The following is a 116,048-nucleotide window of genomic DNA, read 5'->3' as shown; positions in this document are numbered from 1 at the left end:
GCACGGACCCCGATGATATATGATCATGGCTATTTTGCCGGCTCTAGCTAAGCAGAACCAATTTTGTCAGAAAAAGATTTTCATGGTTTACAGATATGCAACTCAAAGAACCGACTTCTCTTTCAAAAGCACAATGATAACACTGTTGTTGTGAGTTCGAATTTCGTATATGAAGCCGATGTGCGCTAGAATGCAGTCGTTATTATTTCAATAGGTCGGATTGTCAGCTTTCCTATCTAAGGCCAGTCGGTGTCTCTCTACGGGCACTTTGGCTTGTTCCGTCAATATACACTGATCAACACGAAATCGTGATATCTTATTTAACTATTTGTGTAACATGTGTAATAATTTGAAGTTGTTGGTGGAGTTTGCAGAATAGAGATTTCAATAGAAGTGTGCATTTTTTATGGCTTTAATTTATATACTTTAGTCGGAGCCGGTAGAATAGAAATGTTTTCTATGTTGCCGGCACTGGCATAAAAGTCACGAATGACCGTGGTTTCTCACTTTATGTTTTAAAAATACATTATACATTTAGAAGCAGGCCATTAGTAGTAATGGACTTCTAACCTAATACACAAACGATCTATGCAAAAGTCTCTGATGAAAGAGACCATGTACACAGCTTATTTTTCTCCTCTAGTAGTATTGTAAGCAGTTTTGTTGACACTTGTTTTTTTTCTATTTCTAGAGTCAAGCTCAAGGGATAATTCGTACTTTGTAGTAAAAAAAAAATCACTCAGAATTAATTAAAAAAAAAATGAAAATTCTATTAAACTGTCAATATCAAGACATTCGATTTCTTGATTGACAACATATATGTTTTTTTCGTATTTATAGGTAAACAAATAAGTCTCGCTGATATTTTCTTGTTTATCATTTCATTGCTGATAATTTTATAACTAAGCTGTTAGATTAAAACACTAATGTTGATTTAATATATTGATGCTTACCAGAAAACAACCCTGGATTTCTGGCTCCGGCGCCATAAAACTATTTGAGTAAAGTTTTTTTACTCAGCCTGAGAATTTTCTCAAATTTTTTATTCTCAGCAAAATACACCGCCATAAAAGAATTCTCAGATTTTTTTTACTCAAAGTTAAGAATATTCTTAAATATTTGAGTATGGCCAAGAGCATACTTAAGTATAAAAAAAAATCTTAAATGTTGCTATTTAGGGTATTTAATATAAAATCACAATTGTTAATAATATTTTTTTAATTTTGAAGAACGTCACTATTCTACACAAACCAAGTTGTTATCCAAAAAGAGCATACACATATTTATTCAGTCCAAAATTTTTGTTCGGTTAACGCCGTCTTTTTCATATATTTTGTAGAATAATTACTCAATTTTGTCAAAAACTGTAAAAATTGAGGTTTAAGGCTTTTTTCCAGAGTTCATAATGTGTTGATTGATTTAAATTATTCAATCAAACTGTTACTAAAACAAAAGAAAAAAGTACATACGGTTCTATGATACTATGAATTTAAGAAAAGATTGAAAGACTTTTTTTTATTCTAGTGTGAAACTGCTTCACTGCTCTTTTGTTTTAAGAAATTACCCACATTTTAGAGGGCATCGGATATTTGAGCGAACACTTTTTTTTGGATAGGGCTATTTGACTGATATTCTAGAAAGGAAACCATTGTATTTGAATTGTTTGGAGGTACATATAACTTTTTTCTTCACTACCACACGCAATAAATGTTAAATATATTTTCTCTAATTCTATGGAAATTTATCCCTTTCTCAACCCATTGTATAAAAAAATTTAATCAACGTGTGGTTGCCGGTGATCTCAAAAGATCATTGGATGATTTTAAGGGTCATGACCTTTTTAGCTAACTTGAAGAATCAAAATATGATAACAGGTGTTAATGAAATTGACAACTTCGTGCAATGTGAAAGGCACTCGGAGGGGATTTTCGGTTAACAAAAAAAGAAAATGTCTTTTTAATCATTAGAGAAACAGATTCTTACATAGTTACTCGTGGATTATCGGATTTATCCAATCTCGATAGTTAAATTATCAATTTTAAAGTCCTCGCCGAGGCGGCTCGGACTTTAAAATTGATAATTTAACTATCTCGATTGGATAAATCCGATAATCCACTGGTATCAATGTAAGAATCTATATTTAATACTCTCCAAAGTATTTGAGATATAGACAATAATTGATATTATGTTAGACAGTTGTATCAAGGATAAAATATATAGTTTATGTGGTCTGTTTTTTTCTTTCTTTTTAGATTAATCTCTCTTAAATCTACTTTTTACAATTTACTACTGCATGGTACCTTAATAATATTGCAATATTGGTACCTCATATCTTCAAACCAAATATATGTATAATCAAATATACCTAATGTCACCATTTCTACGGTTTATTACCTTAGATATCCAAATTATTACAAAGATGTAAAATAATTTCCCCCCTGTTTGGTTCAGTTTAACAGGTATGACATTGATAAATGTCTGATTTGTGCAGTACAGTAACAGATTCAGGGGAGATACAGAAGAAAATCTATCATGTGAAAATCATGATACAGAAGGAAAATCCCATATGCATGATCAGAACAGAATATTTTACAGAATAAATATTTCTTACAAAATACGAAAAAAAAAGAACCACCCCAATTCCCCCTTACTCCTTATAAAGACCCTCATATATCATTGTGACGGATAGTTTTGTTAGTTCTATTTAATTGTTTTTATTTTTGAAAAAGAATGTTTGATCACTTGGTGTTTTTAATAAATGAAATGGGCAATTTTATGTCATGTGCCTTCTCACACGACGTCGTATGTTCAATTTCTACTAGAATTGATCAGTTATTAAATCGCTTTAAATTCTGTATCAAATTTATATTAAAAGTTACATACATGTATCTTGAATATTGAATACAATTATTTACTTGCTTTCATATTATAAAAATATCCGGTTTGTTGGTTTTTTGTTGTGTTTTCTTTTTTTGTTTGTTTATAGATCTGAGAAAACAAAAGTTATAAACAATTAACTAAAAATGTCACATAGTGTCTTCTTATGTGTCATCTGAATTTATAATGTATGTTATTGATCCGTCTTAATGTTTATTTGGCATGCCATACTCGATAGAAGTGCGGACGTGAAAGAAAGCACCTTTCACGTAAACGTCAACGCAGATTACATTCCGAATCCAAGGGCAAGGAGATAAAATTTCGAAGATTTCGACATAATTGATAAAACATCATCATTAAAACGTGTATATTTTGTGATCTTTGTCTTTTATTTCAAACAATTGTCCACAAATGATTTTGTGACTTTATATCCTGTGACTTTCTCAACTTCTGTCCATTTAGTGAGATGCTTACAAAGCGCGCAGTGTCCATTTACCAATGCTTACAAAATGCAACTTGTCATTTCATCCATCATTGATTTTTTTTATGTGTTACATTGTTGATAAAGAGATAAAACCTGCGTTTTTGCGAAGTTTGGTACACTTTTAAGTTTTCAAACATCTATTTTACCGCTTACATCACTGAGAAAAAAATTCTCAACTGAGAAAAAAAAATACTCAGCTGAGAATATTCTCAACGTTGAGAATATTTTTTTATGGCGGATAAAAAAGTTCTCATTCTTAGCTGAGTAAAATAATTAATTCTGAGAATATTTTTTTACTCAGAAAAAAAAAGTTTTATGGCGCTGGGCCCTGGTATTATAAACAAACAGGGACTCTTCACTGGTATGCTGGACTAGTGAGGTATATTGTTAACAGCAGAAAGTGCAATTTGTTGTTGAATAAAAAAACAAAACATATATGTGCCAGATTGGAACAAATCGTGTTCCTCTTCAGTGGCGGATCCAGCCATTTTAAAAGGGGGTCCCAACCCAGAATAAAAAGGGGGGTTCCAGCTATATGTCCCCATTCAAATGCATTGATCGGCAAAAAAAGGGGGTTCCAACCCCTGGATCCGCCAATGCTCTTCTTGCCGATTTATACAAGAGCTTCGTATGAAGAATGAACAGGAAAGTGGTTATCCATTACTAGTAACTTAACGTTCCGCTTCCATGTGTATATATAATAAAACGAAATCAGAGATCTATATTTGAAGTAGATTGTTCCGCTTCCATCACAAGACTATTCAAAGTGAGGTGATTATGATGAATAAAATTGAGAATGGAAACGGGTAATGTGACAAAGAGAGAAACAACTCGACCAAAGAGCAGAAACAGCCGAAGGCCACCAATGGGTCTCAATGCAGTAGAAACTCCCGCACCCGGAAGCGTGCTTTAGCTGTCATCTAAACAAAAATGTATACTAGTTCGATGATACTGGACGTCATACTAAACTCCGAATGCATCTATCCAATCTAACTTGACTGAAGTAATAAAAACAGTTAAGTCTGACCCATATCTTGACGTACATATTGAAATTAACATATCAAATGGTTTGGGTGCAAAACTTGAAAACAAAAGAGATGATTTTCGTTTCCTATTGTGAACTTTCCATTTCTATGTAGCAACATTCCAACATCACCTGCATATTTTAGAGATTGCATTTCCTATTAAGTTATAATTGATCTTGGTTGAGGGTTGCTACTTAGGAGAAAACTATTGAACCAAGAATTCCAAGTCTTGAAACCATCCCTCTAAGATTTTACGTACACAATCATGAGTTTTTTTACTGCTATAAAATATTTGTCTTACAGATGACAATGGATAATAAAATTGAAAATGTAAATGGGAAATGTGTCAAAGAGACAACAACCCAACCATAGAACAGACACCAGCAGAAGGTCACCAACGGGTCTTTAATGAAGCGAGAAACTCCCGAAGGCGTCCTTCAGTTGGTCCCTAAACAAATATATATATACTAGTTCAGTGATAATGAACGCCATACAAACTCCAAATAGTAGATAAGAAACTAAAATTATAAAAATAATACAAGACTTACATAGGCCAGAGGCTCCTGGCTCGGGACAGGCGCAAAAGTGTGGCGGGGTTTTACATGTTTATGAGATCACAACACTCGTCCTATTCACATTTTTATACCAATACACAATCCCGTCCTCTTTTCCTCCAATGTGACCTACGAAGTACACTTATAACCAGGTTTGTACAGACAGTCACGACGGGTGCGACATGTGGAACAGGAAACCTAAGATCACACCCGGTTTTAGTGTTGTTCATGCAGTTTTAAGTTTTCTATGTTACATTTTGTGTACTGTTGTTTGTCTTATCGTCAGTTTTCATTTCTTGGCATAGCATTGTCAGATTATGTTCAACATAGTTATTAATAATATTAATATTGAGAATGGAAATTCTGAATGTGTCGCAGAGGCAACAACCCGACCAAAGAGCAGATAACAGCCGAAGGCCACCAATTGGTTTTCAATGCAGTGAAAAACTCACCCACCCGTAGAAATCCTTCATCTGGCCCATAAACAAATATATTACTAGTTAAGTGATAATGGATGTCATACTACACTCCGAATTATACACAAGAAACTAAAATAAAAATCATAAAAGACTAACAAAGACCAGCTGACGCTTAGTTTGAATATCTCCTTGTTATTTTTTGCTTGACTCTCCCTTCGAAATGTGTTTGCACTTACTTTTGCAAAACGTCAGATTCCAAACCTTAGTCTGACCTATAATTGTTAATGTTTGTGTCATTTTGGTCTTTTGTGGATAGTTGTCTCATTGGCAATCATACCACATCTTCTTTGTTTATATTAGTGTATACCCTAAACAGAAAATCAAATCAAAGTTGAAACTCAGCAAACTATTTGCTTCACCTCCAGGGCCGTAACTAGGGATCTAATTAAGGGGAGGCAGGGGTTTTGGGCCGCCGAATGAGGCCCCTTAGAGAGCAGGGGTTGGAGGCGCAGCCCCCTCTTATTTGTTTTTCTTCAGTAAAATGGCTAAAAACGACCCGTTTTACTTCAATTTCCTTACTATAAAATTCATTAGTATTGCTTGAACCTGGAAGCAATTTTCATGCAAAAAAAATGAGATTGCTGTTCGGGGTGAGCCAAGGCTCCGTCTTGAGGGCCGTACTTTGAGCTATAGTTACTAACATTTAGAAATCAAACTGGTAAGTTAAAAAAAAACATATAAAGCAAGATAACAGAATGCAATATATTTTTTTTTATCGAAGACCTTGAATTTCAATATTGGTGAAAGCTGAACAGACATGTATAGAACTATAACGAATGGGAGTGTTTTTAAACTACTAAGGCATTGACCATAATGCCCTTGTATGATCGGGAGACGAACAGCCAGACTAGACACGGTAAAAAAAATATCCAACAGCTGATTCAGCCGGTAACGAATTTCCGATATCATAAAAGATTCACAATACAAAGGGAACTTCCTCTGCTTAATTGAGACCCTAAATAAATGTGATTAAAATATTTAAAATTGTTGAAAGCAAAGTTTTATATGCGTTCTCGTACGACATAGGAAATACTGAATAACAGATCTGATGGATGGCCACACGAAAATTAAACTAAATCAAATACTGAAATGGTTCACTTTCGATTAAAAAAATCCGGAAAATGAAAGATATATCACGTATCATGATAACTGTTAAAACTGAAAACGTGTGTTGTTTATAATACAAATTCAAGTTCTTCGTGTACATCTTGTCAATATTTCATTTTATTACTTCCAAAAAAATGTCTCCAACTGCCTCACCTGCCTCATAGGTAGTTACGGCCCTGCAGTCCTCAAAATCCCTTTTGTTACACTTGTGTTCCTGGTTCATGATCTTAGACTATCTAAAAACTGTACTATATTCCGCCGTAACTTAATTGAGACTGTCTTCACCAGTATATAACAAGAAACTCATCTCCCATTACATCCGCTTGGTATGAAATTTATAGGAAACAATTAATCTCATAAATTGCCAAGAAATACAAGTCAAGGTAACATTCAAATATATACTGTAAGAATTGCATTAACTACAAAATAGAAAAAAAATCTGGGTATATCGACAGGGTAAATCGTGCTATATATGCATGCATTATACGCATTCAGTCAAAATTTCATATCTGGGAACATGGCAAACTAGTATCCAAACAATCATGATCTCCTTTTATCAGGGCATTTGAATGCGTACTTACATTTGCTTACTCCAAGAAAACATCTTTACATGCACGGTATTGAACAGAATTTGGGCTGTAGATTTTTCATACGCCATATAAAAGCACCATACCCAAATACTGGCCTATATATAAGCTACGAAAGTTGAATACCTGATAAAAAAAGACAAAGATAGCTTTAAATTGTACCATGCACGGTGATGCACCACACGAGTCCATTTCAGACATTCATAACGATAGGTTTGTAAACAGTAACACACCACAAAAATCGATGTATTATAAGGTAAAGAGACACAGATTTGAAGCTAGGGCATTTACAAAATGTGTTACTTTAAAAAAAAAAAAAAACTAACGTAAACGCTGAATGCAAATGCAAAATGTCACTAACTTTTTATTAAATCATGCAGTTGGAATCATACTTCCTTTATAAATCTTTAAGTATTATCTATAGTTGTGATAAAATCTAGACAAAGGTTTTAACAAGCATGCGACCTATTGTAATTGTTAGTACAGAAAAAAAATATGGTGACTCTAAACTTCACCGCAAACATGCGCCGATTGAATCAAATACAAAAATATTCATTAGGTAAGATGGAACCAATAGATCGTCACCACCAAGAAAAGATAATATATGTATTCTTGATTTATTAAGACTGGGTTCTCTGGTTGATACAAATTATTTGTATATTTAGAAAAAAATATCATCAACGAGAACACAATAGTCATTATCTAAATATCTGATTGTATTGTTGCAGTTATGGAATCAATATGTTTCAAATTATGAAAATATATTCTGTACTATGCAATTACTTGTATGATACCCCTGACTGACAATAGACATGACCATGCTCAAAGAGGCAATTCTAATTGGTCTAAATAGGTGTTTAAAACGCCTTGTGATCTATGGAGGCAGTTTCGGTGCTGGGATAGGATTTTACCGTGAATAATTACCGTAAAATATCAAAATTGGAGAAACTTTGTGCATAAAAAGGGTAGCATTTCCTGCTTTTTGCAAGAAACCTGCGTTTGATTTTGATGAAAATTTCCACCTATTGTGCCCTCCCCCCTTTTCTCATGTACTATAATTATGTACTATAATCTGAAAAAATAGTCGAGACTTTTATAAAAAAAAATATCATTTAATTAAACATAAACACAAAACACTGAAATATCTAGGGGATCCACACCAAAACGCATGTGTTGGCAACTTGTGAATCTGAGTTCAAAATACAAGCTGATTCAAGTGCACCCTGCGAGTTAGTTCTCTTCCCTCCCGAGAACGACCAAGAATTTAGTATTACTATTGATATTTCCGGTTGGAATGCCGGTTTGACTTTCACAGAATTTTTGACGTCTGTTTACAACATAGCGTGTTTTCATGGGAACAGTTCACGCAAAAGTAACTACAATATTCTCCCTCAAGAAAGGATAAGGTCCATTGGCACGAAAAAGTGTCGTTCCGTGACTGACGAACAATTAAAAGGGGGGGGGGGGGTCACTTAATCTTACTAATTAACTTATATGTCGGTAAAAAGCTCTATGTATTGTTATATGTATAACCGACTTTTAATGAATCTTTTATGCTTATTATTTTCAATGACAGTATCTCATTTGTAGCAGAACAGTGCAAAATCAATTGACTATGAGTAGTGTTTCGTCCATGTGTCGATGTGAGCATGTCCCTGAATAAGTTTTATTATCTAGGACTGCCATCATATGGATATGGCAGCTATCAGGGACGGATTTAGGCGGAGGCATGGCGGGCGTGCACAGGATGAGCGTGATTACAAATCAGCCTATCTACAATTTATTTAAGTATATAAAACAGTCAGTTTAACAGGATAAGCCTGATTACAAATCAACTGGTCCGAGACCACCATTGTCGTCCCTTGATTTTCGTTGTTCACAAATATAGTCCCTAGTGTTGACAGTGGGTTACTTGCCATTAATTTTTATACCCCTTCCAAATTTATTTCTCCATGTTCAATGCCTCAAATTGCAAGTAGGGGGATGAACTTACACTGTAAAAAAATTTGGGTCCAGAATTTTAAAGGAAAGTAGTGATTTGGTTCAGCTGAAAAAGGTTGAAAATGAGCACTTCGGAAGCTGTCAAAAGATTTCAAGACGCCCTAAACATAAAATTGTCCATATTTTGAGTAAGAGGCGATGAAGTTTTCTACAAATTTGATATAATTTGTCCCAAAAGTAGTACAACACACTGTAAAAGTTTCTTTACGAAAGCGCAGGTGGGATTTTTTTTATTTTCATTTATGTTCTAAAAGAAATGCACTACGAATTAATTGTGTTCTCCGACCAACTTACCTACGATTTATTTAAGTTCTATAAATATTTTATACTTCAATGGAAGGTGTCAAACGCGGAGTTGCGTTTTATGACAAATATAATGTTTGGCTTTATAACTATTTTGATCTGAGTGTCACTGATGAGCCTTATGAAGACATGTTGACGATGTGCAAAACAACGTTTTTTTTTGTGGTGTTCCTGTATTTCTTTATGTTACAACTTACAACTACCCGCACCTTAATTGTCTTTCAAGGTTTAGTAAAGATATTACCCGATATTGCTATATAGACAATTTTACAAGTGCTGCCCAGTGTCGTGGTTGTAGATTGGTTTGCATAGGAACACAGAATCAAATTAAATGTTCACATGATCTTCAGCTTCTGTTTTTAGGGCTGCAGCTTTATAACTGTAGCTTAATAAACTCATATGTGCAATATGAATTCCTTAGTGGGTTTTAGGAGATTGTTGTAGATTTTTCCAATTTGTAGGAGACCTTGCCATCACTACTCTGAGGTTCTTCGAGGACCAGGGACATATTGTTTTACCTCTGTCTGTCCATCCCCCAGTCAGTCACTTGATATTTAATACAGAGGAACCAATAAGACTTATACAAATCTAATAAAATCGTTATTGTTACCCCCCCTGAAGATATTCAATTGATTAATATGAATGCAACACATGTATTCCCAGCAACCATTGTCTTACACCACTATATTTTTTATATGGAGGGTCAGCTTGTGTATTCCGGACTGAGTTCTGTCTCTATCCTTATTGTCTTCAGTCCTGTTTGCTGGGAAATATATGGGGGTAGTCTCAATGAATGGAACCTAAAAGATTTCTTGTTAAATATGGCAATTGTTAGTTGTTGTTAGGGGAGGATTTATGCAGTTTCAGCTTGAAACTTTAATTTCTCCCTTGTTTTACCACACAATAATTCGAGATTTCTACATTGCACCCTCTTTAGAAAAACAATTTTACCTCCAAAAATTTCTAAAAACTTTGCGCCCCCCCTAACTTGAAATCCTGAATCCTCCCCTGTCTATACAGTCTATTAACTCAATATTTACTGCTGCTATCCAACCTCATACTATGGGTGCACATACTTTTTTGAAACAATCATATGATGATGGGCTTATGGACCTTGTGACAATATGGGCTTTGTCTTTTTAACATTAGGCCACACTTAAAAATATTTTGGTTTGCCAAAACCCTACCCAAAGGTTGAGACAGTGGGTAGGTAGGTAGGCATTTTCTTCTTTTAAAAAAAAAAAAGAAATTGAAGTATCAGATGTTTATTAGTCTTCATGCCTATTTGATTAAAAAAAACTTCTTCAAATCAGGACAATAAAAGAATTTGAGAAGGCAGCTTTTTTCTGGGTAGGTAACAAAAGAAAACTACTGAATTACAGGCCCCAGACTAAGAACAGGCACATTCGGAATGTAGCAGGGTTAAACATGTTAGCGGGTGCCAAACCCATTCCTTACTTCAGACTGTGCTGTAACAGTACAATATAAGAACAAACTATGAAAATCAGTTGATAAAGGTTTACTCATCAAATGGATACAAATAGCAATACATCTAAGATTATTCAATAGAGAACTACATATATATTACTAGAAGTAACTTGAACATAATTTATATTCAAGTTACTTCTAATAATAGTTAATGAAACTGGAAAGAATATAATTATGGATTGTTTAACTAAGAGTTAAGTTATTTTCTGTATTATTTCAGGCCCCTGAGACCACAATGGAATCACACAGAACACAGTTTGAAGGAACATCAAATGACACAGATCCAAATTTTAAATTTGACATCAGAACAGTGCCTGTAAGTATGTTTTTTTTATGTCACAATGAGGGTTCATTCATTTCTTTCAGCATTTATGCTATGGACCTATTTCTTTATTTTAGTACCATTTTAAATATTTGGAAAAATCTTAAAAGACTTGAAGTTGAAAATGAAAGATTCTGGAATGAAATTTGCCTTTGGTAAAACATTGCAAGCAGGGTCTAGAGGAGTTCATCTATTGACTGAAGTTTGGCAGGACATAAATAAAATAAAAATATATGGATAAAATAGTTAAAACTTTAGAAAAATATTAGTTATTCAAATGTATGAGAAGAAAATTAAATAAAAACTTTTTGCTTTCAGGTAAAGGTTGACCGAATTGTAATTGATGGAGTAGGAAAAACCAAAAATGATATCCTTGAAAAGACACTTAAGCCAGTTCTGTCAGCAACAAACTTCAAAGAGGTAGTGTTTTAAACAACTTGGTCTTTATATTTATGCTTGACTATCTAAAAGTTTAAATTTGGTAAAATGTATTTAAGAGACTTGTTTGACATTCCTACTTATTATCAAGATGAAATTGCAATTATTTTATAATCATTAACATATTTATTTTGTTTTTGTGTACCATGTATATTTTTAAAATAAAATTCTGAAGAATTATGTTATGTCCTAGGCCATATAGCATGTATAGAGTTTAATATATTTGAAATAATTTTCATTGCAGATGGTTGAAAAAAGTACACAGGCCAAAATATTATTGGAAAAATTAGAATTGTTTAAAAAAGTTGATATTCTAATAGACACAAATAAAGGTTTGTATATATGTATATTATTATGACCTTAAAAGAAATTAAATCATTTCTGATTGCAGAAGTATTTTTAAGAATTTTATTATGTTATAACTTTGTCATAATTGTTTAATAGAGCCATGGTATAGATGGAAATAAATACTAAATAACTTTTACTTTTAAATGGAAATATGTCAGTGAAACCATAGGTTTTATATATAGATATAGGAAGATGTGGTGTGAGTGCCAATGAGACAACTCTCCATCCAAATAACAATTTAAAAATTAAACCATTATAGGTTAAAGTACGACCTTCAACACGGAGCCTTGGCTCACACCGAACAACAAGCTATAAAGGGCCCCAAAATTACTAGTGTAAAACCATTCAAACGGGAAAACCAACGGTCTAATCTATATAAACAAAACGAGAAACGAGAAACACGTATATATTACATAAACAAACGACAACTACTGTACATCAGATTCCTGACTTAGGACAGGTGCAAACATTTGCAGCGGGATTAAACGTTTTAATGGGCCCAAACCTTCTCCCTTTTTCTGAAACAATAGCATAACATCACAACATAGAAAAACATACGATAAAATATCAATTGGCAGACTTAACTCAATCAAAAAACGTATGATTACCTTTATATTGTTTTGATATGCTTTAATGACACAAAAATGAATGATAAAATTGTACATGATCAACAACTTTCTTATATGATATTCTATTTGTTAGAACCAAATGCATCAGCCAATGGATATGAAGTGCAATATCATGTGGAGGAAAGGAAATATCCTATTTTAAATGTAAAAATGGAATTAGGAGCACATTCAGCTAATGAAAGTGATGTGGTAAGATAAAATGTCATTAACTTGTTTTTCTTTCAAAGTTTTTGATTAAAACTGGAACAAAAGTCCATGTAATGCTACATAGGTCCGGTTAAACATTTTGGGAAATTATCATTTGCCTATTTCTCTTAAACTATGTTGAATATCCAAACCAAAGTTGGCAGGGGTGATGTGTGAAAGATCAGTTTAAAAAAAAAATGCTTGTATATTTCCATTTGATAAAATCATGATCACCATAGGTCAGTCATCCTTGATTCTGATTAATTTTAGGTTGAACTAAAGCCTCTAATTATGCAAATCAAAACTCCCTACACACTGATTTTGAAGTAAATACTTCTCAACATGATCAACTAATCAAAATAAATAAAAGTAGATTTGATGAATTGCTAAGACAGCAACCCAATAATACATATAACCTAAAGACATTGAAAGATCAATAAACTGTCTTTTATACTAGACAACTATATAGATGAAATGTCAATCTCTAAATGGTATCCAGTCCAAATTTCCAAAAAGAAGTGAAGAAATTAAACTCAATCTACAAATAAACCACAAAAAAATACACATGAATCTATGACATAAGACAACAACTGAAAGGCACTTGAAAGTTTGGAAGGAGTAAAAAAAAATTTAGATCCAAACTCCTATTAGTATATATGAATGAAAAGATATTTACACACATTAAATCACAAGATTACATTCACGGTGAATCTGCTAGTAGTTGTACACAAATGTTTAGATCATATATAATATTCTGTAAATTCATTTATTATTGCATACATTTATTATTTTGATTTTTAAGAAAGACCAAAAAAGAGAGATTGATATTTGAGATTTTTAAGTTTAGGGAATTCTACATAAAGTTATATGTATCAAATTTCACAATGCAAGTTCTTATTATTGGGATACTCACTGAGTCCCATTATTTGCACAATAAAAAAATTGCAGTAATTTCTGAATGTATAGTTTTTGTAGATTTTATTGATATATGAGCAAAATGTTGCATTTGAAATAATTGAAAATCCTTAATTTAAGCATATTATATATGAGCTGGCAGTAACCTGAATTTCAATTATATTTCAGTGTAAAAAAATAGATGGATTTGATATTTCGTATTAAATGATTAAAAGATATGTATATCTTTATAGGTGGTAAGAATGAAATATCCAAATATGTTTGGTCGTGGTGAATCATGTACTCTGGATTACAGCAGAGTTTTCAAAGATGATGGAGGATATGGCTTTCAGTTTTCAAAACCCATCAATGGGGATCCTGATATAAGGTAAATATTTTAATTTTGCAAGAAAGGAACTGAAATACAATTTACACTATATGATAGAAAAACAAAGGATATGGGGTATCCATCCATTACACAAAATCAGTACATGCACAGCAAAAACATGCAAAAAGCCAAGGAACAGTGCTGGTGTTGCTGTTCTTCATCTCAAAGTCACAATGAAGCACACAACATCGAGCCCAACCACTAAACACACAACAATTTTTTGGTTTGAAATTCCAAACATGTTACTGCAGTCTAATTTATTTTTGTAGATACATGTACCAATATTCATGGATGCCGGAGGAAAATATTAAATTTTATGGTATTGCCAAAGTCTGCATACCAGTACAAGCAAATATTAAAAGAATTGTAATTCATTATACATTAAAAAAAAATTCTTTCAAAAAATTAAAATCCACAAATTTAAGAACCAAGAACATGCAACTTTTGCTCAAACCATAAAAATAGATACCCAGTGGCCATTAATAAAATATGGAATTCGAGGTAAAAATCATTATATGTGAAGTAAGAGAGACATATGAGTTCCAATAAAAATACTGATATTATATTTGATTATTTTTAGAATTGGAACTAATGTATATAAAGGCTATGCAGAATTTCCATGGAGTAGTTTTAAAGAAATCAGCCGAGGAACTGCCTTACATTTAATGGTAAATTAATCTCTATTGCTGTTATACATGTATGTCATTACAAAATGTTGTAACGTATATTGACGGATAGAACTTTTTCAAATGTACGGAAAAGAAAAGTTTAGAAAAGGTTGAAATAAAATGTACACATAACACCTAATTAATTTGTCAGTATTATATGATATACAACTACATGTATTTACCAAAATACTATTAAAAAGTCAAAACACATTCTTCGATGTGATCTTTCATTATAAATGACTCACTGATATTGTGCAAAAAAATCGATATATGATAAATGTTTAAATGAGAAAAAAACATAAGGTAAGCAAGAATAAAAAAGACAGACGATACCTGCTGTCCTCGACACTGAACCTTGTATCTTGTTCTAAATCAAACAAGTTGTAAATGAACATTTCAGACATGGCAAAAAATAAAAAATATGTTTTTATAATTTATATTACAGTTTCCCACTATATTAGGTTCACACTGTTTAAAGTGGGAAGGAGTGTGGAGAGAGATGAGAGCTCTCAACAGAAACACATCATTTGCAGTCCGAGAGCAAGCAGGACATACATTAAAGTCAAGTATACAGGTATTTTTGTTTATGTTTTTTAAAATTATTGGTATCTTAAGTACCAATGCTGACAAATGATTCCTTATAGGAGTTTTAGCCCTAAACAAACAATTTTTTACCATTTTTTTTGTGATTTGGTTATTACATTTAAATGATTTAAACCTGTAGCAAAAATGAGAAATTGTAAATTGAAAAAATGACCAGCAGGACAAGATCTTGCTATGATTTCATATGGTTGGATTGTGAACTGGAACAGCATTTGTTAATTTAAGTCATGAACATATGGTATTTAGTTGCGTTAAAATGTAAACATCTTGATACTGTAAATTCAGAAATTATTGCGTTCATTTATTATTGCGATTTTTCATTTTGGACTTAAATGCGATTTTAATTTTTATGATTTTGAGGATTTTGAGAATAATCCTGTTAAATTCATATAAAATATTTCAAAATGCGAGTTTAAATTATTGCTTTACAACTCAGTCGCATTTTTCGCAATAATAAAAACATCACATTAATTTTTGAATTTACAGTATATAGCTATAGTCTGTAAGCAGTTTCAGAAGCATTTCAATGAATATACTCCAGTGCTTCCAACACATATTTGTCAAACATTTTTTTTCTTTCAAGAAATTCAGTACATAATAACTTGAACCAAACTTTCTGTAAATTCTGCCTCATCTCCCAGTAGTTGCCTGTCCATTGGTAAAGAAATTGTTTGCATAACGAAAAGACATTTAAAAGAGATGACTATGTTTGGTTTATTGTTTCAGCATGTATTAATGAGAGATAGAAGAGATGATAAGATATTACCTACCAAAGGATATTTAGTCAAGTTAACACAGGTAACAAATTATTTCTCTTAATATAGTAGTTATCCATCAGTTAAACATACATAGGTCTGTTCTATGGTCTGGTTGTTGTCTCTTTAACACATTCCCTGTTTCCATTCTCAATTTCATAGGTAGGTAGGTATTTCTTTTGGCAAAAATTATCCCCTTTTTTCGTCTATTTATATGAATCACAATTTATGACCAAAAACATTACAGATCAGTCTCATATCCAATTAATAGAAAATTGAATAAAACTTACCTTTAACCTGATGATAATTTTGCTGTTATTATTCAAGGGTTCTCTAGTTATAGAAATTAACCCCAAGAAACTGACTTTCAATAAGTCTTATATGAATAGCAGTAGTTTTTTTTCGATTAGGATATTTCATTATCACACAGGAAGCTTAATACTGCAATTTATGACATAGTTACATCTATCACAAAGTTAGAAACATTTGCAGTTTGTATAAAGTAATCTTTTTTGACAAACTTGCATTCATTGGCATTGTGCACAAAATTGTCTCTTAAAAGAATTGTACTGCTCTTGAATTTGCAGGGTACAACTATCGTGGATCAGTTTTTATCAAAGATCAAATTACATTTCTGACTGATGATTTATGGACTATATACTTGAGCAGTACCTAGTTTTAATGCCTAACTGATGTGATGACAACAGAAAATTATAAGTGGTATAAGAGGTTGTACATGGCGATTTCTTAAAAAAAAATATTTTATTTTTATTGTGGTTATGTGCTTTGGTTTACATTTTCTCAATTTCAGGAGTATGCTGGTCTCGGTGGAAATGTAGAATTTGTCAAGAACGATGTTGAACTTCAGTATAATTTACCTTTAGTGTTCGATTCAGTAAGTAAATATACATGTGTTTTCATTCTCCAGTAGGAATATTCATATTGTATGTAGAAAACCTAACTTTTTGGCCTTAGTTTCATTCAATGATCATATTTATACTACTTTATACTTTAAGTATAGCACTTTTTATTAAGTTTTAAAGATTTTTGAAAATATTATTACTTAGATTATTAGAGTATATTTTATTCTCTCCATCAAAATAGCAGCACTATACTGCAATATAATGTCAATTATACATAACTATAACTGTACATTGCAGGAAATCAATGATGCACAACTTTTGACTTTTAGACACATATATGAATAATTTATGTTGAATTAAAAATTTTGCTCATAACATGAATCATTGTAATGGACAAGTCTATTAAAATGAATGTGGAAGTGAAATTTTTGATATGTCCTTTAAAGTATGAACCTTATGATACTTATTGCCACCTCACCATATAAAATATGGCGATGTGGTATGATTGCTAATGAGATAACTATCCACAAAAGTTCAAATGAAGAGGATCTCAGCAATTATAGGAAAATGTAGGGCCTTTAATAATGAGAAAAACCTACACTGTATAGTCCGTTATAAAAGACCCTGAGATGAAAATATGAATCAACTTACTTGAGAAAAATAACAGCCTAATTTATAATAAAACAATTTAGGAAAAATAAATATGACAGACATGAACCAAGGACAACCATTGAACTACAGGCCAAGATATGGGACAGGCACATTAAGAATTTGGAGGGATTTAACATGTTTGTGAGGTCTCAACCCTCCCTTTCACTTGGGACAGTGGTGTAACAGCACAACATACTTTCTTCAAATTTTAAAGCACAGAAGATAGAGTTCGTTTTAGTATTTATTCATGAAGACATTTTCTATTACAGATAATACAGTTATCTTTAGCCGGTGGAATTTTAACAAAAATAGATCAAAACAAAGACATCAAAATCAACGATAGATACTTTCTTGGAGGTCCTCTGACACTGAGAGGCTTCACAGTAAATGGTGTTGGTCCCCATTCAGATGGTAGGTTTTATATATTGATTTTATTAATTTAATGTTTAAGGTGGTATGGGTGTCTTCCTGTGATTGTAAAAAACAGAGAACCAAAGGTCCAGATTTTCTATCAAGTTAGCAAAATTTGATGCAGGAATGAAGATTTTAAATGTGAATGTTCATTTAAAAGAACCAATTTATAAGAATATGACTTATAATAATTAAATATCTTTGCAAATGTTGATTATTTTTGGTTGCTTTTAATTTTTTTTAAATTGGCATTTTAAGGGGAAGTAACTCTGAAACAGTATATTTCCGAAGGAATCAACATAGAATTTTCCTATCTTGTATTTTAACTAGAAAAACGTATGGTGACCCTATTTTTTCTTTTGATATTCTCAAAGCATTGTCTGAAAGCTATCTTTTCCTTAAGTATTTAACAATTCTATCATTTTCTTTAGTTTCTAATAACAAAATGGTGTTTTTCTCTGTATAATCCATACAAAATGTGTCATTTTGTCATGTCCTGTAGCTTGAGAAAATGCGCAGTGACCTATCATTTTTATTAGCTCACCGGGCGAAGGGCCAAGTGAGCTTTTCTCATCACTTGGCGTCCGGCGTTAACTTTTACAAAAATATTCTCCTCTGAAACTACTGGGTCAAATTTAACCAAACTTGGCCACAATCATCATTGATGTATCTAGTTTAATCCAACCAAGATGGCCGCCATGGCTAAAAATAGAACATAAAGGTAAAATGCAGTTTTTGGCTTATAACTCAAAACCAAAGCATTTAGAGCAAATCTGACAAGGGTTAAATTGTTTATCAGGTCAAGATCTATCTGCCCTAAAATTTTCAGATGAATCAAACAACCTATTGTTGGGTTGCTGCCCCTAAATTGGTAATTTTAAAGAAATTTTACTGTTTTTGGTTATTATCTTGAAGATTATTATAGATGGAGATAAACTGTAAACAGCAATAATGTTCAGCAAAGTAAGATTTAAAAATAAGTCAACTTATGGTCAGTTGACCCCTTTAGGAGTTATTGCCCTTTATAGGCAATTTTTAACCATTTTTCATAAATCTCCTTGATCTTGTACAAAAATCTTCTCCTCTGAAACTACTGAGCCAAATAAATCCAAACATAGCCAGAATCATTATTAGGCTATCTATTTCAAAAATTGTGTTATGTGACCGGGCAAACCAACCAAGATGGCGGCTACGCTAAAAATAGAACATAGGGGTAAAATGCAGTTTTTGGCTTATAACTCAAAAACCAAAGCATTTAGAGCAAATCTGACAAGGGGTAAAATTGTTTATCTGGTGAAGATCTATCTGCCCTGAAATTTTTAGATGAATCGGACAACTCGTTGTTAGGTTGCTGCCCCTGAATTGGTAATTTTAAGGAAATTTTGCTGTTTTGGGTTATTATCTTGAATATTATTATAGATAGAGATAAACTGTAAACAGCAATAATGTACAGCAATTTAAGACTCAAAAATAAGTCAAAATGACCAAAATGGTCAATTGACCCCCTAAGAAGTTATTGTCCTTTATAATCAATTTTTAAAAATTTTCATAAAATTTGTAAATTTTTACTAACATTTTCCACTGAAACTACACGGACAAGTTCATAATAGATAGAGATAATTGTAAGCAGCAAGAATGTTCAGTAAAGGAAGATGTACAAACACATCACAATCACCTAAACACAATTTTGTCATGAACTGTCTGCTTCCTTTGTTTAATTCACATATGCCAAGGTGAGCGACACAGGCTCTTTAGAGCCTCTAGTTATATTTTTCAACATATACCAATAGATACTACGTTTTGGCAAAGTATGAACAAATTCTATCATTTTTATTTTAGACTCCCATACCACCTTAATAGTAACTTTGTTATTCTTACTCTTTATTTCTGATTGATAACTAGTTGTTTTGCCTTGAGTTAACAGTAAATGACTTTATAATATTATACATAATATATTTATATGGAAAAATGCAAAACATCGTGATCAGAGATAAAAGTTAGATGTGATTTCAAAATTGCTTTACTTGAAAGCAACCAACTCTGTCACTTTGGTTTTGTATTAATCTTGGAGAGAAAAAAATAACATAATATTATTAATGTCTAGGTTGTTTAGACTGACGTTCAAATTAAATCCTAAACAGTTATAAGAAATAAATGGTTGAATCTCTGTAGTTTTGATAGTAATTCTTTTTAATGCTAAAGAAAAACTACAATCTATAAACCTAATGCATTTGAAAATCTTTTCTTGTTTTACCTTCATCAGGATAGTTTAAGGCCAATTATTTGAAAGCCAAAGATTTTAAAAATTAAAGTAGCTTCAAAATCTAACTGTGTTCCAGCTTTATTATTATCTCCTAAATAATTTGTATATTTCAGGTAATGCCTTAGGAGCTGATGCCTACTGGTTAAGTGGTCTACATCTATATACACCTTTACCATTCAGACCAGGAAAAGGAGGATTTGGGGAAATGTTTAGATCTCACTTTTTTGTCACAGCAGGCAACTTGGGGAATGTAAATCTAAGTAAGTAACTTTGTTCAAATCAGATTGATTTGTTTTTTGTAAATATAAAATGTGGTATAAATGTCAATGAAACAAAATCTCCAGCAGAGACTGAATGGGATAGATGTAAGCCACAATTGGGCACCGCATAGCCTTCAACATTAACAAGTTATTGGGCACCCCATGGCCTTTAACATTGACAAGTTATTGGGCACCGCATGACCTTCAACATTGACAAGTTATTGGGCACCGCATGGCCTTCAACATTGACAAGTTATTGGGCACCGCATGGCCTTCAACATTGACAAGTTATTGGGCACCGCATGGCCTTCAACATTGACAAGTTATTGGGCACCGCATGGCCTTCAACATTGACAAGTTATTGGGCACCGCATGACCTTCAACATTGACCAGTTAATGGGCACCGCATGGCCTTCAACATTGACAAGTTATTGGGCACCACATGGCCTTCAACATTGACAAGTTATTGGGCACCGCATGGCCTTCAACATTGACCAGTTATTGGGCACCACATGGCCTTCAACATTGACAAGTTATTGGGCACCGCATGGCCTTCAACATTGACCAGTTAATGGGCACCGCATGGCCTTCAACATTGACAAGTTATTGGGCACCACATGGCCTTCAACATTGACAAGTTATTGGGCACCGCATGGCCTTCAACATTGACAAGTTATTGGGCACCCCATGACCTTCAACATTGACCAGTTATTGGGCACCGCATGGCCTTCAACATTGACAAGTTATTGGGCACCCCAAGACCTTCAACATTGACAAGTTATTGGGCACCGCATGGCCTTCAACATTGACCAGTTATTGGGCACCCCAAGACCTTCAACATTGACAAGTTATTGGGCACCGCATGGCCTTCAACATTGACAAGTTATTGGGCACCCCAAGACCTTCAACATTGACAAGTTATTGGGCACCGCATGGCCTTCAACATTGACCAGTTATTGGGCACCGCATGGCCTTCAACATTGACAAGTTATTGGGCACCGCATGGCCTTCAACATTGACAAGTTATTGGGCACTGCACGGCCTTCAACATTGACAAGTTATTGGGCACCACATGGCCTTCAACATTGACAAATTAGTGGGCACCTAATGGCCTTCAACATTGACAAGTTAGTGGGCACCTCATGGCCTTCAACATTGACAAGTTATTGGGCACTGCATGGCCTTCAACATTGACAAGTTAGTGGGCACCGCATGGCCTTCAACATTGACAAGTTATTGGGCACCACATGGCCTTCAACATTGACCAGATAATGGGCACCGCATGGCCTTCAACATTGACAAGTTATTGGGCACTGCATGGCCTTCAACATTGACAAGTTATTGGGCACCCCATGGCCTTCAACATTGACAAGTTATTGGGCACTGCATGGCCTTCAACATTGACAAGTTATTGGGCACCGCATGGCCTTCAACATTGACAAGTTAGTGGGCACCTCATGGCCTTTAACATTGACAAGTTAGTGGGCACCACATGGCCTTCAACATTGACTAGTTATTGGGCACCGCATGGCCTTCAACATTGACAAGTTAGAGGGCACCTCATGGCCTTCAACATTGACCAGTTATTGGGCACCTCATGGCCTTCAACATTGACAAGTTAGTGGGCACCTCATGGCCTTCAACATTGACAAGTTAGTGGGCACCTCATGGCCTTCAATATTGACAAGTTATTGGGCACCGCATGGCCTTCAACATTGACAAGTTATTGGGCACCGCATGGCCTTCATCATTGACAAGTTATTGGGCACCACATGGCCTTCAACATTGACAAGTTATTGGGCACCGCATGGCCTTCAACATTGACAAGTTATTGGGCACCGCATGGCCTTCAACATTGACAAGTTATTGGGCACCGCATGGCCTTCAACATTGACAAGTTATTGGGCACCCCATGACCTTCAACATTGACCAGTTATTGGGCACCGCATGGCCTTCAACATTGACAAGTTATTGGGCACCCCAAGACCTTCAACATTGACCAGTTATTGGGCACCGCATGGCCTTCAACATTGACCAGTTATTGGGCACCGCATGGCCTTCAACATTGACAAGTTATTGGGCACCGCATGGCCTTCATCATTGACAAGTTATTGGGCACTGCATGGCCTTCAACATTGACAAGTTATTGGGCACCGCATGACCTTCAACATTGACAAGTTATTGGGCACTGCATGGCCTTCAACATTGACAAGTTATTGGGCACCGCATGGCCTTCAACATTGACAAGTTATTGGGCACTGCATGGCCTTCAACATTGACAAGTTATTGGGCACCGCATGGCCTTCAACATTGACAAGTTATTGGGCACTGCATGGCCTTCAACATTGACAAGTTATTGGGCACCACATGGCCTTCAACATTGACAAATAAGGGGGCACCTAATGGCCTTCAACATTGACAAATAAGGGGGCACCTAATGGCCTTCAACATTGACAAGTTAGTGGGCACCTCATGGCCTTCAACATTGACAAGTTATTGGGCACCGCATGGCCTTCAACATTGACAAGTTAGTGGGCACCGCATGGCCTTCAACATTGACAAGTTATTGGGCACCACATGGCCTTCAACATTGACCAGTTATTGGGCACCGCATGGCCTTCAACATTGACAAGTTATTGGGCACTGCATGGCCTTCAACATTGACAAGTTATTGGGCACCCCATGGCCTTCAACATTGACAAGTTATTGGGCACTGCATGGCCTTCAACATTGACAAGTTATTGGGCACCGCATGGCCTTCAACATTGACAAGTTAGTGGGCACCTCATGGCCTTTAACATTGACAAGTTAGTGGGCACCACATGGCCTTCAACATTGACTAGTTATTGGGCACCGCATGGCCTTCAACATTGACAAGTTAGAGGGCACCTCATGGCCTTCAACATTGACCAGTTATTGGGCACCTCATGGCCTTCAACATTGACAAGTTAGTGGGCACCTCATGGCCTTCAACATTGACAAGTTAGTGGGCACCTCATGGCCTTCAATATTGACAAGTTATTGGGCACCGCATGGCCTTCAACATTGACAAGTTATTGGGCACCGCATGGCCTTCAACATTGACAAGTTATTGGGCACCGCATGGCCTTCAACATTGACAAGTTATTGGGCACCGCATGGCCTTCAACATTGACTAGTTATTGGGCACCGCATGGCCTTCAACATTGACAAGTTAGAGGGCACCTCATGGCCTTCAACATTGACCAGTTATTGGGCACCTCATGGCCTTCAATATTGACAAGTTATTGGGCACCGCATGGCCTTCAACATTGACAAGTTATTGGGCACCGCATGGCCTTCAACATTGACAAGTTATTGGGCACCCCATGGCCTTCAACATTGACCAGTTATTGGGCACCTCATGGCCTTCAACATTGACAAGTTAGTGGGCACCTCATGGCCTTCAACATTGACAAGTTAGTGGGCACCTCATGGCCTTCAATATTGACAAGTTATTGGGCACCGCATGGCCTTCAACATTGACAAGTTATTGGGCACCGCATGGCCTTCAACATTGACAAGTTATTGGGCACTGCATGGCCTTCAACATTGACAAGTTATTGGGCACCGCATGGCCTTCAACATTGACAAGTTATTGGGCACCGCATGGCCTTCAACATTGACAAGTTATTGGGCACCCCATGACCTTCAACATTGACTTCTAAGTTTACAACACTCTTTCTAGCTAATTTTTTTTTGTAAATTTTTCTTGACTTTAATGGAAGCAGTGATATTCTAATTGGTCTGAAGCTTGGTAATGTTGAGTTCCAGTGTGCAGTTTTCAAGGTCATTTTCATCAGTCATGTTTCAGACTAAAGTACATTTGCTTCTTCAACTGCATGCAATGACGCATGTCTAGACCGGATCTTGTTTTCTTTTGCAATCAATTAAGTTGAGATTGTTTTTTATTATCATTGCAAGAAGAAATCAATAGTAAATTTTCTTCTGCATGCATATGAAAAAAACTGTCTGTGGCTTTCAGTTACCTATAATTCCATGATTTCACCTTAATTCTATCTTCAATTTGAAACTTCCTCAAAAGACTTGTTCAGTAACTTCAATATAAACTGAAGAAGACTTTACCAAAACTGGCTGAAAATATCACTTTCCATTTAAAAGTATTGTTATTTTTTGGCAAAGTAAATATGAAAATGTGTGCTTTTACCTCAAACAGGCCTTAGTCATAAAAAATATCACAAAAAGTAAGTCATTAAGGTATATTTTTCTTTGGGTATACATTTCTTTTGTTGTTGCTAGTTTGCCTATGACTTTGTTAATGTTTATATTGACAACAGCACTTGCTTCCTAAAGAAATATTTTCTGGGGATAATTTGCTATCTCAAGTGCAGGGATGGGCACAATTACTGACAAATGTAATCTATTATCAAGTTTTTAGATCAAATCTCTTGATAAAGATTAGAAATACTTTAAAAAAATCTTGAAATTTTGACTTTCAACCTAAATGAAAGATGTCATCGCATTGCAATAATCACTTATTCATAACTAATTGTTTTTCAAAATTTTGCTTTTTTACTGACATACGTTAGCTTTTTTATTTTTATTCTTTAAACATTTTTTTTAGCATAGTTAATTATAATGTTTAAGGAAATATAAAAAAAAAGTAGAATAATTAATTAGTTCAGCTAAATTTTAAGATCAATATTTATTTTTATAACGACATGCATGATTTAAACCTTTTGTTTGGATAGCCCCCCTAATTACAGATTTTTTAACTGCCACTGGGGTACAATTTATAACCTGGGGCTAAATATTGTAAATTTCCTTCTTAATTAGACATAAGATAATTGAAATAAAACAAAGTATGTTTGTTATTGTTTAGAAGACTTTGATCATCTCATTAGTAAAGACAAGAATGTTGTTAAGATTTGTTAACTTCTTCAATCAAATTATATACAAAATATATATAGTGTCAAAGGGATACATGTACAAATGTAGTATGAAACTGTATCTATTTCTTAAAAGAATTGCTATGCATTGCCATTGGTTCATTGTTAAGAGGATTTTGTGTTCTTTATTAATTTGATTTATATACATGTACATGTATATCATAACATTTAAGAAATCAACTGTTAATCTTTTCTAAGCTTTAATTTCAACTCTGATTGAAAATGATGTTTTCAGGAAATTTAATACAAATAAGCTTACTTCTTTTAAAAAATGTAGTACAGAACTTAACATAAGACAGATACATTTCTTATTTAAGATCTATTTTCTTATTTTAATATTAAAGCCCTTGAATTATTGACAAGCACATCCATCCATTTGTTTCAAAAGCTATAGATATAAAGTAAATTTAGGTAGGGGATCTGGTTACTCATAATGCAGCTTGAGACGGTAGATAGAAATAAGGCAGTTGTGAAACTCTCAAGTATTGTTGATTCATAATATTTTATCTGTACTACAAAGTGATAACATACATATTTTTCTCTGAAACAGGTTTTTTTCATCAAACTATTTTACTAAAGTAATCGAAATGTAATCGAAAAGTAATCGATGATTACATCCAAATTTTTGCTGTAATCGATTAAATTACGATTACATGTAATGGAAAATGTCTTCAATTACAGATTACTGTTGATTACTTGAAAAAATGTAATCAATTACAATCGATTACTGTTACAGATTACGATTACCCCATCCCTGCTCAAGTGAGAATAATGGTATGAAAAATTATCACGAAAAAAGATTAAAAAAAAAAGACCCCACAAAATAGCAATAAAATTTAGTATTGAAATAAATAATTAAATTGATATATGAAAGGGAAAAACCTTTTGAAATAAGCACTTGTACAGTTAAAGACAATGTACTAGCTATTATCTTGGCTGCAAAACATTTGGAATGCCATCTGCAATTGCACTGTCGTAGTTATGAATTTGATATAAATAAAAAACATTTGTTGATGTGTAATGAATTACTGCATTTATACATTTAATTTCTGTTACACCTTAAAACAACATGAAGAAAATCAATTAAAAAAAATTAGGAAATTACTTGAATCTTTAGAAATCTTTAGTATACGCTGATATTCAAGGAATATTTTGTTGTTGACTGTAGTCTATATCAGTACAATTTATAAAATATTCTCGGATAATAGAGAAAGGGTTAAGTATTTTATTCAAACATTGGTAAACTATTAAAGTTTATTTATGTTTTCTAATTTTCAGTGGAAACTGCCAAAGAAAATTTAAAAAATCTCACAGAAACATTTCGTTTATCATATGGACTTGGTGTTGTGTTGCGATTAGGTGGAATAGCCAGATTAGAAATAAATTATGTGATACCAGTGCGGTCTCAAATTGGAGATAAGTAAGTATATAGTTTCTTGATATTTTTACTTTGTTTCAAATTTATTACAACTTACTTAGTTCTTCTTTAGTAGGTGCAAAAAGAATTAATTTTGACCTCCAAACATTGCTAAAATTAAAAACTAAGTGCACGACCAAAGGATAGCTCTCTGTTTTCATTTTAAAATGTTATTACATGTATATGAACAAAGAAAAGAAATATAGGTTATATGACAATGAGACAGAAACCCAAAAGATGTATAAGTTAATAAACAGTAGATGTATCTTAGTGAAAACCTCCTTTTCACTGAAAATGATTTATATGAATTAAATGAGAGGTAGGCTGCAATTAGATAATTTCAGCATACAATTAAGCATGTTTTTATTTTATTTTTCAGTGTTGACAGAGGTTTCCAGTACGGAATTGGAATTTCATTTTTATAACAGATTTAAAAACAGTGCTTATGAAATAAGCCTTATATATCATGTTAAATCTCTCATTTTTAAACATTTGTTACAATCAATTTGTTTTGTGTTTTCATATATTTTAAGTCATATAAATAAGATGTGTTATGAGTGCTAATGAGACAACTCTCCACCCAAGTCACAATGTATAAAAATGAAACAGTTATAGGTCAAAGTACAGCCTTCACCACAGAGCCTTGGGTCACATCTAATAGCAAGCTATAAAGGTCCCAAAAATGACTACTGTAAGTCAATTCAAACAGAAAAAACAAGTCTAATCAACCGGGTATATAAAAATTGAGAAACAAGAAACATACTTACAAACAACAACCACTGAACAACAGGCTTCTGACTTAGTGCAGCAGGTTTAAACATTTTAAACATGTAATATTTTAAATCTGGTGTCTATTTATCCAAATTGTTAAATGAAACAAATGAACTGCCTTGGTGGTAACATGGTAGCGTGTTGGCCTTGAGTGTGGGTCTGCTAATGTGGTATGTCTTGAGATTAATCCTCAGCAAACCCAAAGATTTGAAAATTGGAACTTGCTGACTCTCTTCTAAGCATGCAGAATTTATGAGTAAGAGCAAAGTCTTACTTACTATTCAACTTCATACTTAATTTGGCTTTTTTAAATGTTTTGGATTCAAGCGTCACTGATGAGTCTTTTGTAGACGAAACGCGCATCTGGCGTATATATAAAATTTAGTCCTTGTATTTATAATGAGTTTATTTACTTGTTGTCAGGAATGCCATTGGCATGCAAGGTAGCAACACAGGTTCTCCTTTCTGTCTGGTTTGGCCATCTTTTCTACTGTTTTCTATGTGTTATTCATAGTCTTCAGGTCTCTTTCTACATTACGTGTCCATCTGTTTTTTTTTGGTCTTCCCAGTTTACACCTTCCTTCTAGAGTCTTAATGTCATGTTGTTCTAGTGTTCATGCTCAATCCATTCCCAAAGCCTCTTTATTAATATTGCAAAGACTAGTCAGGTTAATGTGTGTGGGTAGGGTTACATGTCTTCCCACAAACTGTAACAAGCATATTGAAATCTTGCACAGGGTGTTGATCTATTAGTGTATAAGGCTGGGTTCATATTCAAATCACATTAAAGTGATCTTATTACATTTTCCACTCAATGTTAAACAGAAAATGGTATGTCATTGATATTTTCCACTATAATTGTCTTCCATGGTACATTATTAGATACTTAAATGTTTTTCCCTACATTTGAATTCAAGCTTGAGCAAATCAAATATTATTTGAAATATTCAGACAACTCTTAGTGGACTAAAACACACATAAGAGTGCACAAGCATAAATGTCTAGCATGCTTTACTTATGATTGGAATTATGTTAAAAGACTGTAGTATGAAGGTTATTCTACATGTATCACATAAACTTAACATTACCAATGATCCATGAAATATGTAGACAATGCAAAAACCTTGACATTCAGATCAACCATGGCAGACAGACATTTATATATTACAATAATTTCACGAGAGTGCACATGCTAAAAGTTGTTTTAAAAAAAAATCAAAATTGAAAAATGATAATTTCTAGGTCAAATGGAATCTGCCAGACAGATATGTCTACCTTGCAATAATTCCATACAACAAATGAAGTTGACCTATTGCTTTATCTACCTAATAAACTGGAAAGACCATGACAAATTTAAAGATCCTTTGTGAGCATGCTCACATACCCCACACCCCAACATTGTCACTGGACTAACCAAATCTCACCAGATTCCTAAGTTTAAAGACTCATAACTCTACAAAGTCAACTGATAAAAAAATTTCTTTTGAATATGCACATTAACATATTATGTCCTCATTAACTACAAAGTTTCACCAAATTCTGTAGTGTGGTTTCAGAGGAGTTGATTAAAAACTGTTGCAGTAGTATATTTAGGCCAAAATTATAAGTTCAAAGGGGCATCACTCCTAGAAAAAAATCAATCGTAATTTCTGTGGATAGACACATCTACATAGTATGTCCTTATTATCTACAAAGTTTCATGAATTTCTGTTATGTGGTTTCAAAGGAGTCACGATAACAAGAACATGACTGATGGACAGACAGGACAAAAACATTATAATTATCCTATCCTCTGCAACTTTGTTGTGTGGGGAATAATTATCATTAACCAATGAACCATGAAACTGTGGACAAGGTCAGATGAACCCTGACAGACAGACATGTGTACACCTTACAATCCTTCCATACACGAAACATATTTGAACTAGTTTAAATTATCAGATTAACTGACAATACCAAGAAAACTTAACAAAGAACCACACATGAAAATAAGGCCATGGTCAGAGGAACTGCCAGACCTACATGTACACAATATAACTATCTATTCAAGAAAACATTTTACCTATTACTTGTATCTGACCAATGAACTTTAAAATAAGTCATATGAAACCTGCTGGAAAGACATATACATAATACAATCATTCCCTACACAAATATTGTGACCCTTTTGCTTTTAGTTCCAGAAAAATATACCCAATCACAAAAACTTGATATTTTTCAATGAACCATGAAATAAAAGTCAAGGTCAGATGAAACCTGCCAATCAGACATGTACACCTTGCAATCATTTCAATACACCAAATACAGTTGACTTTTTACATATAGTATCTGAGATACAGACACAATTCCAAACTTTAAATGATTATTTATGCATAAAATGAAGTGGAATCATGTCTGAAGACATGTAAATGTTGCGAAGAACCAACAACTAAATATAGTTATCCCATTACTCATAACAAGTGAGAAATTCACATGACACAAAAACTTGGAATTTTTTATACAAGCAGTTGCTGAACCATGAAAATGAGGTCAAGGACAATGGACATATGACAGCAGACACTCGTTAGACAGTATCCTGCATGCAAATTTATGAACCATCCACATTACTTCCTTCTGAAATATGAAGCTTTATACAAATATTTACACCTTGGGCCGGATTACAATCTCCTGCATTCTGTGAGTTTCTCCAAAGGAGAGACAATAGTGGTCCTATCACTAATAGTACCTGAGAACAGATCCAAGCACAAAATCTTAATTTAGTGACCAATTAACCATGAAAATTAAGTCATGGTCATATAAACCCTGCCAGTTAGGGTTTTACTCATTGTTTAAGGCCATACGGTAACCTATAGTCTGTTGTGGAGTAGTCTCACTGGCAATAATACTGCATCTTCTTAATTTTATATTCTCTGGATTCATTTATTATCGTGGATAAAGGAAAATTTTCATGTTCGTGGATAATATGAGGCAGGCATTACCTGTAAAAGGGGACGAAGTCTGTATGAATTATTTTTTTGAAACTTAAATATTTGTTAAAAAAAGAAACGGAAATACCGTAACGTTTCTGTTTTTGGTTCTGTTGTTAGGGATTTTTTGTTGTGACGTTATGACTTCATATGCAATGTAAACAAAGAAATGTTAACAACAGGTAATGTTTTTTCATATCAAGGAATTATTAAAAATGAAATTGGTATTGCGTTCCTTCCTGTTTATAATAGACTGGTAAATATATATTTCACTTAAAGATTCATACAAACAAAACCGGAAAAAGGAAGTACATTGTAGACTTCGGTGCAGGTCCGGGATTTCAAAACATGACATAAAAAAAATTGAATGATTTTGAGTTCATTAGTACAATGAAAATTTTTTTTATTGAATTTTCTACTGTTATTGGGGACTTTGTCCCAATATTAATTTCATGGTTATGACAAAGTCTACATACAATTCTATCATGTCTATGGAATATTTCTTATTCGTTGAACATTTAACTTCGTGGTTTACCCATGAAATCAAAGAAAATTGGTGTCCAATAAAAAATAATGAATCCACAGTAGACATGTACACCTTGCACAAAAGTAGTTGACCTAATGCTTAAAATATTGTATAATCTAGTGAGGAAACCAAGAAAATGAAGTGATGGGTCATATGGAACCTGCCAAACTGACAATCATTCTATACACCAAAGAAAGCGTCTCTATTGCTTTTAGCATATGAGAAATAGACCAAACCTCAAAATCTAAACATTGTCCCATCAAATATGAGGTACAGACTTGACCATATAACAAACCATGATAACTCATCCATGAAATGAGGTGTAGGTCAGGCAACCCTTATCTAACTGACATGTAGAAGCTGCATGGAACATGTACCAGCAAAACGTGAAACAAATAAGAATTTGACCTCACATAACTTTTCATTTGTTTTCCACCACCTCAGAGGTACCTTTAAATGCAGCAGTGATGCTAACCAGTGTAGTTACTGGATGACAAGGTATTCAATTAGGAATGACAATAAGATGACTATCTCTAAAAGATCAGCCTTTGACACTGAATTATAATCAATTTAATTTCATTCATATACTGTGGATTCATTATTATCCATTGTATACCAATTTTCGTGGGTAGAGGTAAAACCACAATTCAAATAGTCAACAAATAACATATTTTCAATAGGTTTTGTATACAGAGAAGGACAAAACCATGAAATCAAATATCCACGAAAATGCAAGTTTTCAGCAATCCACAAAAATAAATTAATCCACAGTAATATGACTGGTAGTTTAAATAATAAACAAACACTGATATTCATTTCAACACTTCATTCATTTTTTTCTATAAAATATTTCAGCACTATAAACAGTACAATGTACAATAACAGTAAACACATCAGTCACAACAATGGTTATTTAAATAACAAGAACTACAATGTGTGAAGATGGATGATAACTGGAGTATATGTAGGTTAGAAATGTTCTTAAGGATGTTCAATAATATCTTACAACGTCCTTCTAATGTTCTTAAGGATGAACATTCAAGATTATCTTACAACGTCCTTCTAATGTTCTTTTTTACATCTTGCAAGAATTCCAACATTAATTCCTCTTTAATAGCACTATTTTTTAAGACCAACAATATTTTGGAATTAACAATGTCTTTTAATGACATTTAACAGATTTTTCCCATCAAAATTTCTATTTTCAAACATGTTTATTTTGAGCTTCAATTTTCATACTTTTATAAATAGTACATTATCTTCATGAATAAATTATGCTTAATTCATTTGAATTCAATATTGAAGATCCATTAGAGAATAATCTTTATATATAATCTTGTTTTTTAACAGAAGAATCTATATACACAGAAATAAATGCTGTCCAAAAATAAGAAATGCCAAACATGAAATAACAATGGTATCAAGTTTCATAATTTTAGACTGAACTTGGTCTAAATTGAAATAGTTCAGTATATAAACAGAAAATGTATTTGTTCCTAAATCTTTGATATAGAGATACAGGTTTATATTTATACAAGTGAAATGAATGATTTAGCAAACAAAATGCCCACTATTATCCTGAATTGAATGATCCCCCATTATCTAAATAGAAATGGGTTATTAAATTCATTGAAATTATCCAATTAAATCAATTGACTTCCCCACCCCCTAAGAAACCTTGTATGCCTTTTCAGGCTTTTTAATTTGTCTTATCTTTGTAAATAATCAGATGCAGATTTGAAATTCATAATTTTTTTTTTCTTCAATAAAATGAAAGCAAAATGGTACATTTTCCTAAAAGAAAAAGCATGGAAAAGGAATTACCATATTTACATTATTAACAGAAAAGAAAATGATGCATAAATATTGTATTCTAAGGGTGTCAGGAACTATCAAAACCAAATGCTGAACAAATTACTGCTACAAAGTGAATTAAAGAAAAAATTTACTGCTAAACAATTATTCAAAGAATAAATTTACTGCTAAAAACTTATTTATAGAATTAAGTATCAACAATAATTGTAGTCAGAAAATTTCCCAAAATCACAAATGAGCATGCCAAACTGAACTTATTGGATAGAATATTTTGATGCAATGATGATGAGGAATAGAAACACTCTTAATTGCAGCTTTGAAATAAAAATTAGTATGGCAATCAATACATTATTTACAAGTAAAAAACAATAAATATTAGTGAATCCTTGTGAGTTCTTCTATCATCTTGACTATATCATCTACAGTAGACTCTCTCTTCATCCCACTACCATCGTCCATCTGAAACATTTAAATCAAATCTAAATCACTAGTGAACAAGAATGTGTCCAAAGTACAAGGATGTCCCACTCGTACAATCATTTTCCATGTTCAATGGACTGTGAAATTAGGGTCAAAAGTCTAATTTGGCTTTATAATTAGAAAGATCATATCATAAGCAACATGTGTACTAAGTTTTGGACTGCAGCTTCATCAAAAACTACCTCGACCAAACACTTTAACCCGAAGTGGGACAGACAGACAGACAGACGCACAGACCAGAAAACATAATGCCCATTTACAATCGTAGGTGGGGCATAAAAACTATATTTCCATTGATCTATTTTACATGAAACCCTATATATGTTAAAAATTAAAACTGGTCATTATTTTGTATATAGCAACACGTGTTATAAATTGTAAGACAAATCTTTTGATTAGTGCAGGATTTCTGATTGGGACAACAGTATGGCGATCTGGCTAAATGTTTTATACATTACCTACAATTTTAATATTTTCAGATCTTAATAAAAATCATAATAAAATGTTTAAATGAGGGGTCAGTTTTGCTTTCAAAACAAATGTGTACATATTTGTTAAGAATAGCAAAACACTTTGGTATTGAAAACACTGCAGTATTTACCTCTAGGTATATTTTGGAAGCATGCACCTATTCTATGATAGTTTTTGCCTGTAATTACAAATTTAAATGAGTTCATGGGTATTTTCTTTTTGCAAATGAATATTCTGTAATTACCTGTAATGCTTGTACAACTTCTTGCATTTTGTCTCTATTCAGATCTAAGAAACTTTCAATTAAATCTCCATCAATGAATCCAGTTGATGGTTCTGTTTTCCTCTCTGTGTGAAATGATCTCCAGCTGATTTATTGGTTAAGGTTTAAAATTTAGCATTGTGTCAATAAAAAAAGTTAATATTATATAAATGTTACATACTAGTCATCATAAAATTTCCAAATTCAAAAGTTTATACTTCTTGATGTAATTTTATGTGACAGTTGTCCACATCTTTTTCTTATCCTGAAAGTTCTCGATGTAAACTTCACTGGAAATCAGTTACAGCAGATTTCAGTCAGTATGTAGCTAATGGTAATATCTTTGGTTAGCTTGCTTGATAGCTGAACCGTGAAGTCATTGTTAGGTTAGGTAAACTACCCTCCTTTAATAGTAGACTAGCCCAACAGATAACCAATCTATCTCTCTGTAGGACTAAGCTACTTTAAAAGGAGGGTAGTATACCTAACCTAACAATGACTTCACGCTTCAGCTAACAAGCAAGCTAACCAAATATATTACCATTAGCTACATACTGACTGAAATCTGCTGTAATTAAATTTTCATATAATCACTTCAAATATCTCCACAAGATCAATGTATTATAAATTCAACATCTTACAAGAAGGATACAATGAATGATCTATTTTTCCAACACTTTTGATGACCTTTGCCAGACGAGCCTGGATCTCAGACAAGAAATTAAAGAAGTCTTGAGGAACTTGTGTAACCAGTCCTGTAAAAAGAATATACCAAGTTTATGTATATTGTATTGAAGTGAAATATTTATCATTTGAACTATCAGTCAATTATCCTATGTTATATTGTACAAAAATTGCATGTTATATTAAGTTTTCTCCCAATATTTGATTACTCTGTTTTGGCTTTTCATCAAGTGGGACAACATCCCTAATGTGCCTCAAAATGAGGAACTCAAAAGTCACATGTTAAGAAAAAATCTCTGTGTAGTGATATTGGACATGTTTCTATTTTATACAAATGACTGAGCTTAACCATTTGTGGTGATTAGGAAAGTAGAGGAACATAGAATAAATGTGTAAAAACTATGGAGCTATTGAATGTGTTCAAAGTATTAAATTTTCGAAGAACTTATTGTGTTTTAAAAACAGGGGATATTTTACCACAAGGAGCTGCATCACCAAAGGATGTTCAGGGTATGCTAATTTACGGAAAAAGTAATCTCGAAAATATAACCACATATGTGAAAATGTCACAACTTCGAAATGAGCTATCATACATATCCAAGTTTACGATATGGACCGAGCTACAGGAAAAAACGTTACCATTTCCGCCTATGTAAAAACAATTAAAGATATTGACCCAAGTGCAGCACAGAGTAAAGTTTTGTAAAAGGGATAAAACAAGATACACAATATATTTCATATCAACTTCATGTGAGGAAATAACAACTTCAGTTTCACTTACTTTTAGTACAATTACAAAATTCATAAACTTAATAAGTTTATTGTTTCCTGTAAAATAATGTCAGTTCAAAGCATTATTATTAAGGCATGAGTTTAAAAGCATTGGCTACTTGGAATAAGGTACCCCTCTGTTCTGACTTCTGATTCCATATTGAATAAAAATATTTTCCTTCAAATTTAAAGTAAATGCAAGTAATTTAAATTTTACCAATTGCTCCATTTACAGTACCATACAAAACAGAGCCTTGTGTAGGAGTACTGCTCTCCAAAGCATGCTGCATAACCAAGGAACCTAAAACAGGAATAAAACTGTTCAAAAATAGTTTCATAATAAATCTGAAATGACATTTATTTATATAGAACCTTGTTATATAATCGAACACAATTTCTGTTTGATAATCACCAAAGAAGGAACACTTTGTTAAGACAAGAAATGATGTACCTGTAATGACTCCCTGTAAAATACTTTTCATGTGTCCTCAATTAATTTTATGCCAAATTCATTAGTTGCAAGCAACATAAAAATATTTGCTAGTAACTCTGCATTATTTTTTATTTTTTTCTTACTAAGATAACACAATGAAAAAAATTACTAATTTTTAGACCCTACACTTTTGACATTCCCTCAATATCTAAACAAAACTTACCATGTCTGAAAACATTTACAAATTCACCAAGGTGGAACAATCCTACTTCTTGTAAGTTTTGTCGTTCTTCATCTGTTGTTGCAGCACTGTATAAAAATAAAAATAAAACAGATTAAAAATTAATACAATGTTATAAATAAACACATAAATCTGAATCAAAACCATAGATTAGTACTAACTTGAAATATAGAATATTAAAACCAAACCTGTCATATATTCCGGACATTTGTACTATGTCTGGTAAAAGTCCTGCTGGGCAAAGCATGAGACGGTCATCTACTTTTAAGATCAATAATAGGCTCTTTCGGTCATTTTAACATAAGTCACGATCTTTTTGACCCAACATTTTGCCTTTAACATCCACATATTTCCAGTCATAAAAGTGACATGATGATTAATTACAATCAAAACAACCGCTACTTCAATACTTTCTAATGTAATCAAGGCAACTTAGTTGTTGGACAGCTGAAATCTACCTGTTCAGGTGACAGGTAAACTATTTTCAGTACGGGACATCGTATAAATTGATCAGTCTATTCACAATTATTTTCTTACATTTCAGCAGTTTGTATCTAATTGATTTAGTCCAAAAGATTAAAATTATAAGAAATTAGTTTTTATCAACATGATTTAATGAAAAATTTAAAAAGGTTTTAAATGAAAAATGGTCAGAACTACTTTCTATGAACTAAAACATGTGTACGCATGTGCACAGGTGGGAAATTTAATTATGCATCCTACATTTCTTAATAAATGCTTACATTATCATTGATACCTGTATCTAACATTCATTTCAAGTATTTTGTTAAAGAAATGATGTGGAAAGAGCTTTTTCACTCTAAACATGCTTTGTTAATGTACACGGATTTACCTATTCGTTTATGGTCCATGTTTTAACATTGTCAAGTCAACATCCTGTTTAGAAAAATGTGATTTAAAATGAAAGTAAAGTTTTTGACAATGTCATTTTGCACAAATAAAGAGTCTAATGCAGATATGAGCACGCTGATGTGCACACTTTAAATGATGCACTGCCAATTTAACAATTTACATCTGAACATCAAATTCATATCAAAGTAAAGTTTTTTTTTTGTTTTTTTTTTAATCTAATATTAATCATTGGGATGGCCATCTGACTACCATAATTACCTACTGTGACTTAAGTCTTAAGGGATTAAAATCAAGATCAGATATAAAATGTTCGGTTGGCTCAAATATTTTTTGGAAGCCCTGATTAAAACATCTATTTTTTCGCAAGATGTTAATTAAGTTTTCATTTTTTTATATACTAGTCACAATTTCTACTGATTTCTTATGGTATTAATTATTTTTAACACTTGTAAACACTAACCTATCTTTCTGACATGTGAACAAGTTGAATGAATTCTCAGCTCCCAGGAAATTATCATCATCTAAGATTTCTACAGCTGTCATCCAGTTAGGATTGCAATCTCTGGCAATCTGAAATCAATCATTCATATATATGAGAGATTATAAAACTAAAACAGTTACAAGCACTTACTAAAAAGAGACCCAACAATCATTCATATAACACTGCCTTCTCCTGTATGCATCTCTCCTATTTAACAATCTTCTAATATGAGAACTGATGCTTTATCCTGTGTAAAGCCTTTATAGCAAGTTGATAGCTGTTCAATTAAAAGCAAGGTTGTACCTTGAAAGATACAAAGCTTTAAATAATTTGAAAACTTGTAAATTATTGGGGTGAAAAAGCATTGACCAATTTACATTTTGCACTTCATTCTAATGATGAGTGCATGGTAAACGCTTTTTCAACCCTACAAAATTACTAAGTCGTGTGAGTTTGTGTGAGAATGATTCATTAATAAACACTACTTTTTTTGTGGGTATTCAGCATTTGCATTAATAGAGAATTACCATTTGTAAGCAACACTCTAGGGCTCTTACATTCAAACAAAAGTTCATCAAATTCTAATTTACTGTATCAGTTTTTCTCAGTTTTTTTTCTCAGTTTTTTTTTTTACATATTTAAGAATCAAAACGAAATTTAATCAAGTATAGAAAACTCATAAACCCTCCAGACTTTTAATTTACTACAAAAAGTTTCTTTGTATAAGTACTTACCTCCTCAAAGCATCCTTCCATAGGTTTATACAACAACAAAGTAATCGATCTCATCAAGTCTCCGACTAAAGCAAAATCACCTTTAGTTTTCAAATACAAAGCTATTATGTTGTTAAAATGACTACATTCTAACCGAAGTTCCTTCTCAGCAGTCCACTCAAACAATCTAACCTGTAAAAGAAAGTATACCTGAAGGACGCCTCCAAGTGCTGGAATTTCTTGCTGCATTGAAGACCTGTTGGTGACCTTCTGCTGTTGTCTGCTCTATGGTGGGGTTGTTGTCTCTTTGAAACATTCCCCATTTCCATTCATAATTTGATTGATTTTCTACCTGTGTAAAACGCCTCCTTTCTTTTTTTATTTTTTTCAAAACATTTCTTTGTTAATCTTATTTCCCATTTTAGACAGATGAATATCAAGACAATCACATAACATGTACTTCTTCAGCACGCTTATATCAATATTGTGATACATCTAGTACAATACCTCTATTAACTTAACTTCATTCTACATGTTCTATATGAATAGTTGTAAAGTAAATAAAAAATCCATTTAACAGTAATGTGAGTTGTCTCTCTTGATTTTTTGTGTGTAATTTTGTAAGTTCAAAGGATTTGAATAAGGGCTGTTCCAGAAAATACTACTTTAAAAAACTATGAATTAAGAAAAATGTGTTTTTTCAGAACCTTTGATAACTTACTTACTTGATTCTTATCAATACAATATTGTTTAACAGTCCCGAAATAAAAATGCTAAAAGGTTATCGTTAACTTGTACTTACAGTACTATTTATACTAGCCAGAAGTTTTCCATTAAATTCCACCAAGCTGTAGGCTGCTCCCTTGATGTCTTTTTCTGCTACTTGATTTAATTTACCTAAAACATAAATTTTCCATTTCAATGATCTAAATTCTAATGGCAAGGCAAGAGTCTTACAGCCTTTTGCAATGAGTGTGTAGATAAAGGTAATATCTTTGGTTAGCTTGCTTAATAGCTGAACCGTTAAGACATTATTAGGTTAGGTATACTACCCACCTTCCAAAGTAGCCTAGTCCTACAGACAAATAGATTGGTTATCTGTTGGACTAGTCTATTCCTAAAGGAGGATAGTTTACTTGACCTAATAATGACTTCATGGTTCAGCTATCAACCTTTACCTACACACTCAATGGAATCGACTGTAAACAATTTAAGCCATCCATCATTGACATGACTAAATTAAATTGTTATATTTCAAAATTATCTTTGATCAATTGGTAGGCGTATGACTGCTCAATCTTTCTTATAATATATCCATTACTATTATATTCTCCAGAATCAGGGCAGACATAAATTGATAAATACTTGGCATCAAGATATTAGTACTAAAAAATAAATTTTACTATTTAACTGATTTGAATAAAATGATACAAATGAACCTGTTTTATCATTATCACATCTTCACATTCAACCAATTTTGACATATGACCACTTGCTGCCTATGACCTATAGAACTTACCATCACTGAAATCAAAGATGATGATCCTTCCTTGTTTAGGTTCCCCTTCCTCTGGATGTACAAGAGCTGTTCCTACTACATAGTAAGTTTTAGGGTCGTCTCCAAACTTGGCCGAGATCAAACTGGTTGCAAACTCGTTTGTCATTAACTGATGGGCATGATGTACTACAGAAAAAATAAAATATTTCAATGAATTTTCATCATTTATTTTTATCTACTAAGCAAAAACTTTTAATAACAAGACCAGTCCCAGGTCTGAGCCTGATATGCTGATTATAATTGATTTGAGGAAACATGTATACAGGAGCACAGGGTTTCCCCTGGGTCAATTATTTTTTTCGCCACCTCTTTCGCCAAAACAATATATTTTTCGCCAAGTAACATAACTAAATATTTCGTTTAAAATTTAACTTTTTTCTACCCCCCCCCCCCCCCCCCCCCCCCCCCCATCCTTTTCACTAAAATAAGATGATTTTACCCCATTGTGTCTATGATTATGCTCTCAAACTTATTTTAGAGTTAACATTCTAATGAATTAACCTTTACTTTAAAACAACAGATTTTTTTTAAACTTAAATAGGGAAAAATAGTCATTGTATTTTTAAAAACTTTTCTAAATGATTAGACCACTATACTTTTAATAATAAAGAAGATATAAGTCCTGGAATATAACAAAATTAATGGACATGTTTTGATTATATAATACCAGTAAAGTTCGTAGGGAAAGTTTCTCAAAAAGAAAAATACTAATGTTCGCTTTTGTACTAAAAAGTGTTTTTTTACAACAAAACAAAAACTTTTATCACAAGAAATTGATCCCTTGTTTCATGTGTAGTCATGACATGGAAGGGCTACTCTCATTCGAGGGTTTGTTCCAAACCTTTTGGATAGATTTCTTCATAACGACAGTTTTATTTTCTTGACCATCGTAAATAAAACAGTTGAGACGTACAACTATGCTTGAAACACTTGTGTCACTCAAACGACTTTAAAGTAGTCTCCCTAATCAATTACTGATATTAAAGTCAAAGGATAATTAAAGTTTTAAATAAGAGATTTTTTTTGCTTTTGAACATTTTTCGTCACAACAACAGTTTTCTTTTCTAAACTATCTTTAAAAGGAAAGGAGACGTCAAAATAAAATTGAGAATGGAAATGGGGAATGTGTCAAAGAGACAACAACCCAAAAGTTTGCTTCAAACACGTGCGTCGAAAAGTGGTAAATAAATTCTGTATGTGACATTTAACGGAAGCCATTCAACCATATCATTTTGTCAAACAATTCAATCAACACCTTTATTAAAAGTCCTTTGATGTTGATAGGTAAAAAATGCAATCAGCTGATTATTGAATTCTGTTCAAACCTTAATGAGGTCAAATTGAATTCCGAGTATTGTCTGAACGGGTTATAAGTCCGAGAAACTCGAAAAAAGTAAATAAACAAGATGGAGGATAATAAATCGTTCTATATATTTCTTTCGCCAATGACGAATTTTTATCGCCACAATTATTATTTTTTCGCAAGTTGCGAAAATGGCGACCGCCAGCGGAAACCCTGCAGGAGCATAACTGGCCATTACCTACCATTGAAGTGAAGAAAACTCTGATGAAAATTTTCCTTGAACAGATCAAGATCAAGTTGAACATTAACTAGGCCCCCTTTCATGCCTTTCAAATTTGGCAACGCAGGTAAAAATAATAGCATGACTCCTTATATATTTTCTTTTAAATTTTTGAAGACAGCCGTTTTAAATGATTGGATTTTATTAATGACTTTTTTCAAATATATACAATTTTATTTCCTTATTCAGCTATCTCTTCCTCTCTTACATATAATAAATGAATATAAATTACCTTCAAAAGTGTGCTGATCTATGACTAGCAGAGTGTGAACCTCAACCTCATCTCCACAATGTTCTCCCATTGTACTTGTTCCTTGCGTGACCATTTTACCACTAGAACTTGATGTTGTCATGGCAGCATGTGTACTAGCACTAGGTCGTGTAGGGGTCATACCACTGCTGTCTTGAAGGTCAAGTCTCATTGATATCACACCAAAAGTTTGAGATGCCTCCTGGTAAGCTATACGCCTGAAATTTAAAAACATTTAGCATTGAAGTTTTCTGCTTTGAATTTTTTTTACTAATAAATATCTAACAAATCATCTCCAGTTACCCTTCCTTCTCGACAAAAATTCCTTGCTACCTAATCATGCAGAAATGTTTTTGTATTGTTTAGTGGAGTACATTTCCAACATAGTTGACATTAATTTATTAAGAGGAATTCAAAACATGAAAACTCAACCAAGTACAGAAGTCATCTCACAAATCTTCTATATATCATTATCTTTCCTTGCTAGTATATCCAAAACAAACATTTGACATTTGCTGCAACCAAAATATTCTTAAACGTTTTTCCCATGAACCATTTGTATGGACCAAAAGCTAGACATAAAGCTGAAGTCGTAAACATGCAATCATACAAGTAATCGTCATATGTAGACATTTTCATCAAAGCTCTGTTATCCTACTTACCTAGGAGATTCATACAGTGGTATTGTTCTTATGTGTAGTTTTACTTACCTAGGAGATTCATGCAGTGGTATTGTTCTTATGTGTAGTTTTACTTACCTAGGAGACACATACAGTGGTATTGTTCTTATGTGTAGTTTTACTTACCTAGGAGATTCATACAGTGGTATTGTTCTTATGTGTAGTTTTACTTACCTAGGAGATACATACAGTGGTATTGTTCTTATGTGTAGTTTTACTTACCTAGGAGATTCATACAATGGTATTGTTCTTATGTGTAGTTTTACTTACCTTGGAGATTCATACAGTGGTATTGTTCTTATGTGTAGTTTTACTTACCTAGGAGATTCATACAGTGGTATTGTTCTTATGTGTAGTTTTACTTACCTAGGAGATTCATACAGTGGTATTGTTCTTATGTGTAGTTTTACTTACCTTGGAGATTCATACAGTGGTATTGTTCTTATGTGTAGTTTTACTTACCTAGGAGATTCATACAGTGGTATTGTTCTTATGTGTAGTTTTACTTACCTTGGAGATACATACAGTGGTATTGTTCTTATGTGTAGTTTTACTTACCTAGGAGATTCATACAGTGGTATTGTTCTTATGTGTAGTTTTACTTACCTTGGAGATTCATACAGTGGTATTGTTCTTATGTGTAGTTTTACTTACCTAGGAGATTCATACAGTGGTATTGTTCTTATGTGTAGTTTTACTTACCTAGGAGATTCATACAGTGGTATTGTTCTTATGTGTAGTTTTACTTACCTTGGAGATTCATACAGTGGTATTGTTCTTATGTGTAGTTTTACTTACCTAGGAGATTCATACAGTGGTATTGTTCTTATGTGTAGTTTTACTTACCTAGGAGATACATACAGTGGTATTGTTCTTATGTGTAGTTTTACTTACCTAGGAGATACATACAGTGGTATTGTTCTTATGTGTAGTTTTACTTACCTTGGAGATTCATACAGTGGTATTGTTCTTATGTGTAGTTTTACTTACCTAGGAGATTCATACAGTGGTATTGTTCTTATGTGTAGTTTTACTTACCTTGGAGATTCATACAGTGGTATTGTTCTTATGTGTAGTTTTACTTACCTATGAGATTCATACAGTGGTATTGTTCTTATGTGTAGTTTTACTTACCTTGGAGATACATACAGTGGTATTGTTCTTATGTGTAGTTTTACTTACCTTGGAGATTCATACAGTGGTATTGTTCTTATGTGTAGTTTTACTTACCTAGGAGATTCATACAGTGGTATTGTTCTTATGTGTAGTTTTACTTACCTAGGAAATTCATACAGTGGTATTGTTCTTATGTGTAGTTTTACTTACCTTGGAGATACATACAGTGGTATTGTTCTTATGTGTAGTTTTACTTACCTTGGAGATTCATACAGTGGTATTGTTCTTATGTGTAGTTTTACTTACCTAGGAGATTCATACAGTGGTATTGTTCTTATGTGTAGTTTTACTTACCTTGGAGATTCATACAGTGGTATTGTTCTTATGTGTAGTTTTACTTACCTAGGAGATACATACAGTGGTATTGTTCTTATGTGTAGTTTTACTTACCTTGGTGATTCATATAGTGGTATTGTTCTTATGTGTAGTTTTTGGATTTCATCAATAGTTCCAATAGTTAATGTATTGTCGTTTGCCAAGGCTAAACTGTAACAGAAAAAGCAAACTTGTTCCATCATACAGCAAAAATATAAAGAATGGAATATGAATTATCAAAATAAACAATTCCAATGGCCAGGGGTGTCAAGTACTGTGAAATATTTTTTCTATTGAATGGATAAAAATTTGTATATTTGTTGATAATTGACCTTGTGCATTTGCTAAAGTCTCAGAACCAGCCTAAATAAATGTGTACTGCATTGCATATCTAAATTTGTGGTATATACATTATTATACCTTTAAAATCCAGTAATATTTGTATCCCATGAACACTTAGATCACTTTTAAAATAATGCACAGCAGATAGGTCGGACTTGGGTTTGCTTTGAGATATGATCAAGACTGGCTTGTGATTTGTTTTACAACTTCTAGTTTGTAGCTGAAAACTTTATCTCACCAATTTCTTATAGGGTGCACAATTTGTCCCTTAATGAAAACTAATATTTTCAAGATTTAAATCTTCAGTTCTATCTTTGTGATGTGCTATTGTGTCATCTAATGTATATATGTGATTGCTGAATTAGTAAACAAAAAAATAATGCATAAGCACACTTTTCACATGTACATATTTTGTATTGATCATGAGAGCTTATCCTAGTAATAGTTTATGTTATTTTTTGCAGTACAACCCTACATATATTAATTTCAAACAGATGTCATGTGTGTGCCAATGATAAGAATCTTTGTTTATTGATCACTTAATACTTTTAACAACACATGGTACGTGGTAGTATTCTGTATAATAATTAATCAGTAAATATGTGTCTTTTTAAAGACACAAATAACAGTATTTGCAGAAAGACTTTGACAGTAGCTTTGAAAACACTGCATTTATAAATCTGCATCATAATAAAGGAATAATGGTACATACCTATCCGGATATCCTTCAGAATTTAATGGACACATATGATTCACTTCTTTAAGATTTACATTAGAAAATACAAGTTTGTGATTACTAGAATAAATAACAGTTGGACGATCAGAACAAGCGAAAACATTTGTAGTAGATAGAGATTTAAATGTCCGTAACACAGTAGGCTGTGTACCTAATGTCACTTTTCTTTTATCACAGAAAAAACCTGAAACGACAAACAAAAATGTTTGGTTTGATATATAATAAAACATTTTTTTATTACAATAAAGAAATGTGAGTTGGGACAATACAGAATCCTAAGCAGAGTAACCAAGCTAATTTCAAATTATCAACAATAAGCTGATAGTTTGCTGAACGTTGAAATTTTAAAGATATATATAATTAGAAGCAGCCTTTTAAAGGTTGAGGCTAACTGTCAGTAATTGAGACAGGCAGAAAATAGAGGTGTTATACATTGATAACTTGTGGGCTGTTGACATTTGTCAGAAATATTTACCTATTTTTGTTAATTTTTTTTAACAATAAAGTTAGTAACACAATAACTCAAGAGGACTTTATATCACTGAACTTTAATACAAATTATTATACATGGTGCCTCTATAGCTAAGGGGTATGTGTTTTGCTCATTGTTGAAGGCCTTACAATAACCTGTAGCTGTTACCTTCTCATTTGGTCTCAGGTGGAGTTGTCTCAATAGCAATCATACCACATCTCATCATTTTTACATCAATTTTTCATATCTAATGTAGTCATAGAACTCACATAGTTATGTGTAAATATTAAATGTAAGTTACTGTTAATTAATTTAACTTCATAGTTTGAAGTCTGAGGATTGCATTTTTAGTGGCATTGCATTCTCTGTATAAAATATGTTTACTTACCAGTATCTACATTTAAGTTAAAGTAAAACAAAGATCCATCACCAAGAGCACACAATAAATACTGAATGTTCTCAAATGTTGACATCAAAATAGAACGAGGAATTATTTCTGAAAAAAATAATAATATATAAAATTACACAAGTGATATACAGCATATGTATAAAACAATATATATATATATAATATTACACAAAGTGTTATACAGTATAATAAAATAGACAGGTCAACTTTCCTATTGGGTGGGTATCCCCCCCCCCCCCCAAAAAAAAAAAAAGTGTTAATTGCATCATGTACTTGTACTTAAAGCCTTGCAAAGAATGACCATGACATTACAGATTTGTTTTAGTTTATTACGAATTTTCCAAAGGTTGTTGGTAAAGTTCCAGTTGCTCAGTCGTGAGTTTTCTGTATAGTGTTTGTCTTAATAGCTTTTACCTTTTGTTTATGACACGTTTGTTTTTTTCCGTTAAAAATCTCTAATTTGAATAATTTGCACACCAGAAAGATGGTTATTTCATTTCATGTTTGTCACTTATAAAATATGTTGTTCAATTATGTGATTAAGCTTCTTAGCTTAATATCTAACAATGCAATAACTTTTCTCTTTAATATCTCGACTATCCTCATAAACTACAAAATGGCTCATTTAATACAAAATTTTATAGAAGGACTTGCTTGCATCTTATAAATGAAACATCTAAAACATAGAAAGTTAATATTTTACCTCCTCCAAGCATTTCAACATGTAAACTTTCAAATGAAGGTAGTCGCAGAACTCTGGCTGAAATATCTGTCCATAATCCTACTGCACATAAGTCTGATTTCTCTTCACCATCTCTAAGGGGTGTAATGTCAACACAAGCTACCTCATGTTCCATTGCTGTTTTACTGAAATACAAAAGCCATTTATTTTATGCTTAAACGATTTTTGTAATATGTTTTAATAATAAGATTATATGTTCATAATACACCATGTTCTACATGTCCTATCATATGTCCATGTTCAGTTAATAACAAATCTAGATCATCAAATTTGTCCTACAATTTCAGTACTGTAAATAAATATGCATTTTTTAATCAATGGGAATTATGTGAATTAATGGGTATCACCATTATAATAATTCAATACTAGTTATTCACTTTTGTCCTTTCTACAAAAATTGCAATAATAAATGCACATAACAATTTAAAGTTCATCTCAGGGCTATTCCAGAAAAAAATGTATGGGGGGAGGGGGGAAGGCACAATGTATATAAAATACATGGGTGATGGGTATCAGAACAACTTTTCACACTATAATGAACTATAATTTTCATTTACAATTGTCTGGGTGGTAGGTGCTGACAAAAACTGCCTTCGACCTCCTACATTTTTTTCTGGAATAGCCCTCAACATAAACATGTGACCTAGATGTCAAGTTGATGTGACCTAAGCTTCATGGAGAAGAACCTTAATTCATCACTTTAACCTATGTAAGCTTTAATTTCCTCAACAAGACATTTCCATGTTCAGTGAACAGTTTAATTAGGGTCACTGTACTTTATACTTATACTTTAAAACTGTCACCCCACAATGAACATGCATACTAAGTTTAAAATAAGGGTGACAACTTCATGGCAAGCTACCTTGACCAAAAACTTGTCTCATCCCAACATTGATATTTATAACTTGTGCTCAATGAAAATAGCTAGGCGGAATGTATGGGTTGAACAATGTAAACTGAACAAGTGCCCTCTTACGAAGAACTGTACCATAGGGTAGGCATACATTTCTAGTTCTACACAAGAAAAATGTCTAAAACCATTTATGTTTGGTATAAACAAAAAATCCTTAATTGGTATTGTTCTGTTCAACAATCATATTCATTAGTTATAGAATAACTAATCGAAGAATTCAAATAGAGAAAAATATTCAACGACTGACCAAACAACCCATTTATTCACAAATGCTAGAGCGCATGAGTTAATTATCATTGTTGTTCGGTCATGAGTTGAATATTTTTCTATATTTGAAATTTTCAATTAGTTATTCTTTTTATTACATTGGCAAATGGCTTTTTTAAAGAAATTAATGTAAAACATGTACAGAACTTTTTCTTTTTTCCACGCATTCACAATTTGTTTTGATCTGCCATTATCAATGTCTTGACAATATATTGTTGTATGACGTCAGAGAGTGAAATAACCACGTTTATTTCACATGTGAAATTATCTTTTTTTCTTTAACTGGGAAATCAATGTAATTCACTGCAACCAATGTAATAATATAAGTTAATAGAAAACTACCTTATTTGTCTAACTTCTCCTGGTAGTATATTTAACAGGAACAGTTCACTGCCAACAGCTATTATAACCTGTGATATATTACAGCTTGCTAGACTTATGTTCTTCATTGAAGGATGTTTCCACTCGCTAACTAATGCTCTACTTTCTGTGTTAATTAATCTAACGGCTGACTGTGTTACCTGCATAAAAAATTATTATTAAATATAAGTGAGGATTGGGTTTTGTAAGGAGGTACCTAACACTACAGGGAGATAACTCTGTAAAATCAGCTTAAAGTTTTAATTACGTTGTGTTGTAACGGGAATAATAAGCTCCTCAATGATCAAAATTGATGTTTGTCAAACTACTATATAACCAGTGTAATTTTTCTGACAAAACAGTTGGTTCAAAATTTTCAAAATTTTTATATTTTTGTCAAAGGGTCAAAGTAAATACTTTGTCAAAATTTTATGAAAATTAAACGAACCAAATTTATTTTAGTGAAAGTGTTGGGAACCACATTAATTGTCAAAACTGTATATAATACTGTAGAGTCATTTCCTTTCGTGGATTAATAGAAAATTACAATTTTGGCGATATTTAATTTTTTGACAGTCTACATATATACCAGCCTATACAGTTTTTACTTTGTTGAACATTTAAATTCGTGATTCACTTATATCCTTTTTTTTTATTAATTTGTGCTATAAATGAGTGTGAAATTAAAGCGATTCACTTGAATGGAAAAGATAACAGAGTTTCCGATTTGTTATCTAGGTGGGATTTGTCTCCCTTTTATCAGTCGGAATTTTTTAATCTTGTCGACAAACAGTTTTCTCAGGAAATTGAAATAAACGATTTTCTTTTTAGGTTTCAACATGAGTGGTGATTTAGTCAGGTTGAAAGGAGAAGCAAGATGTTCAATAAATAGTGCTTATGCAGTTGGTACTAGAAAAAAATTTGAGAACACAATGGAAATTTTTTTTCTGTTTTGTAGTTTTTATGAATTAGTGCCTTTACCTTGTTCAATAGAGAATATATGTTTATACTGTCAGTTTTTAAGTCGGTCATTTAATAGCACTGACTCGATTAGAAATTATGTTAATGGTGTTAAATGTCTTCATTTGTATTTGGATTTAGATTTTCCGCATTTAAATTCTTTCTATTTTAAATTATTTTTTAAAGGTTTAAAAAGAGTAAATCCGCATGAAGTTAAATCAGCCTTTCCCATTTCTCCGGATATTTTATTGCAGTTTAAAAGTATTTTAAATTTTGAGGAGAGTAATCATCATACTTTTTGGTGTTTATTTTTGTTTGCGTTTTTTTTATGTGCCGGAAGTCTAATTTGGTAGGCACCACAGATGACCCGTTGAAATGTCTAAAAAGGAAGGATATTTTTGTAAAACACAATATATTACTTGTAAATTTTAATTGGTCCAAAATTATACAATTTGGTGAAAGGAGTTTGCAAATTCCTCTTGTTAGAAATACCTCTTCTCCTCTTTGTCCTTTTACGGCCTATGTTTCCATGTGCAATAAATTTATTGTTACAGACTCAGCCTCAAATACTTTGTCAAAATTTTATGAAAATTAAACGAACCAAATTTATTTTAGTGAAAGTGTTGGGAACCACATTAATTGTCAAAACTGTATATAATACTGTAGAGTCATTTCCTTTCGTGGATTAATAGAAAATTACAATTTTGGCGATATTTAATTTTTTGACAGTCTACATATATACCAGCCTATACACAGTTTTTACTTTGTTGAACATTTAAATTCGTGATTCACTTATATCCAGGAAATTTGAAAATTGGCATCCCATAAAGGATAATGAATCCACAGTAGTCCAAACCAAAGTCAGTTTCAAACAGTATAAAGGAACTGCTCACCCAAAATTGATTTTCTAAACTATGTCTTGGAATGCAGATTATATGGTTATTTATAAATGCCTATCTTAATTGCCATGCTTGAGCAAACATTGATACAAACAAACCAAGCAAGCCAAACAAAAGATTTGTTTTGCTAGCATTAATGTAAAAGCTGTAAATATTTTATAGCAGCATACTATATGCTAACATGTTTAACCCTGCCACATTATTTATGTATGTGCCTGTCCCAAGTCAGGAGCCTGTAATTCAGTGGTTGTCGTTTGTTTATGTGTTACATATTTGTTTTTTTTTGTTCATTTTTTTTAAAAATAAGGCCGATAATTTTATCGTTTGATTTGTTTTACATTGTCCTATCAGGGCCTTTTATAGTTGACTATGCAGTATGGGCTTTGGTCATTGTTAAAGGCCGTACAGTGACCTATAGCTGTTTAATTTTGGTCTCTTGTGGACAGTTGTCTCATTGGCAATCATACCACATCTTCTTTTTTATATTATAGAAAAGTTCAATCCTTTTGTTTGTTTTTAGCTTTTTTAAAAAGCAAGACAATCATAAGAATCAAAGATGTTACTGGATGTTTAGAAGTTGACGTGAGGGCATGGCCCTGAGTCGATGGTATAAGTCTACAGATTGCTTGAAAGCAATCGTATCCCAAAAAACAGAGAATCTAAAGTCCAGATTTTCAATCAAGCTAGCAAAATTTGATACAGGAATGCAGATAATTAATATGAATTTGCATTTAAAAGAACAAATTTAGAAGATTATAACTTATAAATATTAATATTTGTACAAGTGTTGATTAGTTCTTCTTGAATTCAAATATTTTTAAACTGGCATTTTAAGGGGAGGTAACTCTGAAATAGTGCATTTTCTTAAGGAATCATTATGGAATTTTGCTATTTCGTATTTTAGCTGGAAAAATCGCAGGGTTACCCTATCTTTTCTTTTGATATTCTCAAAGTATTTTAGAAAATCTATCTTCTCATATTTTATTTTATAATTCAATCATTTAGTTTAGCTTCTACATGTTCTAATCACGTATTGTGCTTTTTCCTGTATAATCCATACAAAATGTGTCATTTTGTCACAACCTGAAGCTTTAGAAAATGTGCCGTGACCTATAACTTTTATGATATTTTTGAACACATTTCAAGAGATACTACGTTTTGGCAAAGTATGAACATATTCTTTCATTTTTATAAAAAAGATTTAAATTAAAATGGAATACCACCTTAACCATCTTTTTTCCCTTAAAAGCCCAGATACTATATTACATTGAAATTTGTTGGTTCCTTTCTGCAGAAAACATTACTTTATTGGATCATTTTAATAGAACAGTACCTGTAATATCTGACTGTGACAAACATTGGTACATAAAAATGTCTGTTGATCTGAATCAAAGCCTGCTAACTCTGTTTCTTCTACTTCTTCACCGTTCAACATCAATACTCTAAAATTCATAAGAATATGTATCTTTTAGTATCTTCATACAAGACACAACAATAGTGACAGTGACTTTTTAAGCAATTAAGGGCCATAACTTTGACCTTAATTGAAATCAGACATCATCGTACTTGACCTCCATTTCGTCGTCAGTAACCATAACATATTAAATAATCATTCCCTTCCTACAACCTAACATTGTTTTTATGTTAAAGGGAATGATTTTGAAGACTTAACTTTAATTTACAGTTTATGGTTTGGTTTATATTTTCTAAATTCTTTCTTTTGAATGAATTGAAGGAAAGTACTTTATACCCAGAAGAAAATTATCAAATATTTAAAAATTGAAATTTTATTTAATGATTATATTATTTTCTCTACCTGGTTTGTCCAACAAATGATAGAACAATGTAATCATCATAATCTGTCGAGCCAATTCTCAATGACCATATACCTGCAAAGAAAATTACATTATTATTCATTAATGTGAAGTGCATTTTAAATTCAAGTCACATATCAACAAGAATGTGTCCCAAGTACACAGAATGCCCCACTCACACTATCATTTTCTATGTGCAATGAACTGTGAATTTGGTGGTCAGAACTCTAATTTAGCATTAAAATTTAAAAGATCATATCATAAAGAACATGTATACAAAGTTTCAGGTTGATTGGACTTGAACTTCATCAAAAACTACCTCTACCAAAAACTTTAACCTGAAGAGGGACAGACAGACGAACAAACGGGCGGACAGACGAACAGGCGCAGACCAAAAAAACATAATGTCCCTCTACTATCATAAGTGCGGCATAAAAATACAAAATGCTTGTGGATGGCTGTAGTACTCTTACTCAGTTGTATTACTATATTCCAAAATCAAACTAAGTGTAATGCCTGAAATAAGATGCACTTGCATAAGGTCGATTAAACTAATGCATCTCATAAATAAATTCTAACATTTTTTCGAAATCATGAAAAATAAAACCCAAGTATTAAAGAACCTTAATAATATTACTTTTAAATGACAAAATACAAGAAGCGCTAATTAATTACAATGCACAAGAACATTTTTGTACCTTTTATTCCTGGTAAATCTATACTGGCATGTTCGTGTATACCAATACCATTCCTAATAATACGTAATGATCCTTCTTTATAAGCTCCAGAGCATGTGACTAACTAAAATCATAAAAGTTATTCTATAAGTTAAAAATATTGGATGAAAACATTTAAGTTTTTTAGGCAACTAATCAATATTTCAATCTTAACCCTTTCACCGATTGCTGCCCAGACAGAAGCTACTCTGAGAGTATGGCTTCCCTGGATACTATTACTCAAGTGGGAGATCTTCATAATAAATGCTGATAGAAACTTGCTATTAGTTATTTGTGTTTTTATTTCATTCACTAACATCATGTTCACAGTTTTGTTCATGTTTTGATTATTTTTTCTACATAAAATATTCAAATTTTCTAATTTTCAGCATTATTTTGGTGAAATTCTCAAAATTCTGCTCTTTGACAAAAACCATCTGAAAAGGGACATTTTTCGGCCATATTTTGTAGATTTTTCATATTTGAGCTTAAATCGGATTGTTTTTAATGACAAAATCAGTTAAAATCTGTCACATTAACTAATAGAATTGAATAAAATAGACACTTAAGTGTTTAAAAAGTGGTAAGAATCTTTCGTGAGATGAACCTGAAATTTGAGGCCAAAATCGGTCCTTACTGGCCTAGTGCTTTCTGCTGATTTTGACACGGTTTTCAACAAACAGAAGGGCCATGTTTACACTTTCATCCGGGTATTCATCAAAGAAAGATAACTCATGTTTGCACTGTTTTAAGCGGGAAACATAAAAGAGGTATTCCAATCCCGGTAAAATGGGACTCATTAGAAAGCTCAGATTTCTAGTGTCTTCGGATCATGAAAAGAAAATTTCAAGGGACTGACCAATAGAGGGACTGATGTAAACAATTACGCCTCCTTTAGAGCAAGAGTATAAAAAGTGACACAAAAATTATACAAGTACATGCAATATCTTTAAAAAATAAAAACATTGAAGTAGTTCCATAATCCAGTAATTATTTATATAAACTAACCTGTCCCTGACCTTGTCTTTCAAGGTCAACAACACACATGTCCAGGATAGGCCCAAGGTTTGTAAATCTTTCCATTTCTGTTACATATGAATTATTATCATCACATTCTACATTTAACTGCAAAAAATAAATAATATACTCAAAAAAAGTTATTACTATAAAAACAAGAATGTGTCCATAGTACACAGATGCCCTACTCGCACTATCATTTTCTATGTTCATTGGACTGTGAAATTGGGGTCAAAACTTTAATTTGTATTATAATTAGAAAGATCATATCATAGGAAACATGTGTACTAAGTTTCAAGTTGATGTAACTTTAACTTCATCAAAAAATACCTTGACCAAAAACTTTAACCTGAACTTCGTATTATCATTTTCTATGTTCAGTGGACCATGAAATTGGGGTCAAAACTATAATTTGGCATTAAAATTAGAAAGATCATATCATTGGGAACATGTATACTAAGTTTCAAGTTGATTGGACTTCATCTTCTTCAAAAACTACCTTGACCAAAAACTTTAACCTGAACGGACGAAGGGAGCCACAGACCACTATCGTAGGTGGGGCATAAAAACACTGAACAGTATTTGTGAATTGTAATACAGTTGGCTCCTCCTAATTAATTGCACACAGGCTAATTGCATAATATTATCCAGCACAAAACCATTTCCTATTCACTTAATGATCAAAAAGATCAATATTAGTGTAATTTGTTTGTAACTAATCTGTGACAGTAAAATCTACGTTCTATGAAGGCCAAGCTTAAAATACAAAACAGGTTTCTCCTAAATTGTTTCAAAGCCTGAAAAGCAGCCTTTTGGTTTATTGCATATAAAAGGTTATCAGCTAAATGTGCTAAGATTTTTCATGCCAGGTGATCTTATAATACTGAACAATGAATCAAATATAACTTTTAAGTGTTATTTACCTTGACAAGCTGTGAGTCTCCTAGTCTGGATCCAATATAAACAACACCATTATCTAAGTAGGTGATACATTCAGCTATTGTTGTCTACAAAATACATCATAATTAAACAATCACTTGATTAAAGTTTAATAAAATTATTTAGAGCTAAGAGGCATGTAAAGCTTACTATTAATAGCATAAACAAGTCATACAATGTTATTAGCTTCCAGTTTTGGAAGTCAACATTAAAGCTAACAAAGGTCCCCAAAATGCAATACTCAACAATGCAACAGTTTCATAACCCATACATCTGATACATCTTTTTTGTATTGGCCAGGGAACACTGTAATTTCCTAGTTCATTCTTTTTAGACAATAAATTCAAATTAAAAATATCGCACCTGCTCTTTCTCAAAAAGGTTTTTACAGTGTAGTGTACTACTAGTGGGACAAATAATATCAAAATTATAGAAACTTCTACCAGCTCTAACTCAAAATATTGACAATACTCAATTAAGGGGGTCTAAAATTCAGTTTGACAGCTTCAGATGTACTAAAATTTGACTTTTTTAAACTGGACCAAATCACCACTAAAGATCAGCATCCATTTTTTTAAACATGTAATTTCAACCCCCTACTTAATATTTCAAGCAGTAAATATCATGAAATTAATTGGGAAAGTTTAAGTGTATAAAAAAAATGGCAAGTTATGCACTGCTCACACTAGGGACAATATTTGTAGACATCAAAAACCAAAGGAAAAGAACTGTGTCCTTGGACTTTTTACCACTAACTAGAAATAGTCAAATCAATTAACTTTAAAATTAAGGAAAACATCTCAAAATAAAATTCAATTTGTCCTTTTCTGTCTATTTATAGAGTTTAATGTAAATTATTTTTTTATCTATCTCCCACCTTTGTTAAGTAATTTGTTAAATCTAAGGTTATTCAGTGACAGTGTACAATAACAAATCCTTATTCATTTACATTTATGACAAACTCATTTTCTAAAACAGTGTGTTGTTGGCGGGCTGTCACAATAATAATCATCCTCACTGTTGGGAAATATTTATAAATAGCCTCTCTATTGTATTTTGTAGAAACATAGAGTAGTACTTTAAGATTCATGACAAAATTACTTTCAAATCCATCCACTACATATCCTAATTGTCAATACAAACAACTTAACAATTACAAATATCTTACCTCACCAAGAAATTCTACTTTGAGATCTTTTACAACAACAGTATTGTCCATTTTTTCTTCCTTTTCTAAAAGCAACAGGAATAATCGACCATTCATATCACCAAGGAGATACCGGGATCCATTGGCATCGACTTTACCATAACAAGTTAGAGTACTTTGCTAAAAAAATTAATACCATGCAAATACATGAAATATGTATGTAACTATATATACATTGATTGGAAAGGTAAAAACTTTGAAAGGAAATGCAGATGTTTTTTTTTCGTATTAATGATGCCCACGAACTTTTATTCTACTGGTGCATACTGACGGGGGGGTCTCTTCCTATATAAAGGTATATATGTGCCGCTGGAATGGGTCCCTTTTTTGATCCGTCAAATATATCAATGGGGTGCAATTTTACCGAGGAAATATATCAATAGGTAGTAATTGACCGATTGTGATATATCAATGGGTCATAAATATATGAATGGGTTATGATTTCGCTGTGAAATATATGTATAGGTAGGGATTTCACAATTATTCAATATATGAATGGGGGGTGTTTTTAAAATCCCAGCTGCACACCTGTACCCAAAATCCCATGTTGAGACCCCCCCGTGTGCATACTATTTCAAAGGCTTTGACAAATAAAGTTATCAAGGTTATTTATTTTTAAACATGGTATACCTTTATAGCAGGTGGTGCCACAGGTAGACAGTTATCTCCCTTCTGGTATGTGATGGATTCCTGTCCTATAATGAGGGCGCCACCAAAAGGCTCTGGCACTATAACAATAAAATAACGTGTTTAAGCTGTTTACAAATGACTAATAAAATTTATACGTAGTGTAGAGGTATATGAACTTTCGAACTGAACAGTACCAAACTGAACAAATAAATAACATGACAGGTACTGTATACAGTGTCGTAAATGCTTACCTTCCGGAGTACCTGATTTCACTCCCGGTTTTTATTGGAGTTTATGTTGTTTCTTATTCATTATTTGTAACTGTTGATGTAAATGTAATTTGTTTTTTTTTGTCTGTTTATTCCTTTGTTTGGTTTTTTTAGTCTTTGTTTATTCCTTGGTTTTGATTGTTATTGTCTTTTGATATAGAATATAAAATATGAATATGGTATGTCTAGAGAAAACATTTATGGAACAAGAATGTGTCCACAGTACACAGATGGCCCACTCGCACTATCATTTTCTATGTTTAGTGGACCGTGAAATTGGAATAAATTCTCTAATTTGGCATTAAAATTAGAATGATCTTATCAAAGGGAACATGTATACTAAGTTTAAAGTTGATTGCACTTCTACTTCATCAAAAACTACCTTGACCAAAAACTTGAACCTGAAGCGGGACAGACGGACGAACAGACGCACAAACCAGAAAACATCAATCAAAGAGCAGAATGCTCTGAGGGATACGATTGCCATAGTTTTCATTGACACATGTATAGCAGTTCTGCCAAATTTTCATTGAACAAATGCATGAGATTTGGCCAAAATTCAAAAGATCAAAGAGGAAAGAAATAGATCCAAGAATACTATTGCAAAAAAAGCATGAACATGCGCAAGTCTCAAGCATTTTTGGCCGGTAACCCTGGTACAGCTGGATAGTATTATTCTCTAAACTAATTCAACTGCACATGCAAAATGTAACAATCTGAATAGTCACTCAACTTAAAGAATAGCCAATCCCCGTTACAAGTGTATGAGCCATGTACTTATTGTGTTTTATCGAATTATAGTTATCCTGTACCATTGTAAACTCGTACCATTAAAAAAAAACTTGTACCAATGCAAACTCGTACCATTGCTAACTCGTACCAACTTATTTAAATGCATTCAAATGGTGTTAAATGATGAATATACATGATATACGTTACTTTCACCCAATACCTCTTAAGTCTGTAAAATGTATATAATTTGAAAGTACAATGACCAATTTGTAGCTTACGTTCCTTGTATATTGGATAGAAAATACTGTGGCAGATGTAGATAATTAAGGTATATACAGTTTCACCCGAAGAAAATTTTTCATGAATAATTAAATCTTAGCAGTTAGTCAAAATGATTGCCAAAATTATTTTTACTGTCTATAAATAAACGTAACAATGAAATTTAACTGATTCCTGTTAAGGGGGTCTGCATTTTCCCCGCCAAAAAAGCACATGGCTTTCAACAATTGTAAACATAGCATTCAATTTGTGATCATGGATTACAGCTTTAATTAACTTAAATTGAATATATACATATTCAACATGTTCAATTTTAATAAGGTACAGTTAAAGCAATGTTTTAACTTTCCTCTGGATTAAGTTCTACAGTGGCGGAGCCAGAACTTTTCCTAAGGGGAAGCCCGCTGACTGACCTAAGAGGGGGCCCGCTCCAGTCATGCTTCAATGATTCCCTTTATTATCAACCAAATTTTTTCCACAAAAAAAAGGGGGGGCTGGATCCGCCTATGTTCTAGTTTGAAAGATCAGTTAAAACATTAATGCTTTAAAACATTCTTTATTTTTGTCTTAGTTTTCATTTAACTCCTGTGTAAAATTCAAGTAATTCAACTTTATTTCTATTAAGTTTACAAACAGAAACCCATAAAACATCATATTTTTATATATTTTTTCTGAATGTTACGACTTCCCAGCAGTACAAGTTAACTTTTTTGGTTCCAATGCCGTGGTACGAGTTAACTTGCTTTCGTATCTTATCACCGTAATTCTAGGAGGAACCCTAAACTGGACCCCTATTGTGTTCACTTATCGCTACACTGACATGCGGTGCGAAACTATATATAGAATGGCGGACCAGTTTAGGAGGAACCCCATTTCTTACTCTTTAATTATTGAAGTTCCTTTGAGTCAGAGGGCATGACTCCTTTCCGTACACACTCCTCTGTTTACATAGAGATCGTTCTTAATATAAAACGACGTTTACCGGCATTAACGAGTTAATTCTTCTTGACGATTACTTCGAAAAAGGGAGACAACTCGAAACGATAACATGGAAGATTCCATTTCTGCTGAAGGGGTGTTATAGGTTATTTTTACGATGAAACATTTATTTTAATTTAAATTATGCATGTGATTTAAAATTATGCAACAACAATAGCTCTCCATATGCAGACAGACATAGAAAGAATCCCATGAGTTTCAAATTAATCAATGAAGCGGGGAATCACTCAATCTGATACCCCTTGAAATCAGGAAAACTACACGCATGTGGGGTCTCACTAATTAGCGACAAAAAGCGTCAAGAAGCGACAAGAAGAAAAATAATAAGTGACAAAAAGCAACAAGAAGCTATTTAGCGACAAGAATACATTTTGTTATCACATACATTAAAATATTTTTTTAGGATTATATTGAAAGATGAAGAAATAAAAAAAAAAAATCGATGAAGAGATGGTGTACTTTTTATTATCATATTGATAGATGTAGAAATTAAACATGTGTAAGAGCAAAGGAAATGTAAACTCTATAAAATGAAAATAAAAACAAAGATTTGTCACCTTCCTTTTGAAGGATTTTATAAAACAAAAACATGAAATATTATTTCCTTCCTAACTGTACAATTAATTTTTCCTGATAGGACCAACATTAGCTGTGGCTTCACTCTAAGATAATACACAATTAAGAGCAACAAATGAGATTAACTAGGTGCGTGTCCTTTGTTTTATTGCAACAATAACATCCATTAACACCTTCATCAATTACACGCACCAGAATATAAAATTATTGTACCGAATAGTGAACACCTGTTGAAAACTCAAGATTGTCATCAGTTTCCTTTAATCTTCAATCTATATGCATAAACATGATAAATATCGTTAAATGAGACAATACACTAAATAAAATGATAAAAAATATTCACATTTTAATTATGTTTTCCTCTTGTTTGATTTCAGTTCTTAATTTGTATTTCACAATTTTTGTATGTATTTTCTGGACAATTATGCACAAATAATGCATTTTGCAAGTTAATTATATATTGTACAAAAATGGTTTTAAAAACAAATAAAAAGACAAAATATACTTCCTGTGATACCTTATAAAATATCATGTAAATAAATGTAGCAACTGAATTCGATTTACAAGTTTCATTTCCCCCCTATCAAAATTAACTTTCATGTCGTTGAAATTGTTTTCTTTTGCATATTTTTTAATATTTATTTCGAATAAGTAATATAAATAAAAAAATGTTTTCTTGTCGCTAAATAGTTTCTTGTTGCTAATATTATTCTTCTTGTCGCTTCTTGACGCTTTTTGTCTCTAAAATTCTTTTTGTCTCTAAATAGTGAGACCACGCATGCAATACATAAACAAATCGCGACTTGCGATTTGGAACAAGAACGTTTATTAAATGATATGATGAATGGTTCTCCATTTATTTATGAGAGTACAGTATCAAATATCAGTTTCATAACGGTAAAATATAGAAATACTCCACTTCAGTTCTTGTGACAGAAATAGAATTATCGATTTCGCAAGTTATCAAAATTTGGGAATTCCCTCTGACGTGTTTCTAAATTTATAAAAACACTAAATATAAATACTGTTTAATTCTGATTTTCCGTATTGTTAAAACACGCATATAAGTCAAGGAAAATATCACACATGAAGATTATGAGTAAAACATTACAGGAAAGTTGTTTATGTTCAATTGTTTTGCTTGTTTTTACCTTTTAAAGCAAGACAATCATAAGAATCTGAGATGTTGCCGAATGTTTAGAATAAAACGAATGACGTGAGGGAGTGTGTCATAGGGTCAATGGTAAAAGTCTACAGATTGCTTGACAGCAATCGTATCCCAAAAACTACCTTGACCAAAAACTTTAACCTGAAGTGGGACAGACAGACGAACAAACAGACGGACGAACAGACCAGAAAACATAATGCCCCTCTACCATTTGTCTACTATCGTAGGTGGGGCATAAAAATTGAACATGATCTATATAAGGTCAGATATCTTTAAAAATATTTATATATATATATCTGTTTAAGGTTCACAATGTTGTGTCATTTTACACTGACAATTTTAAAACTTATATTGCTAATAAATCCGAGACATTAAATATTGTTCATTCACAATTTTACAATCTAACAAAATGGAGCAATGAACATAATTATAAAATTACAGATATATGAACTTAACACTATTCCACAACTACATCTTACCTGCTATAACCATGCAAGCTTCAGTTTCAACATTATCCTGTTTCCAAGGACCTTTCTGAAATTCCTTTACACTTAAATTTATCTCGTAAGTCTTCACATGTCTGCCATGAGGATCCTACATATAAAAAAAAATACAGTTTTAAGAAATAAAATAGATAACATGTGATAGTTCTTAACTGTATATAATATTATTTATTATGGATATCTTTTATTCTCCACGGTAAAATCATTAAAATTTTATTCTTTACAGAAATCATTGCAAGGTTTTTATTAATGAAAACTATACTTATGTGACTGTGCGAGTTTCACAACAATAACAAATCTCATTACTGAAATATAACACTTTGAACTCTATGTAGATCTTCCTTTAATCGTAATAATTTGTTTATTCTCCAAAAATTGCAGTAATAAATGCATGCAATAATTTATGGTACTTAAAAAAAACAAGACACAGACAAAATCATTACATTTAAATAAATGATCGGTTCTGTTGCATGTACATTATGGATCTGAAAGTGCTCAATCACTAAAATGTTGGTATAGATGCCATACCTGGTGAATAAGAATAAGAGTAGGTGTTGTACAGCCATGTAAAAACTGTATATCAATAACTGTCAGTTCTTCCAGCCTGCAATACAGTAAATGAAAAAAAATATTCTGTGTAAAAACTTGTACCTTACACAACATGACTGAGATATGAGAAACATTATAAAGAATTTGAGTTATTATTTGAACCATTTACCAAAATTAAGCAAAAATAAACAAAAACTAAAATTTTATATTTTTGACTAACTCAAATCTTACTCCTTACATGACCAAACTATGAAGGAAAATTCCTTAAAAATCATGAAAATAAGAAAGAAAGGCAATAAATAAATATGAAATCAGATCATGTTATATTTTTTTGTTTCTTATCTTTTTTTCCTTTCTCTTTCAAAATTTTTATAATATAGTTGTGATAAATATTTACTTTATTAATTGATGAAATTCTCAAAAAGGCTTACTTTAAAGTTATTTTTTGGTAATACTCGAGATATACAAAAAGAAAAGTAATCAATGTTAACCTTTTTATGATATTTCATTTAGTGTGTATCAATTTCCAGCATACCTAATATTAAATGCTTTCAGCTCTTTGTTGTCTCTGTCCAGAGGAATAACTTTGAACAGGCCATCATAGAGCCTCAACCCAATCACTCTACAAAGTGGATCTACAATTCCAATAATACCAGTCTCTGAAGGTCTTCCAATACGATCCTGTAAAATAAACACCAAATCATATTAAGGCCTTTTTTTTTTAATTAGTTGGTTTACGGATCCGCCGACCCGATTTTGTTTAAAAGTGAAATAAAATTAAAATTTTGATTTCGTGTTGTTTTTTATTCCGCCGACCCGATTTTTCGAGTGCTGTGAATAAAAAAATCCGAGGCGTTCCAAAACGTTTTGTCTGTGTCAATAAAGCGTTTGTAGTGTACAGCGTATTTTGAAAAGCTTCGAAATGACGCAGACGAATTCAAAAACCCAACGAGGGAGGACCATGGAGTCTGACGGCTTCATCTACTTTCAGTTGAATATTAACCCTTTCTCGGCAAGTGTATCCTTGAGGATACACAATGCGCAGGGCGGATGTATCCTTGAGGATACACGATGCGCAGGGCGAGTGTATCTTTCAGGATACATAAATGTTGTCCCAACAAAAGCCGCAATTTTCCGCTATTTACCGTTCTTAACAGTTAAAATCAATGTTTCAATTAAAATCTACGATATCTGAGGGTATTATTCAGTTCTTCAACAGCATTAAAAACATCGTGAAAAGTAAATAAATCAAATCGGAAAATTTTATTTTCTAAAATTAGAACCGGAAACACGTTTTGAGGTCATGTGGGGTTTCAAAATGGCTCCTCTCGATAACGAGGAGTGGAAGTACAGCTGTTTTCTGTGTTTTGATGAAGCCCTTTATAATTCTTAGGTAGTTTTAAATATATAATAAAATAAATGATTCAATATATCTTAAATACATATGATGGCGATCTTTTTAAAGCCTTTGATTCCCCCCAAAAATCGGAACTAGAAAAGTAGGATTTTTCGCGTTCATGGCTTTGCTACAAAAACAATTCTCGATTTCGAGGGAACAGAGATATGGCTTTGAAATGCTGGTACTCGGGTGACACATACACTTTGATTTAGTATCGGGTGAAATAAGCGGATAGGGCTGTGAATGTACGGGAGAACAATGAACGAAATGGAAAGTAGTTTAGGAAGTGAAACTTCGTCTGCTAGTATTGCAGTGTGAAAATGTTATCAGACGAAACTAAAATTTGCAGGTTCAGTACTGAGAGCACTTTTATCAAATGCAAACCTAAGGCTAAGCAAACAATCGGCGATGCCATATTCGACAATATGGCTGATGAAAATGTTGCCATTGTCAAGGTACAAACAGTTTCGCCACCAAACAAAACATTGATCTCAACTTTTTATTTCTTTGCCACCATTTCCACTTTTCAGCGAACGAGATGCTAACAAATTTCTTGTCTGTACAAAATATGTGTTTTAGTCAAACTTTGGTACATTGCTATTTCTTCATCAGCATGATAGGATCATGAACACAGTTGATTATCAAACATTTCATAAATCAAAGAAATTTGTTTATGTCAAGTATATTGTCCTCAAAAGATTTTTGGGTCAAACATGCACATATATTCATACGTGAAGACCACGTGCACCTTAAATGTGATGGTATTGTGTTCACCTGGAGAGTGAGAGATCTTGGGTTTGAACCTTGACCCGGTCAAATCAAAGACTTAAAAATTGGTATCTGCTGCTTCTTCGCCAAGCACGCTGCAATTGCAATTATTAAAGGAGTCAGAATAATGTGTTTGGGTAAGGTAACATATCTTTGGGGGAACTGTTACCTTGTGAGCTAGCACATTTAAATTCTGGCTCAGTGTGTCAGTTTAGTATTTCATTTCTCATTATCATATTCTCATCCTAATTATGCATCTGATTAGCCACTAGACATTAAACAACAATTGACCATCCATCCATCAAATGCAAAGCATATCAAGATAAGAGCTAAACTATTTCTCCTCCTCAACCCCTGTAATGTCATGAATGAACAGCATTTTTTTTTTTTTTTTTCCTCTGACTCAAATTTTTCAGAACAGTTATACGTGAACAAAAAAAAAATCTAAGATTGCTATTTTATTTTTATTTTTTTTACCTCCTCCGACCCTAACCTTTGACACTAGTTGTCCGTAAACCAACTAATTAAAAAAAAAAGGCCTAATCTCACATTTCAGCTTGAACCTGCTTACCACAGGACTATCAAAAATTCCTTGGGAGAACACTGTCTAAACAATTGGCACTTTTAAATCCCTCCTTTCCTTAGTTTTTAATATATCTGACATGTGACAATTTTTAAAAATCTTTTATCATTTATCATTTATTTGACTATCAATTTAACATTTGAAAAATTTGACTGATAAACAAAATTTGTAAACAAAAACAAAATTCCAACTGCAAGAATTGAGATATCAATATAAAGATACACCAGTATAAGATGACAATGTTTTTTTACTCAAAGCATAAACTTTTAAAACTTTAATGTGCCCTTAGGGAAATATATCTTGTAAATTTACACTGCTAGTTAAATAAAGTAGCCAATTTACAGAGGTGCTTCTAGAGTAGCTTTTACAGTACCTGTACATTCCCATGTGCTCTAGTAATGATATCTATATTTTACCTGTACATTCCCATGTGCTCTAGTAATGATATCTATATTTTACCTGTACATTCCCATGTGCTCTAGTAATGATATCTATATTTTACCTGTACATTCCCATGTGCTCTAGTAATTATATCTATATTTTACCTGTACATTCCCATGTGCTCTAGTAATGATATCTATATTTTACCTGTACATTCCCATGTGCTCTAGTAATGATATCTATATTTTACCTGTACATTTCCATGTGCTCTAGTAATGATATCTATATTTTACCTGTACATTCCCATGTGCTCTAGTAATGATATCTATATTTTACCTGTACATTCCCATGTGCTCTAGTAATGATATCTATATTTTACCTGTACATTCCCATGTGCTCTAGTAATTATATCTATATTTTACCTGTACATTCCCATGTGCTCTAGTAATGATATCTATATTTTACCTGTACATTCCCATGTGCTCTAGTAATGATATCTATATTTTACCTGTACATTTCCATGTGCTCTAGTAATGATATCTATATTTTACCTGTACATTCCCATGTGCTCTAGTAATGATATCTATATTTTACCTGTACATTCCCATGTGCTCTAGAAATTATATCTATATTTTACCTGTACATTCCCATGTGCTCTAGTAATGATATCTATATTTTACCTGTACATTCCCATGTGCTCTAGTAATGATATCTATATTTTACCTGTACATTTCCATGTGCTCTAGTAATGATATCTATATTTTCACCATCCTGCTGACATTCTAATATCATGGCATTATATCGTGAGGTCAAGATGAACATAACATCTTTAGATTCTCCCTGAAGAAAATTTTAACACTCATGATCATTCAATCTATTTTGCATAAATACACAGCAATTGGTCATTGTCAAATTTTCAAGTCAAAAACTTTGAATTCACTATCAATCATTAGATGAATGAAAGATTATTGGAGAGATTCTTAAACCTTATAAATACACTGTTTACAAAGAAAGAAAGTTTACAGATGTATATCATGTATATGAAAGAAATTGCGGGAAGAGATCTATGGTTGTTCTTTAAACAACAACATTGTTCTATCCACATAGACCATAGGAAATTGCAGTGTAGAAAAAAAAACATACACTAGAGATTTTGAGTTCTTCATTTCTGATTTCCAGATTTTTCTTGACAAAGAATATTTGTAGGGTTAATACATGTATATACAGAACCTGCATTATTTTCTCTATCAACTTTTTTTTATATCATATTACATGTTCTACTTTAAAATAACAACATAGTTTTAATACAATAGTATTGAGAACAAACTTACAGGGGGTCTGAATAGTTCCATAACATCTATTCTACCATTTATGCCAACTTCTTTTATTGGTCTTAATCCCTCAGGTGTAACAACATATATCTCCATCCGGGTATTTCTGGCAATAATGAGATTGAGGTCATCCGAAGATGTAAAGTTACCTATAAATAAAACCAAAATCTGTTACAACAAAACCTTTACAAATGTAATTCAATTTAGTGCAAATAAAAATATCATTATACCAATTTATCAACCATCTGGAATTTCAAATAGTTGTCTAAATTTTTCCAACAAAAGGGAGTGGAGGCCTGGGCCACCATCGACATCCACCTATGTTCCCTGTTTCAACATGAAGGAAATGCCTGTACCAAATCGGGAATATTTGTTTTCTATTCATTAGATGTGTTTTGAGCTTTTGATTCTGCCAAATTAAATAAGGTACTTTCAGTTTTGTATATTCCTCCAATTCACTATTTGTGTTCTTTAATTTTTTGAAAACACATGGGAGAAGGTAAAAGTCAGTAGGTATTACGATAATCATGATAATACTGACCAATAACGAAGGCAGAGATGATGTTCATGCCACTGATTTTCAAGAGGAAAAACCATGGGATTAGTTGATGTTACCTAAGCCTACATATTAACGTATGGTCAACATTAATACCGTCTGCTTTGAAACATTTGTAGTGACACTGACAGTAGTCAGTATGCCATTGCCATACACCTTATCGCTATTTGTCCGCCATTACTGGATATCACACAGGCTCCTGTAAAATTTTGACGTCATAAAACAAAACATCTGACGCCACAATGGAAAAGTGATTGTTGTGTGCGTCAAAAGGTCAAGCGGCCGGGTCGTCCGGCCGAGTAGGCTAATAGCGATAAGGTGTATTGGTGAAATAATGAAAAGCTTCACAAGGAATGCTACGATTCCAAAACTGAGCCCTCTTTTCATCCGAGAGCCAAAACCCTAAAATAAGTGACAAAATTAAAAGTATTGTCATTTCATTAGAGAAACCAATTAGTTCTAAACATAAATTAAATCAGAAAATAGCCCGGCTAAACAAAACTTATTATCTCCCTTTTATTTTCACATTTTGTTTATGGAAGTCATGAAAGACTGCCGTAAAGCTGTCAATGAGGGTAATAAATAAGGAAGTATTTGGTAACCTGTAACACATGCATTGACTGCCGTCGGCTTGTGTGCCGTTACAACATAGTTATATGCCATGTTCTATATTTTCAGTAGTCAGCCTGTAAGTTTTATTTTAGCGCATGCCTGGCGGGAAGTCTTTGTACGTTAGTGGCGAGCATATATAAAATTTACGGGTGAAACGAAAAAGCAAAATTCACGTTTAACAATATTAAGACTCACATGAACCTGAATGAAAAAAATAATATAAAAAAAGAAAAACACTATTTCTTTATATTAAAAAATTAATTTGAAATATTAAAAAAATTAATTTGTAATATTAGAAAAATGAATTTGTAATATTAGAACATTAATTTGTAATATTAAAAAAGCATTTCTTACAGATTAAAAAAAATAAATTCTTATATTATATTGAAATATAAGAAATTCATTTTTTAATATTAAAAAATCATTTTGTAATATTAAAAAATCATTTTGTAATATTTAAAAAATCATTTTGTAATATTAAAAAAATCATTTTGTAAAATTAAAAATCCATTTTTGAATATTACAAATTCATTTTTTGATATAAGAAATTCTTATATTTGATATTCATTTTCTTATATGAATAACTGATTTTTTTTATATCAGAAATTATTTTTTTAATGTATAATATAACTTTTTCAATACATATATAAAAAAAAAAAATTCAATACTAAAAAATATCATATTAGAAATGAATTCTTGATATTAAAAATGATTATCTGATATTGAATAATAGCGCTTTTTTATCATTTTAACCTTTTATAAAACTATACACCTTATGAGACTACAATGATAAACCTATATTCTGAAATATGTCCCAAATTCATTTGATAATAATACCAGTTAAGGGTATATAACAGGGATTAGAGTGCGGCAAAAAAGCACGACTGTCCTTGTCAGTACATCCGGGTTAATGGCTCATGATTAGAGAAGTTTGTGGTAGTCTATCATACTCTTGAAACCATGTACTGTACTACACGAAACTATAATTTGCCACAACAAATACTATTTGTTGTGACAATTGATTCCAATTAACCACTGCTAGCGGATACAATGAATATTTATCATAACTGTCTTTATAGAGATGTGTGCATTTGATTAAATGATTGCGGATTGCTGTCTGTTTCTATGTCTGTTTCTATGTCTAGTGAGATCAAAGGGTTAAATATAGGGACAGCAACACTTTTGTGTATATGTCGTGTACAAGTTGCGATTTTGTACAGGTTATAACATGTACAAAAATATTGTACATGTTATAACTTGTATGATGCAAAAATACAAGTTATAACATGTACAAAAGTACCACATACATGGTATAACCTGTACAAAATATTGCTTAAAATGGTTTTAACTTGTACAAAATTTAAAATAAATCAACAATAAATAGGCCAGAACGCGTCTTTTTCTGCTAAGGACAATGATCACAAAGTTTCAGAAATATATGTTTCATGAATAATGTTGGCAAAATGTGTTTTCATATAATTGTATGTTTTATGCAGTCCATCATGGTTGAAATAAGTGTGAAACAATTTACTAAAAGCTTGCATTCCTTAATGACAATTACATTAGATACTAGTTTCTAAATTTTTCCAAAAAATTTAAGAACGATTCTTAATAATTTTGGGAAATTCACCTCCCTCTCGTGTTTACAGCATGCAAAGACTAAAACAATGTCGTATATGCTTACTCTGTAAAAGCAAGAGAGAGCTGAAGTAGTTTTCATTGAACCACGCTTCATTATCCGGCAATATCTTTGGATCTACTCGTCAACATTTTTGGCCTTCAGCATGGCTTATGTAAATTTATAACTCACTTTTTGTTTATAAACTATAAGATCATTGCATGAGGCGAATGTCATTTTGATGTTTTAAATATTTATCCTCTACTTTGAAACCATTTATTTGTAGCCTTTGGATGTTGTTTGCTCCATTGGCGGGTTGTTGTGGTTATAAGCATACCCAGTTTCAATTCTCAATTTTATTTGTAGACACATTTATTCTGGATATCCTCTTATGTCTTTTAGTGTCAACTAGAATGAAAGTATTTTACTATTGCCTTCAAAGTAGACACTCACAATTATAATTCATCAAATTAGCCTCAGTGAATATCAGTTTTTCAAAAGTCAATAAAACCACACATTTACCTCACCAAAAGACAGTAATTGTATATTATACTATATTGGTATTATTTTAGTAGGTTTCTCTATTTGAATTGGATTTTGAATAAAAAAGCATATTCACCTGAGAAAGTGTTATTCACCGCGCTAAACGTCACGCGCATTTACATGCTACGTACGTCGGCCTCAGCGAATATCACTTTTTCAAAAGTCAATAATACCGCATATTTACCTCATCAACAGACAGTAATTGTATATCATTCTGTTGCAATAATAGAAACATATTCTTTTTTTTTTTATTTTGTACAAGTTAAAAACCATTTTTAAGCAATTTTTTGTACAGGTTATAACATGTATGAGGTACTTTTGTACATGTTATAACTTGTATTTTTGCATTATACAAGTTATAACATGTACAATATTTTTGTACATGTTATAACCTGTACAAAATCGCAACCTGTACACGACATATATATAATTTAGCACTTCGGTGTTGACATGAATATCAATTATATGGTAATTTTTATAAATTTCCTGTTAACAAAACTATCAATTTAAATTTTCGAAACACTAAGGATTTTTTTTTTATCCCAGACATAGATTACTTTAGCCATATTTGGCACAATTATTTGGAATTTTGGGTTCTCACTGCTCTTCAACTTTGTATTTGTTTGGCTTTATCACAAGTTGATCTGAGCGTCACTGATGAGTCTTATGTAGACGAAACGCGCGTCTGGCGTATAAAATTATAATTCTGGTACCTTTGATAACTATCTGTAAAAGAAACCAAGTCTGTATCTAAAACACCTACTATGATTTTAAGTGGGTATCAGTTGAGATCTGTCATCTTATCAGTTGCTCAGCTGGTGCATTGGAAGCGCTTGCATGTGACGCAGGATTTTCTTCTTTGTTTTGTTTTTAATTCAAGGTGATCCCAAATGTCTGACCAGCACTAATTTTCGTTAGACAAGGGCTATGAATACACGAGCTTTAACTTTAGCCCAAGAGGATATTTTAAGGTTCAAGTTCTGCATATAAATACAAGAGAATAGTTTGCTGTTGATGTCATGTTATCGATATGTTTATCTCCTAAATATTTTGTATAGTAAACTTGTTTAAGTGAGTGATTTGGTAATTTGATATATGGTGATAAACTTTTTCAAATATTTTTGCAACATCCATTATCATTGTCAGTTTGACTGTTTTCCTTATTTGAATTTGCTAGATCTTGAATAATTGATAAAAAGTGAATATTAAACAGAATGGGATGATCGAAAACCTTATTTTTAGTTTTATATAATCTTTTTATTTTTTTATTTTTTGAGATTGTTAGCTACAACATGTTCTAACAACTTGTAGCATATGCATGTTAATGATATAAGGGAATAGCTTATAGGATCGCGTTTGTCACCTTTTTATACCGCTGGAACATGCTATACGTTCATTGTTGAAGGCCGTACGGTGACCTATAATTGTTAATGTTTGTGTCATTTTGATATTTTGTGGATAGTTGTCTCATTGGCAATCATACCACATCTTCTTTTTTATATATACGTGTATACATGTACATGTACTCTCATCTGGGATCTCTCTAGGGTTAAGACTGAGATATATTTTAAATATGATTGACAATTAAGATGGGAGTGATAGATTTCTTGCACTCATTTACGATTTCAACTTTGATGAGATTAGGCACAGCTGTTTTCATGTTACTACTGATATTGTTGTAGTTTAATATCAGGCATCTGTGGATGTTTACTGAAGCCATTATCTGGAATGGGGGTGATCTGTTAAGACGTGGATGCCGTTTTGGAACTGATGTCATGATATAATATATTTGCTTTTGCTTTTTAATCAGAAAAGATGGTATATCAGAGTTTTCAGACTTGTATTTTATGTAGCTGACTGAGATTATCCTGAGATCAAGTATCTTTATTTTTAGAAAACGAAGTAACAACAACACCGGAACACATTATGCAGACAACTAAAGACAGAACCCCACGAACCTCACAGAAAACCGGGTGTTTTATCATGTGCTCTGGTCGAGCATAAGCAGTTCCTGCTCCAACTGTGACACACGTGGTGTGTTAAAAATGAAATTGTTACATTCTGTAGCACTTGAAGTAAATATAGCTCAAAAGTGTCGGTTTTAATGTTTGTGAGGTTGCTGTTATATAAATAAGCTTTATTTAGAGTCGGCAAGGTATATATAAACATAGACAAACATAAGCTCCAGTGAGCTTTTAACCGACATTCAAGGTTCAAGGTTATTCCCTTAACCTACCATGAAACGGTTTTTTCTTCTTTTTACCAGCTGAGAAAAGTATACTTATACATTATGTCCCGGGTTTCTATGAGATACTGTACTAGTAATGAAAGTACCATATTTTACGACGTCATAAATCAGAGACATGTGATACAGCATAAAACTTGATACGTTTATCCTCGATAAACTATACTGTAGGCGGAGCCTGTAATTCAGTGGTTGTCGTTTGTTTATGTGTTACATATTTGTGTAATTCAGTGGTTGTCGTTTGTTTATGTGTTACATATTTGTTTTTTGTTCATTTTTTTACATCATGACATAAGGCCGTTAGTTTTCTCGTTTGAATTGTTTTACATTGTCTTATCGGGGCCTTTTATCGCTGACTATGCGGTATGGGCTTTGCTCATTGTTGAAGGCCGTACAGTGACCTAAAATTGTTAATGTTTGTGTCATTTTGGTCTTTTGTGGATAGTTGTCTCATTGGTAATCATACCACATCTTCTTTTTTTATATGTAACGTTATATTTACCACTTACTTTTTTTATTTAGGTTAATAGAATCTATTGAGCTTAAACCAAAATTACCAATAAGTTATACTTTTTAGGCAAGTTTGGGTCACCAGAAAAAATAATAATAGTGTTTTAGTGTCAAGTTCTTCTATTATTTCTTTAGGATAAAAAAAAACTGTTTCGTTTTGTTTCAATTTCTTGAGTAATCTGAAAAATTAAATAGCTAATAATTCTACTTCCGTATAAATATTGCCGGCAAATTTTGAGCAAATTTTGGTTTGTCAGCACTAACCAGGTAATACGTTATTTGTCATTCATTTAGTAATTATCTAATTGTGTAAATTGAACTGCATTTTAAAGAACAATGAATTTAGAATATAATACAGAGATTCACATCTCTGCTTGCACATTAACAGTCAATGCGTCTTCAATTTGTATTTGTATGAATTCAGACAGTATATATAGCACATTTCCAGGGAGTTGAATAATATAATATCAATGTTTTGCAGTACTTTATTCGGTCATAATTTGTAAATAAGTCATATAAGTCGATTATAGTGCTCTCCAGAGCTCATGTCATATGCTCCAAGTCCCATGATAGTCATGTCAGATAGTAGATTGATTAATTGATTGTTGATTGCTTTATGTCCAGTGACAAACAGTTCAGGCATGTTCAGGATGTGCTATTTTAATGTTGATCCAGATTTAAAAATCTAGTAAGTGGTTGCTTTTTTATGTGTTTATTCTGGTACCATTAGGATAATTAGTAATTAATAAGATGAGGATATTCTTATATTTTGATTTTATAATAAGTACATGTACCTCATTTTCATGCAGGAAGTTTATATAGCACAAACTAAGATAGCATTCTTTTAAAAGACCTCAAAGTTATGATTTAGATCAGGGAAATTGATGTAGATGACAGATTATGATAGTCTATAGAATTTACCCATAATTTAGTTTTAAACTCGGTGATTTTAGAACTTGGTCTATTGTATGGACACTTTTATATCATTGAAGATTGTATGCTGAACTCTTATAATATTTTTAAATTATTTTAGCCTTCTTTCTGTTTACCTTGAAAACTTATACAGATAGAAAGAAACATGATGCAAAAAAATATCAGCAATTTATGATCTCAAAAACATTCAGTGTATCTGTGTTTCTTTCTGGTTATTGAAGCACTGTGTAGCTGTCTCAATTATACAATGGAACTTCAAATCTACCTCAAACTATAATTGAAATCATCTCTATTGACAGCTTTAGAGGTCAGTTAAAACCAGCTGTTCTCTCTTGCTTCAAATTAACAAATTCAAACCAAAACATATATATATACATATACATGAAACTTATATTTTAATCACAATTCGTATATACAAACACTTTAAAAATTGTTATAAGATATTTTTATGAATTTGTATTATTTTTTTGTCAAACACTCTTGTGCATGTTGTATTTTTCAGTATTAAAGCCTTGTTGCCCCAAAGAAGAAGAAGTTTCATTGAAGTCCATATGTTAAATGAATATTGAACACAACAATAATTGCCTCTTAAAATCATTCCTTTTGAAGACTTTAACCAAATGATATTTTAGTCATGGTACTTCCAGGCAAAATGTTGTTATTTTCCTGAATGTTTGCGTCGTGACAGAAAAAAATTCTGAAAAATCCAAATTAATTTTGGTACCACTGAAAATTGATGCCTGTTTTTGGGTTCATATACATGTATACAAAAAGGGGGATGATATCCATTTAGAGGATCCTTCCCAAGTTGTTTTTATAAAGCAATAAAAAAAAAAAAAAAAGGATTGCCAGGAGATTCAAGAGTAGCAGATCTAGATGGAAAAAATATTGGTAAAGGTTTTTAATCTGATCCTTATTTAGTTGTTGTATATTCAAGAATGCTTATATATATATTGTTGTTGTATTTTCTAGAATGGCCGATTTTGGTTTTGCACGCTTTGGCGAAGAAGAGGAAAATGAAGAGGAAGAAGGACAAGGAGTAAATAAATTAATGATTGGAGACTTGTAGTTAATAAGTCAATACTTGTAGTTAATAAGTCAATACTTGTAGTTAATCATTAATAATGAGTGGAGACTTGTAGTTAATAAGTCAATACTTGTAGTTAAGAAGTCAATACTTGTAGTTAATAAGTCAATACTTGTAGTTAATAAGTCAAAACTTGTAGTTAATCATTAATAATGAGTGGAGACTTGTAGTTAATAAGTCAATACTTGTAGTTAATAAGTCAATACTTGTAGTTAATAAGTCAATACTTGTATAGTTAATAAGTCAATACTTGTAGTTAATCATTAATAATGAGTGGAGACTTGTAGTTAATAAGTCAATACTTGTAGTTAATAAGTCAATACTTGTAGTTAATAAGTCAAAACTTGTAGTTAATCATTAATAATGAGTGGAGACTTGTAGTTAATAAGTCAATACTTGTAGTTAATAAGTCAATACTTGTAGTTAATAAGTCAATACTTGTAGTTAATAAGTCAATACTTGTAGTTAATAAGTCAATACTTGTAGTTAATCATTACTAATGAGTGGAGACTTGTAGTTAATAAGTCAATACTTGTAGTTAATAAGTCAATACTTGTAGTTAATAAGTCAATACTTGTAGTTAATAAGTCAATACTTGTAGTTGATCATTAATAATGAGTTAATATTTGTAGTTATATAACCAATTGATAATATAAAAAAGAAGATGTGGTATGATTGCCAATGAGACAACTATCCACAAAAGACCAAAACAACACAGACATTAACAACAATAGGTCACTGTACGGCCTTCAAAAATCAGCAAAGCCAATACCGCATAGTCAGCTATAAAAGGCCCTGATAAGACAATGTAAAACAATTCAAACGAGAAAACTAACGGCCTTATTTATATAAAAAAATGAATGAAAAACCAATATGTAACACATAAACAAATGACAACCACTGAATTACAGGCACCTGACTTGGGACAGGCACATACAGTTTGAAATAGGTCATAGAGCTATGAAGATCAAACATGTAATTATATTTATCGCTATTTTGTGCATTTTTCTTTTGATCTTTTTTGTGATAATTTTCATATCATGCTTCTGGCTTGAGATGGAAAAATTATCACTAGAAACTAAGGAGGCCACATGGCCTAGCTAACGAAATTGACATGAAATTGACAATGTCGTCATAGGTAAAATAGTGATAAATAGATTATCATTGGTCATCTCAACTCGATTACTTTTCTCACTTTCGCTGTACCAGCTCAAGCGAGAAAATCAATCTCGTTGAGATGATCAACGATTATCTATAAATACATTTGTATAATCTCTACTGTTTTAGTGAAAACTTTCAAAAAGTTTTTTGTAGATGACAGGTTCCTCTATAGCAAAATAGAAAGCTTGATTAGATCACTACTTCAAATCAGAATCTTTTCATAATAATCATCATTGGATATGAATGTGTTTATAATGTCTAGTCTCAATGCCTTGTTCAATTTGTGTATATCATAAGTTTCTTCATTTTAGTATGCTTCCACAACCAAAGATGGTTTGATATTTCTTATTGACTGTTCCAAATGTTTATGTATATCATAAGTTTCTTTATTTCAGTATGCTTCCACCACCAAAGATGGTTTGATATTTCTTATTGACTGTTCCAAATCTATGTTTGACAGTGAAGATGAAGACCAGGAAAGCCATTTTCAGTTGTGTATTAAGGTAAGGTAAACAGATGGGTGATATTTATGGGCTGTTCAGATGATACATGCTAAGTACCCAGGAAAGGCACGTTCTTATATTTCAGTGTATAAATAGTCTAGCACCAACTCAAACTTGTGATTTCAAAGTGCTTTCCCTGGATCATTGGTATGTTTTTGTTTTAAAGAAAAGTTTTAAGTATGTAATTGTAAACATTACTGCTATTTTGAGTACAGTTAGCCTAAACTATACAACAACATATGAGATCCACTTTTTGATGGATGTATTTTGAAATAATTAAATATTTCGATGTACCATAATTACTAAAAATAAAATGGTTTTTTTATGTCATTTTAAAGAATTTGTCTGACTATAAATAAAAACATTCAAAGACATATTGAAATTGTCCTTATGCTTTTTGCAATGTCTTTTTTTGTTGATTCTGTGTTATTAAATTCATAGATGTAGCATTTGCAGAAATGAATTAAACAAGGAAATTGCATATTTGGCAAGATTTCCCTTACCTCAGTCAGTGTGTATCTTCTATTTAATCTGTCAACAAGGGGGTTTAATTGAAGTCAGTATGAACCCCCTTACCTCAGTCAGAGTGTATCTTCTATTTAATCTGTCAACAAGGGGGTTTAATTGAAGTCAGTATGAACCCCCTTACCTCAGTCAGTGTGTATCTTCTATGTAATCCGTCAACAAGGGGGTTTAATTGAAGTCATTATGCTATATTTTGTTAAGACCAGAACACTCAGTGAAGTCATCTTACATTTCAGTGTGCCAAAACAACTCTACAGAACAAAATAATCAGCAGCGACAAAGACTTGATTGGTGTTGTTTTCTTTGGAACAGTAAGTAGGATAAAATTTGACTCCCATGTCATAAAAAAAAATATCAACCCTTATTTAAAAATATAAACCATAATTTTAACTATCTGAGCAAAAATTCAGATGTCTAATTATGCAAAGGTAAAATTTGTCTACAGGATTTACACAGAAACTGTTCGTAAATATATACTTGAGTCCCACAAACAAGCCATGTCTTCTTTAATGAATTGACTGTCAAAAATGGGCATTTAATGTTGGGAAATGGGAATTTAACTGCTGAAAAAATGCTAAATTTGGTTTTACAATTTTGTGTCCATTCCTGACAATATTTTCTTGCCAAGTTGTATTGTTTGATATTATTGTTTATTTTATTTTCAGGATAAAGCCAAAAATACAAGTGATTTCAAGCACATATATATTTACCAGGTAATTATTTAGAAAATGTTTATCTGAGTCAGAAATCAATTGTTTTAGAAGTGTTTGGGTTATTAACTTAATTTTTTGGCATAATTTAAAGAAGTAGTAATCAAAGTTGAGGGTTGTTTTTATTACTTATTTTTGAATTCAGCATGAAATTCTTTGATACCATAACTGATCCCAATTTTGAAAGAAACGCTTTCAGAAAGCTTAAACTCATGGTGATTAAATCCTCATGGAAAAAGTTAAAAATAAAACCTGAAGAAATTTGTTATTAATTGATGTTGGGCAGTAACTATTGTTAGGATCATTGACTGAAGCAAGGTAGATAACTCTGTCAGTATTGAACAAAGCAATTGCACATTTCCATAATAAAAACAATTAAGTGCTATGCAAACTTGAATAAAGAGGACAAACTATTACAGTAAAAAGTCTTGACTGTTTGATCTTGTTTTGTCTGTTGTCATGCTTTTAAAAAAAGAAAAAAACCCAGATTTTAGTAAAACAGTATGTGAAGGATATACTCAGTTTTACTTTCATATTAAAAACATTAAGTGTAGATCAGAAATTGCATACAGCTTAATTGATATATTTGAAGGAATTGGACCAACCAGGAGCTCCCAGGATATTAGAGTTAGAAGACATGTTGGAAAGTAAGTAAGGCAGAATAATAAGATACTGTGGATCTATTTAGGAGGGTCTGAATGGGGTTTACAAAATAAAAATTAATGGAATAAAAGTTCATAATAATTGGCCAAAATGAAAGAAATTTTAAGAAACATTGGCAAACTATGATAAAAAATATAGAATAATGGAATGGGGTGTTCAATTATCATGATTATTAAAAGAAAGGAGATAAATGGGGAAAATAATAAAGAACCTAAAAAATTATAATATTTTTTTGTAATTATTTTATTTTTCAAGATGAAACATGTGAAATTACATAATACAGTATTAGACACAAGGTATAAAAAGTTAATTAATACTTATCAGATCGATTAAATCATAATGGTATAACAAGATATAAATATTACAATTGATTTTGTTAATTAAATGCTGCTTCTAACAATTGCCACTTCTGATCCATTTTTATTTTTTGTGTAGGGTTAAGAAACATACAGAGTATTTTTCTATTGTAATCCAATACTTTAAATATTCTATCCCACCATATTTTGTGGGCAATACACTCTTACATCTACATTTGTATATATAGTATTTAAATAACAACAAGATATTATTAACTGTTTTACTGTTGACAGAATCCTTAGACACACCTAAAATGACCTCTTTTGCACTAAAAGGCAAGAAGATTTCATAATGTCTAATCCAATCTATAATGGATAACCAGAAGTTTTGTGTTACATTACATTCCCAAAAAATGTGAAAAATATTTTCTTTAACTTCTGAAAATTTATTAAAAAATTATAATAAACATATCAAAAGAAGAAAGAAATGAAAGACCCCTATCCAAACCCTCATAGATTTTTATGGAAACCTTTTTTCTAGATTGTATTTTCCTGCATATTAGATTATGTTGTTTTGTTGATATCTGCAAACAAACTTAAAGAAAGTTTCTACTTCGTTAAAAATTAAAATGTGTGGTTAATTATACCAACAACTCAGTTATTATCCACCAATAATAATCAATCCACATGTACAGTAGTATGAATCTATTTTTTTTCTTTTAAAGTTTTAATAAATTTGCCATGGATGCTTTGGTTTAAGGAGGAATATTTAGCTGTTGCACTAGGCAAAGACTGACTATGTGACCTATAATTGTATGTTTGTGTCATTTTGGTCTTTTGTGGATAGTTGTCTCATTGGCAATCATACCACATCTTCTTTTTAGCTCACCTGGCCTAAAAGGCCAAGTGAGCTTTTCCCATCACTTGGCGTTCGTCGTCCGGCGTCGTCCTGCGTCTGTCGTCGTTAACTTTTACAAAAATCTTCTCCTCTGAAACTACTGGGCCAAATTAAGCCAAACTTAGCCACAATCATCATTGGGGTATCTAGTTTAAAAATTGTGTCCTGTGACCCGGCCAACCAACCAAGATGGCCGCCATGGCTAAAAATAGAACATAGGGGTAAAATGCAGTTTTTGGCTTATAACTCAAAAACCAAAGCATTTAGAGCAAATCTGACATGGGGTAAAATTGTTTATCTGGTCAAGATCTATCTGCCCTGAAATTTTTAGATAGATCAGACAACCCATTGTTGGGTTGCTGCTCCTAAATTGGTAATTTTAAGGAAATTTTACTGTTTTTGATTATTATCTTGAATATTATTATAGATGGAGATAAACTGTAAACAGCAATAATGTTCAGCAAAGTAAGATTTACAAATAAGTCAACATGACCAAAATGGTCAGTTGACCCCCTTAGCAGTTATTGCCCTTTATAGTCAATTTTTAACCTTTTTTCGTAAATCTTAGTTAACTTTTACAAAAACTTCTCCTCTGAAACTACTGGGCCAGATTTTATCAAACATAGCCAGAATCAATATTAGGCTATCTAGTTTAAAAATTGTGTTTTTCGACCAGGCAAACCAACCAAGATGGCCGCTACGGCTAAAAATAGAACATAGGGGTAAAATGCAGTTTTTGGCTTATAACTCAAAAACCAAAGCATTTAGAGCAAATCTGACATGGATAAAATTGTTTATCTGGTCAAGCTCTATCTGCCCTGAAAATTTTAGATGAATCGGACAACTCGTTGTTAGGTTGCTGCCCCTAAATTGGTAATTTTAAGCAAATTTTGCTGTTTTGGGTATTATCTTGAATATTATTATAGATAGAGATAAACTGTAAACAGCAATAATGTACAGCAATTTAAGACTAAAAAATAAGTCAAATGACCAAAATGGTCAATTGACCCCCTAAGAAGTTATTGTCCTTTATAATCAATTTTTAACAATTTTCTTAAAATTTGTAAATTTTTACTAACATTTTCCACTAAAACTACACGGACAAGTTCATTATAGATAGAGATAATTGTAAGCAGCAAGAATGTTCATTAAAGTAAGATGTACAAACACATCACAATCACCATAACACAATTTTGTCATGAACTGTCTGCTTCCTTTGTTTAATTCACATATACCAAGGTGAGCGACACAGGCTCTTTAGAGCCTCTAGTTTATATTTCTGACAGTTACCTGAATCAATCTGCACACAGTTTGGGGGTATGCTGGTTAACCTCTGTCTGTCTATCTGTGTCTATCGGTGTGACTGTATACTGATTGTAGGGGGTATGCTGATTAACCTCTGTCTGTCTATCGGTGTGACTGTATACTGATTGTAGGGGGTATGCTGGTTAACCTCTGTCTGTCTATCTGTGTCTATCGGTGTGACTGTATACTGATTAACCTCTATATACATCCTTCCAATATAATTTCGTTCAAGGAATTACAAACTAAAACATCCTGCAATTTGATAAAATCTTCAGGGGAGCATGCTTTACCATGTGATCTCATATCAACTTCCTGATTACCTAATGCTTACAAATAAGTTCTTACACATTGTGGCCTTGTATGAAATATTTGTATCATTCTTCTCAAGAACTACTGGTAAGCGCTTAATTTTTTTTATATCAAGCTTCATGTGAGCATGCTATACGGTGAGAACATGAAATTTCCATAACTTTGTCAAAGCTTTCATAGAATTTTATGAAATTTTAGCAGAGCCTTTTTTTATGATAAGATTTTTGGGTTAAAATATCTAAAGCTTGTAAATGTACTTTTTAAATGTATTTCCGAAGGAAAATTGGTTACTGATTTTGGGATGAGCTGAAGGCAGGTGTCTGCCTAGCAGTGTCCATGCATTTACTCATGAACAGTTAAACCAAAACTTTTCAAATTTTATTATGTTGTTACTGATGACAAAATGGAGGTCCATTCAATATTTAAGATTTTAATTTTCACTGTGCTTGCGATATTTGAAAATGCCAGGACACAAATGAATATTAAAATATCTGGTTTGCTGTTTCTTTGATTTCTCACAAGAAAATTTCTTTCTACATATCACAACCCTTTACAAAGTTTTTATTTCAAAAAATCAGTGGATAAAGGTCCATGCATATTATGTATAGATATATATTGTTATTTGAACTAATTACACTTAAAACACTCAAAGTTAGACTTTAGTCATAATTATCACAAAATTATCATATTTTATAAATTTTATTCGATATGATAATTGTGAAGTCAAGTTTTTGATTTGATTAAGAACAATGGCAACAGGTTTACCTCTGAGAATGGCCCAGGTACCAAGAACCTGTCAAATTTGTGACAAAGATGTGAAACTCAAATGGAAATGTTTAAAATGTCAATTTATTTTGTGCAATAGTTGTGGTCAGAGACATTCAGGTGACAAAAGCAGTGTTAACCACAGTGTTGTTAATTTGAGAGATATAGATGAACATTCATACTTAGGAGATTTGAAATGTTGGTTCCATGTGAAAAATAAACCCAAAGCTGAAATGTATTGTCTAGACTGTTTCCAAACAATCTGTGATAATTGTCTGAAGAGAGCTCATCGTAAACATGATGTTAGGAAACTTGATGAGGCATATTCAATGTTTACTGGAAATTTGAATTTAAACCACAAGAAAATAAAAACTGATATGCAATATTGTGAAAAAGAGAAGAATAAACTTGAAAAAATAATATTGAGTCATTGCAAATCATTTGAGGAGGAGAAGAGGAAAATCATAACATATGATATGCATTTGAAGGAAAGAATTACGCAGCGAACTGAGCAACTTTTGGAAGAGTTAGACGAACACTTTAGGAAAAGCAAAGCAAAAATAACAGCTTCTTCTACTGTTATAGAAAATAGACTTTCAATATTATCTGAAAAAATTTCTTTGATAGAGGAACACAAAAGAACATGTAAGTCTGATTTTGATACAGTTAAGAAAGTTGCTAAAGATGTTCAAACTTTTGCCGATGAAGCTGAAAGTTCTTTCCCAATTGCTCCAGTAAATATAAAGGCCAAGAAGTTTGTGCTTAATGAGACAGACAAAGATTCCTCAGTTATTAATCCTGTGTTTGGATTATTAGTCAATGTTGACATATTTGGCTCTGCTTCTATTACTTGTGAAAACATAGACTCATATTGCACTGATTTACCATCTATAAAATCTATGACTGTGGATGAGAAAAATAACCTATGGATAGCTAGTTCAAATGATTCAAACTTACTAAGACAAGTTGATTTCCAGAAAAAAACTATATTACAGGAATTTAAAGATATGAATATCACTGACATAGCCGTGAGTAAAAGATGTAGTTTACTTTTCATAAAAGACGAAGATCCTACAATTAAAGAACTGGACCCAAAAACAAATAGAATCAAAGATTTTCACACATGTTACAGTGCTGGTATGCAGATACATGTACCGTCAGCCTTACATGTGTGTAAGAATAGCAATGTGTTAGTGAGTACAGTTGAGAAAGGTGGGGACTTGTACAAAGTTGAAAAATTAAGTCAAATACAAGTTGTTGTTTTATCAGAATTTGGAAAAGTGTTAAGACTGTATAAGTTTTATCCAGAGGGACGTTTGCTATTTATGAGACCAGTAAAATTGACCTCTAATGGCTATAGTGAGATAAGTTATTTGGGCAAGCTGTCTCCTCAGGCAGGAGCATTAGTTATAATTGATTCAAGAGGCCAGCAAAAAGGTATATTGGAAAGGAAAGATAATTGGGAGTTTAATCCAGTCGATATTGTAACATCTAACAGTGGAAACATCATTGCCAGTGAATCACATGGTGCGCTATATATATTCAGTTATGAAGGTGTTATTATTAAAAAACTGACCACAGAACACACAGGAATAGAATATCCAATGAGTTTAGGAATAGACAAAAAGGGGCAATTACTTGTCAGTTCTAATAGACAATATTTCAGACATAAAGCCAAGATATTCTTCTTAAAATTTACTGGCTTTTGAATTAATTATTTAATAAAACTTTTACATCTTATACAGTTTTTGATTCATAATAAATTTTTGTCTATCATTCATTACAAGTGGTACAGAAAGAGTCTTGAATATTACATTTCTGATGGGGGAAACTGGCTGCTATATTTACAAATTTAATTATTTAGTCCCCCATTTCTAGTTCTACTGGTAATCGTCACATACTTTTACAGCTGACTGCCTTATTCATGTTATTGTAGCATGCTTGATAAGTTTGATGTATCATTGAGGTCATGGGTTTGATCCCTGGGAGGTCAAACCAAAGACCTAAGATTTGGTATTTCATTACTGCTAAGTATGCTGCAATTAGGAGTGATAGCAAAGGCTGATTAGCCTGTAGTCAGGGAAAATTTGTCTGGATAGAGTGACATGTTTTCCTGTTGACTATATTACCTTTTGAACTTGCACTTTAAAAATCTATCTGAAACGTGTCTGTCTGGTACGATGAAGGCTTCATACTTATATCCATATCAGGTAAACATGAACCAAGACCTGAATATGCATCAATAGACAACTTGCGCTATATATTATGATGGTACCATACTAAACCCCTATTAATGGGTGGGATTGTTCTTAATTTTATATTATGATGACATAATTTAATTGATGTCTGGAGCTGGCATGTCAGCAACTGCTAGTAGTCCTTATGTTATTGTCATTTTGCTTAGTTTTTTTTTGTTTCCTATTCTGACATGGAACCTGCACTTCTTTTAGACTTAGTTTTACTGTAGGTATTTCTGTGATCACTGAACTAAGGGCCAAGCTGAAGCAGGATTTTCTTGCTGCTTGGAAGACCAATTGGTGGCCTTTGAGTGTTTTCTGCTCTTTGGTTGAGTTGTTTTCTCTTTGACATAATCCACATTTCCATTCTTAATTTTATGATCCATAGGAGAAGCTTTAGATTGAATAATTTGGTTAAGAAATTATGTATATTAAGTACGTCTTTATTTGAATTTATATTAACATGACCTCATTTGCTAAGGTTATGTGGCGTCTACAATGAAATCATTTACAGTCATCATGTGACAGATCCAGACTAATTCAGCTGAGTTATTTTAAGATGCCATCTGATAGGCTGAAACAAAGGTCATGTGATAGATGCAGGACATGCCAAAACTAATTGACTTATCAGTAAGCAAATAAATATATTGTGTGTTTGTAAATATTTATTTTTGATAATTGTTTTTATGATCAATTTGACTTTTTGTCCTTGTCAATAGAACTTTCATATTTATCTGTTATCAGATTACATAAATTATCATTACGAGGTATTTGACCTGTTAAAATATATGATTCAATACAATTTAACAACATAGTTACTGATTAAAATCAATGTTTGAAAATATATTGATTTAATGACATCTACTGTATATCACAATTAACAGAAAAAATGGTTTAACAGTAAAAAAAATATATATAAAACAGCTGCATTCTGTTGAAGTAAGAAATGTTATGTATTTTACCAAGCATGAGCTTTATTCATCTTTTAGGTGAAGTCATCTTTTATTATTTTGCTCTCTTTTTCTAGACAAAAAAGTATAAAAATCTTCTCTTTTGGGGAGATATATAATACATATACTGGTTCCCAGATATAATTTCTATGATTCATCTATTAAAACAAAACATGGGAATATTATAATTACAAGTATTAAAACGCATAGTTGTATCAAAACTTGAATCTGAGGAAGACCTAAAATGAAAGTAGAGTTAGTATAAAATTTTAGTATAAAAAGTTTGGGGCATATATATATGCTGCACAGCCTTATGTTTTGACATTTAGATAAAATAAAAGTGCATATCAACTTTTCATTCTAGGATATCATTTTTAAGAAACATAGTAAAAGTGGCAGTTTTAGCTACCAAGAGAGTTCCTATAGGAAATTGCATTGTCTATATTTACAGAAATGTAACCTATAGTACACCTGCATTAAAATCCATTAAATGTCATGATATGTAATTTAGCCTGGTCATGTTTACATCCAATCAGAAGTTCATCTTTACAGTAAATATCCATACTAAGTGGGTACATGATTCCTAAGGTTTTAGTTTGTAGAAAAGACACCATTTCGCCATTATAATTAAGGATGTGGATTGCATTGTTCAAGTCACTAACAATGATATTATCACGGAAGGTTGTCACTATATCTGTAGGATTAAACTTTAATTGACTTTTCTTTGGATGACCATTATATATCCATTTAACTACACCTTCTGGATCTATGGTCACTAGTCTGCCTTCTCTAGCACCCGTTCGATCCATTACACATATTTTCCCAGTAGAGTTTGATGTTATCCGAAACGGTAGAGTAAATAATCGGTTACCTTTTTTATCACGTTCATAGCAGTTCAATTGTTTACTGTCAGATGATTGTAACACTACTTGTCTACAACTTATTTGTGACAACAGAAATAAGTCTCCATTTATTTCTTTGGTTCCTATTATTCTCTTACTATCTTGTAGAATATGAAAACAGAGTGGCACTTGAGGATTTCCGAACCAGTCAGTTGGGCTAAATTCATAAAACTTCTTCATTTGACCAGATTTTGTGAGCATTTTAATACATGGGTCATTATGAAGAGACACAAGAATGTTCCCTTTATTTGATAAGGATAAATGTTCTATTTTTAGGTCTTTTATTTCTTGTAATGTTTCCAGCTGGCCATGGCCATTAGCCATTTTGACATTCCTTACAAGAGAATCTTCTTTGCTTCCTAAACAAATGGCATAGTCTGTGGTTAATAATGAAGTAATTGACTTGAGATTAGTGTTGTATGTTCTGATTACAATTTCCATATCAATTACAGAATTTTGTAATATTCCATAAAAGTTTTCAACACTATTCTCCTGAAAGTCGGCTACTAAAAATGTTTTTACCTTAAATGGTAAACTAACATTTGAAAGTTTAACATTAAGTAAATATTCTTCAATTTCTTTTTTAACTTCATGAATGCACATGATATCAGAATTACTTGTTTCATTGGTGATTGATGAAATTTTCTCGACTAGCTTACAAATGTTCCTTTCTGTATCAAGTGACTGATTCTCCAGATCGGCTTTTGTCTTTTTCAACTCCATGTCAAGTTCCGCCAAAAGTTTGTTTGTATGTTTTGTAATTTCCTCCTTCAATACTGTATCATGATGAATTATTTTCTTCTTTTCTTTTTCGTAAAACTCTTCATGCTGCCTTAGCGAAGTCTGTAGTTTTGCTATTTCTCTCATGAATTTATTTTTATAATCCTCATCCATTATTTTATGATATTTATTTAGCAAATCTATATCCTCTGAATAAAGTGTTTCAAGTTCCTTAAGTGAAGTAGTCTGGTGATTGCATTCCGTGAGACATTTTAAACACATGAACTTATCACATTTCTGACAAAATATTGAAATGTCATCTTTCTTGTGAGTTTTCACTTGACATTTTATAGGCTTTAGAATTGTTGAACCATCATTAACATTGATGACTCGGTGATCTTGGTAGCTTCTCTTAGACATATGTTTCTTACAACATGTATAACAAAGTGCTATAAAACAGTTCTTACATCGATATTGTACATTAAGATCTTCTTTACATACTTTGCAATTAATTGGGACTTGTGCTCCTCTTTCTATTGAAATTTGGGTTGAAGATGGGTTCCTTGCTGAAAATTTCTTATTCAAATATGTAGTTTCTGTTGTTTTTATGTCTGATGTTGCTGCAAAAGTTGCTCGACCGAGAGTCAAAGGGTTGCATGGGGTTATCCCTTCTAAAGTGGAAGGTGGTTGTCTGATTTCATCTAAAGTGGAAGTGTAGGTTCTTGGTCCGTGGTTGAAAAATAAAGACCAATTTCTGATTCTTTTCCTTAGTCCTTTAGAAATCCTTTTCCTCCTTGAATTTTCCATTATAATTTCAGAGACCTGTTAAATCAGAAAACAGTTGATGATCAATTGGCCTAAACTTTGTTTCAGCTGTAGTGTGTTTCCAGATCTTTGAGTGAGTGGATAATTATGGTGTAATGAATATGAGTAAAGTCTATATGCACTACCTCTTATATGAGCATTTACCATAAAATCACACAGTATCAGATATAAATGGCTAGTGAAATCAGCTTATAAAAATATACTCTAATCATTATATGATTTGTTTCATTTCATGTGATTAACATAATGACACAATCATTAGAAGTTTATTTATAGATGAAAGAGTTGATAGTCATTTATGACATCCCCACATCATAACTATAGATGCCTATATTTTATGCAAATGCTTTCTCATTTGGTTTGCCATTACAGTTTATTGAAAGAACATGCACCATAAGGAAAGATGGGGATGATTAAGATCTAAAAAAATCTATTTGACTTCACATAATACTTTCTTGCTTTCATTCCAAGACATGAACCTCAACAGTGGTTTTTGTCTCGCCTTGACAGAGTGAAAAAGTGAGACATAGGTATGCAGTTTCCAGCGTCGGCGTCGGTGGTGTCAGCAATGTATTAGTTTGTGTGATTAGGTATAATGTGGTAGGTTAATCATATTTGGTATGCAGTTGTATAAGCATGGACACATCTCATTTCCATTGAGATTATCTGTCCCTGCCCCCTATGTCATGGCCTATTGACTTCAAAACTTTTGCTTATTTACATGTATTAGTTTGTGATTAGGTCAGTTTATGGGGAACCACAAGAAGTAGGTCAATGATATTTGGTATGCAGTTGTATAAGCATTGGCACATCTCATTTCCATGGAGATAACTTAGCTCTGCCCCCTTAGTTGTATTAGTTTGTGATTAGGTCAGTTTATGGGGAACCACAAGTGGTAGGTCAATGATATTTGGTATGTAGTTGTGTAAGCATAGGCATACCTCAATTCAATGGTGATAATTTGACTCTGCCCTCTTAGTCATGGTCTATCGACTTTGAATTTTTTTCTGAGTTATCATGTATTAGTTTGTCAGGAGTTTAATTCAAGGGAAACCATTAGTGGTAGGCCAATGTTAATTGGTATTTAGTTGGAATGAAAACAGTTTGTTATTTGACCAAAAGAGGTTATTTTTACACCCTTATATTCAATTTACCTCTGTTTATGACAAACTGATTTGAAAAAAAACACTTCTCTTCTAATCATTTGAAATTGTAGGTAATTGATCTTCTGTAGAAAATATGATGGCATGTATCTAATGATGACCAATTAAAAGTCAATCTGATGACTTGGTTAGTGAAACAGACTTCTTGGATTCTTTTGTTTTGTTTTATATTTTTCTAATACATCTTTTTGCGTTGTTGGGTATCAATTTTACATATTTACATAGGAAAGCAAAATTGATCAAATCTTGTTATCATGTCTTTTTCACATAGCCTTGAGTGACCTTGACGTCATTTTCATCCATTACAATGCCTCTGTGGATGGGATTAGTCTGGAACCCAGACGAGGTGTGTAACTCAGTAATTGTACATAAAATTACCAACTGTATTTGTTCTAAAGAAATAGTGTAAGATGCAGATGACTGTCAGAGAAACATGGTTCATTGCTTTTCTTGTGCCACTTATTCTGGATAAGAAAGGACACATGTTGTTCTACAAAGGAGTTGGTTCCCTTTGCAAACTGTTTTAAATCATTTCTTATATGTGTAGTATGACCTTGACTTGAACGAATTTCAATGTAAGACAGACAGGAAATACATTTATGTAAGAAACTGCTATTAGTTTTGTATATAAAAAGAACCTGTATAAAGTTTTTATATTGGAAATATGATGTGTTAAGATTATATTATCATTATATGTTATGCTCATGTAAGGCCACTTGATAAAAGATAACAATAATCTATCTACATATTTATAATTTTATAATATTAAATACAAAGTCTGATTTTAAAACCAAAATTGTCCAGATGATGTCTGGCAGAAATATATCAATAAACTGGGGCAGTCATAATTTGATTTTAATCAGATTGATCTTTATGTACTGTAAATTCAGAAATTATTGCAAGCTTTTTCTAATTGCTACTTGGCAAGTATTACATTAATGAGAACTCCAATTCTAATATCTGATACATATATTTGTATGCAGGTTTTCCTAAAATGGCAAAAATTAATCTCACATTTTTGTTGGATACATAATGAGGAAAAAATAAAAAAAAAATATAATAGCATACCAGCAGCAATGTTGAAAAATAAAAGTTTACATTATAGGTTAGAATACACAGCTTTCTTGTATGTCATGATTTGCATAATAGAAAAACTGTGTATCTTTTTAAATTTTTAACTAACTTTACTCCATTTTTGTTAGGTAAAAATTTCAGATATATCTTTTCCACCCCTTCAAATTTGCATAAAGATGACAAAATTACATTATGTATTTCAAAGCAACAACAAAACTTGGTCAGAAACCAGAAAATTTGAACAAAAATAATTTAGCTTTATGTTTGAAGTATTGTCTATTATTGGTGACAGTGAGCAGCCCTTTATTGTTTATATCTAAACAATGGGGGAATTCTATTCCAAGTTCTATCGTGGATTGCTTTTTAAGGATAACACAGTCATAGTTCATGATAAGTAATGTTCCATGGGACTCACTGATTACAAGGTTTCCGGTGGGAGTGGTAACAATGTCTATTGGATCAAATTTTTCCTCTTTGATTCCATGGAAAATCCATTTGAGATGATGATCTGAGTCTATTATCACTATAATTCCACTTGTCTGAGAGGTTTTGTCTATAACACAGATTTCTCCGCCATCATTAGAAGTTAGTTTGTCAGGATGTAAGAATAATCTATGGCCAATTGGATCAGACTCGTGAATCCTCAGGATATCACCACACTCAGATAAAACCATAACTTGTCGTTGACTAGTGTCGGTAATTGTGTAAGGCAATCCTCCTTCTTCTATTGTACTTACAAGTATCAATCCAGCATTTGTCACATGTAAGGCTGTAGTTGTTGTAGGATTATCACTTGAAAATATATAAAAGTCACTAGTCTGCCCATTATTTTTCGCCTCTTTTATGCAGTTGTTATCTACTATGGCAAATAGGACCGTGTTAGATTTTGTGATTGCGAAATGATGAAATTTCATATTTTTGTCTTCTTCTATTATTTTCTCTTGTTCCAGGTCCACTTGTCTAAAATTGGTATCTTGATTACTGCTTATTAGAATTGTACCGTCTTGTTTAGATTTTATGGATGATATTGAAGTTAAATCTGTACTGAATGAGTTGATACTTTTGAATTCAATAGAACTAGGAACGTATGGTTGAACTGTTTTCAACGATCCCACCAAATGTTTTATTACGTCTTCAAGTTCCTGTCTGCTCTGACCTGGACAGAACTGCTTGCTGCTGCTAGGTAAAGTTTTCGTGGAAAGAAAACTGTCTACTGGAAGTTTAAGTACATTAGTGGACAGCTCGGTTACTGACCTCAGTTTGTGAATATCAGAACTTTCTTTCTTATTTTCAATTGCTGAGTTTGTTTTATGCAACATTTTAATTCTATAATCAAGTTTGGTAGCTCTGGTATTAATATCATGTGCACTTGTTCTTATTTCGTCTATAAGTTCCTCTAGAAGGAGTTCAGTTCTGTGAGATATTTCTTCTTTCAAGTATAAATCATATTCTAGAATTTTTTGCTTTTCATCTTCGAATTTTCCTTTATGGAGCCTCATTTCTTTCTGTATCTTTTCTTTCTCACTGTAGCATAAATTAAGATGCTGACTGTTAATTTTTGCTTGATGATTCCAAAGTGTTTTTTTCATACTCACACGTGCAGCTTCTATTGTCTCCAAAGTGTGTCCATGGTGTGTTTTCCCCTGGCAATCAACACAGATAGTTTGTTTACACTCCCAGCAGTACAGTGAAACACTATTTTTAGGATGGAAAGAACATTTTGTAAAATCGTAAGTTTGCATTCTCTCAATATTATCTAGGTCCACAACCTGATGTTCATGGTAGAGCTCGTCACGTACATGTCTCTGGCCACACTCATTACACAGTAATGTTTTACAGTTCAAACATTTCCACCTAATTTGAATATTCTCTGCACAAATTTGACAAGCTTTAGGAACTTGAGCCATTTTTAGTGTACAACTTTTACTTTCAGTCTACGGATATGTACTATTTTTTAACCAGTGTTTAAAGCAAGATTATGCAACTTTTATCTTTTATTATATATTATCTCAAGGCAAAGGTCCCTTACATGATATAACTGTCAATGTCACTTATTCCTCATTGGTGGAATTGTTAGATTGTCTTTGTGCAGAATATATTTAAGCTAGATGATAAACCCACATAAAGAAGACAGGCTTTCACAGGGATCTGGTTTCCTTGTAATTTGAAGAATATAGTACTAATCAATCACTGTCTTTAGTGGTTTTTGAATTCAGTTATATCTCTTCTCTCTATACCCATCTGTCAAACAGTCGTTGTGTATTGTAATGCACTTTTTTATCTGTCGTGGATGATAAACAGAGAAGTCTTCAACCATAGGGATTAACATATTTGGGACAAAGATTGCATTCTTACTATCAAACCCCTTATAGGGGTGACTTGAAAGTTATCATCATTCCAGACTTGTATCATTTACTATATAGATAAAAAAAAAACATTGTTCATTTAGCACATCATTCTATCTATCGTATCCTGTCCATGAAAATTTCAAAGAAATTTACAGTGGCGGATCCAGAAAGTTGCATAAGTGGGGCCTACTGACTGGGCCTAAAAGGGACTACTCCTGTCATGTTTCAGTGGTTCCCTATATAACCAACCAAATTTTTCCAACACTCACAGATTATAGGCTTATTTGATCTTGTTGATGAACTTTTGGCTGCTATTCAGTGACTAGGCTTAGTCCATCATAGAACTTACAGACAAACTTCATCAGTGTACTGTAAAGATGGGTATTTTAAAATCTTGAGAATTATGGTTTAATTAGGATAAAGTTTTGAATTGTTATCTTTAATCATAGTGTCAAGAAATTGTATTTTTTCCATTATAACACAACTTTTTTTTAAATCCTATTTTTACAGATGGCTATAAGAAGTTTGGTAAAGATTTAGGACACAGTACAGCATTTTCCTTACATGAAGCACTATGGACCTGCCAAAACATGTTTTCAAACAGGTATAGCTGTCATTTAGAAATGTATTCATATAACATGGTAATAACAAATGGTGCAGATTTTTGGTGAAATTAATAACTTATATTAAAAAATATAAAACGTGAAATCAGTTTTAACAATAACACTTTAGGGATTGCTGTAGTAATTTAATGAGATTAACATGTTTCAATGGCTAGAGCACCATCATCTGGATAAAAAAAAATACTACAGAAAAATGTGCTGAAGTGCAAAATTTGGAAGTGATAAATAATTTCTTTATGTGACCATAGTGATTATAAAAAGAAAGTGAAAGTACTGTGGATTCATTAAATTTCGTGGGTACCAATTTTCATGGATGAGAAAAATTGTAATTTTTCGAACGTTGATTTCCTGGATTTCCAGTCTGCACACAAGCTAATAGAAAATTTGTACATGTATTTCATTAAACATGTAAATTCAATGTTCACCTTTACCCATGAAATTCCGAACATTGATAATCCATGATAAATGATGAATCAGTTTATTGTAGAAATAATTTTAATATGATGACATTTGTATTACATTGTATTATGTTTTATAGTACACAGAAAGTTGGATCCAAAAGAATCCTGTTATTTACAAACAATGACAATCCACATGCTGGTAGTCCACAGCTTCAGGTTTGTCTACAAATTTTGCTTTCTTTACAAAACACATTTTTTGCACCCTGTTTTAAACTAATAGTTTTGAAATTATTATGAAAATGAGTAGACTTGAAACCATATATACAACAAATTTTAAGGCATAGTATAATCTTAATAGGTTTTAAAAAGATCTGATTCAGGAAAAAAGAGTCATCAGTTTCTTCTGACTTTCTCATGATTATAATGACTATATTTTAAATGTTTCCAAATGTTACATTCAAGACAAGTTGAAATCTTTGTATAAAATTGAGAATGGAAATGGGGAATATGTCAAAGAGACAACAACCCGACCATAGAAAAAAACAACAGCAGAAGGTCACCAACAGGTCTTCAATGTAGCGAGAAATTCCCGCACCCAGAGGCGTCCTTCAGCTGGCCCCTTAAAAAATATATACTAGTTCAGTGATAATGAACGCCATACTAATTTCCAAATTGTACACAAGAAACTAAAATTAAAATGATACAAGACTTACAAAGGCCAGTTTGTATATGTAATGTAACAACACACTGAATTAGCCATCTTAATGTGCTTGTTTTATAGCTACAACAATTAGCAGGTTTTTTTCGTGTCTCAACAGTAAAGAATTTATTTTCCAGGTTTAAAATGTATATTATTTTTGTTTTGATCGTGTTGTTTTCTCAATATTAAATAAAAAAAATTGTATTCATCTGTATCACCTTTCTTAAGTAATCATGAAATATGCTATTGATTGTCTAATGGCTGCCAAAGTGTCATCATTTTTAAAATATCTTTCATTTTGATTGCTGTATCTGCTTGCTTGTATTGTATGTAAAAAAAATCGTTTATTTAAAATCTCCAATCATTATGAACATTTTGATTTTAGAGACAAGCAAGAACAAAAGCCAGTGATTTGAATGAGACAGGAATTGATTTAGAACTCATGCATTTAATTCAAGAAGGAGAAACTTTTGATGTCACAAAGTTTTATAAGGTATTTAATTTCAATAGCTTCATAAATTCACTGATCAACTTAATGATAATGTGTCAATTTTCTGTGATTATAGAGGTACAAATAATAATTATTACAGTCAGTTCCTGTTTGATGTACTGTGAGAGTGACTGTGTCATATAGAAATATGGTCATTTTGGTTCTAAATAAACAGTAAAAGCCTTACTCAAAGTATTGCCTCCATTTTGTTGTGCAGGATGTATAAATGTGTAGCCACATCTGGTTACAATGGGAAAAATCAATTATGATGCCTTGTGAATAGAGTGCTGTTCTTTGTCTAAAAAAAACAAAACAAAAAAACACATGCAACAATTCTTTGAGGAATTTGTAGGTGGCCTGTAGGAAAGTAAAAATTTCTGTCCCTTTCTGACATAACATTGTTTTTATGCCCCACCTACAATAGTAGAGTGCCATTACATTTTCTGGTCTGTGCATCCTTCCGTCTGTGCGTCTGTTCGTCCGTCCGTTCCATTTCAGGTTAAAGTTTTTGGTCGAGCTAGATTTGAAGAAGCTCAAGTCCAATCAACTTGAAACTTAGTATACATGTTCCTTATGATATGATCTTTCTTCTTTTAAAACAAAATTAATCTTTTGACCCCATTTTCATGGTCCACTGAACATAGAAATTAAAAGTGTGAGTTTCAGGTTAGTTTTTGGTCAAGGTAGTTTTTGATGAAGCTGAAGTCCTATCAACTTGAAACTTATTACACATGTTCCCTTTTGGTTGATCTTTTAACTTTTAAGGCCAAATTAGATTTTTACCCAATTTCACGGTCCATTGAACATGGAAAATGATAATGCGAGTAGGGCATCCATGTACTTTGGACACATTCTTGTTCAATGACATTGTAAATTACCAGTCATTAATCCCTGCCATCTCTTTTATAGCCTTTTGTATTAATTGTTTTAAAAGATTCTCTCCTGCATGTGCACAAAATAATTGCTACTAGATAAAAAAAAAAACACCCAACAACAGCCTGTTTGACAATGACAATGTTTTAGCACCCTCAATTAATAACTACCATTCAAGAATACATAAAATGTATTACAGGAATCATTAAAAATACTAGAAAGTACAACTTACCAATTTAGCCACCCACAACTGACATCTCCAACAAAAATATGACAGCTATAACTTTCTACATCCAAATTAACAACATGATTGAAAAGTTTGGATTAAAATTAAAAATTAAACATTTTGCTGATACAGATACCCAGAATACTGTGAATCAACTTTTTATTGACTACTAACCATGTTATTCTATTGTAGGATCTGTTGTATTCAGCTGATGATGAAATTACAGAGTTACCTGATCCTGCAGAAAAACTGGAGGAGTTAATGTCAAGGTAGGATCAAAGGTCAAGGTTGAGACTTTAATGTAATGACCTTGTCTGTATAACAAATGTTCTAATCACAAGTTTTCTTAGAAACCACTTAACTCAATGGATTCTTATTTAGTCAACAACTTTACAGTGAAGAGATGTTATATGTGATCTTTCTGATACCTTCTTGAATTTTTCAACCTGTTGAATGAACTTAATATTTTTGTCACACTTTTCTCAGAAACTAAACAACTTCATATTTGGTCATCAGCTCAACAATAAGTAGTTGTAAGGTATATGCATTTTAAAAATCCATCAGACTTCCTGTTTCTAATACTTTGAATTATCAGTAGGAGTAAGTTTTTGCAAGACAGGGTTTACTCTCTTGCTGAAGTGACAAAGAATAAAATATGAATGTAAATACGGTATATGGAAAAAAGTTTATGTTTCATTTGAAATTTCAGAGTTCGAACAAAAGACCATAAGAAGAGAGCTTTAAGAAGAATTCCATTTTCACTGGGAAAAGGATTGAATTTAGGTGTTGGAGTGTGAGTTTTGATATATTATTTACATATTATTGCAAAAGCTTTATTTACAATATGCCCTGCTTTAAAGGTATACTGGTTTAACTCTGTCAATTTGCTGTTGAAATCAAAATTGTTAAGATGAAACATTTCATTTTTTAGCAATTTTAGCAGCTAACATGGCTAATATATAAATAAAAAAAATGTTTTTTTTTTATAAATAGGCTCTGCTTTAGAGATGTAGTAAAACATGAATAGATGATATTGCAGTTCATATTTCTTGTCAAGTTTTATAAACAGCTTACCGATATGTTTCCAACTTTTGTATTTGGCATATGAAAAAAGTGTAATGGAATATTATGCCAGACAGATTTAAATGCAAATTTTGTTACTGAGATGTACTTATGACAGTGACACCAATAGAAATATGGGTTACATACAAGAGAAACCAATATTCATATTGGCAGTAGTTTCCTCATAGCTTTGTAAAAATTTAGTTCATTATGAAATAAGGGAGATAATTCATATCTTTTAAACATTTGCTTCAAAAGGTTTAAAATGCTTTTTTGCATTTTAGTTTGATTAGTTTTACCAAAGGTTATCACATGGAAGATTAACATTAACTTATCTTTGCTTTATAGGTACACACTTGTAAGATCATGTCCAAAACCATATGGTGTAAAACTGTCCAGAAATACAAATGAAGAATTGAAAACCCACACCAAAAGTTATCTAGAAGTAAGTCTATTATATAAGTGTAAGAAAGCAATTTACTACACACTTGTTCAAAGTTTTAATTTTAGTGTACAGTAATTACAGAGGCAAGTTCAGTTTTTGAGTTAGTTCCCTTGTGTATATTCAGTTAAGAGTTGTTCTCCCTGTTTTTTTCTGTTAAAAGATGCTAAAGAAAAAATGTGCAAAATTGACAGTAATGTGTGCAGAATAGAAGAGTAACTAGCAGAAACTCTGCATCAAAATTTTGCAAATAAATATATAGACTTTTTAGAAATAATTTAGGTTATTTGAATTTTTCATTTGGCAAATTTTTTTATAGCTTATTTATCTAATTAGAAACACTGGCCAGATATCACCTGTGTCTAGACAACAAAAGGCAAAATCAGAAAAGTTCATAACACATTTCAAAACATATGATAATACATAATTTAAGTTTCTACATTTGGTGTTTTTATGCCCCACTTACGATAGAAGAGTGGCATAATGTTTTCTGGTTTGTGCATCCGTCTGTTTGTTCGTCCATCTGTCTGTCTGTTCATCCGTCTGTCCCGCTTCAGGTTAAAGTTTTTAGTCAAGGTAGTTTTTGATGAAGTTGAAGTTCATTCAACTTGAAACTTAGTAAAAATGTTCCCTATGATATGATCTTTCTAATTTTAATGCCAAATAAAAGTTTTGTTCTCAATGGTCCACTGAACATGGATAATGATAGTGCAAAGGGGGGGGGGGGGGGGGGGCATCTGTTTACTATGGACACATTCTAGTTAAAATATGAACAAATGGAGATTTTAAGGTGAGCAAGATTGCATAGAAATACACACATTTACTTAAATTGCTTTTTGACAATTCCTTTATTCATATTATAAAACATGGACTTATGCATAATGTTGCAACTTTTACTTGTATTTTATCAGGATACTGGTGAGGTATTGATGCCACAAGATTTGAAAAAGGCTCAGACATATGGTGGAAGGAGAATTTGTTTTGAAAATGATGAAGTGACAGAAATTAAACGCTTTGAAGAGCCAGGTCAGACATTTTATTTATACACGTAACAAAACCAAATTGGTAGTTCAAGGTTTTTTTTATTAAAGAGTGTTTTCATAATTTTTTCTTGACCACAGTTTGCATTCAATTATAAATATTTAAAACAAATAATTCAGGTCACACAAACTGTGTTGCATTCTAAAATCCATAAACACCCAGTAATACATGTAGTTAATACAATTACAATATTGTTGAAATAGACATGGATTCATTTATTTTCATGGAAACCTACAAAATTCAATTTCAAGAATATCATTTTTTTGAGTTTTGTGAAAGTCTGCTTGTAAGCATAGAGAGAATCTATACTTTGTTGAACATTAAAATCCAAGCTATAGTCTGTACTATATATATTTTATTTGTTCACATTTGAGATCTGTCCATGAAAGGGTAAAAAAAAATCAAAAAAATCATTAATTCCTTGGCAACATATAAAATGAATTTCACAGATAAATGTGTTACTAGGGCACTAAAATGTCAATATCAAGTTATTATTATGCATATTATTTATGAATATATACTGAAAGTCTATTTACTACAGCCAGTTTCATCTATAATATGATTTTACAGGGTTTTACCTGATGGGGTTTAAACCTAGAGCCAGTCTAAAGAAATATTATCATGTTAAACCAGGACAGTTCATATATCCAGATGAAAATGTAAGTGAAAAAGGGGTTGTAGTAGTCTTGGTTCTGACAAGCTCTTGGTAACATATTTTCCCCTGAAAAACTTTGACCTGTTCTTATATACAATAAACAGACAGCAGAAGGACATAATGTTTAGTATGGATGTCTATAATTTTAAGCTCAGTTTTTCTCATCATTTGGCATTGGTGGTCGTCTGTGGTCGTTAACTTTTACAAAAAATACTCCCTCTGAAACATCTGGGCCAAATTTAACCAAACTTGCCGACAATCATCATTGGGGTATCTAGCTTAAAACTACTGGGCAAAGTTCGTTATGGATAGATATAATTGTAAGCATCGAGAATGCTCAGTAAAGTAAGATCTACAAATACATCACCATCACTAAAACACAATTTTTGTCATAAATCCATCTGTGTCCTTTGTTGTTGAGCCTGCAACTTTTGTTGCAGAAAGCTCGACATAGGGATAGTGATCCAGCGGGGGCGGCTACGGCGGCAGTGGCAGCGGCGTTAGCTTACTTCTTAAAAGCTTTGTATTTTAGAAGGTAGAAGACCTGGATGCTTCATACTTTGTATATAGATGCCTCATGATACGAAGTTTTCGTCAGTCACATGTCCAATGTCCTTGACCTCATTTTCATGGTTCAGTGACCACTTGAAAAAAATGTTCAGATTTTTTGTAATGTTAAATTCTTTCTTATTATAAGTAATAGGATAAATATATTTGGTATGTGCGTACCTTGCAAGGTCCTCATGCCTGTCAGACAGTTTTCACTTGACCTGGACCTCATTTCATTGATCAGTGAACAAGGTTTAGTTTTGATGGTCAAGTCCATGTCTTGGATACTATAAGCAATAGGTCTAGTATATTTGGTGTATGGAAGGACTGTACAGTGTACATGTCCAACTGGCAGGTGTCATCTGACCTTGACCTCATTTTCATGGTTCAGTGGTTATATTTAAGTTTTTGTGTTTTGGTCTGTTTTTCTCATACTTTATGCAATAGGTCTACTTTATTTGTTTTATGGAATGATTGTAAGGTGTACATGTCTAGCAGGCAGATGTTATTTGACCTGAACCTCATTTTCATGGTTCAGTGGTCAAAGTTGAGATTTTGAGTTTTGGTCGTTTTATCTAATATCATATGCAATAGGTCAACTATATTTGATGTATGGAAATATTTTATGATCTATATGTCAGTGGTGCAGGTTTTATTTGACCTTGACCTCATTTTCACAGTTCATTGCTCAATGTTAAGTTTTTTTTGTTTTGGTCTGTTTTCTTAAACTATAAGCAATAGGTCAACTATATTTGTTTTACGGAAGAAATGTTAGCTGTAAATGCCTGCCTGGCATGGTTCATCTGACCTTGACCTCAATTTGATGGTTCAAAGGTTAATGATTAGTTTTCTCGGTTTATGTTATGTTTATGTGACAGTTGTAATAAAGCTTTATATTTGAAACTATCAACATAATATCAATGATTAGTATTAAAAGTAGGTGAGACATTTCAGTGTATGCACTCTTGCTATGTTTGTGTATTGTATAAAAAAAAACCATATAAGAGTTTATAAAAAAAATTGTATTATTTTTTATGGCAATATTTTCTTAAGTGCACAAGTCTTGTTTTAAAGATTAAGATTAAATTTATATTTTTACCCTGCTAACAAAGACTTTTCTCACCCTGTTTTAGACTGTCAGTGGAAGTACAACACTGTTTTCAGCTTTGTTGAAGAAGTGTTTGGATAGAGGAGTGATGCCTATATGTAAATATATTCCTGGGAAAAATTTCCCACCAAGATTTGCTGCATTGGTGCCACAGGTCAGTTTTTATTATCTTATTTCAGCAATCCTTTAAAAGTGTTGAGGACTATATGTGATTTTGATGATCAAATACAAATACTGTATATGCATTGAATTTCATTGCATTGGATGTGATTAACCTGTCTTAAAAATTTATTTATTGCAAGTTTAAAAATTGATTGCTTCAGATTTTGAAAGAGCGAATTGTTTGATTCACTTAAATCAGGCTTTGATGTTTGAAATGTAAAACCTTAACATAGCTGACAAAAAACTAACTAAAAATGAAAAGTTTCAAAACTAGAGTTTCTCCAGTTTATAACATTTAACTTTTATCATCACTATAATAATATTCGTTTTGTTTTACATGTTCGCAGGAAGAAGAATTAGATGAGCACAAAGTGCAGATAACTCCACCAGGATTTCATGTCGTAATTCTGCCTTTTGCTGATGATTTTAGGAAAGTTAAACTTGATGAAACAGTTAGAGGTAAGATAACATTAACCCCAAAACTGCTTTAAACTTTTTTAATTACAAAAATATATATAAGAAAGGTAGCAAATGTGTGAAATTGTATGCGCTATAGAGTGCTATAACTATGTATAAGGTACTGCACTTTCAAAGGGAACAATTGTTTTATTTTGTTCAACATAAAGCTTTAAAGAATGAATAACTAATGGACTTTTCTGGGTCAATATTTGTGTCATATTCAGGAAAACAGACTGGAAGAACTAGTTCTAGATAATTTTCACTAACAATACATTTACTGATCAGCAAACCTACCAACTGTCACTATTTGCGGGTGATTTCCACCATTGAGACTCCTAAACAACAAAACAAGTAATTTTGCAATAGGCTTGTAAAAGTATGCAGAAGCCAAAAAACAACATTAGAATAAATTTGAAAGCCCCTTAAAGGTTTTGTAGGACTATATATGAGCTATCTTGCACATACAAGCCCCATGGGCATTTAAAAAAGTTGACAGGTATGGACCAGGAACTTGAACATGATTTTGCAATTGAACCTGATTCTACTAGAAATTTGAAAAAGAGATTGAAAAATGTGCATTTTTTTACTTTTAATTTTCTAGCAAATACAGAACAGATAGACAAAGCAAAGGACATGATCAAAAAGTTAGCATTTACCTTCAACAGTGAAAGCTTTGAAAACCCAGTATTACAGAAATATTGGAGAAATATAGAAGCTTTGGCATTGGACAGAGATGAACCTGAAGAAATGGTGGATTATACAAGTAAGAACAGTAACTTTAATTTTATGAAATGTATTTTTCAAAATCTGGTGAGCTTGGTGTGTGTTTAATTTTCATTATATTTTGAGTTGTAATTCTAATGTTCTATTCTATAAGTCTATCCCTTAGAAAAATTGATAGCCTATCATATTGTGTTTTAGATCTAGTTTATAAAACCAAAATATTAAAACCAGTAAACAACTAATCATATTATATAATGGCACTGGGAATGAATTACAGCAGTAATAATTACTGTAAACCAACTTATTTTCGCGGATATTTTATTTCGCGTTTTATCCTTTCTTGACCACTTCACGGCTATTTAATTTCGCAATTATCTGATTTACCTGATGAAGTTTTTTAGGGAAAGATCAAAGATTGACACATTCCCGACGATTTCTATTTGTGTTATTTTTCTACTCGTGAAAGTCACGAAAATAAATCGCTTGCAAAAATAAGTTGGTTTACAGTATATGTTAAGGCCATACTAGTAATATAACAGATACAGGGAGATAAATTTCAGAAATTGTGCCATTATTGTGGTGTTTAGTTTGTTACATGGATTACTTTTTCTTTTTTCTTATTTAATAAAATTGTGAATGGGAATGGGGAATGTATCAAAGAGACAACAACCCGACCATAGTAAAAACAACAGCAGAAGGTCACCAACAGGTCTTCAATGTAGCATGAAATTCCCACACCTGGAGGCGTCCTTCAGCTGGCCCCTAAACAAATATATACTAGTTCAGTGATAATGAACACTGTATTAATTTCCAAATTGTACACAAGAAACTAAACTTAAAATAATACAAGACTAACATAGACCAGAGGCTCCTGACTTGGGACAGGCGCAAAAATGTGGCGGGTTAAACATGTTTATGAGATCCCCCCCCCTATACCTCTAGCCAATGTAGAAAAGTAAACGCATAACAATACGTACATTTAAAATTCAATTCAAGAGAAGTCCGAGTCTGATGTCAGAAGATGTAACCAAAGAAAATAAACAAAATGACAATTATACATAAATAATATTTAAGCCTTTTATTGGAAATAGTTGTCCATACTTTAAGCTCCTGCCACTAAATTGACCAAGGCTTATAGTGTTATACTTGTTCTACCATCATACTAAAAACAGTTCTCCATCTTATGGCTGCATGTTTGATCTGATTTTAGATGACTTACACAGAGTTTATATTTCATTGTGGTTAACTACATGTAACTTTGGCAAAAATTACTTCCAATTTTATGAAAATTGTACAAGACTTTCTGTAATGCTTTCAAATCAGGAGCTGATTTTTGAAACATCAGTTTTTAATCAATTAGTTTGCATTTAATTCTTTTTGAATGACTTTTGATAAGACTGCAGCCGAGTTCTTTTATTTTGTGTGAACCCAATTTGTTTTATTTAATAAGAATAAAAGCAATGTAAATTGCCTGTCTGATTGCAAATTCTCTTTGAAATAACTTTATTTCAGTGCCAAATGATGCAGGAATGACAAAAAGAGCAGGAAAGTTGATAGATGAATTTAAAGATCTGGTATTTCCTGCTGGATATGAACCAGGAAAGAAAAGGGTATGTATCTAAGATTATCTTATAAGTTAAAAGTATTGCATCTTTATTTTTCCTATTAAGAATTGACAAATTTTATATTTATTACTAGGGAATGTCAAATAAGTTTGTAAAAGATAAAATATTTCTTTCACAACTACACATAGTATAATCAATTATGTCCAGTATTGCACCCAATTAAATGTAAAAATATAAAGAGATAAATTGAAAACAAACATGTTGTATATTTAGGCACATGAAATCAACTGCAGCGACATAGAATTTGATGCAAAAGAAGAATGTTTACTGTTCTATCATGAATAAATTCTTACATGGCAGTATTACTATATTGGTTTTGATGTAATGCAGGAATAGCTGCCCTATTATGTTGTAACCTAATTTAGCTCAGAAAATGGAAATGCAACCTCATTTAAAAACAAGGTTTTCTATTTCTTGCTTAAAAATTAAAGAATATTCTCCATATTATTCTTTTGCAATAGACTTGGAACTACTTCAAGAATGTTATATTTGAATTGCAAGCAAAAAATCAATGGAAATAGACTGATTTAATGTATCTCTTTCTTTTAATTTTTTTTTAGAATAGATTGTTATAACTGCTGGTTCCAATTTCCCACAACTTTAATAGTGAATTTAGAATTGACTCCTATCATATAGTTAGCTGCATATATGGTTCATGCATAGACTTTTCACATGTCCTACTCCATATGTTGCCTAGTTTAGGGACCAAGGGCCCCCCTTTTTCAAAATCCTAGATCTTCATTTAAATGCTATTATTATTTTAACCTTGTAGAAAGCAGGATCTGCTGCAGATCCAGCTGCTAAGAAAGCTAAAACTGATGGGGCATTGGCCACGTTGGATGCTAAAACAGAAGCTGAAAATGGAAGGGTAAATATATATAATTTCATATCGTTTATCAATGTGACTTCTTCTAGTATTTATTATTTCTCTACTTTTGATACACTGTAATGATCAATTAAATATGTGTGAACCTCAATTGATGAAAACAAATATTTTAGAAAGTTACTTTTTCATTTATTAGTTACTGGGAAATCAGATAATATTACGATTTTACATGAGCAACTGAAATTCAAGATTAATTATTATTATTTCACAAAAAGCTGCATACATATATATGAAACTCAGAATCTATCAGTAAATTTACTGAATGTAATTTTGATTTTGAAAATGTACATTTTTCAGAAATGTAAATTGAAAACAAAATGATATTTAAAATTTCTTTGGGCCATTTCTTCTCTGTTTACATCCATCTTTTTATCTATTTTCTGTCTTAAAGAAAATTTCTTCTTACTACAGAGCAATCAATCACTTTATTTTCTATTCGTAGTTGGGCAAGCTGACAGTAGCTTTGTTACAAGAAGTATGTAAGAAACAAGGAATCACTCCAGCAAGTAAAAAGAAGGCGGATCTTATTGAAGCAATTAATGATCATTTTGGTGTTTGATACGTCAAAGGGAAGAAACTCTTTTGTATGGCAGCGTAACTAATGTGACCAAAAGTTTTACATTAAAAGGACAACATGTTCATTAAAAGGAATTTTCTTTTGTAATTTTAATCCACAAGTCATCATTAGGAAGCAAAGGTTCTTTTGAGCAGAGTCCATTACTGAATCAATACATTGTACGGAGATATTTGTCAAATAGATTATGAAATTTTATGTTGAAAAATGTCAAATTTCAGCTGTAGTTGCTTTTTATTAGATTTTGTATTAAGGTTATTTTTGTAAGAAATAGAGATTTAGATACTGTAACATTGTTAATGCTTAAATGTTGTTGAGTAATGTGAATGATTAGTAAACGTAGATATTTGTAGTTGTTGTTATTTGATAAAGTGTGGGTTGGCATCCTGGCAGGCGGCTGCCAATCAAGTATTCAGGCATTTACTTATGAACTGTTTAACCAAAGCTTTTCAAATTATAATATGTTGTTACTGATGACAAAATGTAGATTTAGTTGTTCAGGAGTTCGGGTTCTTGAAAGAGTAAATAATGGCGTTTCCAGCTGTGTCCGTGCTGTAATTTATAAACTGTTAACCCAAAGCTTTTCAAATTTTAATATGTTGTTATTGATAACAAAGTAGAGGTTAAGTTTAATATTGATGAGTCACATTTACGGCCAAGTTCCGATGGATATCTAAAGTAGATGGGGTTGACATGGTCATATATAACACCTGTTATGATTGGATATAGCTTTCCCGCCATTAGAACTCAATGAGCCCTTGGTTGTGGCAGGGTTACTAGAGATCGACTTGATATCCCGGATATTATGAAGTTGATCCAATCAAATTTGAATGTAAATATATTTAGAGTAGGGCCTTGTATTTCCAGTAATCTAGTCCTTATTCTTAAGGTATTTACAGCCTTGGCTTTTTTTAAATTTTTGAATCTTAGCTTTCCTGATGAAAGTTAATCCAAAGGCACTTTGTACATATATAAATGCAAATTCAAAAAGTGTTTTATTCATAAAGTGTTGGATGGCTAGTTTTCATTCCAGGCTTTGGAAATACAAAGACTTTAAAAAAATAATTTTTGCTCTATCTCTACCAAGCATTTGGCATTTAGGAGTAAGAAAAAGATTTGTCAACAATGGGTCAGAATATTGCATCTTTGTGTAGACTGTTCAAAATTGGCTTTAGTACAAAGCAGGGTAAATCAATATCAAATTGACATGTATGTTGTGTGTAAACATACACTTTTTGCTACTGGATACAATTAGCAGCAATCAATTTCTAGTCTTTTTTAAAGGTACTGTTTCTGCCATTGCAGTTTTCTGCCCATTTTATGTGCATTATGTTTTCAGGTCTGTGCCTCCGTTCGTTCTGTTTCAGGTTAAAGTTTTTAGTCGAGGTAGTTTTTGATGAAGTTGAAGTCTAATTCACTTAAAACTTAGTACACATGTTCCCTATTATATGATCTTTCTAATTTTAATGCCAAATTAGATTTTTTATCACTTTTTCATGGTCCACTTCACATAGAAATTTATAGTTCAGATGGGGCATCTGTGTACTAGGGACACATTGTTATATTGATGTAAACTAATTTGTAGAACGAACTGTAATTTCATATGTAGTATGTTGCATTCATTTATATCTACAGATACAAAATATATGTGATTTGCTTGCCTGTTCCTTTGATATAGTGTGACAATATAGAACTACTATCAAACGATGTGGATATAAGCAACTATAAAATAGGTCACAATACTGCCTTTAACAAGTAGAAAAATCCATTTTGATAAATTGAGAATGGACATAGGGAATGTGTCAAAGAGGAAACAACCGAACAAAGAGCGGAAAACAGCTGAAGGCCACCAAGGGGTCTGCAATACAGCGAAAGTGATGTTCATTTGAAGGAAGTTTAGTACAGAATGGACATTTCAATTGATATTTGATATTTTACAGTGTGTCTTTCTATGTTGTGATGTTACGCTATTGTTTCAGTTTGGTTGGAGAATGCCAATAAAAAATGTATAAACCCCACTGCATATTGGTTGCACCTGTCCTAAGTCGGGAACCTGATGTTCGGTGGTTGTTATTTGTTGATGTGGTTCATAAGTGTTTCTCTTTTTTTATATTGATTACTCTTGGTTTTCTTGTCTGAGTGGTTTTACACATGTTGTTTTTGGGCCGTTTATAGCTTGGTGTGAGCCAAAAAGGCTCTTTGTTGGAAGCTGTATTTTGACCTCGTACCACATCTCCTTATATCTATGAATTTATATAAACTGAAATCTGTACAAATCAGATTCTTAGAACCAATTTTGAGTTATGAAAGAGTTACATTGGTTGACCAAAGGTAAATCAAAGTAAATGACGTCATTGAACAATAGGTTCTTACTATGCCATAATAACATAAGCATTCTGACTTTGTTTGCACAGGTCTTTTGTATTGTTCATTGAAGCTGTCCTCATATTGCACTTACACACAATAAGTTATATATGATCTTACACCCTATTGAATCAAGATGTGCGAGAATGACAGTTGTATTCATGTCTGTATTTGAGCTCTTTTATCACAAACTGTCAAATCATAATAATAGTGTCAGTGTTGGTCAACACAACAACAAAAGTTGCAAATAGAAAATTGTTTATTGAAAAAAGAAAAACAAATAATTGCACATGTTTTTTATAAAAATATTATACAGTGTAAATACACAAAATTGCAGAAACAAAATGTAAATAAGTATTTTTTTGGACATCATTAATATATATTTGAGAACATTCCATTTTTGAGATCATGAATCAAAACAACCATGATTTAAGGTAGATTGATGTATACCGCCATCTTGGATTGTACAATCACAGTACAAAATCGGTCTAGTTATTAGCCTAAATCTGCAAATTTGGAGACAGATTTGCAATTCAATTGTTAGAAGTTTTTCTATTTAAAGAAAACTTGTTAATTAATTGTATCATACAAAATATTTTAACAGATATCATTTTCTTCGGTTTTTAAATCATTTTTTTCAAATCAGCCATTAAAGGGGAGATAACTCTTTTAGTACAAAATTTATACTGGGCTAATAGGGAAATTTTTTATATTTACTTGTAGCAAGAAAACAAGTTGGTGACACCATGTTTTCTTTTTATTTTCTTAAAACATATTATGAAACCTTTCTTCTCACAATTTATTTCAAAATTCTATCTCATAGAATTTTTTTTATGCACACTAATGTGTTTTTTCATGAACAAACTAACCAAATTTTGGCAATTTTCAACGACTCGTAGCTTGAAAAATAGCACGGTGACCCATACTTTTTATGAAATTTTTGAAAAGAGCATAGTAAAATCTTCATTTTGGCTAATTATAAAAAAATTCTGTCTCAAAAAATATATACTGGTGATCTACCTTAAAAGTTTTATAAAGAATATAAAGCATGAAATGAGATTGGAAAATAGGCGTATTTGCACTTGTATGCAAATGTGTCCGCCATTACATACTATCACACAGGTTCCCGTAAACTTTGACATAACAATTCAAAACATTTGACGTCACAAAAAAGAAGAGATTGTTGCTTGACGTCAGAAGGTTTTTCAGAGGCAATCTAAGGTCATTTGGAGACCAAATTCAGCTTAGTACCAAAAGTGTAAATACATTTATAAAAGACTTGTAAAAATTATATATCTTATAAATAGAAACCATATTAAAGTACTAGATTTAATTATTTTTGAACAATAAGCAAAGGTTTCCACTATTGAACTTAATAGATTTCAGACAGTAAAAGCCTCGCACTATTTTTTTCAAAATTTTGATAATCCTGTTTTGAAGACCAGTCTTTATACAGGAAGGATTTTTTTGTTCGATTTCTCGTGTCATCATGAATAACCTTTTTTTTCTGTGAGAGTTTATTCAATTGTTGTACAAGTACAAAAAGATAACAGCACATGTCAAAATGTTGAACTATTCATCAACTTGATGGTATATCAAAATGTCCAGCTTTCCTGAGAGTTTCATTTAAATCACAGATCTGTTGTAGAAACCCTTCATTTGGATCAATTTCTCGCTTAGCTCTGACAGTTCGTACTGCTTCTTGTGCTGTCATGTGACATTTTATCATAAGATATGCAAGAACCAACGTTGCTGATCTGCTTACCCCTTGCTTGCAGTTTACCATTACTTTTCCTGGAAGCAAAGAAATATTCAATTAATCTATATCATTATATATGAGATTTCCTTCTTAAAACTTGGAAACGGTTTCTGAAAATGTTTACAACACATTCTCATGCAACATAATTGGTAGGTTTCTTTTTGATTTGGTAATGTCAGCAATTCTCATGGCATCAATTCACAACTGATGCTATGAAACTGTACAAGCAGACGAAGTATGCCAGATGTTAAATGTTTGTGTTGATGTTGTTTTCTGTTAGTTTCATTAGAATGGAGATAACAATATTGTATTTTAAGCTTCATCATCAATTGGTGATTTCATGGTTGCAATTCTTACTATAAATTATCTGTAGGAGGAAATAATCTGAATTTATATAATTTGTTTTTTTCTCAATTAACTAAATCTTTCACCAGATATTATTCCACTTTCTCGTTAGACTGTCAAGGTACCCCCAAACACTGGTTTAACAGCTATACACTATAATCCCCATATCTTCCTAAATCTATACACTATAATCCCCACATCTTCCTATATCTATACACTATAATCCCCACATCTGCATATATATATACACTAAAATCCCCACATTTTATAGCTGACTATGCGGTATGGGCTTTGCTCATTGTTGAAGGCCGTATGGTGACCTATAATTGTTAATGTTTGTGTCATTTTGGTCTATTGTGGATAGTTGTCTCATTGGCAATCATACCACATCTTCTTTTTTATAACATCTTCCTATATCTATACACTATAATCCCCACATCTTCCTATATCTATACACTATAATCCCCACATCTTCCTTTATCTATACACTATAATCTCCGCATATTCCTATATCTATACACTATAATCCCCACATCTTCCTATATCTATACACTATAATCCCCACATCTTCCTATATCTATACACTATAATCCCCACATCTTCCTATATCTATACACTATAATCCCCACATATTCCTATATCTATACACTATAATTCCCACATATTCCTATATCTATACAGTCACTATAATCCCCACATCTTCCTATATCTATACACTATCATCCATTCACTTGCCTGAAATTTCCAGACTTATGATTTCCTTTGAGCTCTACTTATAAATTACAAAACGTAACCAGAAATGTTTAAATTAATCGAAACATTTGAAGATTAATTATAATTTTATTAAACTGGTGATATAGATTTCACATGAGAGAACAGCCAGGTGGCGCTGTCCAAGGTCATACTTCAGAGCTTTGAGGATCTAGTTGTATTTTAGGGTGGGTACAATTTCACAAGAAATTCCCAAGTGGTGGGCATGTGAAATCTATATCACCAGTTTAATAAAATTATAATTAATCTTCAAATGTTTCGATTAATTTAAACATTTTATTAAACTGGTGATATAGACGATTTCCCATGAGATTTTAGAGCACAACTAGATCATCAATCCACGTTGAATTGAAAAAACCTTCTTTAGGCTATGTTAATACCAATATTTCAAGTAATATATCTTTTAATAAACATATATACATTTGTACATTAATGCATAATGATCATAACATAATATCATAAAACACCATATTACATTTAGTTACTTGATGGTAAAATCTTCTGAGCAAAATTATTTTCAGTTTCAATAACTATTGTTTTATTATAAAATTTTTGAAATGTTTTTGCAGATTTCCACCCTGCACTTTTTAATATAGTGTCTATTTTAAGTCCTTGGCCCAATGCTGCTGATGTTGATGCTGAACGACAGCTATGTGGGCCAAAACATTCAATGTTTATTCCAGAACTTTTCATAACAGTTTTTACCCATCTAGCAATTGTACTTTTAGTAACAGATTTGTATGGTTTGACTGTAGAAATAAATACTTTTTGTTCATTATTTCTGAGAGTTTCTGTTTTCCTTACATACTCCTCATAAGTTCTCAAAATACACAATTTTTCATTAATAATATATCTATCAAATACTAAAGGTTTCATATGTACACCAGGTTTAGTTTGTTTTAACAATTCACTAACATAAGCAACCATTGTGTCTCCTTCAATTTGAACATTATCTAATTCTAATTTATATATAGTTTGACATCTTTGTCCACTCAATAACATAAACAACATAGCTAGTTTTTGTGATAACTCTAATAAAGACAACTGTTCATTGTCCGATATTTTATCAAAATATGTTAATACTTTGTTAACATCCCAAATTTTACTATATTTTGGTAAACTAGGTTTTTTAGTGAAAACACCTTTCATAAACCTTTTAACTAAAGTTTCTTTACCAATATTTCTATTACTAACTAAACTACACAATGCTGAAATAGCCGATTTAGCAGTATTTATACCACTGTAACCTACATTTTGTTCAAATAAGGAATTTAAAAACTCAAGTATCACTTCGGTAGGGGGATCAAACAAATTAATTTCCCTTTCACTTGAAAATAGTTTCCATTTCTTGAGATATGATTTATATTGTTGTGATGTACTAGATCTCCATGATTGTAGAATGATGTCGGCAACATTGTTTGAAACTCCTTTACTTTGGAGATGTTCCCTGACACACAAAAAATCCCAAGTTGAAGATTTTTCACTGGATGTAGTTTTTGTAGATTTCCTGGAAATATTAAACTTTTTTGTGGTAGTAAGTATGGTTGTTGACAAGTCTGCTGTAGAAGAATTGGAAACCATACTTGAGTTGTCCAAATTGGTGCTACAATCAATGCTTTGTTGACTTTGTCTGTAATTAACTTCTGCAGCACTTTTCCCAGAAGACTGAAAGGAGGAAAAATATAATAAACATCAGAACTTGTCCATGAAAAAGTAAAAGCATCAATAGCCATTGCATTTACATCTGGCAAAAAAGACACATACCGTTGTTTTTGTTTATTAAAGCCAGATGCAAACAAATCAACTGTTATTTTGCCAAACACTTGTTCAATTATCTCAAAAACCTCTGGTTTTAACATCCACTCCATATCCTCATTAAGTTTTCTAGACAATTTGTCAGCTGTAACATTGTCTTTCCCTGGAATATGTGCAACACTTAGCCAAATATTCCTATCAACACACCAGTACCAAATCTCTTTAGTAAGATTATGTAAAGAAGGTATACGTCCCCCAAAATTGTGTATATAAGATAATGCCACTGTGTTATCAACATACAAACGTATATGTGTATCATGAAGCATATGTCCTAAAGATTGCAATGTTAATAAAGCTGCTTTCAATTCTAAAAAATTGATATGTTCAAAAATTTCATCATGAGTCCAAAACCCATTATCAGTCAATTGGTTGGTTTTATTAAAACCACCCCAACCAGTCTTACTAGCGTCACTATAAAAAATAACTGATGGTTGTGAAATAGTCATCGACTTGCAGCTGGACATAATATTATCAATCCACCAATGAAGTAATTCTTTACTTTTAATATCCAACTCAATAATCGCATCAAAATTGCCTTGATTACCTTTCAAGGACTTATCTTTAAAATGTTCTAAATCCTTGAAATACAAAGGAGCATATTTCACCCCTGGTTCACTAGCTACCATTTTTCCTATTACTCGTGCTAAATCTCTAATTGTTACTTTCTTTTGATAGAGAAGCAGTTTACATTGTTCTATTAAATTCTTTTTCCTTTCAAGAGTTAACTGTAAAGTCATATTTAATGTGTTTATAATGAACCCTAGGAAAACAATTTCTTGAGTGGGTAAAAATACTGATTTTTCAGGATGAATTGTAAATCCTAATCCATCTAATAAAGTAACAGTATCTTCAATATTTTTCAAACACTCATGATATGTATCACCCAATAACAAACTGTCATCAATATAAGGCACATTGACGTGTCCCATTTCACGTAATTTTCCATAAACAGGTTTTAACAATTTGGTAAAAACCCTTGGGCTACTCGATAACCCTTGTGGAAGTACTTTGAATTGGTAGTGATCATTTTTCCATCTAAATCTTAGATATTTTTTATCACTTTCTTGTATTGGTACACTATAATACGCATCTTTCAAGTCAACTGAAGCCATAAATTGGTTTAATTTAATGTTGTTAATAGCAGTATGCAGAGTTTCCATTTTAAAATGTTTTTTGACAACATTATCATTGAAAGATTTGAGATTTAAAATTACTCTAACACTACCATCCTTTTTAGGTCTAATGAAAATGTTAGAATAATATCCATGAGTATCATTACATGTATTTGACACTTTTTCAATAATTTGTTTCCTTAAAAACTTTTCAATCTCTTTCTGAATTAAATCACTTTCGTGTTCATTAAATTCAATTGTTTTTGGAATAGTATTTTGAAATGGTATATTGTCTAGTTCAATTGTATAACCAGTTAAAACATTTCTTATCCACTTATCCAAAGTTAGTAAATCCCAGTTTTGAATGAATACTGAAATCTGTCCTCCAATAAAATTATCTGGAGTATTGTAAAACTTGAACATACAAGTACTTACAGATACATTTAATGTATTGTCTTTGGTTTCTTCAGTTTCTTTTTGTTTTTTGCCCAGAATTTGTCCTTTGGCCAGAATTTGTCTTTTGGCCAGTTTTTGTCTTTTGCTGGACCCCAATGACTGTCCTTTGACCAATTGTGCTTTCTTTTCCCTAAAAAAACACCTCCTGATTCCATAGATAACTTGTCTGACCTTTTGTCATCTTTGTCCAATTTGTCCACCTTTTCATCCAGATTGTCACCGAACAAAAATTCTGTAACAGGTGTGTCTACTTCACACAATTTCCTGTATTTCCCTGGGACTATAGGCCTTATCATCTGCTTTCTTTTCCTGTTTGCTGTACATATCCCATGCGTTAAAACTTTAAACAAGTCTTTGAATATGGGTTTGGTTTCACTCATGTCCCCTTTTGTCTTAATAATATTCAAAGCCTTGAGTACCATGACCAATGCTGAACTACATGTCTGAGTCACCTTTTGCATCGCCACATCTCCTTCTCGTTTGGTTTTTAGCACCTTCCATAATTCTCTGTTTACCAGAGGTACCTAAAAAATCAATTGAGCATTCATAAATGCTTGACCATTTTATCATGATAATAGAATTAATAGTACCGTTGAATAAAAACGAACTTCAATCACAAAAACATTATCGTTCAATTATAAATATACGTTTTTGCTTTATTTTGCTTAATCTTAACTATACTTTATATATCTAAAGCAATATAATATATAACCTGAAAATATACCTTTATCTTTTTGCAATTTTCAGGCACCAAATACTTGTCTGCTAACTTTTGATACTCCTCGTCTTTCAAGGGTTTCTCTATAGCTGTTTCAGCAAGTTTTGCCATAGCACTATCTATCTCAGGACCAAACTTTTTGTCCTCTTGGTACTCTTTCTCTAACTCTAGAAAAAAGTCTTCGTCTACCTCATCCAACATTTGATCAAGAGAACAACCAACATCTTGGTCATCTTGTTCCTCCTCAGACTCCATATCATCATCTGATATGTCTGACAATTCAGGAATGTCACTGACACTAACAGTTCTTGTCCTATCGGACTCTTTTTGTGAATGAGTTTTAGTTTTATTCAACTCTTTTCCACTAACTTTGTCTTGCAATTGCAAAATGTTCACGGCTAAATTAGCCATTATTTCTGTTTGGGACTTTTCCATACTGGAAAATTTGTTCATCATGTCCTTCATTGTAGGACTGTTATTGTTTTCATGATCGTTAGTTTCACTTTCGCTTTCCGGGTTGCCGGACATGCGTAGAATTGTACTTCCCTCGGGCATGCGCATTGCATCCGAACTTCTATTTATACTTCTAGTGTTCATATCGGTATCGTGGTTTCCCACTGTTTCAGAAACCTTTCCTGATTTTATTTTATATATCTCTTTTGTACGACGTTTTACCATTTCGGCAAAATTGTTCCTTTCGGACGTCGAATCACCAATATTACTATCCGCCATTTTGATGACCACTTTGGTCAATATAGCAGTGTTAATCTATTAAATCCACACGGTTTTTTAAACCATCACACAAAAATTATAGAATATCCATCAATCAAAATTGTTAATAAATAAAGAGAAAAATCCAGTAAGTCCAACAAATATATATAACGGATGAAAATGTCAAAAACTAATCAAGCTCATAAATTTGCACGTACGACCTCGGACAACAACGTGACCGCAATGACCTTGGACAGCGCCACCTGGCTGTTCTCTCATGGGAAATCGTCTATATCACCAGTTTAATAAAATGATAAATATACTTTATGGGATTTGTTCATTGTTGAAGGTTGTACAGTGACCCATATTTGTTTGATCTCTTTTGAAGAAATGTCTCATTGGCATCATACCACATCTTTTTATATATATATATAGATTTTTTTGATTTTTGATTTTTTTTTTTTTTATCCAACATATATACAATGTAATATACAACAGTACAGTTATCAAACAATAAGTTCATATGTATATATAAATGTAATATAATACAACCTATTAGAAAATGTATAGAACTTGAAAAATAACATTTTGTTTGGATTTTATAATTGTATCTTAATAAAAAGAACATACAAAAAAAATATAGAGAATTAATAAATAAAAGAATTAAAAGATGATTAAAGAAAAAGAAAAAAAACAAAAAAAGCAACAAAAAACCAATATAAAAAAAACAAAAATCATTTTGATGTCTGCCAATTTTTTCATAGTTGCTAATCCACCATAGTATCCTGTAAAGCCTCTTGGTAAATGCACCAAGCTTGATTAAACTTTTCAAAACATTTATTTTTAACTGATATCTTCTTCTCCAAAATATAATGATGCTTTATTTTTTCAATCAATGCTGTTAAACTTAACTCTCCTTTAAAATATCGTGTATTATATATATATTGTTTAATCCAGAGAAAAATATTGTTTTGAGGGTCACCTTTGTACATTCGTGTTAAATTTCCAAACAAAAAAATATCCTGTGTAAATGGTATACTAATACCGTTATGGAGAAACCACATTTCAGTTTGCTCAATAAATTGTTGTACATAATAACAATCCCACAGTATATGTTCAATTGATTCAAGTTCAGTCTTACAAAAAGTACAATATGGGTTTTGCACAATCCCAATTTTGTTTAAAAACGTATTTGTTGCCAGAATTTTATGATTAATTCTATACTGAAGCCATTGTAGCTTAGTATTTTTTGTAATAGCAAATGGTAGTTGAAAATCTTTTTCCAGTTTTGATTTTCTAAAACTAAAATTGCTTCCCATCTTTTTACTCCTGTAGGAACAGTGTTGTTTTTGTTTAGCACCAAATACATATCTTTTGATCCCTTTTTGCTTTTGAGAATGGTCTTTATAACTGATGGTATGAAAGGAGATACTAATTTATAATCTCCCCTTTTAATTTTTTTGGAAGTCTTAGTTAGCATAGAAATTATGCTATTATATTTCATGATGTCTATATCCATCTGAAAACACTCCTGAAATTGATAAAAATTTAGAAACGTACCATTCTCCCCCACACTATCATTTACATATAAAATACCCTTACTATGCCAATCTTTGAAAAAAACTGGTTTGTTATCAATTTGGAATAGGTTATTCATCCAAATTGGACTGGAAAGAAAATATTCCCAGTCGTGCAAATTCATTTCTTTTTCAATTACCATTTGCCAAGCACCCAGTACATCTTTCCAAAATTTATTCTTAATACTTTGCTGTAGTTGCTTTAAATAGCTATTACCACAACTAAATAATCTATCTTTATCAACATATGACAAAAATATATTTCGCCATTTACAATCATTTCTACAAATTCTTCTAATCCAAGTACATTTCAAACATGTAAATTAATCATTTTTAAGCCTCCATCACAATAATCTTTTTGTATTACATCTTTTTTCACTCTATGAACTGGTGAGTTCCAAATAAACTTATACATCAGTTCATTT

The 116,048-nt window shown here is 32.1% G+C and overlaps 5 protein-coding genes across 5 annotated transcripts in view; 2 read left to right on the top strand and 3 right to left on the bottom strand.

Annotated features, from left to right (window-relative positions):
• Positions 1 to 8,363: 8,363 nt before the first annotated feature.
• Positions 8,364 to 27,434, top strand: LOC134701770 (sorting and assembly machinery component 50 homolog). Its single transcript, XM_063562893.1, has 14 exons — positions 8,364 to 8,485; positions 11,126 to 11,221; positions 11,546 to 11,647; positions 11,910 to 11,997; positions 12,716 to 12,831; positions 13,977 to 14,110; positions 14,691 to 14,778; positions 15,224 to 15,352; positions 16,108 to 16,179; positions 16,948 to 17,031; positions 17,920 to 18,061; positions 20,438 to 20,584; positions 26,791 to 26,932; positions 27,309 to 27,434. The coding sequence occupies exons 1-14, from the start codon at positions 8,465 to 8,467 to the stop codon at positions 27,352 to 27,354; spliced, it is 1,407 nt and encodes a 468-aa protein (XP_063418963.1). The 5' UTR covers positions 8,364 to 8,464; the 3' UTR covers positions 27,355 to 27,434.
• Positions 27,435 to 32,003: 4,569 nt separating this feature from the next.
• LOC134701823 (DNA damage-binding protein 1-like) lies at positions 32,004 to 67,222 on the bottom strand. Its single transcript, XM_063562941.1, has 28 exons — positions 67,097 to 67,222; positions 65,939 to 66,087; positions 65,331 to 65,447; positions 62,012 to 62,157; positions 61,456 to 61,531; positions 60,904 to 61,018; positions 56,402 to 56,499; positions 55,733 to 55,891; positions 54,549 to 54,632; positions 53,617 to 53,733; positions 52,591 to 52,693; positions 51,895 to 51,967; positions 51,412 to 51,520; positions 48,202 to 48,380; positions 46,641 to 46,804; positions 45,917 to 46,024; positions 45,033 to 45,240; positions 44,054 to 44,149; positions 41,790 to 42,025; positions 39,936 to 40,100; positions 39,219 to 39,313; positions 38,438 to 38,608; positions 37,683 to 37,792; positions 36,332 to 36,417; positions 35,893 to 35,976; positions 34,873 to 34,975; positions 34,203 to 34,326; positions 32,004 to 33,466 (listed from the first exon to the last, which is right to left on the bottom strand). The coding sequence occupies exons 1-28, from the start codon at positions 67,155 to 67,157 to the stop codon at positions 33,383 to 33,385; spliced, it is 3,420 nt and encodes a 1,139-aa protein (XP_063419011.1). The 5' UTR covers positions 67,158 to 67,222; the 3' UTR covers positions 32,004 to 33,382.
• A 4,981-nt stretch (positions 67,223 to 72,203) lies between these two features.
• LOC134701774 (X-ray repair cross-complementing protein 5-like) lies at positions 72,204 to 104,341 on the top strand. The gene is made up of 20 exons (XM_063562902.1): positions 72,204 to 72,289; positions 73,928 to 73,994; positions 75,599 to 75,706; positions 76,468 to 76,542; positions 76,897 to 76,944; positions 77,534 to 77,588; positions 91,907 to 92,000; positions 92,558 to 92,636; positions 93,506 to 93,613; positions 94,902 to 94,978; positions 95,419 to 95,502; positions 96,120 to 96,216; positions 97,125 to 97,239; positions 97,825 to 97,913; positions 99,592 to 99,720; positions 100,076 to 100,187; positions 100,789 to 100,950; positions 102,423 to 102,520; positions 103,308 to 103,403; positions 103,864 to 104,341. The coding sequence occupies exons 2-20, from the start codon at positions 73,929 to 73,931 to the stop codon at positions 103,978 to 103,980; spliced, it is 1,809 nt and encodes a 602-aa protein (XP_063418972.1). The 5' UTR covers positions 72,204 to 72,289; position 73,928; the 3' UTR covers positions 103,981 to 104,341.
• A 3,576-nt stretch (positions 104,342 to 107,917) lies between these two features.
• LOC134701805 (dual specificity protein phosphatase 3-like) overlaps positions 107,918 to 116,048 on the bottom strand; it is a 14,972-nt gene continuing 6,841 nt past the window's right edge. Inside the window, exon 4 of the mRNA XM_063562926.1 lies at positions 107,918 to 108,153. Within this exon, the coding sequence (XP_063418996.1) occupies positions 107,939 to 108,153 (215 nt within the window). The 3' untranslated portion in view covers positions 107,918 to 107,938. The remainder of the gene's footprint in view (positions 108,154 to 116,048) is intronic.
• LOC134701809 (uncharacterized) lies at positions 110,622 to 114,275 on the bottom strand. The gene is made up of 3 exons (XM_063562930.1): positions 113,342 to 114,275; positions 112,597 to 113,141; positions 110,622 to 110,899 (listed from the first exon to the last, which is right to left on the bottom strand). Exons 1-2 carry the CDS (start codon positions 114,065 to 114,067, stop codon positions 112,605 to 112,607), a joined length of 1,263 nt encoding a protein of 420 aa, XP_063419000.1. The 5' UTR covers positions 114,068 to 114,275; the 3' UTR covers positions 110,622 to 110,899; positions 112,597 to 112,604.

The sequence above is a fragment of the Mytilus trossulus genome, unplaced genomic scaffold (assembly GCF_036588685.1).
Source record: "Mytilus trossulus isolate FHL-02 unplaced genomic scaffold, PNRI_Mtr1.1.1.hap1 h1tg000343l___fragment_1__unscaffolded, whole genome shotgun sequence".
NCBI lineage: Eukaryota > Metazoa > Mollusca > Bivalvia > Mytilida > Mytilidae > Mytilus > Mytilus trossulus.
Note: the sequence above shows the minus strand (reverse complement) of the source record. Positions and strands in the feature narration are given on the sequence as shown.

Bases quoted from the DNA above. Each gene is read 5' to 3' on its own strand.
- LOC134701774 (XM_063562902.1), top strand. From the start codon at position 73,929: ATGGCCGATTTTGGTTTTGCACGCTTTGGCGAAGAAGAGGAAAATGAA. The intron at 73,995-75,598 runs GTAAATAAATTA...TCTTTATTTCAG, and splicing joins AAGAGGAAGAAGGACAAGGA to TATGCTTCCACCACCAAAGA. The intron at 94,979-95,418 runs GTAGGATCAAAG...TTGAAATTTCAG, and splicing joins CTGGAGGAGTTAATGTCAAG to AGTTCGAACAAAAGACCATA.
- LOC134701809 (XM_063562930.1), bottom strand. From the start codon at position 114,067: ATGGCGGATAGTAATATTGGTGATTCGACGTCCGAAAGGAACAATTTT. The intron at 113,142-113,341 runs GTATATTTTCAG...TTGATTTTTTAG, and splicing joins AAAATTGCAAAAAGATAAAG to GTACCTCTGGTAAACAGAGA.
- LOC134701770 (XM_063562893.1), top strand. From the start codon at position 8,465: ATGGGAACAGTTCACGCAAAA. The intron at 14,111-14,690 runs GTAAATATTTTA...GATTATTTTTAG, and splicing joins AATGGGGATCCTGATATAAG to AATTGGAACTAATGTATATA. The intron at 26,933-27,308 runs GTAAGTATATAG...TTTATTTTTCAG, and splicing joins CGGTCTCAAATTGGAGATAA to TGTTGACAGAGGTTTCCAGT.
- LOC134701823 (XM_063562941.1), bottom strand. From the start codon at position 67,157: ATGGCATATAACTATGTTGTAACGGCACACAAGCCGACGGCAGTCAAT. The intron at 39,314-39,935 runs GTAAGTTCTATA...TTTATGTTTTAG, and splicing joins CATCTTTGATTTCAGTGATG to GTAAATTAAATCAAGTAGCA. The intron at 35,977-36,331 runs GTAAGTTTTGTT...TTCCTGTTTTAG, and splicing joins TGTAAATGTTTTCAGACATG to GTTCCTTGGTTATGCAGCAT.